The 144,179-nt window shown below is 46.4% G+C and overlaps 1 protein-coding gene across 1 annotated transcript; it reads left to right on the forward strand.

Moving 5' to 3' along the window:
• Nucleotides 1–19,830: 19,830 nt before the first annotated feature.
• LOC144602129 (E3 ubiquitin-protein ligase RNF144B-like) lies at nt 19,831–103,553 on the forward strand. Its single transcript, XM_078414860.1, has 8 exons — nt 19,831–19,890; nt 56,667–56,858; nt 66,251–66,355; nt 78,692–78,752; nt 82,369–82,579; nt 93,254–93,398; nt 97,807–97,896; nt 103,162–103,553. Exons 2-8 carry the CDS (start codon nt 56,709–56,711, stop codon nt 103,303–103,305), a joined length of 906 nt encoding a protein of 301 aa, XP_078270986.1. The 5' UTR covers nt 19,831–19,890; nt 56,667–56,708; the 3' UTR covers nt 103,306–103,553.
• The last annotated feature ends 40,626 nt before the right edge of the window (nt 103,554–144,179 follow it).

Genomic DNA, 144,179 nt, shown 5'->3' on the forward strand with positions numbered 1-144,179 from the left:
AGAGCTCTATCTAGCTCTCTCTTGAATGCATTCAGAGAATTGGCCTCCACTGCCTTCTGAGGCAGAGAATTCCACAGATTCACAACTCTCTGACTGAAAAAGTTTTTCCTCATTTCAGTTCTAAATGGCCTACCCCTTATTCTTAAACTGTGGCCCCTTGTTCTGGACTCCCCTAACATTGGGAACATGTTTCCTGCCTCTAACGTGTCCAACCCCTTAATAATCTTATACGTTTCGATAAGATCTCCTCTCATCCTTCTAAATTCCAGTGTATCCAAGCCTAGTCGCTCCAGTCTTTCAACATATGACAGTCTCACCATTCCGGGAATTAACCTAGTAAATCTACGCTGCACGCCCTCAATAGCAAGAATATCCTTCCTCAAATTTGGAGATCAAAACTGCACACAGTACTCCAGGTGCGGCCTCACTAGGGCCTTGTACAACTGCAGAAGGACCTCTTTTCTCCTATACTCAACTCCTCTTGTTACGAAGGCCAACATTCCATTGGCTTTCTTCACTGCCTGCTGTACCTGCATGCTTCCTTTCAGTGACTGATGCACTCGGACATATATCAAATTAAGTACCACAAGACATTTATGATATAAACTGAGCTCGAAATATTTATCGCGTCGCATACACTAAAACGATGGCACAGCTGGTAGAGCTGCTGCTTCACAGTGACAGAGACCTGGGTTCGAAACTGACCTCGGATGATGTCTGTGGAGTTTGCACGTTCTCCCTATGACTGCGTGAGTTTCTTCCAGGTGCTTCAATATCCTCCCACATCCCAAAGACGTGCGGGTTTATAAGTTAATTGGTTTTGGTACATTGCCCTAGTGTGCAGGGAGTGATGAGAAAGTGGAATAACGTAGAACTAGTGTAAGCAGGAGATAGATGGTTGGTGTGCATTCAAGAGCCAGGAGAGTCAAGTCAAGTCAAGTCAATTTTATTTATATAGCACATTTAAAAACAACCCACGTTGACCAAAGTGCTGTACATCTGATTAGGTACTAAGGAAAAAATGAAACATACAGTAGCACACAAACATAACAGCACATACAAAACAGTTCACAGCGCCTCTTCAATGAGCCTCAAACGCTAGGGAGTAGAAATAGGTTTTGAGCCTGGACTTAAAGGAGTCGATGGAGGGGGCATTTCTGATGGGGAGAGGGATGCTGTTCCACAGTCTAGGAGCTGCAACCGCAAAAGCGCAGTCACCCCTGAGCTTAAGCCTAGACCGCGGGATAGTGAGTAGCCCCAAGTCGGCCGACCTGAGGGACCTGGAGTTAGAGAGGTGGGTTAGAAGATTTTTGATGTAGGGGGGGGGAATGTCCATTTAGGGCTTTATATGTGAATAGGAGGAGCTATTTGATTCTGTACCGTACAGGGAGCCAGTGGAGAGAGGCCAGAATCGGCGTGATGTGGTCCCTTTTACGGGTACCCGTCAGGTGTCTCGCTGCGGCGTTTTGGACCAGTTGCAGGCGGGACAGGGAAGATTGGCTGATCCCAGTGTATAGGGAGTTGCAGTAGTCTAGGCGGGAGGAAATGAAAGCGTGAATGATTTTTTCAGTGTCGTCGAATTGGAGGAAAGGTTTGATTTTAGCTATGGTACGAAGTTGGAAGAAGCTGGCTTTTACCACAGCGTTGACTTGCTTGTCAAATTTTAATGCAGAGTCAAATATCACGTCGAGGTTTTTGACATGCGGTTTGACTAGGCAGGATAGGCTTCCAAGACTGCCTGTTATCGATTTGATGGAGTCGGGGGGGGGGGGGGGGGGGCAAATAGGATGACCTCAGACTTGCTCTCGTTTAATTGGAGGAAGTTCTGTGCCATCCAACATGTTATGTCCTCAAGGCAGTGTAAGAGGCTGTTTAAATTTGACTGGTTGTTGGGTTTCAGGGGGAGGTAAAGCTGAGTGTCATCGGCATAGCAGTGGAAAGAAATGCCGTGCCTTTGAATGATTTGGCCAAGGGGGAGCATGTATAGAGAGAAGAGAATGGGGCCTAGGATGGAGCCTTGTGGAACTCCGCAGGAGAGGCTAGCTGGAGCAGAGGTATAACTGCCTATGTTGATGGCGAAACTCCTATCTTTGAGGTAGGAAACGAACCAGCTCAGGGCAGTGCCATCAATGCCAACCGTGTACCGGAGACGGTCAATAAGGATGGTGTGGTCCACTGTATCGAACGCTGCGCTGAGGTCGAGAAGGAGCAGGATTGCACAGTCGCCGGTGTCGATGGCGAGAAGCAGGTCGTTGTGTACCTTCAACAAGGCAGACTCTGTGCTGTGGTGGGCTCTGAAACCTGACTGGAAACTTTCCAGGATGGTGTTTTGGTGTAGGTAGGGCACTAATTGGTTTAGAATTGCCTTTTCAAGGACTTTTGACAGGAATGGCAGTTTGGAAATGGGTTTGTAGTTGCTAGGCAAGGTGGGGTCTAGGTTAGGTTTTTTCAGTAGGGGCTGGACCACCGCGTGCTTGAAACAGGTTGGAACAGTGCCAGTGGCCAGAGAACTGTTGATAATAGATAGGATGCTGGGACCGGCTATTGCAATGACATCCTTCAGAAGGGCAGTGGGGGGAGGATCAAGGGGGCAGGTTGCAGGTTTCATAGCGGAGACAAGCTTTGCAAGAGAGGATAGAGTGACGGGTTGGAAACAGTCCAATTTAGATGAACAGATTAGTGAGACAGCTAGGTCACGGGTGGGAGGGGAAATGTTCATTCTAATGTTCTCAACTTTGCTGGTGAAAAATTGAGCGAATTCTTCGCACTTAGCAGGGGACCCAACTAAGCTGGTACTGGGGGCGGGACATATGACAGGTAATTGTGCTAAATAGGACCTTGGAGTTGTGAGAGTTTTTGGAGATAAGGTCGGAGAAGTATTGTGCTCTAGCGGACTTTACTGCTTCCTGGTATTTGAGAAGATTGTTTCTCAGAATTTCGAAGGAAATTTGAAGCTTGTCACATTTCCACCTCCGTTCTGATTTTCTGCACTCCCTTAGGGCTTTGGTGGTGTCATTGAGCCAAGGCCGACCTTTGGGCTTAGGCTTTTTCATTTTAAGGGGAGTGATAGAATCCAGGATGGAAGAGCAAGTGATATTAAATAAAGAGGTGAGATCCTCAGTGCTGAGATGGGGGGGAGAAGCCTCAATAGTGCAGATGTTGGGGACAGCTGTGAGAGCCTCGGAGAATTTACTGGCAGTCAATGAATTTATGTCGCTGGAGTAACGAACAGGGAGATGAGATTTTGCGGGAGATAAAGGCAGTGATGCGTCAAAAATGATAGCGCTGTGGTCCGATAGACAGGCTTCAGTAGTTTCAATGTTGTAGATTGGGAATCCGGACGATAACACTAGGTCGAGAGTATGGCCTAACTTGTGAGTGGGTCCCGTGGTGTGAAGAGTCAGATTGAAGGACTCAACCAGGTGCATAAATTCACTCACAAGAGGCTTAGTGGGACAGCAAACATGAATGTTAAAGTCACCAAGAATCATGACCCGGTCAAATTTGGGCAAAATGCTAGAAATCAGATCAGCAAATTGGGTGATGAAGTCCTTATGCATTTTTGGTGGGCGATACACAAGAACAATTAAGAGGGGATGGGCTAGGCCTACTTTAATTAGTTGCACCTCGAAACTGGAGAAATGATCAGCGTCAAGAGTGTTTTATTCACATATGTCCGGTAACTCGACAATGAAATTCTTATTTGTATATAAATCAACAACAAACAAACAATAAAACAAACAAGAGTAGTGCAAAGACAGAAATAGTGCCCTCAGGTCTATGTAGTTCAGACCTTATTTGGAGGTCGGAGTGTTTCATAGCCTGATGGCTGTTGGGAAGAAGCTGTTCCTGAACCTGGACGTTACAGTTTTCAGACTCCTATACCTTCTTCCTGATGGCAGGAATGAAATGAGAGTGTGGCCAGGGCTAGTGTGGGTCTCTGATTATGCTGGATTCCTTTTCGGTGGGCCAAAGGGCCTGTTTCCTTGCTATATCTGTAAACTATAGTAAATATTTTAGAAGGATGAGGAGATCTTATCGAAACGTATAAGATTATTAAGGGGTTGGACACGTTAGAGGCAGGAAACATGTTCCCAATGTTGGGGGAGTCCAGAACAAGGGGCCACAGTTTAAGAATAAGGAGTAGGCCATTTAGAACTGAGATGAGGAGAAACTTTTTCAGTCAGAGAGTTGTGAATCTGTGGAATTCTCTGTCTCAGAAGGCAGTGGAGGCCAATTCTCTGAATGCATTCAAGAGAGAGCTAGATAGAGCTTTTAAGGATAGCGGAGTCAGGGGGTATGGGGAGAAGGCAGGAACGGGGTACTGATTGAGAATGATCAGCCATGATCACATTGAATGGCGGTGCTGGCTCGAAGGGCCGAATGGCCTCCTCCTGCACCTATTGTCTATTGTCTAATAGATTAATTTACATGTGACAAAACATTGGAGATTGGGGACTGTTACAGGCAGAGGTTGAATAAGTTGTGAAATAGTGTAAATTGTGATAACACAAATCAACCAATTCCTTAGATGGACACAAAATGCTGGAGTAACTCAGCCGGACAGGCAGCATCTCTGGAGAGAAGAATTGGGTGTCCTTTCGGGTCGAGACCTTTCATCAGACTCCCTCTCTCATCCTTCCTACTCAACCAATTCCTTGCCTGTGGAGACACATGAGACCATAGATGATGCAAACTGGAGCAAAAGCTGCTGGAGGAACTCAGCCAGTTTGCAACCTTTTGCTATTTGTAATATACAGTATATATAAATGGCCTAGATGTGAATGTAGATGGGCTGGTCAATAAGGTTGCTGATGACACAAAATTGGAGGAGTTGCAGACAGCGTGGAATGCTGTCAGAAGTTACAGTGGGATAAAGACCAGCTGCAGAAATGGGCAGAGAAATGGCAGATGGAGTTTAACCCGAGCAAGTGAGAGGTAATGCATTTGGGAGTTCGAATGTAAGGAGAAAGTATATAGGAAAATAACTGCAGATGCTGGTACAAATCGAAGGTATCACAAAATGCTGGAGTAACTCAGCAGGTCAGGCAGCATCTTTGGAAAGAAGGAATGGGTGACGTTTCTGGTCGAGACCCTTGTTCAGACTGATGTCGGGGGGGGGGACGACAAAGAAAGGATATAGGTGGAGACAGGAAGACAGTGGGAGAACTGGGAAGGGGAGGGGAAGGGAGGAACAGAGGAACTATCTAAAGTTAGAGGTCAATGTTCATACTGCTGGGCTGTAAGCTGCCCAAGCTAAATATGAGGTGCTGTTCCTCCAATTTGCGGTGGGCCTCACTATGACACTGGAGGAGGCCCAGGACAGAAAGGTCAGACGGAGTGGGAGGGGGAGTTGAAGTGCTCAGCCACTGGGAGATCAGATTGGTTAAGGCGGACTGAGCGAAGGTGGGGGATGTTGCCGACTGGCCCACTGCAGATTGCAGGAGTACGTGCTGAGGGACAGCAACGCCAAGGGTCTGTGGGGGAGGACCACAGTCTAGGGTCCTCCCGTTGCTGGACATGGGGGGCAGGTGTGGTGGAGACGCCCCTCCAAATATGGGAAGGGATCCTGTATAAATTTGTATAAATTTGGCAATGAATATCTGTTTTGAATGTATAACCTCCGGGAATGGCGGATGGAGTTTCGAAAAGAAAATGTTTTGTAAATATTTATTTCTTGAATAAAGTATTTTTTGATTTAAAAAAAAAAGGACTGAGCGAAGGAGTTGAGCGAAACGATCGGCGAGCCTGAATTTGGTCTCGCCGATGTAGAGAAGTTGACATCTGGAATAGCGGATACAATAGATGAGGTTGGAGGAGGTGCAGGTGAACCTCTGTCTCACCTGGAAAGACTGTTTGGGTCCTTGGATGGAGTTGATGGGGGAGGTAAAGGGACAGGTGTTGCATCTCCTGCGGTTGCAGGAGAAAGTGCCTGGGGAGGGGGTGGTTTGGGTAGGAAGGGACGAGTGGAACAGGGAGTTACGGAGGGAACGGTCTCTGCGGAACGCAGAAAGGGGAGGAGATGGGAAGATGTGGCCAGTGGTGGTGTCCCGTTGGAGGTGACGGAAATGTTGGAGGATGATTTGTTGGATACGCTGGCTGGTGGGGTGGAAGGTGAGGACAAGGGGGATTCTATCCTTGTTACGAATGGGGGGAGGGGGAGCAAGAGTGGAGCTGTGGGATATAGAGGAGGCCCTAGTGAGAGCCTCATCTATAAAGGAAGAGGGGAAGCCCCATTTCCTAAAGAATGAGGACATCTCTGAAGCCCTAGTTTGAAACACCTCATCCTGGGCCTAAAGATTGAGGATCCCTTTGCCAGGGATCCGGAAGCAGGAAATGATCAATAGAAAGGGACAGCAACAGATGACCTCATGCTGGGTGGTTCCGCGATGGGTTAATTGTTGGCTAGGAATGATGTGATCCCAAGAGGGATACTTCATTGTGAATTGTGAAACTGCTTAACCGACTTCTAGTGGAGGAAGGAAGCAAGGCGTTGGGGTACAGATTGGTAGGTGCCTGGAACACACAGTCAGGGAGTATTTAGAAGCAGATGTGATTACATTGTTCACGAGGCATGAACACAGGAACAGGCAATGAATTAAGGGAAGAGTCTGAAGTCATCAGTCTGAAGAAGGGTCCTGACCCGAAATGTCACCCATCATTTGTCTCAGAGATGCTGCCTGACCCGCTGTGTTACTCCAGCACTTTGTGTCTATCTTCGGCATACACCAGCATCTGCAGTTCATTCCTACACGTTGAATAAAGGAATACTGATCACGTACTGGCAGATGAGATCAGTTAGATTGCCAACATGGTTGGTGTGGACATGTTGGGCTGAAGGGCTGTACTGTTTTATGTTCTACACTGGGTAATTTATAGTGGCCAATTAATCAAACTGCACGTTTTGGGGATGTGGGGGGAAACCAAAGAATCTGCAGAAAACTACTCGGTCACATGAAGAACGTGCAAACTCCACAAAACAAGACCCAAGGTCAAGATTGAACTTGCATCACTGAATCTCTAAGGCAACAGCAATATTTACTGGGCTACTGCATCACCCATGATGGTGAAGGGGGCAAAGGTATTGTGCGGTTACAAAGGGCAGGATTAGTCCATAATTATATCCCTTTAACTGGATCCTATTTAGTCTAATGGATTCTTCTGCTAATCATACCTCAGGAAGAAACTCGAGAAGAATTATTTAGTGATGGTGCAATAAATCCTCTTTGCACCCTCCCCACCTCAGTTTCTCTCCCCAAGTTAGAACACAGAACAGTACAGTACGAGACCAGGCCCTTCAGCCCACAATGTCCATGCTGAATGTGATGCCAGGTGATACAAATCTCCTCTACCTGCATGTGATCCATATCCCTTCATTCGTGAATGTCCACGTGCCTATCCAAAATTACCACTCTTGTATCTGCCACCACCACCACCACCCATGGCATCACGTTCCAGGAACCTATCACTCTGTGTGAAGAACTTGCCCCACATATCTCCTTTAAACGTTGATTCTCTCACTCTGATGGGAGTAGGAGGCATCCGTGGTTGACAAGGGAAGTTAGGGATGGAATAAAACTAAAAGAAAAGATGTATGACACAGCAAAGAGTAGCCGGAAGCCAGAGGATTGGGAAACTTTCATAGGACAACAGAAGGTAACAAAACGGGCAATACGGGCTGAAAGGATGAAGTACGAGGGGAAGCTGGCCAAGAATGTAAAGAATGACAGTAAAAGCTTCTTTAGATATGTTAAGAGAAAAAGAGTAGCAAAGTCAAATGTGGGTCCCTTGAAGGCAGACACGGGTGAAATTATTATGGGTAACAAGGAAATGGCAGAAGAGTTGAACAGGTACTTCGGATCTGTCTTCACTAAGGAAGACACAAACAATCTCCCAGATGTACTGGAGGACAGAGGATCTAGGGGGGTAGAGAAACTGAAAGTGCCTGCGTGGCTCGGCCGCGGCACTTTCCATCGCCCGGTGGGGGCTCAGGACCTTCATCGGCCTGCTCGGCTCGGCCCTGGGACCTTCCATCGCCCGGCGGGGCCTTCAAAAATCGGGAGCCTCGATCGCCTCGAGGCAGCAGTTTGACTGCCTGACCGCGGGAGAAGAATGAGGAGGAGATAAGACTTTTCTTTGCCTTGCATCACAGTGAGGGTGTGTCTGGAGCAATCACTGTGATGGTTGTCTGTGTTAAATTGTAATTGTGTGTCTTGTGTTCTTTATTGTTTACTGTCAACCATTTACTGTTTATTGTTTATTGTCAACTATTTATGCCGGACCCTGATGTGAGAGGACGCTGGCGCTGTTTGTTCGCCGCTTCTCCGTCTGGATAAATCTGGATAAATCTTTTGTTTGTTTGTTTGTTTTTATGTCTTGTTTGCTCTGTAAAGCGTCTTTGAGTTTCCTGAAAAGCGCTATATAAATTAAATATTATTATTATTATTATTATTAGGCGCGAAATAGTAGTGGGTAGACTAATGGGACTGAAGGACGATAAATCCCCTGGGCCTGATGGTCTGCATCCCAGGGTCTTCAGGGAGGTGGCTCTAGAAATAGTGGACGCATTGGTGATCATTTTCCAATGTTCTATAGATTCAGGATCAGTTCCTGTGGTTTGGAGGATAGCTAATGTTATCCCACTTTTCAAGAAAGAAGCGAGAGAGAAAACGGGGAATTACAGACCAGTTAGCCTGACTTCGGTGGTGGGAAAGATGCTGGAATCAATTATTAAAGAGGTAATAACGATGGATAGCAGTAAAAGGGTAAATTCAAGTCAGCATGGATTTATGAAAGGGAAATCATGCTTGACTAATCTTCTGGAATTTTTTGAGGACGTGACAAGTAAAATGGATGAAGGGGAGCTAGTGGATGTAGCATATCTAGACTTTCAGAAAACCTTTGATAAGGTCCCGCACGGGAGATTGGTGACTAAAATTAGTGCACATGGTATTGGGGGTAGGGTGTTTTCATGGATAGAAAATTGGTTGGCAGACAGGAAGCAAAGAGTAGAAGTAAACGGGTCCTTTTCAGAATGGCAGGCAGTGGCGAGTGGAGTGCCGCAAGGCTCGGTGTTGGGGCTGCAACTGTTTACCATATATATTAATGATTTGGAAGAGGGAATTAGAAGCAACACTAGCAAGTTTGCGGATGACACAAAGCTGGGTGGCAGTGTAATCTGTGAAGAGGATGTTAGGAGGTTGCAGGGTGACCTGGACAGGTTGAGTGAGTGGGCAGATGCGTGGCAGATGCAGTATAATATAGATAAATTTGAGGTTATCTACTTTGGCGGCAGAAACAAGGAGGCAGATTATTATCTCAATGGAGTTAGGATAGGTAAGGGGGAGGTGCAGCGAGACCTGGGTGTCCTTGTACACCAGTCACTGAAAGTTGGCGTGCAGGTACAGCAGGCAGTGAAGAAAGCTAATGGAATGTTGGCCTTCATAACAAGAGGAATTCAGTATAGGAGTAAAGAGATTCTTCTGCAGTTGTATAGGGCCCTGGTAAGACCACATCTGGAGTATTGTGTACAGTTTTGGTCTCCTAATTTGAGGAAGGACATCCTTGTAATTGAGGCAGTGCAGCGTAGGTGTTGTGTCTTCGGGTTTGATGTCCTGATAATAACGACACAATTCAGGTTGTTTCAGTTGCCTTAATTTACTCCTTTATTCAGCTCCTTGCCTGTGTGGCGTAGTGATACTGAAAAGTGCTTACATACCTAATCACAGTGTGTGTGTGTGTGTGGTGAGTGTGCCTGATACAAAGTAGTGCAGGAGGTTGGGACTGCTACAATGAATATGTAGCATATGTAACATCCCCCCTTCTCAAAAGAAAAGAATAAAAGTTAGTGACACTAGAGGATTTCCAGAGCGAGGGTGGCAATCCTGTAGCAGATACCGTGGGATTATTCTGCCCACATTCATGGCATTCTGCTTTCTACTATACTACACAACAAAATATATAATGGCAGCTTGTTTTCTTTCAGGTAGTGCGTAGCCAGTCAAGAGTCATGTCTTGGCGTGACTTGTGACTTGTCCCTTCCAGTGCTAGCGATAACGCGCTGGGGGTAAGATGTTGCTCCTGGATCTAGTAGATCTGGTTGTTGCCTGCAGTGTTGCACTCGATGTATTGGTGACTTGTTGAGTCGTTTCCTGGCCATTGGTTGGTGCTGGTTGACTATATAACTCACTGGTAGCAGTTTGTGAGAATGTGTTGTCATCAATGGCAGGTGTTGCTGCTGCTGTGGGTGGTGTCCTAGGAGTTGCTGGTGTTGTCTTTGAAGTTGCAGGTGTTGACATTTCAGGTGTCGGGCGGATGTGAATTCTGTTTCGTCTCAACTGCCTGCCCGGTTCTGTCTCTATGATATATGATTTTGGGGTTCCAGCCCTACTGGTGATTTGTGCTGGGGTCCATTTCTTTGTTATTGGATCCTGAGCATGTACGTTTTGGCCTTGAAATAGTTCAGGCAAGTACTGTGCATTTTTGTTGTATTGTTTCAGCCCCTCCTCCTGGGCAGCTGCCAATTTTGCCCTTGTTTCTTCTTGGTCGATAGGGGGTTGGATTTTGCTTGGCAGGGTGGTTTTGTATTTCCTGCCATTTAGCATTTCTGCAGGAGACTTCATGTCAGCCTTTAGTGGAGTTGCCCGTAAGGATAATAGTGCCAGGTTTGGATCCTCCTTTGCCTCTCGGCATTTTATTAGTATTTTCTTGGCTGTCTGTACTTGCCTTTCAATAAACCCATGGCCCTTTGGGTAATGTGGTGAAGATGTTGTGATTTTGAACCCGTATTCGGTGGCCAGCTCTCTGAATTCCCGAGATGTGAATTGGGTTCCATTGTCACATACGATCTGCTCAGGTATTCCTTGCTCTGCAAACAACCCTCTAACAATTGACACAATTGTTTTAGCTTTCAAGTCCTTTATGTTTCTCACAAATGGGAATTTGGAGTAGTAGCAGGCCATAATCAAATACCATTGCTGGTTCTCTGTGAACAGGTCTGCTCCGATGGTTTGCCATGGCCGGCTTGGGATATCACTGGGTGTCATTTCCTCCTTCTGTTGTGAATTCCTGTATTTTTGGCATATGTGGCATGTAGATACCAGCTTTTCTATGTCCTTGTACATGCCTATCCAGTACACAGCGGATTTAGCACGGAGTCTGCACTTTTCCATTCCTAAGTGTCCTTGGTGGATCTTTTCGAGGATTTCTTTTTTCATGGACTTGGGTATGATGATTCGTGATCCGGCCAGCAGGACTCCATTCTCTACCGAAATATCATCACGGATGGTCCAGTATTCGCGGAGGATAGGCTGAACTTGTTGTCTCTTTTCTGGCCACCCCTGTATTACCATTTGGGTGAGGAGCTGGAGTTCTTCATCTCTGGCTGTTTCCTCTTTAATCTGTTCCAGCTTCACGCTTGTCACACTCACAATGTGGTGGATCTTTATGCTCAGCCCTTCCATCTCTTGTTTGTCATGTGTTGATAGTCTGGATAGGGCGTCAGCTAGCAGCAGGTCTTTTCCTGGCTTGTATCTGATGTTGTAGTCGTAGCTCTGTAGCCTCAGTAATAGTCTCTGTAGTCTGGCTGGTGCTTTGGTGAGGTTTTTTTTTCCGATTTGTTCTAGAGGGCGGTGGTCTGTTTCGATGTCGAAATACCTTCCATATAGGTAAGTGTGAAATTTCTCGCAGCCATAGACTACTGCTAAGAGTTCTCTCTCTATGTTTGCGTACCTTGATTCTGTAGGAGTGAGTGCTTTGGATGCATACGCAATAGGTCGGCCATTTTGTATCAGTACTGCTCCAACTCCTCTCATGGAGGCATCAACTTGGAGTGTTACAGGTTTCTGTCTGTCATAGTACTGCAGGATCGTTTCTTTGCTGATGAGTTGTTTTAATTTCCCAAAATCTTGGCTATGTGAAGCACACCAATCAAATTCAGCGTCGTCTTTCATCAATTCACGGAGATTTGCTGTATGATTAGCAAGCTTAGGTATGAAGACTCCCATGTATTGTATGAGCCCTAGGAAACTTCTTAACTGTTTCTTGTCTTTGGGTTCCTCCATGTGGTTGATAGCATCCACTTTTGTAGGGTCCGGTTTCACTCCTTCTGCAGAGTAAATCAGTCCAAAGAATTTGCACTCCCTTTCTTTGATTATGCATTTGTCTGCATTGAGCTTTATGCCGGCTCTTCGAGTTTTTTCCATAGCCTCATGGAGGTTGTAATCATGCGTGTTTTCATCTCTGCCGTATACTTGGATATCATCTGCTATCCCGATTGCCCCTTTACAGCCTTTGTATGTTTCATCTATTTTCCGCTGGAAGACATCTTGACTCACCTTCAGCCCGAATGGGAGCCTGTTGAATCTGAATCTGCCAAATGGCGTGTTGAAAGTGGTGAGCATTGATGACTTCCGGTCTATTTTGACGTTCCAATATCCATTGCTAGCATCCAGCTTGCTGAACACCTTGGAACCGGCTAGTGCGGGTGTGATCTCTTCAAGGGTTGGAGTTGGATAATGGTCGCGCTTCAATGCATTGTTCAGATCCCTGGGATCAAGGCATATCCTTAGTTTTCCGTTTGGCTTTTCTTTGATAACAATTGAATTTACCCAATCAGTTGGTTTAGTTATTGCTGTGATGATGCCCTTTTCTTCCATTTCGTTTAGTTGTTCCCTTAGCCTCTCTTTCAGTTCAAGGGGAACACGGCGGGGTGGGTGGATCACTGGCTTCACACTGGGGTCTACTGTGATATGGTATTCGTATTCCTCAAAACAACCAACGGTATCGTCAAAACACTCTGGGTACATGTCCATCAATTCTTCTTTGTTCCTGATGGGCGGCCGGTTTTTGATGGGTATGTTTCTGTCAATTCTGCAGGAGTTTGTCTTGATTTCATAGTTGATTGACACAATCTTCAGTCTTTGGCACGTGTTCAGGCCGAGAATAGCAGGTCCTTTCGATTTAGTGATGAAGAAGGGGCATTTCACTTCTTTCCCTTTGTATGTTCCTGCTATGATTATTTTGCCTAGCTGTGGGATTATGGAACCTCCGTATGCAGCTAGGACTACATCGCTACTTCCAAGGATTCCTTTCCTGACGCTGCCATCTTTTGTCATGTGTTCAGGGAATATCTTTCCGTAAAGATTGACTGGTAAGATATTGCTCTGGGCTCCAGTATCAATTTTGAGCCTTAGATTAATCGTTGTTCTTTTCTTTCCCACTTTTTTCTGTAGTTGTATTATAGTATATGCTTCCTCTCTGTTGCTATGTGTTTTGCTGTTTCCCATTTCGTGGACGTCAATGGTCCCAACGGAAAGGAATTCTTCCTCAGAGGTATCTGAGGTTATCTCCTCTTCCTGTTGGACGTGTGCGTGTATTTGTTTCCTTCTCGTATTTCTATCGTTCTTTGACCATTGCTGCTTTGGCTTGGTGCTGTATGATTTTGTTGACCTACACATTTTCTTCCAGTGGTTAGGCCTCCCACATGAGTTGCAGGTAGTCCCGTATGCTGGGCACGCCCTGCGATCATCAAATGCATGCTCTGTACCGCAGTTCCAGCAGCTTCTTTGGCTTGCTTGTTTGTTTGCATGCCTAGAAAATGTCTGCTTTGGAGCCTTTAAGGTGGAGCCAGGGTCACGTTTTGAGAGAGCGTCTATATTCACTCTGGTGCTGCTCTGAGATGAGCCAACTTGAAGGCAGAGGGAGGACATTTGTTTCCTTGTGGCTTCGAAAGCTCTGGCAGCATCTACGGCGTCTTTTAGGTTGAGGGTGTCTTTCCCTATTAGGGACTTTTGGACCTCTTGGTGGGCGCACCCCCATATTAGCTGGTCGACAATTCTGTCATCTTCATCACCAAATCTGCATTTCTTGGCCACGTTCCTTAGTCTCGAAAGGAAAGTGTCGGTTGTTTCTTGTGGGTCTTGTCTTAGCCCTTGGAACTCATACCGATGGATTCTGTGGTTTGATTTGGGCTCCATATGGTTCGCAAACCTTTCAAGGACTATTCCCGGATTATTGCAGTCAGGCTCTGTTAAGCTCCAACTGTTAAAAATGTCTAGACCCTTCTCCCCGAGCCATAGTAAAATATAACTGACCTTCTCTTCATCTGCAGTTCCTTTCAGGAAGCTTTTAAATGCCAGCTGGCTCTTTTGTTTGAATTTCTTGAACGCCTCCACCACATCATCGGCGTCCCAGTTCATCGTAGGGTGGAGGCTCATTGCTGCTGTGGAGGCCGCCATCTTGTGTTGTTAGGCGGGTGCACAAAAAAAATCAATTTCTCTGCAGCCGCTGTTCCTAATTCACAATAGCGATTCACAATAGCGCGGGTTTTTACTCGAAAGTCACCGCTGCCACCATGTTGTGTCTTCGGGTTTGATGTCCTGATAATAACGACACAATTCAGGTTGTTTCAGTTGCCTTAATTTACTCCTTTATTCAGCTCCTTGCCTGTGTGGCGTAGTGATACTGAAAAGTGCTTACATACCTAATCACAGTGTGTGTGTGTGTGTGGTGAGTGTGCCTGATACAAAGTAGTGCAGGAGGTTGGGACTGCTACAATGAATATGTAGCATATGTAACAGTAGGTTCACGAGATTGATCCCTGGGATGGCGTGACTGACATATGAGGAAAGGTTGAAAAGACTAGGCTTGTATTCACTGGAGTTTAGAAGGATGAGAGGGAATCTTTTAGAAACATATAACATTATAAAAGGACTGGACAAGCTAGATGCAGGAAAAATGTTCCCAATGTTGGATGAGTCCAGAACCAGGGGCCACAGTCTTAGAATAAAGGTGAGGCCATTTAAAACTGAGGTGAGAAAAAAACTTTTTCACCCAGAGAGTTGTGAATTTGTGGAATTCTCTGCCACAGAGGGCAGTGGAAGCCAAATCACTAGATGGATTTAAGAGAGAGTTTTTATAGAGCTCATGGGGCCAGTGGTATCAAGGGATATGGGGAGAAGGCAGGCACAGGGTATTGATTGGGGACGATCAGCCATGATCACAATGAATGGCGGTGCTGGCTCGAAGGGCCGAATCGCCTCCTCCTGCACCTCCTGCACCTATTTTTTATGTTTCTATGTTTAAAGCTCTGCCTTCTGGGCTTTGACATTTCCATTGGTGGATTTTTTTTGACTGACTACCCTTTCTAAACCTCTCATAATTTACTGAACTTCGACCACATCTTCCCCCAGCCATCAACGCTCTGGAGAAAACAATCCAAGTTGTCCAACTTGATAGCTAATAGCCTTTCATCCATACGACATTCTTATAAAATTAAGCTATATTCAGCACGCTGTATCTTCCCCTTTGCTCTATGTATTGTACTTGAGTTTGACTTTCAATCAATGGGGCGGCATGGTGTCGAAGTGGTAGAGTCACTGGCTTACAGCACTAGAGACCCGGGTTTGATCCTGACTACGGGTGCTGTCTTAGCTTAGAGATAAGAGACTTAGTCTGTACGGAGTTTCTGCGTTCTCCCCATTACCTGCATGGGTTATCTCCGCTTTCCTCTCACACTCCAAAGACGTCCAGGCTTGTAGGTTAATTGGCTTGGTATAATTGTAAATTGTCCCTGGTGTGTGTAGGGTAGTGTTAGTGTGCGGGGATCGCTGGTCGGCGCAGACTCGTGCGCCAAAGGGCCTGTTTCCGCGCTGTGTTTCTAAATTAAATTAAACGAAACTATTTATGGATGGCATATCTGATCTGTTTGGATAGCATGGAAAACAAGTCTTTCACTGTACGCATGATAATAATAACCTAAACCTAAATTTACACCTAGAAACACAATAAAATCAGACCATGATTGCACCTGAGAATTTCACAACAAGGAAAGGTGTTCAGCCTGCAACCAAATGGCTAAATTATGCTAGAGATAGGCAGATGATTGGGCGGCAGTATGCCACTGCCGGGACCCTGGATTGATCCTGACTACAGTTTAGGTATCACAAAATGCCGGAGTAACTCAGCGGGTCAGGCAGCATCTCTGGAGAGAAGGAATGGGTGACGTTTCGGGTCGAGATCCTTCTTCAAACTGATGTCGGGGGGGTGGGACAAAGAATGGATGGTGTTGGTGACAGGAAGACAGTGGGAGAACTGGGAAGGGGGAGGGGAAGAGAGGGACAGAGGAACTATCTAAAGTTAGGGCAGGAGGAATCACAGAGGGGGAGTAGCAAGAGAGCATGTTGCTAAACTCTCGTCGAAGAGAGGAGGAGAACTTCTTCAAAGTAGACATACCTTGAGGAGAAATCGCCGTGGAGTGGCAAGTTGTGTTAGGAAAATAAGTGCAGATGCTGACTACAGTTTGCATATTTTCCCAGTGACCATGTGAACTTTCTCTGAGTGCTCCGGTTTCCTCCCAAATTTCAAAGACATGCAGGTTTGTGGGATAATTTGGTTCCGTAAAAACGTGTTGTAGGATAGAATAAGTGTACAAGTGATTGCTGGTCAGCGTGGACTCAATGGGTCGAAGTGTCTATTTTCACACTGTATTTCTCAACTAAACTGAGATGACCTACAAAAACTGTGCACAATTAGCTCGAATACAATAGACAATAGGTGCAGGAGTAGGCCATTCGGCCCTTTGAGCCAGCACCACCATCCAATGTGATCATGGCTGATCATTCTCAATCAGTACCCCGTTCCTGCCTTCTCCCCATACCCCCTGACTCCGCTATCCTTAAGAGCTCTATCCAGCTCTCTCTTGAATGCATTCAGAGAATTGGCCTCCACTGCCTTCTGAGGCAGTGAATTCCACAGATTTACAACTCTCTGACTGAAAATGTTTTTCCTCATCTCCGTTCTAAATGGCCTACCCCTTATTCTTAAACTGTGGCCCCTGGTTCTGGACTCTCCCAACATTGGGAACATGTTTCCTGCCTCTAACGTGTCCAACCCCTTAACAATCTTATATGTTTCGATAAGATCTCCTCTCATCCTTCTAAATTCAAGTGTATACAAGCCTAGCCGCTCCAGTCTTTCAACATATGACAGTCCCGCCATTCCGGGAATTAACTTAGTATACCTACGCTGCACGCCCACGAATACCCACTGTTCCAGAACGGAGAGTAATTTATTTTATGAAAACAGAAAATGCTTCAAATGCTAAGCGTCTGTGGAAAGAGAAACTAATGTGGTTTAATTCAGGTTATTCTTGTCACATGCACCAAGGTACGGTGAAATGCTTTTCTATTTTAGGCCAAAGAACCTTCATCAGAACTGGGAAAAAGAGAAAACAAGTTAGTTTTAGTTGTAACCGTAGATACAAAACGTTGAGAGTATTATTGTCACGTGTGCCGACGCACAGTGAAAAGCTTTTGTTTTTAAAAGTTTGTTTTAAATTGAAGAGAGGCTGGGAAGTGATGGATAGGAGAAAGACAATATAGAAACATAGATAACATAGAAAATAGGTACAGGAGGAGGCCATTTCGTCCTTCGAGCCAGCACTGCCATTCATTGTGATCATGGCTGATCATCCACAATCAGTAACCCGTGCCCGCCTTCTCCCCATATCCCTTGATTACGCTAGTCCCTAGAGCTCTATTTAACTCTCGTTTAAATTCATCTACTGATTTGGCCTCCGCTGCCTTCTGTGGCAGAGAATTCCACAAATTCACAACTCTCTGGGTGAAAAGTTTTTTCTTATCGCAGTTTTAAATGGCCTCCCCTTTATTCTTAGACTGTGGCCCCTGGTTCTGGACTCGCCCAACATAGGGAACATTTTTCCTGCATCTAGGTTATCCAGTCCTTTTATAATTTTATACGTTTCTATAAGATCCCCTCTCATCCATCTAAATTCCAGTGAATACAAGCCTAGTCTTTCCAATCATTCCTCATATGACAGTCCCGCCACCCCGAGGATTAACCTTGTGAACCTACGCTGCACTGCCTCAATAGCAAAGATGTCCTTCCTCAAATTAGGAGACCAAAACTGCACACAATACTCCAGATGTGGTCTCACCAGGACCCTGTACAACTGCAGAAGGCCCTCTTTACTCCTGTACTCAAATCCTCTCATTATGATGGCTAACATGCCATTGCTTTCTTCACTGCCTACTTTCAGTGACCGGTGTACAAGGACACCCAGGTCTCGTTGCACTTTGCTTTTTCCTAATCTGACACCATTGAGATAATAATCTGCCTCCTTGTTCTTGCTGCCTAAGTGGATAACCTCACATTTATCTACATTATACTGCATCTGCCATACATTATACTAAGCATGAGAGGGGATCTTATCGAAACGTATAGGATTATTAAGAGGTTGGACACGTTAGAGGCAGGAAACATGTTCCCAATGTTGGGGGGGGTCCAGAACAAGGGGGCACAGTTTAAGAATAAGGGGTAGGCCATTTAGAACTGAGATGAGGAAAAACTTTTTCAGTCAGAGAGCTGTGAATCTGGGGAATTCTCTGCCTCAGAAGGCAGTGGAGGCCAATTCTCTGAATGCATTCAAGAGAGAGCTAGATCGAGCTCTTAAGGATAGCGGAGTCAAGGGATATGGGGAGAAGGCAGGAACGGGGTACTGATTGAGAATGATCAGCCGTGATCACATTGAATGGCGGTGCTGGCTCGAAGGGCCGAATGGCCTCCTCCTGCACCTATTGTCTATTGCATCTGCCACGCATCTGCCTACTCACTCAACCTGTCCAAGTCACCCTGTAACCTTCTGGCATCCTCTTTGCAGTTCACACTGCCACCCAGCTTTGTATCATCTGCATAAGGTAGTATCCACATCCATGGGTCTGAAGAAGGATCTCGACCCAAAATGTCACCCATTCCCTCTCTCCTAGATGCTGCCTGACCTACTGAGTTACTCCAGCATTTTGTGATACCTTCGATCCATATCCATATCTCTGATAATGGATACAATGGATAGGGGCTACAGATAACCAGATGATTGAGACTCGATTTACAAAGACTGTTTTAGTTTCTGTTCGTGTTTCTTCCTTGTTTTAAACGGTCTATTGGTCAGAATTCTTTTGCGGACAGCATGCCTACACATTTTAACACTTTTCCTTTCAGGAGGACCCTCTACCCATTCCTTCTCTCCCGAGATGCTGCCTGACCTGCTGAGTTACTCCAGCATTTTGTGAAATAAATACCTTCGATTTGTACCAGCATCTGCAGTTATCTTCTTATAGTCCTTTCAGGAGTAGTTTTTTTACAATGCATTACAATACAATACAATACCTGTGATCAGTCTGAAGAAGGGTCTCGACCCGAAACGTCACCCATTCCTTCTCTCCTGAGATGCTGCCTGACCTGCTGAGTTACTCCAGCACTTTGTGAAATAAATACCTTCGATTTGTACCAGCATCTGCAGTTATTTTCTTACACTACCTGGGGGAGATAACCAATTATGAGATGTTTGCGCAGTAATCAACCAGAACCAGAACTTTTCTATAAACTTTAATCGAGGAGGGGTTCCTCCTCGTCTTAGGGGCAGGAGCTCGGCCACTCAGGCGCAGATGAACCCTCTTCAACATCCATGAAAGAGAGGAAGTCTTGTAGCAGTTTCCTGCAGAATCGCCGCCCCCGTGGGTGGAGGCAGGCTTGACGTTTTCAAAAAAGGGAGCTGCCTCCTCTCCTCGCCTCCTCCCCTCCAAAATAGTCTTTCAGGAAGTTGCAATATATATATATATATATATATTCGCAGTTCGCACTGTAGGGCTTTAAACCTTCCAGGGTCGACAGCGCTGGTCTCTCCTTGCTTGTGGAGCTGCAGTGTGCAGTCAGTCGTAAGCTTAGCTGCAACTGCTGAGAAGCAGCATTGTGTGTGTGTGTGTGAGAGAGAGTGTATTTGTTTCACCGGGACACTGGCTCCACACACCAAAGTGACAAGCAAGCAGACTTCCCCTGACAGTTCCTTGGGCTTGGACTTCTCCTTCTCCAGAGGTAATGTGTGCAAAATGAAACTTGATTTTTCAACTTGATCACTCGTTTTTCTTTTAAGGTGAGGGGAGGGGAGTTTTAATAGGAATCTGAGGGGTAACCTTTTCACACAAAGGGGTGGTGGGCGTATGGAACAAGCTGCCAGAGGAGGTGGTTAAGGCAGCTACCGTTTAAGAAACATTCAGACGGGTACCAGGATCGGTACGTTTAGAGGGATATGGACCAAACGTAAGTATTTATTTCACAAAATGCTGGAGTAACTCAGCAGGTCTGGCAGCATCTCAGGAGAGAAGGTATGGACTGAAGAAGGGTCTCGACCCGAAACGTCACCCATTCCTTCTCTCCTGAGATGCTGCCTGACCTGCTGAGTTACTCCAGCATTTTGTGAATAAATACCTTCGATTTGTACCAGCATCTGCAGTTATTTTCTTACACCAACTGGACCAAACGTAGGCAGATAGGACTAGTAGATGGGACATGTTGGCCGGTGTGGGCAAGTTGGGCCGAAGGGCCTGTTTCCACACTGTATGGCACTACTCTATTTATTGTGCCATGTTTAAAATATAAATATTGAGCATACAGGCCAGCGTAAACCTCCCCATTACAGTTATACTGTAAGGGAGTTTATAATCTTTCTGAGACATCTCGGACATAGAATTTGTAGATGGGAGCGAGATATGTTGAATGCTTTCATATTAATATCATGCAAAGCTGTCACGGTTGTAACAAGAATCCTTCTGATGGCGTTCAAATCTTTTGTTGACACGTAATCGTAGTTGGGACTAAAACAGTGTTGGCAGCACTGAACGATTTCGCCCACGTCAAGATTATTTGGTTGATCTGGCAACTGTTTTAAAAGAAAAGTTTAAAAAAAAAATGATTATGTCAATGTCTAACCAAACTTGTTTCAAAGCCAAAAGTATTTTGCAGGCAGGTTAACCCGTAGTAGACAGTGTTTGGTCTTTCTGAATAAAGTAAAAAAGATCAGAAATTAACCTGCCTGTTATTTTTCATCCCTGTGCTGCGGACTTTAAGAGCGAAATAATGCGTCGGGGTATTTCCAGTTCATTGTAACTATTTTTGAATGCACTGAGCTCGGATTTAAGATCATAATAATATTGCAATTTCCCTTGTTGCTGCTGCTAATGTTTTTATTGGTTACGGGTGTTACTCCTAGTACATGTAATGTGCAAGATTAGTCTACATCATAAGCCTCTAATTGGGCTTTTTAAACTAAGTGGTGAAATGATGCATATTAGTTTGTAATGGCTATAATGCAGTTAGTTAAAAAAAAACGTTCAAAGTCAAGTCAAGTCTAGTCAAGTTTATTTGTCACATACACATACACCATGTGCAGTGAAATGAAAGTGGCAATGCCTGCGGATTGTGCAAAAATAAATTTAAAATTACAATTACAATTACAGCATATGTATGGGTCTTTATTCTTTGGAGCGTAGAAGGTTGAGGGGGGACTTGATAGAGGTTTTTTAAATGTTGAGAGGGACGGACAGAGTTGACGTGGGTAGGCTTTTCCCTTTGAGAGTGGGGAAGATTCCAACAAGGGGACATAGCTTCAGAATTGAGGGACAAAGGTTTAGGGGTAACATGAGGGGGAATTTCTTTACTCAGAGGGTGGTGGCTGTATGGAATGGGCTTCCGGTGGAAGTGGTGGAGGCTGGCTCGATTTTATTATTTAAGAGTAAATTGGATAGGTATATGGATAGGAGGGGATTAGAGGGTTATGGTCTGAGTGGAGGTAGATGAGACTAGGTCAGGGAGAATGGTCGGCGTGGACTGGTAGGGCCGGACAGGCCTGTTTCCATGCTGTAGTTGTTATATTGTTATATTGTTATATTGTTATATAAATTAAAATTATCACAGAAAATAAAATTTAGTCCCTGGAGTTATAATAGTTAACCGTCCTGATGGTCTGTGGGAAGAAACTCCGTCTCATCCTCCATAAAAATTGTCCCTAGTGTGTGTAGGATAGTGTTAATGTGCGGGGATCGTTGGGCGGCGCGGACTCGGTGGGCCGAAGGGCCTGTTTCCGCGCTGTATCTCTAAATCTAAAAAAATCTCCGTTTTCACAGCGTGACAGCCTGACCGTAGCATCTGGAACAGTCCGTTACTGGGGTGGCAGGGGTCCCTCATAATCTTACTTGCTCTCGATCTGCACCTCCTGATGTATAGGTCCTGCAGGGGGGCGAGTGTAGTTCCCATGGTGCGTTCTGCCGAACGCACTACTCTCTGCAGGGCCATCCTGTCCTGGGCAGAGCTGTTCCCAAACCAGACTGTGATGTTGCCGGACAGGATGCTCTCTACAGCCCCAGAGTAGAAGCATTGAAGGATCCTCAGAGACACTCTGAATTTCCTCAGCTGTCTAAGGTGGTAAAGGCGCTGCTTTGCCTTACCCACCAGTGCGGCAATGTGCGTTGTCCATGTCAGATCCTCTTTGATTTGGACTCCCAGGCTTGCTCTCAACTGCCTGATTTTGTGAAATTAAAACAGAAAATGCACTGATTAGCATGCAACAAAAGCTTCGTACCTTGGCACAAGTGACAATAAACTGAACTGAAATGCGGGACCGGTTATAATTTTTTGCATTTGGTTTTTAAAGTTGGTGCTGCACAGGTATTGGCTGTTAGGCCAACCGAAGTCAACACCAAAGTATCAGGCATCCACGTGCCTTTATATTATGTAAGAAGGGTCTGTCTGTAGAAGGGTCTCGACCCGAAACGTCGCCCATTCCTTCGCTCCTGAGATGCTGCCTGACCCGCTGAGTTACTCCAGCATTTTGTGAATAAATGCCTTTATATTACAGTCAGTTAATGGATCCGTTTCCATTGCTGTTAATTTGCTGTGTTGTTGGCGTGTGAGGTTATTACAAAACCTGTAAAGGATAAACGCATGTGATTTTTTTCCACGGCGTAAATGCCACACCCCAAATACCAAGACCGCAAGAAATTGTGGGGAATGGTGGACGCAGCCCAGACCATCACGCAAACCAACCTCCCTTCCATTGACTCCATTTGCACCTCACGCTGCCTCGGCAAGGACAAGTCGCACCCTGGCCACTCCCTCTTCTCCCCTCTCCCATCAAGCGAAAAGTGTAGAAGTGTGAAAACGCACACCTCCAGATTCAGGGACAGTTTCTTCCCAGCTGTTGTCAGGCAACTGAACCATCCTATCAACAATGAGAGAGTAGTCCTGAACTACTATCTAGCTCATCGGAGACCCTCGGACAATCTTTAATCGGACTTTACTGGACTTTATCTCGCACTAAATGTTATCCACGTTATTTCCCTTTATCGCGTATTGGTACACCATGGATGGCTCAACTGTAATCGTGTGTTGTCTTTCTGCGAACAGGATAGCACGCAACAAAATCTTTCCACTGTATCTCGATACACGCGACAATAATCTCAACTCGACTCACACTTCAGCTGCACCAACAAAAAGCTAACACGGTTTGCAAGTAGTGAGATAACATTCCAAACTTGTACTCGGTGGGAGCAATTCTTGGTGACAAGCCTTTACTGGCTCTTTGGGAGTTGCAGTGATATGTGAAACGGAGGAATGTGTTGGAGATGGTGAAACTCAGAGAGACAAAACAACCCGTCACAATAGGCAGCCTTGCATCCCTTTTTTAAAATAAGCCGTAGCATGTGGACCGACTGCGCGAAAGATCTATTTATTATCTTCATCAGCTGTAGGTAAGGGTTTCTGTCTCTGGTGAGCGAGTTTGGGGAAGTCCAGAACAAGGGGTCACAGTTTAAGGATAAGGGGGAAGTCTTTTAGGACTGAGATGAGAAAGTTTTTTTTCACACAGAGTGGTGAATCTGTGGAATATTCTGCCACAGAGGGTAGTTGAGGCCAGTTCATTGGCTATATTTAAGAGGGAGTTAGATGTGGCCCTTGTGGCTAAAGAGGTCAGGGGGTATGGAGAGAAGGCAGGTACAGGATACTGAGTTGGATGATCAGCCATGATCATATTGAATGGCGGTGCAGGCTCGAAGGGCCGAATGGCCTACTCCTGCACCTATTTTCTATGTTTCTATGTTTCTAGTTGTATCAATCGAGACTATTAACCAGTAGAAACAAGGAACTGCAGATGCTGGTTTACAAAAAAGGACACAAAGTGCTGGAGTAACTCGGCGGGTCGGGACCGTTCAGACTAATGACCTCTAGAGGTTTTGTTCGGAAACATGGCGAGGCTCTGTATCCATATTGATCATCAAGTGCACGTGTACTAATCCTATTTGGTCTGTAACCTTCTCTGCCTTAGCAATGCAAGTGCTCGATGTGGTGCATCTTAAATTCCATTAGTACCTACATTCCAGTACCACTTAAGATAGTGTTCCAGATTCCGATGCCCCAATGGGTGGAAAAAAAATCATCCTTCTTGGCTGCCCTCTAAACACCTTGCACCAAGCTTAAAACCGTGCCCTCTGGTTATGTATATGTGTGCCTGGGGGAAACCTCTCCATCTACCCTATCTATGAGCTTCATAATTTTGTGTACCTGATACAGAACCCCTCTAATATTTACTCAAAGAAAAATGAACCCCGAATTTCCAATTTGACAAAAACCGGAACGTCAGAAGGCAGTGGAGGCCAATTCTCTGAATGCATTCAAGAGAGAACTAGATAGAGCTCTTAAGGGTAGCGGAGTCAGGGGGTATGGGGAGAAGGCAGGAACGGGGTACTGATTGAGAATGATCAGCCATGATCACATTGAATGGCGGTGCGTACAGGCTCGAAGGGCCGAATGGCCTCCTCTTGCACCTATTGTCTACTGTCACCTATCCATTTCCGCTACAGGTGCTGCCTGACATGCCGACTTCCTCCAGCACTTTGTGTTGTTTTTTGCTCAAGACTCGAGCATCTGCATTTTCTTGTCTCCAGCCTCTGCAGTCTTTCCTTTCAATTGAATGCTCAATGCTCCTAGCCAGTGCTATTTTGTCCTTTCTGAGTGCTGGTTTTGGAGGAAAACGGATGCAGCGAGCACGATTAATAAACGCATGTGGCTGGAGAACAAACTAATGACGTTTAACTGTTTGGAGTTGCCAGTATGCTGTACGAAGCAGCACTGGAACTTCCTGCAGTGCAATAGCTTGGGTAGCTTTCAACCCAACGGTATGAACATTATAACATTGAATTCTCCAATTTTAGGTGTACCCCCCTCCCCACCCCCAGCCCACCCATTTCTCTCACTACCCTGCACTCTTTCCCCACCCATCGCCTCTACATTTCACTCCTCCTCTCTCCTATTTGGCACCTTTTTGTCCCCTTTCCATCTCTGTCCTTTGTCCACCCATCTGCCAATAGACCCACCTCTCACCTGTATCCATGTCACAGAGTCTGAAGAAGGGCCTCGACCCAAAACGTCACCCATTCCTTATATCCTGCTAAGTTACTCCAGCATTTTGTGTTTATCTTCCGTTTCAACCAGCATCCGCAGTTCCTTCCTACAACTCCACGCCACTTGCCAAGCTTAGTCCTCCCCCCATTTTTTTCCAGCTTTCTCCCCCATTACAATCAGCCTGAAAGGTTGCCTGCCCATCACGTCTCTATGTATCCATGGGCTACACAAGCAAATGGCACAGTGGCGCTGTGGTAGAGTTGCTGCTGCCTACAGCGCCAGAGACCCGGGTTCGATCCTGACTACGGGTGCTGCCTGTACGGAGTTTGTACATTCCCCCTGTGACCGTGTGGGTTTCCTCAAGGTGCTCCGGTTTCCACCCACATTCCAAACACATACAGGTTTGTAGGTTAATTGGCTTTGGTAAAAAATTGTACATTGTCTCTCGTGTGTAGGATAGTGCGAGTGTACGTGGTGGTCGCCGGTCAGTGTGGACTCGGTGGGCCGAAGAGCCTGTTTCCGCGCTGTATCTCCAAAGTCTAAAATAAAGTAAAGGAAGAAGGGCACAGAGGGTGTTATTGATAGATATAGATTGGGAATGAAGGAAGAGATGAGTGGAGCAGCATGTGCCAACGGCATTGGAGGTAGTGGTGTGTTCCCACTGTAGGTGAGTGATACGAAACCAATGTATCTGGTGTATTTTCCTTCCTTCTGATGCTAGTGCAATTTAGAGTTTCAAATTCTTCCCTGTATCTCTATCTCTTTGACCTTTTAGGTTGTGAAAAACAAGTCGGATTCTTAGTGGGATTTTTATTATGTTTGCCCGGAATGAATCCGAGGGTGTTATGGTGGATGGTATGTGAGCTAATATTGCCGTAAAACCGGTTGAGAAAGCTCAGCGACCTATTTGCAACACGAACGCTTTTATAACTGCTGGTATAATATCAGGAAGCAATTTGAGGAACTGCTCACTTAAATGAGGGCATGTCGAAGGTTTGAATTCCTTTGTGTGCCCTGCACAAAAATCTAAAATAAAATTAGATGTTTGAACTCTGAAGCCAAAGAGAACAAACTGGTTCTGTTTATTATTACTACCTGGGAGCAGCTGTTTCCTTCTTCTTACTCAAGAAGAGGTGTGTCAGGTGTTGCAAATCAACAACTGAGTTGCGATGTTGAATAATTGTTATTGACACTGTCCACATCCACAGAGTAAATGCAAGACTGTACTTGTTAAGTAGAAATGACTACGATGGTAAGGCTGTTTGGATAATGGAAATTCGCCACAGAATCATGCCGCCAAATTTGAGAGACAATAGACAATAGACAATAAGTGCAGGAGAAGGCCATTCGGCCCTTCGAGCCAGCACCGCCATGCAATGTGATCATGGCTGATCATTCTCAATCAGTACCCCGTTCCTGCCTTCTCCCCATACCCCCCGACTCCGCTATCCTTAAGAGCTCTATCTAGCTCTCTCTTGAAAGCATCCAGAGAATTGGCCTCTACTGCCTTCTGAGGCAGAGAATTCCACAGATTCACAACTCTCTGACTGAAAAAGTTTTTCCTCATCTCCGTTCTAAATGGCCTACCCCTTATTCTTAAACTGTGGCCCCTGGTTCTGGACTCCCCCAACATTGGGAACATGTTTCCTGCCTCTAACGTGTCCGACCCCTTAATAATCTTATATGTTTCGATAAGATCCCTTCTCATCCTTCTAAATTCCAGTGTATACAAGCCTAGTCGCTCCAGTCTTTCAACATATGACAGTCAGAGAGTTGTGAATCTGTGGAATTCTCTGCCTCAGATGACAGTGGAGGCCAATTCTCTGAATACATTCAAGAGAGAGCTAGATAGAGCTCTTAAGGATAGCGGAGTCAGGGGGTATGGGGAGAAGGCAGGAACGGGGTACTGATTGAGAATGATCAGCCATGATCACATTGAATGGCGGTGCTGGCTCGAAGGGCCGAATGGCCTACTCCTGCACCTATTGTCTATTGTCTATTGTTTATAGTCCCGCCATTCCAGGAATTAACCTAGTAAACCTACACTGCACGCCCTCAATAGCAAGAATATAAATTACTCTCATGAGATTTACAAGGAAAGAAAAGTTATTAAACACAATTTACTTTTATTTTTGCCACTCGCATTTCAATGATTCAATTCAATGATACTTTCTTCTTTCTTTTCAAATCTTTTTATTAAATTTCAAAAAAAAGAAACATAACTGATATTGATACATAGGGACATAACAATTAACAATGATACTTTATTGTCACATGTACCTAGCTAGGTCTCTTGGTACCCCCGGCCACTCCCTCTTCTCTCCTCTCCCATCAGGCAAAAGGTGCAAAAGTGTGAAAACCCACACTTCCAGATTCAGGGACAGTTTCTTCCCAGCTGTTATCAGGCAACTGAATCATCCTACCACAACCAGAGAGCAGTGCTGAACTACTATCTACCTTTTTGGTGACCCTTGGACTATCCTTAATCAGACTTTGCTGGCTTTGTCTTGCACTAAACGTTATTCCCTTATCATGTATCTATACACTGTGTAATGACAGTTTCTATACCATCTCAAAGTCCTACTTCGATAGCCATTACTGCTCGGGGATGAAATGTTGTTTATAGCTTACGCACACGTCGCACCCTGAAATGACAAAACAAATCTTCAAAAGTCCTTTCTTAATTAATTGGTTTTATTAAAGTAGCACAAATCAAATAGTAATTCGTCACTTTCCGTACTTTATCAACTGTTTCTTCTTCAAACAATATCTTAGAAATCTTGCAGTTATTACCGTGTGGCTCTTACAAATATAGCTGATACAAGCGTATGGTACGAGCGCGTGGTAAAGAACTGTATGCTCACCATCCTCCGAGCCTAAACTGACCCACAACCTCTGTCGACACGCTAGTCTCCTCCCATCTAGACACTCCCCATTACGTATTAAGTCACAGCCATAAGCAGGCAAAAAAGACATAAACTAGAAATATTAAAACATAGCCATAACACAATGACAACAACTGAATTAAGCATAAATGGCTCCTACACACTGTAAATGGCTTGATTGTAATCATGTACTGAATTTTCTGCTGACTGTACCTCGGTACACGATCCAATTTTGTCAGTCTTTAAAGATATTCTCTGGAATTTAGAAGGATGAGAGGAGATCTTATCGAAACGTATAAGATTATTAAGGGGTTGGACACGTTAGAGGCAGGAAACATGTTCCCAATGTTGGGGGAGTCCAGAACCAGGGGCCACAGTTTAAGAATAAGGGGTAGGCCATTTAGAACTGAGATGAGGAAAAACCTTTTCAGTCAGAGAGTTGTGAATCTGTGGAATTCTCTGCCTCAGAAGGCAGTGGAGGCCAATTCTCTGAATGCATTCAAGAGAGAGCTAGATAGAGCTCTTAAGGATAGCGGAGTCAGTGGGTATGGGGAGAAGGCAGGAACGGGGTACTGATTGAGAATGATCAGCCATGATCACATTGAATGGCGGTGCTGGCTCGAAGGGCCGAATGGCCTCCTCCTGCACCTATTGTCTATTGTCTATAATCTTTTGCCAAACATAGTCAATTACAAATACAAATTAAACAAGACTACTTAAACAATTTCCATTACTTATGGGAGGCAATTTATGCTCAGTGACTTTGTGAGCAATTTTGGACACCATATCTGAGGAAGGATGTGCTGGCTCTGGAGAGGGTCCAGAGGAGGTTTACACGAATGATCCCAGGAATGAATCAGTTAACATATGATGAGCATTTGACAGCACTGAGCCTGTACTCACTGGAGTTTAGAAGGATGAGGGGGGATCTCATTGAAACTTACCGAATAATGAAAGGCTTGTATAGAGTGGATGTGGAGAGGATGTTTCCACTAGGAGGAGAGTCTAGGACTGGAGGTCATAGCCTTAGAATTATAGGTTGTTCCTTTAGGAAGAAGTTGAGGAGGAATTTCTTTAGTCAGAGGGTGGTGAATCTGTGGAATTCTTTGCCACAGAAGGCTGTGGAGGCCAAGTCAGTGGATATTTTTAAGGCAGAGATAGATAGATTCTTGATTAGAACAGTGTCTGGGTTATGGAGAGAAGGCAAGAGAATGGGGTTAAGAGGGAGAGATATATCAGTAATGATTGAATGGCGGAGTAGACTTGATGGGCCGAACGGCCTAATTCTGCTCCTATCACCTATGATCTTATGTCAATAAATGAAGGGGTGGGGACTGTGCTAACAGTGCAAGTTCTATGTTAGAAACTAAACGGTTTGGTGTTTTAAGCCTTTTTTAATAAAGGCACATTCATAAAGGTTGCGCGTATTTTTATTGGCTCACACCGGCATATATTTGTTTTCCTGGATGATCCTTCATCTCTTTGTGTTGTCAATGCGAATGGTCAAAACCATCATGCTTAAACTTGAAGTATTAACAGAGAAGTTGGACTATGCTGTTAATGGCGTCAAATGCCTTAAAATGTAGAACTGCAGATGCTAGTTTACACAAAGGGACTGGAGTCCTTCAGTGGGTCAGGCAGCATCTCGGGGGAACATGGATAGGTGATGTTTTGAATTTTAGATTTAGATTTAGAGATACAGCGCAGAAACAGGCCCTTCGGCCCACCGGGTCCGCGCCGCCCAGCGATCCCCGCACACTAACACTATCCTACACCCACTAGGGACAATTTCTTTACATTTGCCCAGCCAATTAACCTACAAACCTGTACGCCTTTGGAGTGTGGGAGGAAACCGAAGATCTCGGAGAAAACCCACGCAGGTCACGGGGAGAACGTACAAACTCCGTACAGTACAGCACCCGTAGTCAGGATCGAACCTGAGTCTCCGGCGCTGCATTCGCTGTAAGGCAGCAACTCTACCGCTGCGCCACCGTGCCGTTTGGGTTGGGACCCTTCTTCAGACTATCTTAAAATCACCAGTTGGGCTCCTGACTGGAATATTGTTTCTAATTCTGGATAATCCATTTAAGGAGAATGCAGAAGGTGGAGAGACTTGCCAGACGTTGCCGTGTGCCGGCTTTACGGACGTCTGCGAACTTGCTCTTTCTTGGTTTGACACAGGAATTTGTACGCTTCGTTCTTCTCGCACTCCCCCCCCCCCCTCCCCCTAATTCTGCATCCGCTAACTTCACTTGTATCGTCTGGCCTGCTCCACATCTCTCAGTAAGCCGAACGATACGATGTCACCCAGACACAATCAATCACACATCAATCACACATTCTCTTTGGAACGGACCTCTTTATAACTGACTTTGGTTATAGTGGATGGTGTGTCCCTGCAGTAATCAGACACCACTGCCTCTTTAAGAACACAGGCTGCTGGTTACACTGCGCGAGGCATTGACATTGACATTGACAAGCGATTGCTTCGATCCACACTTGTCCAATGACACGCTATTAAGCAATGTTTCAAACAGCCTTTAGTATATTTGGCTTGCAGTAACAAAAATACATTTTTAGCTGTTAAAAAAGAACTTTGTATTTGAAAACTACTTCTTGTTTCATGGAGTGACAATACATTCTTCCACATTTCCTATGAAGGGTCTTCGACCTGCGACATTACAACTGGTTTCTCTTCCCACAGATGCTGACGTATGTAGGAGAAATGTCAACTTTAGGGAGAAATTGCTGGTGGATCTCACAGTCCGAGTTCTTTCAGTGTTTTGTATTTTTTTGTTTGGATTCCAGCAGGTTTATTCGTTTTCCATTGCAGGTTCGGGGCACTGGGCACTGAACGGCTGGAAATTATGTTAAAACCTCCTCATCCTGCAACTCGTGAAATGAATTTGAACAGAAAATGAGTGTGTAAAGTCATGAGGGGGAATAGATAACGTGAATGCACAGAGTCTTTTACTTAGAGTAAGGAAGTCAAGAACCAGATGACTTGGGTTCAAGGTGACAATAGACAATAGACAATAGGTGCAGGAGTAGGCCTTTGAGCCAGCACCACCATTCAATGTGTAAGAAAATAACTGCAGATGCTGGTACAAATCGAAGGTATTTATTCACAAAAAGCTGGAGTAACTCAGCAGGTCAGGCAGCATCTCAGGAGAGAAGGAATGGGCGACGTTTCAGCAGGCAGCATCTCAGGAGAGAAGGTATGGGCGACGTTTCGGTAGGCAGGCACCATTCAATGTGATCATGGTTGATCATTCCCAATCAGTACCCCGTTCCTGCCTTCTCCCCACACCCCCTGACTCTGCTATCCTTAAGAACTCTATCTAGCTCTCTCTTGGAAGCATTCAGAGAACTGGTCTCCACTGCCTTCTGAGGCAGAGAATTCCAGGTGGAAAGAGAAAGATTTAATACGGACTCGAGGAGCAACTGTTTCCACACAAAAAGTAATGGGTGTAGGGAACAAGCTGCCATTAGTCAAGGTAGGTACTCTAACAGCATTTAAAAGACGCTTGGACAGGTATATGGATAGGAAAGGTTTAGAGGAATATGTTTAGTTTATTTATTGTCATGTGTGCAGAGGTACAGTATGGGCCAAATGCAGGCAGGTGGGACTGGCGTGGGAGGAGGAGTCTTGGTCAGCATGTGCAAGTTGAGCCGAAGGGCTTATTTCTGTGGTGTGTGATTATTTGATTCCATGGTGCCGTGCTGAACTATGGTCATCTTGTAAGCAAAAAAAACCAGACTGCTGTAGGAACTTGGCAGGTACTGTTGATTTCCACCAGCAGTTTGTTTTTTTTGCTCCAGATCCCAGCATCTGTGAAGTCCTGCGTGTGTCCAAATCTCGCAAGCGAATGGAATGATTAGCGCCACAGTAAATACGCATGTCCAACATAACATGGCAGATTTGGTACCTGCTTTTTTGAAGGGAGGGAGAGACAGCCTTGTATCTTGTTCCTCCCTCTGATCCACCAGGTTTGGACAATAGACAATAGACAATAGGTGCAGGAGGAGGCAATTAGTCCCTTCGAGCCAGCACCGCCATTCAATGTGATCATGGCTGATCATTCTCAATCAGTACCCCGTTCCTGCCTTCTCCCCATACCCCCTGACTCCGCTATCCTTAAGAGCTCTCTCTAGCGCTCTCTTGAATGCATTCAGAGAATTGGCCTCCACTGCCTTCTGAGGCAGTTTCTCATTAACTCTTGGAGGTCTTTTGTTGTCCCTCAATTACTTCTGCAACTGGGGACATCCCACAATAAACATGGAATGATCTTTTAACATAGAACATAGAACAGTATCCACAGGAACAGGGCCCTTCAGCCTATGATGTTTGCTCCGAACATGATGCCTATTTAAACTGATCTCATTTGCCCATACATGATCTTCCATGTGCCTCCCATAAAGCCTCTTAAACGCTGCTATCGTATCTGCCTCCACCACCACCCCTGGCCCCTACCACACTCTGTCTGGTAAAAAAACCCCACAACAACAGCAAGACAAACTTGCCCCGCACATCTATATAATAAAACTCTTGTTTGTTTGTTTGTTTCTAAACTACAGCCAAAACGGTGCACGATAGCGCAACAATTTTAGGCCCACCTTACTCACCGTCGTCCCTTTGGTGCTAATGGAAGAAGTTTCATTGAAATCGGTGTTATATTTTTTAAGTTATTCACATTTTAAAGTTTAAATCTATCTCCTAGGGATGGAGGGAGGGGGGGATGGGGGGATGGGGGGAGGAGGGAGGGGTGATAAGGGGGGTTGAGGGGGATGGAGTGGGAGGGAGGGGGGGTGGAGGGGAAGGGGAGTGGAGGGAGGGGGAGTGGAGGGGGATAAGGGGAGTTAAGGGGGATGGAGTGGGGATGAGGGGAAGGGGAGTGGAGGGAGGGGAGGGGGAGTGGAGGGGGATAAGGGGAGTTAAGGGGGATGGAGTGGGGATGAGGGGAAGGGGAGTGGAGGGAGGGGGAGGGGTAGTGGAGGGAGGGGGGGGGGGGAGGAAGGGGGGGTAGTGGGAGGGGAGGGGGGGAAGTGGGGGAGGAGAGGGTGCTGCACCCATGCAGGAGAGGTTTGGGCCCAACGGGTCCACTTGGTCTAGTCTCAATAGACAATAGACAATAGACAATAGGTGCAGGAGTAGGCCATTCAGCCCTTCGAGCCAGCACCGCCATTCAATGCGATCATGGCTGATCACTATCACAATGAAACTTTCCTCACCTCACCGTACAGCCATGCCCTCTAATGTTGGCCATTTCCATCCTGGGGGAAAGATATTCAGACAGTCTTCCCTACCTCTGCCAGAAAAACGTATCCTGTTTATAGAGTACAGTGCCTGGGCTCTTGTTTGTACCATTAAAGTCCTACCTCAATAAGCTCGATGGCAAAGAACATGTGTCAACCCACAACATGCCGACTATTTAACGTGCTTTTCCAGATTCCTAACAATTTCTAGGCAGGAAGGTCTGGCAACAGTTCACCAGTGTACATGGAAGGAAAGTCGTCTTGAGGTCTTAACAGAGCTGCATTTCTTGCAAGGCCTTCTTTCCCCTTATCATGTCGATATACACTGTAAATGGCTCGATTGTAACCATGTATTGTCTTTCTGCTGACTGGTGAGCGCGCAACAAAAGCTTATCACTGTCCCTCGGTGCACGTGACAATAAACTAAACTGAACTGGACTGATAGATGAACTAAAAGCACAGATATTATATCCATTGCCGGAGTTCAAAAAGTGGTGGCTCCTGAAAATGGTTAAATTTTCTGGATGTGGGATTCGTCCCAGTGGATTGAAATGATGTTTGACATTAGTCATCTGGGAAATGCAGGAATGTTTTAGTAAGGAAGCAATAACCCAGAGCGTTCAGAAAATGTCGGTGTGATTAGGCAGAGTCAACATAGGTTTATGAAAGGGTAGCTGTTTATGCTTAGAGGACGTAATGAGCAAGGTGAGTTATGTGGAACCAGTGTAATTTCCAAAGGTGATTGATGATGTGCCACAGATTGCACAAATTGAGTGGCCCTTGTGGCTAAAGGGATCAGGGGGTATGGAGAGAAGGCAGGTACAGGTTACTGAGCTGGATGATCAGCCATGATCATATTGAATGGCGGTGCAGGCTCGAAGGGCCGAATGGCCTACTCCTGCACCTATTTTCTATGTTTCTATATTTCTGAAAGGTTCTCATCAAGTTTAGTTTAGTTTAGAGATACAGTGCGGAAACAGGCCCTTCGGCCCACCAAGTCTGCGCCGACCAGCAATCCCCATACACTATCCTCCACACTAGAGCCAATAGACAATAGACAATAGGTGCAGGAGAAGGCCATTCGGCCCTTTGAGCCAGCACCGCCATTCAATGTGATCATGGCTGATCATTCTCAATCAGTACCCCATTCCTGCCTTCTCCCAATACCCCCTGACTCCGCTATCCTTAAGAGCTCTATCTAACTCTCTCTTGAATGCATTCAGAGAATTGGCCTCCACTGCCTTCTGAGGCAGAGAATTCCACAGATTCACAACTCTCTGACTGAAAAAGTTTTTCCTCGTCTCCGTTCTAAATGGCCTACCCCTTATTCTTAAACTGTGGCCCCTTGTTCTGGACTCCCCCAAAGCCAACTTGCAATCTTTACTGAAGCCAATCAACCTACAAACCTGCACGTCTTTGGGGTGTGGGAGGAAACCGGAGCACCCGGGGTGAAGCCAAGCAGTCACGGGGAGAACGCACAAACTCCGTACAGACATCACCCGTAGTCAGGATTTAATCTGGGTCTCTGGCGCTGTAAGGCAGAAACTCGACCGCCGCAGTTAGCTAAGCAGCAGGTTGCGGGAATCAGCAACCAGCTGACCTGTAATGTTGGAATGAGGGCCGAAAGGGTATGAATGGAATGCTAAAGGAGTGTATAGGTGGGACAGACTTGTACACCCCTGAGCTCGAATGAGAGGAGATATCATTGAAACATAAAAGATTATGAGCAGGTTTCACACGATAGAGTGTCCTTTTTCTCCGCCAAGAGCCCTGGCCATGCACTAGGGAGTTGGCTATATGTGACGGGTGTTAGATAAGTTCATTAGTTCGAGGAGCAGAATTAGGCTATTCGGTCCATCGGGTCTACGCCGCCATTCAATCATGGCTGAACTATCTTTCCCTCTCGACCCCATTAGAAACATAGAAAATAGGTGCAGGAGTAGGCCATTCGGCCCTTCGAGCCTGCACCGCCATTCAATATGATCATGGCTGATCATGCAACTCAGTATCCCGTACCTGCCTTCTCTCCATACCCCCTGATCCCTTTAGCCATAAGGGCCACATCTAACTCCCTCTTAAATATAGCCAATGAACTGGCCTCAACTACCTTCTGTGGCAGAGAATTCCACAGATTCACCACTCTCTGTGTGAAAAAAAACTTTCTCATCTCGGTCCTAAAAGACTTCCCCCTTATCCTTAAACTGTGACCCCTTGATCTGGACTTCCCCAACATCGGGAACAATCTTCCTGCATCTAGCCTCTCCAACCCCTTAAGAATTTTGTAAGTTTCTATAAGATCCCCCCTCAATCTTCTAAATTCCAGCGAGTACAAGCCGAGTCTATCCAGTCTTTCTTCATATGAAAGTCCTGCCATCCCAGGAATCAATCTGGTGAACCTTCTCTGTACTCCCTCTATGGCAAGAATGTCTTTCCTGCATTCTCCTGCCTTCGCCCCACAACCCCTGACGCCCTTACTAATCAAGAATCTGACAATCTCCGACTTAAAAATACCCATTGACTTGGCCTCCACAGCCGTTTGTGGCAATGAATTCCACAGATTAACCACCCTCATCTCCTTTCTAAGGGTCCATCCTATTATTCTGAGGCTATGGCCTCTGGTCTTAGGCTCTCCCACTCCCAGGAGAGGCTCTGGCCCACTCGCTCCTCTCTCTCTCTCTCCCTTTCCCTCCATCTCTCTCCCTCCCTCCTTCCTCTCTCTCTTTCTCTTTCCATCTCTCTCCCTTTCCCTCCATCCCTCCCTCCCTCCTCTCTCTCTCCCTCCCTCCCTCCTCTCTCCCTCCTCTCTCTCTCCCTCCCTCCCTCCTCTCTCTCTCCTTCTCTCCTTCCTTCCAGGTGGAACCTTAATCTCCACACCCACAATATCAGATAAAATATCTCCTTTCCAGAGCACTATGGATCATTGAAACTTTAACTCTCAAATCCCCGGCTAGTGGATTCTCAGTCACTGAGTATATTGAAACCTGAATGATTATAGAGTCTTGGAAATCAAGCGTATCAGTGTATCAAGGCTATCGTTTACCAGAGTGGATTTGAGACGCTTCTCTGGAACTAATCTTTCTATTCATATGTTTAAAGACGCAGTGATTTTCTCATTTACTTTTCTTGTTTCCATTTCGGGTTGAATTGGCAAGGAACCAGAATATTGAATATCTCCAACTGGAAGGGCTTTGAGGTTTTCTGACAGGTGAAGTTGAAATTATCAAAGGTCAGGATAACGTTTATAGGGAGACTAGACCAAGTGGACCCGTTGGGCCCATACCTTTCCTCCCCCACTCCCCCCTCCCCCCTCCTCCTCCTCCCTCCCTCCCCTCCCCCTCCTACTCCATCTCCTTCAACCCACCTTATCCTCCCTCCACCCCCTCCCTCCCACCCTAGAAGATAGATTTAAACTTTAAAATGTGAATAATTAAAATATATATAACACCGATTTCAATGAAACTTCTTCCATTAGCACCAAAGGGACGACGGTGAATAAGATGGGCCTAAAATTGTCGGGCTGTCGTGTACCGTTTTGGCTGTAGTTCAGGAACAAACAAACAAACAAACAAACGAGAGGTTTAGTATATAGATGCCTGTTTCACTAAACTAAACTAAACTCAACTAAACTAAAGATACTGTTCTCATGGGGATATAAATATGGGTTCACAAGTTCTGGGGAATATTGAATGATGGAAGCTGGCAAAATAATCCAAAGTGTTAAGTGAAGCCATTTCTATGCCATGAACGATAAGCATTGACGCTGCCAGGGAGAATAGCAGAGGCAGAAATATTTTAAAGAGAACTGGATAATATTGGAAGGAAAACATTGTGGGGACTATTGCAAGTTAGTAGGGGAGTGAGGACTAGCTGGATACAGCATGGAAACATTGTTCAGTCCAGCTTGCCCACGCCGACCACCGTGCCCCATCTGCATGGGTCCCACCTGCCTGTGTTTGGCCCATATCCCTCTAGACAATAGACAATAGGTGCAGGAGGAGGCCATTCGGCCCTTTGAGCCAGCTCCGCCATTCAATGTGATCATGGCTGATCATCCACAATCAGTACCCCGTTCTTGTCCTCTCCCCATACCCCCTGACTCTGCTGTCATTAAGAGCTCTACCTAACTCTCTCTTGAAAACCATCCAGAGAATTGGCCTCCGCTGCCTTCTGAGGCATAGAATTCCACAGATTTACAACTCTCTGAGTTAAAAAGAATTTTTCCTCCTCACCGTTCTAAATGGCCTACCCCTTATTCTGAAACTGTGGCCCCTGGTTCTGGAACCTTTCCTGGTTGATTAGTCTGGGTGTTGGGGGTCATGGAGAGAAGGTAGGAGAATGGGGTTGAAAGGGAAAAATAAATTAGCCATGATTGAATGGTGGAGTAGACTTGATGGGCTGAATGGCCATCATAGCTTCTAACTGATGAACTATCCATGTACTTGTCCAAATGTTTACCGTTTTTGTGGTTTTGTAGTGACAGTGTGGACTTAATGGGCAGAAGTGTTTTAGTTTAGGTTTAGTTTAGGTTTATTATTGTCATATGTACTGAGGTACAGTGAAAAGGCTTGTTCCGTATGCTATCCTGATCAGATATGCCATATATAGATGAGGGGTCTTGACGCGAAACGCCAGCTATTCCTTCTCTCTAGAGACGCTGCCTGACCTGTTAAATTACTCCAGCTTTTTGTGTCTATCTTCCGTTTTAAACCAACATCTGCAGTTTCTTCCTGCACATATACAGATGCAATCAGTTCACACTCAAGTACAATAGATAGAGCAAAGGGGAAGATACAGGAAGCAGAATCTAGTTCTCAACATTGTAGTTTCTTAGACAAAGTCCTTTGGCCTCAATGGGGTAGAGGTAAATCGAACGGTACCCTAGCTTTTGAAAGAACTGTTCAGAAGCCTGATAACGGAGGGGGAAGAACTTGTTCCTGAGTCTAGTGGTGCATGCTTAATCCTTAATCCACAATGTTGCAGGTGGCACAGTGGAGCAACGGTAAAGTTGCTGCCTTACAGTGCCAGAGAACCAGGTACAATCCTGACAATGGGTGCTGCCTGTACGGAGCTTGTACGTTCTCCCTGTGACTGTGGGTATTCACCGGGTGCTCCGGTTTCCTCCCACACTCCAAAGACGTGCGGGGTTTGTAGGTTAATTGGCTTCCGTAGATTGTTCCTAGTGCGTGGGATAGAACTAGTGTATGAACGTTGGTCGGCGCGGACTCAGTGGGCCGAATGGCCTGTTTCCACTCTGCATCTCTAAACTAAACATCATTTGGTGAACTCATCTCTTACTCGTATTTACAGTTAGCTGTGGAAACTCGTCGAGATGCAAGCAAGCATTTTCAATATCAACAATTTCAGAAATCATTCTTGATTGAAAACAAAAACCCAAAAAAATGCTGGAAATACAGCAGATGGAGAGGGAGACAGTGAAGGTTTCAAGCTGGCTTTTCGGATTCCTGGCCTCTGCAGCTATTTTGCGCTCTAAATGTTCGTCTTGATGTTTGAACAGTGACACACTGCCCTCTGTCATGGAAGTATTAATCCAATGATCAACATTAATAGTCTTGAACAGATCTGTCGAATATTTATAAATGATTTCCCTGTGCTGAGTGCTGTGCTTTATTTATTCAATACCACTTGCTTTAGACCTGAACTGAAAAACTACAGAGGTCTCCAGTAAGTCGTACTGAAAGATTTCTTTTAGACTCCAGTAAACAATATTTTCAGTCTGAAGAAGGGACTCGACCCGAAACGTCACCCATTCCTTCTCTCCCGAGATGCTGCCTGACCTGCTGAGTTACTCCAGCATTTTGTGAATAAATATTTTCATTGTGATCACTCTGTAGGCAACAAGAGTTATGATTATTAAAAAGAAAAAATAGACTTATTTTATATGCAGTTTTTCCACACATTTTGGGATGCCCCAAATGGCCCTATAGCCACCAAGATGCTGTTTGAAGAGTCGGCACTTTTGGAGTGTAGGATCTACATCAAGTCGGCACTTTTGGAGTGTAGGATCTATCTTATTGAAACATATAAGATAATTAGGGGATTGGACACATTAGAGGCAGGAAACATGTTCCCAATGTTGGGGGAGTCCAGAACAAGGGGCCACAGTTTAAGAATAAGGGGTAGGCCATTTAGAACGGAGATGAGGAAGAACTTTTTCAGTCAGAGAGTGGTGAAGGTGTGGAATTCTCTGCCTCAGAAGGCAGTGGAGGCCAGTTCGTTGGATGCTTTCAAGAGAGAGCTGGATAGAGCTCTTAAGGATAGCGGAGTGAGGGGGTATGGGGAGAAGGCAGGAACGGGGTACTGATTGAGAGTGATCAGCCATGATCGCATTGAATGGCGGTGCTGGCTCGAAGGGCTGAATGGCCTCCTCCTGCACCTATTGTCTATTGTCTATTGTCTAAGAGTGAGATGTACAGACAGGTCAAGAGGTTGAGCTTATTCCTTGGAGCGCAGGAGGATGAGAGGTGATCTGTAATAGATGTGTACAAAATCATCGGGTAAACAAACGCATGGTCTCTTGCCCAGAGTAGGGGAATCAAGAACTAGAGGACAGAGGTTTATAGACAATAGGTGCAGGAGTAGGCCATTCGGCCCTTCGAGCCAGCACCACCATTCACTCTCACCATGTCTGATCATCCAAAATCAGTACCCCGTTCCTGCCCTCTCCCCATACCCCACTATCATTAGGAGCTCTATCTAACTCTCTCTCTATCGAACTCTCTCTTGAAAGTATCCAGAGAATCGGCCTCCACTGCCTTCTGAGGCAGAGAATTTAATGTGAGGGGGGGGGGAAAGATTTAATAGGAATATGGAAGAAGCTGCCGTAGGAGGTAGTTGAGGCAGGTACTTTCGCAACGTTCAAGAAACATTTGGGCAGGTACATGGACAGGACAGGTTTAGAGGGCTATGGGCCAAATGCAGATAGGTGGGACTAGTGAGCAGATGGGGCATGCTGGTCTGTGCGGGCAAGTTGGGCCAAAGGGCCTGTTTCTGTGCTGCATGACCATGACTCTAAGAAGTTTGTACCCAAAACCCTGCAAACAAAAATGCTGTGAGGATTATTTTGATTGAGGGATAATTATTGGCCAAGCATTGGTTTAACGGTTTGGCAGTATAACACTGTAAATAGTGTGTGGGCATTTCAGCCTGCATTTTGTCTTGTGAATGCACGACATTATGGCCATATAGTTGTGGAGACACAGTTAAAGTTTAAACTTAAGATGTTTTTAAAAGTTTAATACATCGTGTGGATGTTAAATTTCCTGCTGCTACTATGTTGATCCAACTTGTTAAATAGTAAACCATTTTTCTGACTTTCAGTGGAAATTCCTGCAGCACCTGAGCCAGCTTTTAAACCATTTGACGTTTCAGTATTTGGGTGAATGTTTACAGCAAGCGCCCTGTGAACGTTCAAAGACAGCGGAGTGCTGCGTCTGGTAGTGCAGCTGCCTCGCAGCACCAGAGATCCGGGTTCGATTCTGACCTCGAGTGCTGTCTGTGTGGAGTTTGCATGTTCTCCCTGTGATTGTGTGGGTTTCCTCTGGGTGCTCCACTTTCAATAGACAATAGACAATAGGTGCAGGAGGAGGCCATTCGGCCCTTCGAGCCAGCACCGCCATTCAATGTGATCATGGCTGATCATTCTCAATCAGTACCCCGTTCCTGCCTTCTCCCCATACCCCCCGATTCCGCTATCCTTAAGAGCTCTATCTAGCTCTCTCTTGAATGCATTCAGAGAATTGGCCTTCTGAGACAGAGAATTCCACAGATTCACAACTCTCTGACTGAACAAGTTTTTCCTCATCTCCGTTCTAAATGGCCTACCCCTTATTCTTAAACTGTGGGCCCTGGTTCTGGACTCCCCCAACATTGGGAACATGTTTCCTGCCTCTAACGTGTCCAACTCTTTAATAATCTTATACGTTTCGATAAGATCCCCTCTCATCCTTCTAAATTCCAGTGTATACAAACCTAGTCGCTCCAGTCTTTCAACAGCCTTCAATTATCCCCAATACATGCAGGTTTGTAGATGAATTGGTGTCTGTAAATTGCTCCTGATGTGTAGGGAGTGGATTGGAAAGTGAGATGACATGGAACCCACGTGAGCGGGTGACCGATGGTCGGTGTGGACCTTTTTCAGGTCAGCTGGTGCATCGAAGGGCCGGTTTCCATGCTGTGTCTTTAAACTAAAGTAAAATGCATGGATATGTTTTCTCATTAACATGCATATTTGCGTGGTGTGGAAACCTGTGCAATAACATGAACAGCTGAGCATCCCACGATGTCCCATCACACAAACCAACCTCCCCGACATGGACTTAATTGGCACCTCGCGTGGCAAGGCCAGCAGCATAATCAAGGACCGCACCTGGAGTACTGTGTGCAGTTTCGGTCTTCAAATTTGAAGAAGGATATTCTTGTTATTGAGGGCGTGCAGCGTAGGTTTACTAGGTTAATTCCCGGAATGGCGGGACTGTCATATGTGGAAAGACTGGAGCGACTAGGCTTGTATACACTGGAATTTAGAAGGATGAGAGGGGATCTTATCGAAACATATAAGATTATTAAGGGGTTGGACACCTTAGAGGCAGGAAACATGTTCCCGATGTTGGGGCAGTCCAGAACAAGGGGCCACAGTTTAAGAATAAGGGGTAGGCCATTTAGAACGGAGATGAGGAAAAATGTTTTCAGTCAGAGAGTTGTAAATCTGTGGAATTCTCTGCCTCAGAAGGCAGTGGAGGCCAGTTCTCTGAATGCATTCAAGAGAGAGCTAGATAGAGCTCTTAAGGATAGCTCTTAAGAGTCTAGGGGAGAAGGCAGGAACGGGGTACTGATTGAGAATGATCAGCCATGATCACATTGAATGGTGGTGCTGGCTCGAAGGGCCAAATGGCCTCCTCCTGCACCTATTGTCTATTGTCTATTGATTTGCACCCCGGCCACTCCCTCTTCTCCCCTTTCCCATCATGCAAAAGGTATAGAAGTGTGAAAACTCACACCAACAGATTCAGGGACTGTTTCTTCCCAGCTGTTATCAGGCCACTGAACCATCCTTCCTACAACTAGAGAGCAGTCCTCAGCTATTGTCTACCTGATTGGAGACCCTCGGACTATCTTTAATCGGACTTTACCGGACTGATCTTGCGCTAAACGTTATTCACACTATTCCCTTTGTCATGGATTTTTGTACACTGTGGATGACTCGATTATAATCGTCCATGTCTTTCCACTGACTGGTTAGCACGTAGAAACATAGAAAATAGGTGCAGGAGGAGGCCATGTGGCCCTTCGAGCCATTCATTGTGATCATGGCTGATCATCTACAATCAGTAACCCGTGCCTGCCTTCTCCCCATATCCCTTGATTCCACTGGCCACTAGAGCTCTATCTAACTCTCTTTTAAATTCATCCAGTGAATTGGCTTCCACTGCCTTCTGTGGCAGAGAATTCCACAAAGCACGCCACAAAGTTTTTCACTGTACCTCTCTGTACATGTGACAATAAACTAAGCTAAACGCTTGACCTCCGTCCGAGCTGAGCATGAATAGGATGGAGAACACGGAAACATGTTTTGAGCAATGTTTTTTTGGAAGGGGGAGTTTAGCTTAGAGATACAGCATGGAAACAGGCCCGTTGGCTCACCGAGTCCACCAACAATCATCCATAGTATTTATTCACAAAATGCTGGAGTAACTCAGCAAGACAGGCAGCATCTCAGGAGTTCACAAAATGCTGGAGTGAAGAAGGGTCTCGACCTGAAACGTCACCCATTCCTTCTTATTTTCTTAAACAATCATCCATATACTAGTTCTATGCTTTCCCCGTTTCGCGTCCTACACACTGGGGGCAATTTACTGAAGACAATTAACATACAAACCTGTACGTCTTTGGAATGTGGAAGAAAACCAGAGCACCCGGAAAAAACCCACGCAGTTACGGGGAGAGTATCCAAACTACTATGCAAACAGTACCCGTAGTCAGGATTGAACCCGGGTCTCTGGCGCTGTAAGGCAGCAACTCTACCGCTGCGCCACTCTGCTACCCCCACCAAAGACCTGGCAAAGTTTTGTTTTGTGCCTCTGGCAGCGGAGGGACTAAATGATCATGTTCGTGCTCTCCGCTGATGGAACAATCGGAGGAAGTAAAGATTGTGAAGCATACTGTGTTTGGGTAAGAGGAAGTGAGCAAGAGTTGTTGGGGGAAGATTGTCTTGCTTTGAAATCACGAGGTTGCTCGGCAAAAGGGAAGTCTAGCGGGTGCGAGTCCAGTTTGGTAACTTCCCATGTGGCATCATTTTAGTTACCGCCCCAGGAAACACAGCAGGGAAATTATCCTCTTCCTCTTGCCCTTCAAGATGACCAATAGACAATAGGTGCAGGAGGAGGCCATTCGGCCCTTCGAGCCAGCACCGCCATTCAATGTGATTATGGCTGATCATTCTCAATCAGTACCCCGTTCCTGCCTTCTCCCTAAACCCCCTGACTCCATTATCCTTAAGAGCTCTATCTAGCTCTCTCTTGAATGCATTCAGAGAATTGGCCTCCACTGCCTTCTGAGGCAGAGAATTCCACAGATTCACAACTCTCTGACTGAAAAAGTTTTTCCTCTTCTCCGTTCTAAATGGCCCACCCCTTATTCTTAAACTGTGGCCCCTTGCCCTGGACTCCCCCAACATTGGGAACATGTTTCCTGCCTCTAACGTGTCCAACCCCTTAATAATCTTATATGTTTCGATAAGATCCCCTCTCATCCTTCTAAATTCCAGTGTATACAAGCCCAGTCGCTCCAGTCTTTCAACATATGACAGTCCCGCCATTCCGGGAATTAACCTAGTAAACCTACGCTGCACGCCCTCAATAGCAAGCTCAATAAAATTATACTGGATCTGAACTTATGGGCAAAGATTTTAAAAAACTTAATGCACTGAAGGATTGGAGTCATTTGGGCAGCAAGGAGGAGCTTGGATTCACGCAGGAGAGTTGGTTCTTGTATAGGATTAGATTTGAGAGGCTGGTGAGAGAGGACTGGGTCTCAAAGTGGCAGAGTCACAGAGAGACACAGGAAAGACGTAACTCAGCAGGTTAGAGGGCATCCCTGGAGAACATGGATAGGTGATATTTCCGGTTGGCATGCAGCATCTGCAGCTCCTTGTTTGTATATAGAGACAAAGCAAGTCGAAGTTGCCCTTGTGCTCAGAGAAAACCGTGTCAAGGGCAATAAAAAGAAGAACAGGAGATAAATGCAATTAAAGCCTTGTGGCGCACTGGAGATAACTGGTGAAGATGATGAAGGGTGGCAGAGTGGTGTGGCGGTAGAGTTGCTGCCTTATAGCACCAGAGACCGAGGTTCGATCCTGACTAAGGGTGCTGCCTGTATGGAGCTTGTACCTTCTCCCCGTAACCCGCGTGGGTTTTCTCCGCGATCTCCGGTTTCCTCCCACACTCCAATGGAATGTTGGCCTTCGTAACAAGAGGAGTTGAGTATAGGAGCAGAGAGGTCCTTCTACAGTTGTACCGGGCCCTGGTGAGACCGCACCTGGAGTACTGTGTGCAGTTTTGGTCTCCAAATTTGAGGAAGGATATTCTTTCTATTGAGGGCGTGCAGCGTAGGTTCACTAGGTTGATTCCCGGAATGGCGGGACTGTCGTATGTTGAAAGGCTGGAGCAATTAGGCTTGTATAACACTGGAATTTAGAAGGATGAGGGGGGATCTTATTGAAACATATAAGATAATTAGGGGATTGGACACATTAGAGGCAGGAAACATGTTCCCAATGTTGGGGGAGTCCAGAACAAGGGGCCACAGTTTAAGAATAAGGGGTAGGCCATTTAGAACGGAGATGAGGAAGAACTTTTTCAGTCAGAGAGTGGTGAAGGTGTGGAATTCTCTGCCTCAGAAGGCAGTGGAGGCCAGTCGTTGGATGCTTTCAAGAGAGAGCTGGATAGAGCTCTTAAGGATAGCGGAGTGAGGGGGTATGGGGAGAAGGCAGGAACGGGGTACTGATTGAGAGTGATCAGCCATGATCACATTGAATGGCGGTGCTGGCTCGAAGGGCTGAATGGCCTACTCCTGCACCTATTGTCTATTGTCTATTGTCTATTGTCTATTGTCCAAAGACACGTACAGGTTTGTAAGCTATTTGACTTGGTATTAATGTCAATTGTCCCAAGTGTGTGTAGGGTAGTGTTAGTGTCACTGGTCGGTGCGGACTCGGTGGGTCGAAGGGCCCGTTTCTGCGTTAAACTAAACCAAGAATGGTTTGGGAACGATTAGAGTTGCAGCCACAGCAGGACAATCTCGCTGAGATCACAGTGGACATGGGCGGTGATGGATGATGCAAGGTTGATGGTCGGAGTTTGACGACAGTCATTGGTCACAGACTAAATTTATTACCTCAGTTGACATTTAGATTTAGAGATACAGCGCAGAAACAGGCCCTTCGGCCCACCGGGTCCGCGCCGCCCAGTGATCCCCGCACACTAACACTATCCTACACCCACTACGGACAATTTTTACATTTACCAAGCCAATTAACCCACGTACCTGTACGTCTTTGGAGTGTGGGAGGAAACCGAAGATCTCGGAGAAAACCCACGCAGGTCACGGGGAGGAGCGTACAAACTCCGTACAGACGGCGCCCGTAGTCGGGATCGAACCTGAGTCTCCGGCGCTGCATTCACTGTAAGGCAGCAACTCTACTGTGCGCCACCGTGCCGACATTTGATAGTCCAGGGTCAAGGAGGCTCACACCTCGTGTATTAAAAAAACAAACAAAGGCATTAAACACGACTTGAGTAAATTTCTCAACTGAGCATGGTTCGGCCATGATCATATTGAATGGCGGTGCTGGCTCGAAAGGCTGAATGGCCTATTTTCTATGTTTCAGTAACTGAATAAAGGCTTTAGTTTAGTTTGTGGACAGTTGGGGGTGGGTGCAGGTGGTGTTTGCTGTCCCTGGAGTCTGTTTAGTTTATTATACGACAGCACAGGGAAAAGCTCATATTTACATGCTATCTAGTCAAGGCATCCACAATGCACGAATAAAGGGTGCAGCATTTACTGCAAGATAAAGTCGAATTAAAGAGAGTTCAAAGGTCTCCAATGCTTTAGATGGGAAGTCAGGGCTGTAATGATGCTTGGTAACAGCCGAGTAGAAACTAATCCCTGAATCTGGGGCTGTGCGTTTTCACATTTCTGTATCTCCTGCCTGACTGGAGATTGGACAACAGGGAGTGGCCGGGTTGAGACAGGTCCTCGATTATGCTGGTGGCCTTGCTGAGGCAGCGTGAAATGCAGATGGAGTCAATGGGAGGGTGATTGGTTTTGTGTGATGGTCTGGGCTGCGTCCACAATTCCCTGTGATTTTTTTCGGACTTGGGTGAAGCTGTTCCCAAAAAACCTGGCTGAGATGCATTCTGATAATCTGCTTTCCACAGTACATCTGCAGAAGTTGGTGAGGGTTGTTGGGGACATGCAGAACTTTTTTAATCCTTCTAAGGAAGTAGAGGTGTGGGAATGGGTGGGCGCTGCTGTCTGGGAGAGAGAGAGACCATGGTCTCACTTGTGAGAGCATCTTGGGGGAAATCTGAGGGGACGTGCCAAGTTTGTTCAAGGTGGCCTGGTCCACATGCCAGATAAGCTACTGTATGGGCGGCACGGTGGCGCAGCGGTAGAGTTGCTGCCTTACAGCGAATGCAGCGCCGGAAACTCAGGTTCGATCCTGACAACGGGCGCCGTCCGTACGGAGTTTGTACGTTCTCCCCGTGACCTGCGTGGGTTTTCTCCGAGATCTTCGGTTTCCTCCCACACTCCAAAGACGTGCAGGTATGTAGATTAATTGACTGGGTAATATGTTTAAAAAAATTGTCCCTAGCGTGTGTAGGATAGTGTTAATGTGCGAGGATCGCTGGGCGGCCCGGACTCGGTGGGCCGAAGGGCCTGTTTCCACGCTGTATCTCTAAAAAATAAAAAAAATAATAATTCTTGATTGAAAGACACTGCATGGAAACAGATTCTCCAGCCCACCGAGTTCACACTGACCATTGACCACACGTTTGACTGTAATCATGCGTAGTCTTTCCACTCACAACAAAAGGCTTTGCACTGTACCTCCACTGTAAACTAAACTAAACGAGACGCACTAGTTCCATGTTATCCCACTTTCACATCCACTCCCTGCACACGAGGGGCAATTTACCGAGGTAAATTAAGCTTCAAAGCCGCACGTATTTGAGATTTTGCAGGAAACCGGAGCACCCAGGGGAAACCCACGCGGGCACAGCAAACACGTGCAAACTCCTCACAGACAGCACCCGAGGTCAGGATCAGACCTGGGTCTTTGGCGCTGTGAGGCAGCAGCACGACAGGTTGTGCCATTTGTGCCTTCCTTTCTACAGCTTCTTCTCTCTACTTCCAAAGTAAGGTTTTCTCCAAGCATGTCTTGGGTAACAGTTCTCCTTCAAGGAATGTTCGATAAAGCACAGATGAAATTCAGTTGTATTTTGTTGACGGTGTTGCTATGATGACCAAGGTTGTGCAGGGCTTAAGGGAAAATCCCAAGTGCTTTCTACAGACAATAGACAAAAGACAATAGGTACAGGAGGAGGCCATTCGGCCCTTCGAGCCAGCACCGCCATTCAATGTGATCATGGCTGATCATTCTCAAACAGTACCCCATTCCTGCCTTCTCCCCATACCCCCTGACTCCTCTGTCCTTAAGAGCTCTATCTAGCTCTTTCTCAGGGGCTTTAGTACAGTACACACCAGGGAGATTTGAGAACCAAATTTGGGCTGTTGGTTCGAGTTTAAACTAAAGTTCCAGAATCATAGAAAAATAGGTGCTGGAGAAGGCCATTCGGCCCTTCGAGCCGGCACTGCCATTCAATATGATCATGGCTGCTCATCTAAAATCAGTACCCCGTTCCTGCTTTTTCCCCATATCCCTTAATTCCTTTAGCCCTAAGAGCTAAAGCTAACTCTCCCTCTGCTGGGTGAACATTAGTATTGGCCATATTAATTACATGTAAATTATGTAAATTCCTGCAAATGTTGACGTGTCTTATTTCAGGAAACAGCATGTTTTATTGCGATTGCTGCAAGCCTTATTTTTAAGGACTTGATACAAAACCTCGGTAAGCTTGCAGTATGGTATTTAGTGGATAATGGCGTACCATGGTCTTTTGTTTTGCATTTATCCGTGGCATAAGTCAGTCGTTCATGTAGCAATCCCATGCCTTGTTCAACTTATTGCTTGTAGATTGATGCAAAGTGTTATAGTAACTCAGCTGGTGAGTTACTATAGAGTGGGTGGGTGACGTTTCAGGCTGGAACCTTCAGACTGTCTGAAGAAGGGTTCCAAACAGAAACGTCGCCCATCCTGTTTCCCCAGAGATGCTGCGTGACCAGCTGAGTTACTCCAGAACTTTCTGACTGTCTTAGGTACAAACCAGCATCTGCAATTCCTTCCTACGCACTTTGTTGCTCGAGGAGTTGGGTTTTGCGGGTAAAACAATTGCCTCTTCCCTTTTTCCAAATTTGGCTGCGAATATCCTTTGTAATCACATTGAAAGTTTGCTTTAGTGCAGCTGGGTTTCCCCTAACATCCCTTAAGAGAGATATTCAAGTACTTTAGTTCTTCGACAAAATGATGGGTGGTCTGTGGCAATAGGCCATTTGTTCCATCACTCTGCATTCTTGCTTCAGGAGGTAGCTGTTTACTGTGAAGACCTGTATTGCTTCACTTTTCTTTTTTTTTTCCAATAATTAGTGACTTTTGTATTGGTGGCTGTTAAGTTTTCTGCTTCTACCACCAAAAGATCTGTAAACCCCCCTGTGCGTGAGTGAAAAATAATTTCCCTAATTTCTTCTAAGTAGGCATGGTGGAATTTATTTGAGATGTTTCCACTAGTGGGAGAGGCTTGAACATGATGAATATAGTTACAAGATAAGGGGTAGTATAAGAAAATAACTGCAGATGCTGGTACAAATCGAAAGTATTTATTCACATAGTGCTGGAGTAACTCAGCAGGTCAGGCAGCATCTCAGGAGAGAAGGAATGGGCGACGTTTTGGGTCGAGACCCTTCTTCAGACTAATGTCGGGGGGGGGGGGTGGGGGGCAGGACAAAGGAAGGATATAGGTGGAGACAGGAAGATAGAGGGAGATCTGGGAAGGGGGAGGGGAAGAGGGGGACAGAGGAACTATCTAAAGTTGGAGAAGTCGATGTTCATACCACTGCAAGCTGCCCAGGCGAAATATGAGGTGCTGTTCCTCAAGATAAGGGGGGTTAAAACTAAATGTATAAAGGAATTTCTCCTAGGGAGATGGTGAATCTGTGGGATTCTTTACCCTTGAGGGTTGTTGAGGTTAGATCAGTTCAAGTACAAATCGGACTTTATCTCCAGTCCCCTTTTTTGCCCTCCTGATTTTCTCTTCGAGCATGCTCCTCCTCAGTTCCTCAGGGATACATTTGACCCCAGCTGCCTATACCTGACCCATGCCTCCTTTTGCATCCTTGACCAGAGAATCAATTTCTCTCGTCATCCAAGCTTCCTTACACCCACCTGCTTTGCTCTTCACTCTAACAGAAACATGCATGCCCTGGACTCCTGTCAGCACTAAAAACATCCCACTTTCTGGATGTTCCTTTTCCTTAAAACGACCTGTTTCAATAAACTTGAGCGAGTTCCTGTCCAATACCCAATCAACTGGTGGCACCTTTTACGCAGCAGTAGAGATGCTGCCTGACAGTAGAGTTGCTGCCTCACGGTAGAGTTGCTGCCTCACGGTAGAGTTGCTGCCTCACGGTAGAGTTGCTGCCTCACGGTAGAGTTGCTGCCTCACGGTAGAGTTGCTGCCTCACGGTAGAGTTGCTGCCCCACGGTAGAGTTGCTGCCTCACGGTAGAGTTGCTGCCTCACGGTAGAGTTGCTGCCTCACGGTAGAGTTGCGGCCTCACGGTAGAGTTGCTGCCTCACGGTAGAGTTGCTGCCTCACGGTAGAGTTGCTGCCTCACGGTAGAGTTGCTGCCTCACGGTAGAGTTGCTGCCTCACGGTAGAGTTGCTGCCTCACGGTAGAGTTGCTGCCTCACGGTAGAGTTGCTGCCTCACGGTAGAGTTGCTGCCTCACGGTAGAGTTGCGGCCTCATGGTAGAGTCGCTGCCTCACAGTAGAGTCTCGGCCTCAGTTCAATCCTGTCTACGGGTGCTGTCTGTATGGAGTCTGTACATTCTCCATGTGATCGCGTGGGTTTTTTCCGGGTGCTCTGGTTTTATCTCGCGCTCCAAAGACGTGCAGGGTTATAGGTTAATTGGCATCGGTAAGAAATGTAAATTGTCCCTAGTGTGTGTAGGATAGTGCTAGCGTACGGGGTGATCGCTGGTCGATGCGGACTCAGTGGGCCGAAGGGCCTGTTTCCACGCTGCATCTCTAAACTAAACTAAACTTGTGAGAGTTCCTGTCTAAAAGTATATTTTTAATGTTGTCATTGCTGGATGATATGGACTGTACTTGGGTGATGGATTGCCATGCAAAACCAAACAGGAGATGGACAATATCATGAAGCTTCTTGGTGAGATTCCACTGTTGGATTTCTGAACAGCAGCTCAGATTGAGTTGGATTTCTTTGGGGAAAAAAAAGTTACTTGAAGGAGGTATTCAGCATTCGGGTAAGTTCGAAGAGTTACTCAAGATCCACTTTTGAAGTACAAAGAAGATTTATGAGGATGTTGCCAGGACTCAAAAGTCTAAGCTATAGGAAGAGGTTGAGAAGGTTGGGACTCTATTCCTTGGAGCGCAGGAGGATGAGGGGTGATCTTATAGAGGTGTATAAAATCATGAGAGGAATAAACAAGGTAGATGCACACGGCCTTTTGTCCAGGGCAGGGGAATCTAGGACAGGAGGACATTGGTTCAAGGTGATGGGGAAAAGATTCACTAGGAATAGGAGGGGTATCTTTTTCACACAAAAGGTGGTGGGTGTATGGAATGGGCTGCCAGAGGAGGTAGTTGAGGCAGGGACTATCCCAATGTTTAAGAATCATAGACATGTAGATGGATAGGACAGGTTTGAAGGGATATGGGCCAAATGCAGGCAGGTGGAACTAATCTAGCTGGAACATGGAGGCCGGTGTGAGCAAATTGGGCTGTATCTGTGCTCTATGGCTCCATGAGATGTGCGTCTTTATACAGGAGGGTTGCAAAAAGCAGTTCGAGTTATGCTCGGGTCATTGTTGCATGATATGTACCTAAAGGACTATGCTGCAATTTCCAAAAGCGTGCCACATGTGTACACTTACAGATTGTATTGTGCAATGTAGAGAAATGTTGCTCTGCCTCTTAGAATATTTTTGCTTGCGATGAAGATTGTTGCAACTTTAAAGGAAATACAGCACAGATGACGAAAGTCAGCAGTAAGGATGGAGAATGCTGGGGGGCCTTGTGTCTGGTAGATTCCACAGAGGGAGAAGCAGTTAACCTTTCATATAGTATAAGAAAATAACTGCAGATGCTGGTACAAATTGATTTATTCACAAAATGCTGGAGTAACTCAGCAGGTCAGGCAGCATCTCGGGAGAGAAGGAATGGGTGACGTTTCGGGTCGAGACCCTTCTTCAGACTGATGTCGGGGGTGGGACAAAGGAAGGATATAGGTGGAGACAGGAAGATAGAGGGAGATCTGGGAAGGAGGAGGGGAAGGGAGGGACAGAGGAGCTATCTGAAGTTGGAGAAGTCGACGTTCATACCACCGGGCCGCAAACTGCCCAGGCGAAATATGAGGTGTGGCTCCCCCAATTTCCGGCGGGCCTCACTATGCCACTGGAGGAGGCCCATGACAGAGAGGTCAGACTGGGAATGGGAGGGGGAGTTAAAATGCTGGGCCACCGGGAGATCAGTTGCGTTAATGCGGACCGAGCGCAGGTGTTCAGCGAAGCGATCGCCGAGCCTGTGCTTGGTTTCGCCGATATAAATAAGTTGACATCTAGAGCAGCGGATGCAATAGATGAGGTTGGAGGAGGTGCAGGTGCACCTCTGTCTCACCTGGAAAGACTGTTTGGGTCCTTTGATGGAGTTGAGGGGGGAGGTGAAGGGACAGGTGTTGCATCTCGTGCGGTTGCAGGGGAAAGTGCCCGGGGATGGGGTGGTTTGGGTAGGAAGGGACAAGTGGACCAGGGAGTTGCGGAGGGAACGGTCTCTGCGGAACGCAGAGAGGGGAGGGGATGGGAAGATATGGCCAGTGGTGGGGTCCCGTTGTAGGTGACGGAAATGTTGGCGGATGATTTGTGATAACTTTTCATATAGATGGTCAGCTGTCACAATAAAACATGAGCTTTTATTTATTGCTGCTTCCTGGTCAAATGAATGTTTTATAACACTTCCTGTTTCTATTTATTGTTGGGTTATTTGCTATTATTTTTTTATTAGGTGACATATACAATATCTCATCTTCCTTCATACTTGGGAAGCTGGTTAAACACGCTCGGTTTAATATTGTTACGTGTACCGAGGTACAGTGAAAAGCTTTGCTTTGCATGCTATCCAATCGGGGGGAGACGCCCAACCAGGGTGGCCCCAAATGATAATAAAATGATAATATCAATAAACGGCACAGACTGGACACAGTCGAAACTCTTATCTGATCCTCTACCGATGATTACCTGCTCGCTACCTTATAATCGTAAAATACAAATGACAAACCCGGTGGTTAAAACCTTGCTTAAAATATGGCTACAGTCCAGGAAATATTTTGGATTAAAAGGTATCAGCAGGCTTTTCCAGGGGCAAATAATCCATTGTTTACACCCTCCATGCTAGACACTGCATTTCATATTGGCATAGCAATGGACTGGTATATTTTTGTGACTTGTTTACTGACGGAACGTTCACTTCCTTTGAAACGCTTGCTGAAAACCATAATATACCTCATTTCTTTAGGTATCTTCAAATACGTAGCTTTGCTAAAACAGTGTTTCCCTCATTTCCTCATCTGTCCACTAAGAGCCAATTAGACACTGTTCTGGAGCTGGACCCCTTTGACAGGAAACGAGCTTCAACAATTTACACATTAATAGACAATAGACAATAGGTGCAGGAGGAGGCCATTCGGCCCTTCGAGCCAGCACCGCCATTCAATGTGATCATGGCTGATCATTCTCAATCAGTACCCCGTTCCTGCCTTCTCCCCATACCCCCTGACTCCGCTATCCTTGAGAGCTCTATCTAGCTCTCTCTTGAATGCATTCAGAGAATTGGCCTTCACTGCCTTCTGAGGCAGAGAATTCCACAGATTCACAACTCTCTGACTGAAAAAGTTTTTCCTCATCTCAGTTCTAAATGGCCTACCCCTTATTCTTAATGGCCTACCCCTTATTCTTAATTAATACAGGAATTAAAACAGATAACCTGGGACAAAACAAAAACGGCATGGGAGAGGGACCTGGGTGTAGAGCTTTCTGATGAGGCGAGAGAGCTTAATTTGTATACACACCTCGTCGCTGTGTATACGCCATGGGTTGATCCAATTTAAAGTGCTTCACCGTCTTCATTATTCAAGAGACAAACTTGCCAGAATCTTTTCTATCACAGATCGTGGAGGGGTTGGACAGGCTAGATGCAGGAAGATTGTTCCTGATGTTGGGGAAGTCCAGAACAAGGGGTCACAGTTTAAGGATAAGGGGGAAGTGACTCGGCTTGTACTCGCTGGAATTTAGAAGATTGAGGGGGGATCTTATAGAAACTTACAAAATTCTTAAGGGGTTGGACAGGCTAGATGCGGGAAGATTGTTCCTGATGTTGGGGAAGTCCAGAACAAGGGGGTCACAATTTAAGGATAAGGGGGGAGTCTTTTAGGACCGAGATGAGAAAGTTTTTTTTCACACAGAGAGTGGTGAATCTGTGGAATTCTCTGCCACAGAAGGTAGTTGAGGCCAGTTCATTGGCTATATTTAAGAGGGAGTTAGATGTGGCCCTTGTGGCTAAAGGGATCAGGGGGTACGGAGAGAAGGCAGGTACAGGATACTGAGTTGGATGATCAGCTATGATCATATCGAATGGCGGTGCAGGCTCAAAGGGCCGAATGGCCTACTCCTGCACCTATTTTCTATGTTTCTATGTTTCTGGCTGCCCTAGATGTGGCCATAGCCCAGCCTCTGTAGGACACATGTTCTGGACATGTCCCTCTCTCAACAGCTACTGGGGAAATATATTTGAGGTATTCTCCCATATCTGCAGACAGACTATAAATCCTGATTTGCACACAGCTATCTTTGGAATACCACCCCCAAACTGTAAGCGTACAAATTTTCAAGCAAATGCTTTAGCGTTTGCATCATCGCTTGCTCGCGGGCTTATTCTTTTTAACTGGAAGTCAAAAAAAGCTCCATCCTTTTTGCAGTGGTTAAAGGAGGTGCTCTCCTTGTTCCCCTCGCTATGAATGCCTGCTGCACCTGCATGCCTACTTTCAATGACTGGTGTACCACGACACCCAGGTCTCGTTGCATCTCCCCTTCTCCTAATCGGCCACCATTCAGGTAATAAGTCTGCTTTCCTGTTCTTTCCACCTAAGTGGATAACAGAGTATGTAAATATAGTAGACTGTAAACAATATGATAAACGAGAGAGAAAAAAAATGTTCGGTGTGTAACACTAAATCTTAAATCTGCAACTGCATACATGAGGGACTGCACGTTTATAGCCCAACAGCGCGGTTGGTGCAGTAGTGCAATAATAATAATAATAGTCCATTGTAGTTCCGAGCTTATTTGAGTGTTTAACAGCCTGATGGCTTCCGTGGTGTGGGGAAGAAGCTGTTCCTGAACTTAGACATTAGAGTTTTCATGCTCCTGTACCTTCTTCCCGATGGCAGTGGTGAAATGAGTGTGTGGCCGGTTGCTGCCTGTAAGCAGGATGAAGCAACACCTCTGAATGGTCGTATTTACCGGTGAGGGCAAGGGATGGAGCGATAGGCATCCTTGATGGTTGTGTAGCAGTGGTGAAGGGTGTTTAATCCTCTGGTGCTGCAGGCAACATGTTGGTGGTGGTAGCTTGGGAGCGATTTTTTTGCAAGTTGGCTTTGTTGAAGTCCCCGGCTATGGTGGTAGAGGCTTCACGATACGCTGTCTGGTGCTTGTTGACCGCGGCGTGCAGCTCCTCCAGTGCTAGACGGACGTCTGCCTGGGGTGGGATGTGGACCGCGGTCAGGATGACGGAGGTGAATAGGTTCAAGGTGAGGGGGAAAAGATTGAATAGGAATCTGAGGGGTAACCTTTTCACAAAGAGTGGTGGGTGTATGGAACGAGCTGCCAGAGGAGGTGGTTGAGGCAGGGACTACCACAACGTTTAAGAAACAGTTAGGCAGGTATATGGATAGCGCAGGTTTGGAGGGATATGGGCCAAAGGTAGGTGTTGTGATATTGCAGGGACTACTTTGTTGTAGCACAAGGACTACCTTGTTTGCCTGTGTAGTAATGTGTATATAAGGTAATGATGTGATTAGGTGACCACTCTGGTTCCAGGTGGCCACGGAATAAACAGCCTGGAGTTAAGCTCCGGCATTGTGACCTTTTACACACGTGTACTTGTGGTCCGTCCAGAGTCTCAACAAAGGTACACCAGGTACCGGACCACGAAGTACAACATGGTGGCAGCGGTGGGATTCAAACCCACGCCCCCGAAGAGACCACGAAGTACAACAGTAGGCAGGTGGGACTGGTTCAGCTGGGACATGTTGGCCGGTGTGGGCAAGTTGGGTTGAAGGGCCTGTTTCCATGCTGTCGCACTCTACGACTCTATCTACAGGAAGAGTTACTTGTGCAAGATGGCCTCTGCCCATGACACCAACAACCAGTTTGACTTTTTCGAAAGACTTGCATTTGCAGACCATGTTTCACGGATGGATTTAAGAGAGAGTTAGATAGAGCTCTAGGGGCTAGTGGAATCAAGGGATATGGGGAGAAGGCAGGCACGGGTTACTGATTGGGGACGATCAGCCATGATCACAATGAATGGCGGTGCTGGGTCGAAGGGCCGAATGGCCTCCTCCTGCACCTATTTTCCATGTTTCTATGTTTCTATGACATTCTTCACAAAGGGTTTTGGTTTTGCAGCACTTTCCATGTCAGAAAGTAAGGGGCAGAGTTGTAGATGGGGCATGTTGGTCGGCATGGGCAGGTTAGGCCAAGGAGCCTGTTTCCACGCTGTATGACCAATAAATCCTGGCTGAAACATGAATGTGATGTTATAATAACATCTTTATTGTTTTACAGGTACCTGGGCTGGATCCAGAGGCCTAACTTGGGAGAGTGGAGATGGCTACGAAGGCCCTACCGGTGATGGCGAAAGGCCCATCGGTGGAGCTGACCCTTGAGCCACTGATGAAGTGCAAGCTCTGCCTTTGTGAACACACTCCCGACAAAATGACCACTCTGGAGCAGTGCAGCTGTTGCTTCTGCACCACGGTGAGTGATCTCAGCAACCTGTAACAGAGAGGAACTTGCTGCAATTGGACCCAGTACAAAGCTCGAAATGAGATCGCTGCCATTTTTAATAGCTGGAGAAAAATGCGGGGTTGCTTTAAACCTTGTCGTTTATTTTAGTTTCGGAGATACAGCGAGGAAACAGGCCCTTTCGGCCCGCTGGGTCCGCGCCGACCAGCGATCCCCAGCACATTAAAACTATCCTACACCCACTAGGGACAATTTTTACATTTACCAAGCCAATTAACCTACAAACCTGTACGTCTTTGGAGTGGGGGAGGAAACCGAAGGTCTCGGGGGAAAAACCCACGCGGGTCACGGGGAGAACGTACAAACTCCGTACAGACGGTGCCAGGATCGAACCTGGGTCTCTGGCTCTGCATTCGCTGTAAGGCAGCAACTCTACCGCTGCGCCACCGTGCCGCTCTTAAATGACAAATCTCAAGAATAGGTACGGGGATAAAAGGTTCATTGGGATATGCACTCAACACGAACAGATGAAACTAGCGTAGATGGGGCATCTGGGCGGGCAATAGACAATTTGTGTGAAGGTTCTGATTGCGTGCTGTATGACTATGTCTCATATTTACTCGTCTTTTCTCAACCACTGTTTTTATTTCCTCTGAACTTTACTATTTCAACACTACCTTCATTGACTTCCATGAGTTAGAGCTCTTCTAATAGGGTTGCCTGCTCTTTTGTAGAAGCTAGGCACCTCCTGTGAGGGACAGAATATCAGTGCAAAGCCAAACGTAGGTAGAAATTGAAGGGTCTCGACCCGAGACGTCACCAATTCCTTTTCTCCCGAGATGCTGCCTGACCCACTGAGTTATTCCAGCTTTCTGTGTCTGTCTTCGTACCGAGAAACATATTGGACAAACGAATAAGTCACAAAATAGAAAGAAGCCTTTCAGTCCAACGATTTATCTTCCTTTTGCACTGGTGGTTTTTAAGCATAGCTTATCCCTATCCCTTCAATGTATTTCCTTCACCCCTGTCCAATTTAATCTGATGATCATATGTTGAAAGACTGGAGCGACTAGGCTTGTATACACTGGAATTTAGAAGGATGAGAGGAGATCTTATCGTATAAGATTATTAAGGGGTTGGACACGTTAGAGGCAGGAAACATGTTCCCAACGTTAGGGGAGTCCAGAACCATGGGCCACAGTTTAAGACTAAGGGGTAGGCAATTTAGAACGGCCTACTATTGACTATTGACTATTGAGAGGAGATCTTATCGAAACATATAAGATTATTAAAGGGTTGGACACGTTAGAGGCAGGAAACATGTTCCCAATGTTAGGGGAGTCCAGAACCAGGGGCCACAGTTTAAGACTAAGGGGTAGGCCATTTAGAACGGAGATGAGGAAAAACTTTTTCAGTCAGAGAGTTGTGAATCTGTGGAATTCTCTGCCTCAGAAGGCAGTGGAGGCCAATTCTCTGGATGCATTCAAGAGAGAGCTAGATAGAGCTCTTAAGGATAGCGGAGTCAGGGGGTATGGGGAGAAGGCAGGAACGGGGTACTGATTGAGAATGATCAGCCATTGAATGGCGGTGCTGGCTCGAAGGGCCGAATGGCCACCTCCTGCACCTATTGTCTATTGTCTATTGTCTATGATCAGCATTTGTTTCTGCCTCAATCACAAGCATTGGAAGTGAATTCTAAAGATTTATGCGTCTCTGTGCATAATTTTTTCCAAATCCCTCGTGTGTTCGTTTGGTTTTGGCTCCTTTACGCCTTCTGAAAGTGATCTGCTTCCTACTTTTCAACATGTATTACAAGTCAATCCAAGAAAAAAAGTAATTCTAAAGAACAAATGTCAAATATTTAAAGATTTTTGTATATAGTCATATTTTCTGGCTAAACCTCTGTAAATCTGCACCGATATTTTCCCTTTAATGCTGCAAAATGTTTCAAACAACATCTTAAAGTTTTAAATAAACCTATTATTATCTCATAACTTGTATCTCAGCTCGGGTTCAGTAACATCAACCCGATTACATACATTCCTCTAAATAGAATGGAAGTCATAGAGTTGTACAGCACAGAAACAGAGTCTTCACCCACCACGCCAGTTTGCCCTTTTTGCCCGTTCACTCTAATCACAATTGCCACATTGGTCCATAATCCAATGGTCTATGGCCCTGATTATTCAAGTGCCCATCTAAATGAGCCCTAAACACAGTGATTGCATCCAATTCCACCACTGCCGCTGGCAATGAGTACCAAATATTAACTACATTCTGTATATATAAAACTAACTTTCCTCTCAAATCCCTTGAAAAACTTCTTGTACATATGCCTCTTGTTTTCGATACTCCCATCAAGAGGAAAAGATTCTGACCATCTGTCCTAACTATCCTCTTAACATTCTAGAAACATCTATCAAGTCACTCTTTGGCCTCTTTTGTTCTGCATAAGTGCCTAATATTCATAGGAACATAGAAACATAGAAAAATAGGTGCAGCAGTATGCTATTCGGCCCTTCGAGCCATTCAATATGATCGTGGCTGATCATCTAAAATCAGTACCCCGTTCCTGCTTTTTCCCCATATCCCTTGATTCTTTTATCCCTAAGAGCTAAATCCAGCTCTCTCTTGAAAACAGTATACACTTTCTGTGGCAGAAATTCCACAGATTCACAACTCTCTGGGTGAAGAAGTTTTTCCTCATCTCAGTCCTAAATGGCCTACCCCTTATTCTTAAACTGTGGCCACTGGTTCTGGACTCTTCTAACATGAGGAACATTTTTCCTGCATCTAGCCTATCCAATTTTATATGTTTCTATAAGATCCCCTCTCATCCTTCTAAATTCCTGTGAATTCAAGCCCAGTCGACCCATTCTTTCATCACATGTCAGTCCCGCCATCCCGGGAATTAACCTGGTGAACCTACGCTGCACTCCCTCAATAGCAATAATGTCCTTCCTCAAATTAGGAGACCAAAATTGCACACAATATTCCAGATGCGGTCTCATCAGGGCCCTGTACAACTGCAGTAGGACCTCCTTGCTCCTAAACTCAAATCCTCTTACAATGAAGGCCAACATGCCATTAGCTTTCTTCACTGCCTGCTGTACCTGCATGCTTATTTTCAGTGACTGATGTACAAACACACAAAGGTCTCTTTGCACCTCCCCTTTTCCTAATCTGACAACATTCAGATAATTATCTGCCTTCCTGTTCTTGCCACCAAAGTGGATAACCTCACATTTATCCACGTTATACTGATTTGGCATGCATCTGCCCATTCGCCCAACCTATCCAAGTCACCCTGCAGCCTCATCGCATCCTTATCGCAGCTCACACTGCCACCCAGCTTTGTGTCATCCGCAAACTTGGAAATGTCACATTTAATTCCCTTGTCTAAATCGTTAATATATATTGTAAATAACTGGAGTCCCAGCACCGAGCCTTGTGGCACCCCACTAGTCACTGCCTGCCATTCTGAAAAGGACCTGTTAATTCCTACTCTTTGCTTCCTGTCTGCCAACCAGTTCTCTATCCATGTCAATAACGTACAACCTGTACCATGTGCTCTAATTTTGCACACTAATCTCTTGTGTGGGACCTTGTCAAAGGCATTTTTAAAAGTCCAGATACACCACATCCACTGGCTTTCCCTTACCCATTCTACTTGTTACATCCTCAAAACATTCCAGAAGATCAGTCAAGCATGATTTCCCCTTCATAAATCCATGCTGACTTTGACCGATCCTGTCACTGCTTTCCAAATGCGCTGCTATAACATCGTTAATAATCGACACCAGCATCTATGACCACTACCGATGTCAGGCTAACTGGTCTATAATTTCCTGTTTCTCTCTCCTTTCTTTCTTAAAAAGCGGAGTTACATTGGCTACCCTCCAGTCCACAGGAACTGATCCAGAGTCGAGAGATTGGAAAATGATCATCAATGCATCCACGATTTCTAGGGCCACCTCCTTGAGTTCCCTGGGATGCAGCCCATCAGGCCCTGGGGATTTATCTGCCGTCAGTCCCAACAGTTTACCTAACACCATTTCCTGACTAATGTGGATTCCCTTCAGTTCCTCCCCCCCCACTGGATCCTCGGTCCTCTAGTATTTCCGGGAGATTGTTTGTGTCTTCCTTGGTGAAGACAGAACCAAAGTACTTGTTTAACTTCTCGACATGACTGCGTTGGAAAGATTGCAGAGAAGATCATCTTTCTTACAATCGGAAGCGTTGTATCTCAAATTTCCTGACATTGATATCTGCCTTTTATTAAATCATAGCTATTTCAGCATATGGATATCACTTTTCTAAGATACCCCATATCTATGTTTAATGTTCCAATAAAATTATCTAATGACTCCAATTTTGTCAATCAGCTGTCCAGGCCCATAACCAGACCACTACATGTGGTCAATATTCACAAAATGCTGGAGTAACTCAGCAGGTCAGGCAGCATCTCAGGAGAGAACGAATGGGTGGCTGATCAGTCTGAAGAAGGGTCTCGACCCGAAACGTCACCCATTCCTTCTCTCCTGAGATGCTGCCTGACCCGCTGAGTTACTCCAGCATTTTGTGAATAAATACCTTCGATTTGTACCAGCATCTGCAGTTATTTTCCTACACTAGCTGTGGTCAATATTTGTTTTCCATAAAGCCAATTTGCCCTTTTTTTTCTTAATCTTCTCTAATTCACCTAATTTTTAAGGTGAAAGGTTTTTCCAAAGTCTGTGCACACTATATCTACTGAATTACCCTCATCTCTCTCTCTCAAACGTTTGTTTATCATTGATATTGAGTAATGTGCATGTTAATATAATCATAATCATAATCGTACTTTATTTGCCAAGTATGTTTTGCAATATACGAGGAATTTCATGCATATTTGTTTCCTTAGTTGGATAGGGCGTGCAGCGTATGTTTACTAGGTTAATTCCTGGAATGGCGGGACTGTCATGTGTTGAAAGACTGGAGCGACTAGGCTTGTATACACTGGAATTTAGAAGGATGAGAGGAGATCTTATCGAAACGTATAAGATTATTAAGGGGTTGGACACGTTAGAGGCAGGAAACATGTTCCCAATGTTGGGGGAGTCCAGAACAAGGGGCCACAGTTTAAGAATAAGGGGTAGGCCATTTAGAACTGAGATGAGGAAAAACTTTTTCAGTCAGAGAGTTGTGAATCTGTGGAATTCTCTGCCTCAGAAGGCAGTGGAGGCCAATTCTCTGAATGCATTCAAGAGAGAGCTGGATAGAGCTCTTAAGGATAGTGGAGTCAGGGGGTATGGGGAGAAGGCAGGAACGGGGTACTGATTGAGAATGATCAGCCATGATCACATTGAATGGCAGTGCTGGCTCGAAGGGCCGAATGGCCTCCTCCTGCACTTATTGTCTATTGTCTATTGTCTATAACCCTTGTATTATTTTGAGGACGTTGGATTCTTGTAGGACTGTACAGCAAGTGCTTTTAGCAACAAAAGGGTTATGGTACAATGATTTGCTTTTTAATAATCTACGTGTACAGATTCTTTCAAATAAAGGGAACAATAGGTTAAATCGTCTTCAACTTTGCTGGTAAACGGGTCCTTTAAGATTCTGAGAGTATTGATTTATAAACTGATACTTGAGTTCAGAGGGTTACTTTAATTTCGAGATATGGGGAAGCAGGCCCTTCAGCCCACCATGTCGGCGCCGACCGGCGATCCTCGCACACGAACACTATCCTGCACGCTAGGGATGATTTACAATCTTTACCGAAGCCAAGTAATCTACAAACCTGTATGTCTTTCGTGTGTGGGAGGAAACCGAAACACCCAGGGAAAACTCATGTGATGAAGGGGAGAATGTACAAACCCCGTCAACAGCTCCCTTAATCGGGTTCGAACCCTGGTCTCTGGCGCTGTGAGGCAGCAACTCTACTGCTGTGCACCTTGCCTTTTGACAATCCAGATGTACAGATTTCTTCAAATAAAGGCAACCATAGGCTAAATCTTCTTTACCTTCGTTCTTTAAGATTCTGCAAGTATAGATTTCTGGAATGACACTTGAGTTCATAAGGTCATAAGTGATAGGAGCAGAATTAGGCCATTCAGCCCATCAAGTCCACTGCACCATTTAATCATGGCTGATTATATCTCCCTCCTAACCCCAGTCTCCTGCCTTCTCCCCATAACCCCTGACACCCAAAGTGTGACTGGAGGAGACTCACTGTGATGGATGTTTCTTTTTTTTGTTTTGTGTTGGTTTGTGGTTGTGTGTGTGATTGCTTATTTTATTGCTCATTGTTGGACTGTGGGTGACTAGGTTAATTCCCGGAATGGCGGGACTGTCGTATGTTGAAAGGCTGGAGCGATTGGGCTTTTTTCATTGGAATTTAGAAGGATGAGGGGGGATCTTATTGAAACATATAAGATAATTAGGGGATTGGACACATTAGAGGCAGGAAACATGTTCCCAATGTTGGGGGAGTCCAGAACAAGGGGCCACAGTTTAAGAATAAGGGGTAGGCCATTTAGAACGGAGATGAGGAAGAACTTTTTCAGTCAGAGAGTGGTGAAGGTGTGGAATTCTCTGCCTCAGAAGGCAGTGGAGGCCAGTTCGTTGGATGCTTTCAAGAGAGAGCTGGATAGAGCTCTTAAGGATAGCGGAGTGAGGGGGTATGGGGAGAAGGCAGGAACGGGGTACTGATTGAGAGTGATCAGCCATGATCGCATTGAATGGCGGTGCTGGCTCGAAGGGCTGAATGGCCTACTCCTGCACCTATTGTCTATTGTCTATTGTCTATTGAAATCTCGTCCAAAAGACTTGTTTTTTTGGATGACAATAAAGGTAATTCTGATTCTGATTCTGATCAAGAACCTACCTCTGCTTTAAAAATATCCATTGACTTGGCCACCACAGCCTTCTGTGGCAAAGAATTCCACAGATTCACCACCCTTTGACTAAAGAAATACCTCCTCATCCCCTTTTTTAAGGAACGTCCTTTAATTCTGAGACTATGACCTCTAGTCCTGGACTCTCCCACCAGTAGAAACATCCTTTCCACAGCCACTCTGTATCTCCCCCTTTGCTCTCCCTATTGTTCATGAGTGTGAACTAATTGTATCTATTTACGGTACATCTGATCTGTTTGGATAGCATGCGCAATACTGCTTTTCACTGTACCCTGCTACATGTGACAATAATAAGCCCAAACCTAATCTCTACCTCTTCTGAACCTTCAGCAGTCCACCTACATCTCCGACATATTCATTCTTGCCAGGTAGAGTGTGTTTGAAAGTCCCCAGTGTCTGTCTGGAAAACAGCAGCAACCGGCCAAGAATCACAAATAACAATATCTCGCTTGACTCGGGCTATTAATATGAGACGTAATCTCTCTCTGGGCATCTTGAATGTGCACAGAAGGCAGTAGTTTTAGTTAACACTTGTGCAGAATACCGAATAAATCTGAGTTGCTACTCTGAATCCTTAATTAGTTTAGCGTTTAGCTTCGAGATACAGTGTGGAAACAGGCCCTTCGGCCCACCGAGTCAGCGCCGCCCGGCAATCACCCGTATACTAGTTCTATCCTACACACTAGGGACAATTTACAATGAACAGAAGCTGATTAACCTGCAATGTTTAGTATGTGGGAGGAAAGGGGAGCACCCAGAGAAAACACACGGGGAGAACACACAAACTCCGTACAGACAGCACCCATAGTCAGGATTGAACCCGGGTCTCTGGCGCTGTGAGGCAGCAACTATACTGCCGTGCCACTGTGACAAATTTAATTCTATCTCTTGGAAACATAACTTGCAATCTGTTCACGAGGCCTTATTTCAGAACTTCTAGCTATATCACAAGGTAACACTAATAACTAACAGTTCATGGCATTTTTAGCTTTTAATAAAATTATTGTATGGATGGAATAATGTGCTAATATTGCTTGCAGCAGCACAGAATGCATTCACTTGGAATTCGAGTGGCGCAGCAGAGATTTGCTGCCTCACGGCGCCAGAGATCCGGGGTGCGATCCTAATGCTATCTGTGTGGAGTTTGCGCGTTCCCCCTTGTGACCGTGTGGCGGTTACCCTCGGGTGCTTCAGTTTCCTCCCACATCCCAAAGACGTGCAGGGTTGTAGGTTTATTGGCCTCTGTAAATCGCCCCTGGTGTGCAGGGAGTGGACTCTGTGTCCATGCTGAAGGTATTTATTCACAAAATGCTGGAGTAACTCAGCAGGTCAGGCAGCATCGCGGGAGAGAAGGAATGGGTGACGTTCCGGGTCGAGACCCTTCTTCAGTCTGAGTCGCCCATTCCTTCTCTCCCGAGATGCTGCCTGACATGCTGAGTTGCTCCAGCATTTTGTGAATAAATACCTTCGATTTGTACCAGCATCTGCAGTTATTTTCTTATACTACCTGTGCCCATGCTCTATCTCTAAACTAAACTAAAGTAGAATCTCACGGCATGATGAGTGAAGCCCAAGGTTCATGTTCATAAGTGACAGGAGCAGAATTAGGCCATTTGGCCCATCAAGTCTCCTCTGTCATTCAACCATGGCTGATCTATCTCTCCCTCTTAACCCCATTCTCCTGCCTTCTCCACATAACCCATGACACCCGTACTAATCAAGAACCTATCCATCTACGCCTTAAAAATATCCCTTGATGGCCTCCACAGCCTTCTGCGGCACTGAATTCCACAGGTTCACCACCCTCTGACCAAAGAAATTCTTCCACATCTATATACTAATACTCTCATTTGTTTGTTTGTTTGTTTGTTCCTGAACTACAAGTGCGACAATTTTAGGCCCACCTTACCCACCGTCGTCCCTTTGGTGCTAATGAAAGAGGTTTCATTGAATTCGGAGTTATATTTTTTAAGTTATTCACATTTTAAAGTTTAAATCTATCTCTATGGGAGGGAGGGGGAGGGAGGGAGAGAGGTGGAGGGGGGATAAGGGGGGGTTGAGGGAGATGGAGTAGGAGGGGGAGGGGGGAGGGGTGAGGAGAGGGTGCTGCATCAATGCAGGAGAGGTTTGGGCCCAACGGGTCCCTTCCTAAAGGAATGTCTTTTAAATCTGCCACTAGTGGAAACATCCTTTCCACATCCACTCTATCGCGGCCTTTCACTATTTGGTGTTTTAATGAGGTCCCCCTCATCCTTCTAAACTCTAGTGAGTACAGGCCCTGTGCCATCAAACGCTCATTGTACGTTTTAACCCACTCATCCCTGGGATCATTCTCGTTAACCTCCTCTGGACCCTCTCCAGCACCAGCATCTCCTTCCTCAGATGTAGGGCCCACAATTGCTCACAAAACTCCAAAGGTTTACTGATTCCGTCAACATAGCAGACATGTTGATACCAAATAACTGATGTGCTTTTTTTCTCTCTCTCCCCTGTCTGACCCATCAGTGCTTGACACAATATGTAGAACTGATGATCAGGGAAGGCTGTGGATCTCCGGTCACTTGTCCAGAACTGGGATGCCCGAAGAATGGTGTCTTTCAGGATACGGAGGTAATATAATATTTTGTTATTAATAGGATTTGCTTTGTGCATACTGATTTTTGCTTTTGTTTAATGTTGCAATATTTCTTCCACACTCATGTCAATAGACAATAGACAATAGGTGCAGGAGTAGGCCATTCAGCCCCTTCGAGCCAGCACCGCCATTCAATGTGACCATGGCTAATCATTCACGATCAGTACCCCGTTCCTGCCTTCTCCCCATACCCCCTGACTCCACTATCTTTAACTCTATCTAGCTCATGTCCTTTGTTTTCAACCATTTGAGCCAGTTGTTGTTGTACACTAGACCAAGTGGACCTGTTGGGCCCAAACCTCTCCTGCATTGGTGCAGCACCCTGTCCTCCCCCACTCCCCTCTCTCCTCAACCTCCCCCTCCCCTCTCCCTTCTCCCCCACTCCCCCCTCCCTCCCTCCCTCCCTCCTCCCTCCTCCCTCCTCCCTCCTCCCCTCCCCCCCTCCCCCTCCCCTCCTTTTAAACTTTAAAATGTGAATAACTTTAAAAATATAAGACCGATTTCAATAAAACTACTTGCATTATCAGTAAAGTGACAATGTTGAGTAAGGTGGGCCTAAAATTGTTGCGCTATCGTGTTCTGTTTTGGCTGAAGTTCAGTCACAAACAAAATAACAAACGAGAGTTTTAGTATATAGATATAGCACATCAAATTATAATGATTTAGTCAACCAAATTTTGACATTGTTTCCCATTGATAGAACGGAGATGAGGAAAAACTTATTCAGTCAGAGAGTTGTGAATCTGTGGAATTCTTTGCCTCAGAAGGCAGTGGAGGCCAATTCTCTGAATGCATTCAAGAGAGAGCCAGATAGAGCTCTTAAGGATAGCGGAGTCAGGGGGTATGGGGAGAAGGCAGGAACGGGGTACTGATTGTCTATTGTCTATTGTCTAAGTATGTTTTGCAACATACGAGGAATTTGATTTGCCATACAGTCATACCAATAAAAAGCAACAAACACACACAATACATTTTAACAGGAACATCCACCACAGTGACTCCTCCACATTCCTCACTGTGATGGAAGGCGAAAAAAGAAGTTCAATCTCTTCCCTTCTTTGTCCTCCCGCAGTCGGGGGCCTCGAGCCTTCCGTTGTCGGGGCGATCTTGGCTCCCGTAACCGGCAGTCGAGCACTCCGCGTCGGGGCGATCAAGCTCCTGCATCGGGTGGGGGGGGGGGGATCTCAGCTCCCCCACGCCGGGCGATCGGACCCCGGGTCGGGGCTGGTCGAACCTCCTGCGGCTTTGGAGCTTCCCGACATCAGTCTCTGCCCGAGACTGCGAGCTCCTCGAAGTTGAAATCCGCAGGCCGCGCGGTTGGGGTGTCGATCCCAGGCAAGGGATCGCAGGCTCCGATGGTAAGTCCATGGCCCTGGGGTGGGGCTCAAAGTCAGTCTCGAGCAAGGCCGCCAGCTCCATGATGTTAGGCCGCAGAGCGACCGGAGATACGATCCGAAAACCATCACATCTCCAGCAAGGTAAGAGAGTGAAAAAAGGTTTCTCCCAACCCCCTCGCTCACATAAAACAAACCAGACAACATTAACACATACTTTTAAAACACACTAAAAATAACAAAAAAGATGAAAAGACAGACAGACCGTTGGCGATTAGAGAGGTTTGTTATTTCAGTAAGGATATGTCCATCCAAAATGGCTATTCAGGATGGGATGGCTCTAGAGTAGACAATAGACAATAGACAATAGGTGCAGGAGGAGGCCATTCGGCCCTTCGAGCCAGCACCGCCATTCAATGTGATCATGGCTGATCACTCTCAATCAGTACCCCGTTCCTGCCTTCTCCCCATACCCCCTGACTCCGCTATCCTTAAGAGCTCTATCCAGCTCTCTCTTGAAAACTAGTGATCCAGGGGGCAATTTGTACAATCGTCAGCAAATACTGCTGCTTTTTGTCTAACCAACTTAGACTAAACTATTCAAGAGTACATCCACACCTTCGGTTAAAAGATCTTGGAGGTTAGGCCTTGATCATATCAGCCATGATCATATTGAATGGCGGTGCAGGCTCGAAGGGCCGAATGGCCTACTCCTGCACCTATTTTCTATGTTTCTACGTTTCTATGTTGACTGATGGGGGTGGCTCCCTGAAGTCCAGAACTGGGCTGGAGGACTCTTTTAAAGACCATTTTGAAACATGCTAATCTTATTTTGGTCACTATTGTCACTATACATGCACTGGTCCAGCTATCACTGACTCATGTGAGCTCCCTTCTGCACAAAAGCAGCACTTCTGTCTCACTGCTGAACTCCAGGGTATCACGCTTTAATATAAAGCTAATCACGCCTTGATGCAACTCATAAACATCTCTCTGTGTGGCGACGCTGACTAATGCTTTTTATATTCTCCTGTTTGGACAAAAAGGGGTTATTGTGGGAACTGAGCTGGTCCTCCCCCACGCCTACATTGAAATCTGCCAGATGTTGCAGCTGCATCCGAAGCAGGAAAAGATAAGGATCGCAATTGCCTGCTGCATTAGAGGAATAGGTCGGGTAAATCTCACAGTCTCTTGCCCAGACGATTCTGAAGCCTTATTCAGACTCCACAAAATGCCGGTGTGACTCAGCGGGTCAGGCAGAACGCGTGAGGCGCGTCAAGAATACGTGACATATAAGATTATTAAAGGGTTGGACACGTTAGAGGCAGGAAACATGTTCCCGATGTTGGGGGAGTCCAGAACCAGGGGCCGCAGTTTAAGAATAAGGGGTAGGCCATTTAGAATGGAGATGAGGTAAAACATTTTCAGTCAAGAGAGTTGTAAATCTGTGGAATTCTCTGCCTCAGAAGGCAGTGGAGGCCAATTCTCTAAATGCATTCAAAAGAGAGCTAGATAGAGCTCTTCAGAATAGTGGAGTCAGGGGGTGTGGGGAGAAGGCAGGAACAGGGTACTGATTGAGAATGATCAGCCATGATCACATTGAATGGTGGTGCTGGCTCGAAGGGCCGAATGGCCTCCTCCTGCACCTATTGTCTGTTGCCTATTGTCTATTGTGACGTTTCGGGTTGGAAGTTCCGACCCGAATCGTCACCTGTTCATTTTCTCCAGGGGTGCTGCCTGACCCGCTGAGTTACTCCAGCACTTCGTGTCTATCTTTGGTGTAAACCAGCATCTGCAGTTCCTTCTATGTTTCCTGCCCAACCATTTTCCTTGCCTTTTTTATCTCGCATTTAAATCGTGGCTTTAAATCATGGCTTTCTGCAGTCCATCACTCCAATCCCGGCAAGTGATTGGTTCGGTTTGTGGGTAGACACAAAATGCTGGAGTAACTCAGCAGGTCAGGCAACGTCTCAGGAGAGAAGGAATGGGTGACATTTTTGGGTCGCGACCCTTCTTCTCGACCCGAAACGTCACCCATTCCTTCTGTCCCGAAATGCTGCCTGACCCACTGAGTTACTCCAGCATTTTGTGTCTATCTTCGATTTAAACCAGCATCTGCAGTTTTTTTTCCTTTCACTGTACCTCGGTACATGTGACAATAATAAATCTAACCTTGGAATCCAGTTAAGTATTTGGTAGGATGTGTTATTTGTGGAGTCTGACCAGTCCTGTGACGTTATTGGGGGGTCTAGTGGCACTGCATCTACGTCCTTGAGGCCAGACTGCTGTCACTGGCCTCTCATGCCATATCCCACTAGATCTCGTTTGCATGTGTGGCATGCTGCTCGTTTCAAGTAACTCCTGCATCCCCCCCACCCCCACCCCCTCTCTCTCTGCCCCCTACTAGTCCCACTGTTCACATCCTTGTATCCCTGTCGTTAGCATAGCTTCCCCAGCCAACAATGGGCCATTGTGGGCTCCATCCTTCCTGAGCTCATCTATTGCCGGCCCTGATTTCAAGATTCAAGATAGCTTTATTGTCATCCAAATTGGACGAAATTCAGTCACCCACAGTCCAACAACAAAAGCATCAAAATAGGCATTAAAATTACACAACCCCCAAAACACACAAAAGAAACATCCATCAAGAAAACATCCATCACAGTGAGTCTCCTCCTCCAGTCCTCTCCTCACTGTGATGGAAGGCCACAATGTCTTTTCCCTTCTCCCGCTGTCCTCTCCCGCGGTCAGGTTGTTGTGGTTGCAGGCCACGCCGGACGGTCCGCAGCGGGCCGGCCCAAGGCGAGTCGCAGCCGCTCCCGCAGCCTCCGAAGACGGCCGGCTCCGCCGATAAGTCCGATCCGGGGCGGGCGAACACGCTGTCGCTGCCGCTGTTGCTGCACGTCGGGGCGGTCGTGGCTCCCGACATTGAAGCCCCCGCCCAGCAGAGAAATATCCCGCGGCCTATCTTAGGCCGCGCCGGACGGTGAAATGTCCGTGACCCAAGCCCCGCGATCCGGGGCGGGCGAACACGCTGCCGCTGCCGGAGCTCCTGATGTCGGCATCCACGCGGCCCGAGCCTAAGGTGAGTCGCAGCTGCTCCCGCAGCCTCCGAAGACGGCCGGCTCCGGTGATGGTAAGTCCGGTCCGCGGGCTCTGCGAACCGGAGTCCTGGAGGCCGACAGCTCCAGGAGTTGGGCCGATGGTAGGCCGCAGCAGGAACGGAGACACGGCCCAGAAAACAAAGGTCGGGTCTCCATTCGGAAGGGACACCTATTTACAATTTTACAGTTCCCCCCCTCCCCCCCACATACACACATAGTACACAAACACAAAAACACCACATCACAACTACAATTAAGACAAAAAAACAACAAAAACACAAAGACAAATGGACCGCAGGTGAGCCGCAGCTGCTATGGCAGCGCCGCCATTTTGTTCTGGCCTTCCCTATGTTTCTGAAGTCTGAACCGAAACGTCACCTGTTCCTTTTCTCCGGAGATGCTGCCTATCCCGCTGAGTTACTCCCGCATCTTGTGCCTGTCCTGAGTTTGATTTATTGCCACGTGTATTGAAGTACAGTGAAAAGCTTTTTTTGTTTTGTGCAGAAAGACTACACATGATTGCAATCAAGCTATCCACAGCGTAGAAATACAGGATAAAGGGAATAACATATAGTGCAAGGCAAAGTCTGATGTCCGAGGGTCTCCAATGAGGTTGATAGTAACTCAGGAACTCTAGTTGTTGATCGGATGATAGGCTTGTATACACTGGAATTTAGAAGGATGAGAGGGGATCTTATTAAAACATAGAAGATTATTAAGGGGTTGGACACGTTAGAGGCAGGAAACATGTTCCCAATATTGGGGGAGTCCAGAACCAGGGGCCGCAGTTTAAGAATAAGGGGTAGGCCATTTAGAACGGAGATGAGGAAAAACGTTTTCAGTCAGAGAGTTGTAAATCTGTGGAATTCACTGCCTCAGAAGGCAGTGGAGGCCAAGTCTCTGAATGCATTCAAGAGAGAACTCGATAGATCTCTTAAGGATAGCCGATTCAGGGAGTATGTGGAGAAGGCAGGAACGGGGTACTGATTGAGAATGATCAGCCATGATCACATTGAATGGTGGTGCTGGCTCGAAGGGCCGAATGGCCTACTCCTGCACCTATTGTCTATTGTCTATTGTGATTCAGTTGCCTGATGACAGCTGGGAAGAAACTGTTCCTGAATCTGGAGGTATGTGTGTTCACACTTCTGTACCTCTGGCTGAAGGGAGAGGGGAGAAGAGGGAGTGACTGGGATGAGACTGGTCCTTGATTATGCTGTTGGTCTTGCCGAGGCAGCATGAAGTGTGGACGGAGTCAATGGAAGGGAGGTTGTTTTGTGTGATGGTCTGTGATGCTTGAGTTCTTAATGGTACATAGCATCTTTTTTCATCTTGGAGCCATGAATCTCCCTTAGAGTCATAGAGCGATACAACGTGGAAACAGGTCCTACGGCCCAACTTGCCCACACCGGCCAACAATGTCCCAGCTACACTTGTCCCACGTGCCTCCGTTTGGTCCATAACCTTCCAAACCTGTTCTGTCCATGTCCCTTGTTGTGCAGTTCTTCAAACTCTCAGCTCCGGTCCGATTATTATTATTATTTTATTTTGCTTTCTGTCTTCGGGGGACAGAGCTAGGGCCGGGCTCGGCGGCTTCCCCACGTCTTTCTGCATCCGGCCGCACGGCACGGCAACCGGGTCTTTTCAGATGGGTTCCCGGTTCCCCTACGGGCGAACCAGCCCCGCTGTCAGGCGTGGCCGCGGCTCGCCGGGATCCTGTCCTGTTTGCTGAAAGTCATCTCATTCCGGTCACAAAGCTCCCTCAAGGTTTCCCTCGTGTGTTATTTGTGGTCCGGTCTCGACTAGGAATGCATTCACAAGCAGCTGATTTGTGATGCCTTTGGAGTCGATAAAGCCATGGGGCAAGAAAGAGTTAGATTTCGCTCTTCGGGCCTAAGGGAATCAAGGGATCTGGGGAAAAAGCCGGAATGGGGTACTGATCTTGGATGATCTTCTTAGGCCCCCTCGGTCATGGGTGGAATTCTCTGCCTCAGAAGGCAGTGGAGGCCAATTCTCTGAATGCATTCAAGAGAGAGCTGGATAGAGCTCTTAAGGATAGCGGAGTCAGGGGGTATGGGGAGAAGGCAGGAACGGGGTACTGATTGAGAATGATCAGCCATGATCACATTGAATGGCGGTGCTGGCTCGAAGGGCCGAATGGCCTACTCCTGCACCTATTGTCTATTGTCTATTGTCTACTAAAGTCTAAGGTAAACAAACTGGCTATGTATTGGGAAGCTTCAGCAAGTTTAACCAAATTCCAGTAAATTCAGCTCTTGTATGAAACAAATAAACACATTCATTAAACTGAATAATATCTTGAAGGAGAAAGTAATATCATGAGAGCCATTGGATATGCATATGTTAAGAAATATAAACTGGGTCATGGGATTTTTACAAATTTTATTGCTTGTAGGCTTTGCCAACTGTCTCGTATTAGCCGGGACATCCTGTATTTTGGGCTAAATTGGTTTGTCCTGTACAAGACTGCCCTTGTCCCGTATTGGGCCCGGGGGATGTTGTAGGCCCGGGGGGGCGCTGTAGGTCCCGACAGTTTAGATCCTGACACTCTAGGTTTCGGACATTTTAGCTCCGGACAGTCTCGGGCACCGCCTAACGGAGGTTGCGTAGCTACCTGCCTCCCGGCCCGGGCGGCCGCAATTGGTGAAGCGGAAGCACGTGGCCGCTGGCTGGGTGAGGTCACCTGGGGCGCAGGGCAGTGACATCACCTTGCCCCGTATTTGGGAGTGAGATAGTTGGCACACCTAAGAGATATGAACCAAGCGCAGGCAAGGGGGATTAGTGTCGCTGGGGAACCGGCTGGTTTGGGTGAGTTCGGCAGAAGGGCCTGTTTCCACACTGTATCGCTCTATGACTTGGCCAGACATCGCTGGAGATGGTGACTCATTGCTGCTACAACTTATGCCAAGTTCTGCACTGCACCAGATCCACCCTAATGTTCTGTCCGAAACCCGAGAAGCATATTGGTTTCTCTTGAACGTCAGAGAGTCTTCAGGCTCAGCTTTGAGGCTTCTAAACTCCAGGTGTTATGCAAACAGCGCTGGCAAAACTTTCAACCAAAACTTATATATTTTTAAAAACCTGAACAAGGTAAATATTGATAGGTATTTCCACATAGGATATGTTGCTGTTAATATGCAGGAAGGAACTGCTGATGTTGGTTTTACACCGAAGATAGATACGGAAGATAAAATGCTGGAGTAACTCAGCAGGTCAGGCAGCATCTCTGGAATAGGTGATGTTTTAGATGTCTACCAGAGATTGGTTTGCATATCTGTTGTGCTGCCTCAAATAAGAATGTCATTGTTCTGCTTCGGCACCTATGTCGACAAAACGCTCGTGGCTCTTGTCACTGCAAGTTATCTGGATCGTGTAGGGAGAATTGAGTTGTTGCAAATCTGAGAACAATAGATCACAAAGAACATTAGTGGGCGAATGGACTTGCTCTGTGAGCAGGCGTAGACACGAGGGGCAGAAGTGACCTTCTTCCATATGGCAAGGAAATGTGTTTTTGTTAGCTCTATGGAAAGAAAAGCTGTGCAACAGATTTAGATGTTGCTGGAACCACGCATGCAGTCCAGTTGTGCTTTCCTGCCTTCTGTGTTTAACCAGCGGTTTGACTCTGTGAAGATTGAGTAGGTTACTAAATGGGGGGGGGGGGGGGGGGGGGGGAAACCAGTGTAGGAGTAACTCGGTGTGGTCAGGCAACCTCCGGTGGGCGTGAGCAGACGGCGTTTTGCGTAGGGTCCCGACCCAAAACATCTGCCAGACCCGCCAAGTTACTCCAGCACTTTGTATTTTTCTTTGTAAACCGTCACCTGAAGTTATAGACAATAGACAATAGACAATAGGTGCAGGAGGAGGCCATTCGGCCCTTCGAGCCAGCACCGCCATTCAATGTGATCATGGCTGATCATTCTCAATCAGTACCCCGTTCCTGCCTTCTCCCCATACCCCCTGACTCCGCTATCCTTAAGAGCTCTATCTAGCTCTCTCTTGAATGCATGCAGAGAATTGGCCTCCACTGCCTTCTGAGGCAGAGAATTCCACAGATTCACAACTCTCTGACTGAAAAAGTTTTTCCTCATCTCAGTTCTAAATGGCCTACCCCTTATTCTTGAACTGTGGCCCCTTGTTCTGGACTCCCCCAACATTGGGAACATGTTTCCTGCCTCTAACGTGTCCAACCCCTTAATAATCTTATACGTTTCGATAAGATCTCCTCTCATCCTTCTAAATTCCAGTGTATACAAGCCTAGTCTACAAGGGCGGCACGGTAGCGCAGCGGTAGAGTTGCTGCTTTACAGCGAATGCAGCGCCGGAGACTCAGGTTCGATCCTGACTACGGGTGCTGCACTGTAAGGAGTTTGTACGTTCTCCCCGTGACCTGCGTGGGTTTTCTCCGAGATCTTCGGTTTCCTCCCACACTCCAAAGACGTACAGGTATGTAGGTTAATTGGCTGGGTAAATGTAAAAATTGTCCCTAGTGGGTGTAGGATAGTGTTAATGTACGGGGATCGCTGGGCGGCACGGACTTGGTGGGCCGAAAAGGCCTGTTTCCGGCTGTATGTATATGATATGATATGATATGATAGTCGCTCCAGTCTTTCAACATATGACAGTCCCGCCATTCCGGGAATTAACCTAGTAAACCTACGCTGCACGCCCTCAATAGCAAGAATATCCTTCCTCAAATTAGTTCCTTGAGGTGTCTCTACATTTCTAAATGGGATGACGGGGGAGGAAATTGAGGAGCTTTCCGTGAAATCAGAGGATTATATCTGGCAGTATTTATTTAAATATGTGTGACTACAATGGATGGAGGTGTTTAAAAAAGAAAAATCTATTACTCACTCACTTCAACAGGACACAACTAGACTCTAGACTTTAGTGATACAGTCCCTTTGGTTCATTGACCAGCAATCCCCATACACTAGTACTATCCTAAACACTAGGTGCAATTTACATTTATTTTTAACCAAAGCCAATGAACCCCAAGTGTGTGAAGGAGAGATATCAGCCATGATCACATTGAATGGCGGTGCTGGCTCGAAGGGCCGAATGGCCTACTCCTGCACCTATTGTCTATTGTCTATTGTCCTTCCTTCCTGCTGCCGTCAGATGCTTTTGTTGTTGGACTGTGGGTGACTGAATTTCGTCCAATTTGGATGACAATAAAGCTATCTTGAATCTTGAATCTTGAATCTTGAGACTGCACAATCTGCACACAGCACCCAGCAGACTAGTAAATAAAGACAATTATCTTTATTTTATTTATAATGAATGCTTATCTATTTTTGCTATCCACTTTGCTGCTGTAACCCTGCAAATTTCCCCCGTTGTGGGATGAATAAAGGATTATTGTTATTATTATTATTATTATTATTATTATTAACCTACAAACCTGCACGTCTTTGAAGTGTGGGGGGGTGGGGGGGAAATCGGAGCACCTACCCAGAGAAAATCCGTGGGGTCACAGGGAGAGCTTGCAAACTCCGCACAGACGACACCCATGGTCACGATCGAACGTGGGTCTCTGGCCTCTGTCAGGCAAGCAACTCTACCATTGCCTCACTGTGCCGCCCCTGTTGTAGAACCATTATAATTATAACATGATTGATTTGGTAGTGAGGTAACTTTGCATATGTTGCGCAATTTTCAAATTGCGGGGTAAGAAGTGGAGTTACAGGTTCTGCTGGTGGGAATGATGCTCCTGCCAACATCCTCTTTTCCCATCAGAATGAGTGCGTACGTGCTCAAAAAGACGCCAAAATGGCTCTGTCCCAGCTGTATGTATATAAGAAAATAACTGCAGATGCTGGTACAAATCGAAGGTATTTATTCACAAAATGCTGGAGTAACTCAGCAGGTCAGGCAGCATCTCGGGAGAGAAGGAATGGGCGACGTTTCGGGTCGAGACCCTTCTTCAGACTGATGTCAGGGGGGCGGGACAAAGGAAGGATATAGTCGGAGACAGGAAGATAGAGGGAGATCTGGGAAGGAGGAGGGGAAGAGAGGGACAGAGGAACTATCTAAAGTTGGAGAAGTCGATGTTCATACCGCTGGGCTGCAAGCTGCCCAGGCGAAATATGAGGTGCTGTTCCTCCAATTTCCGATGGGCCTCACTATGGCACTGGAGGAGGCCCATGACAGAAAGGTCAGACTGGGAATGGGAGGGGGAGTTGAAGTGCTCAGCCACCGGGAGATCAGTTTGGCCAACGCGGACCGAGCGCAGGTTGGACTGCCCCTAGCTGTGGTGGTTCTACCCACCCGTGACAGGGGAGAGGATGAGACAGCAAAGTATGGGGATGAGTGGCCCACTTTCATTTAATAAGTGTCTATTTTCTCAGCACAGATATGCCCCTTTTTGTTGAATTCTCAATTACAAATTCTAATGTAAAATCAGTAAATCAGTTTAGTTTATTGTCACGTGTACCGAGCGAGGTACATTGAAAAGCTTTTGTTGTGTGCTAACCAGTCAGTGAAAAGACAATACATAATTGCAATCAAGACATTTGCAGTACATGATAAGGGAGTAACGTTTAGCGCAAGGTAAAGCCAGTACAATCTTTACTGGCTTTACCAGCCAGTAAACTAGACTTCTCTCTAGTTGTGGTAGGATGACTCAGTTGCCTGATAACAGCTGGGAAGAAACTGTCCCTGAATCTGGAGGTGTGCGTTTTTACATTTCTATACCTTTTGCCCGATGGGAGAGGGGAGAAGAGGGAGTGGCCAGGCTGCGACTCGTCCTTGATTGTGTTGCTGGCCTTGCCGAGGCGTCGTGAGGTGTAAATGGAGTCGATGGAAGGGAGGTTGGTTTGCGTGATGGTCTAGGCTGCGTCCACAATCCTCTGCATTTTCTTGCGTTCTTGGATGGTGCTGTTACCCAAACCAAGCTGTGATGCATCCTGATAAAATGCTTTCTATAGCGTATCTGTAGAAATTAGTGAGAGTTATTGGGCACATGCCGAGATTCCTAAGCCTTCTAAGAAAGTAGAGGCGTTGGTGTGCTTTCTCGGTCGCTGCTTCTACATGAGTGGTCCAGGAGAAGTTGTTGGTGATATTGACTCCTCGGAGATTGAAGTCTAGAGTTATTTACAGCGGTATTGCACGTTCTAATTGACCTTACCTTTTCCACCGATAGATACAGATATCAATAGAGCAAAACGATCATATTACCCTGGGTAATTTGGTAAACATACATTAGATAGAAATATAGAAACATAGAAAATAGGTGCAGGAGGAGGCTATTCGGCCCTTCGAGCCAGCACCGCCATTCATTGTAATCATGGCTGATCGTCCACAAGTCCAAGATGTCCAAGATGAGAAGAAAGGAACTGCAGATGCTGGTTTATACCGAATGAAAGGAACTACAGTATGAAGAAAGGTCCTGAAATGAAATGGGAGTCTAAAGAAGGGTCCCGTCCCGAAAAGTGAGCCATCCTTTTTCTCCAGAGATCTTGCCTGACCCGTAGTGTTACTCCAGCAGTGGAGGCCAATCCTCTGAATGCATTCAAGAGAGAGCTAGATAGAGCTCTTAAGGATAGCGGAGTCAGGGGGTATGGGGAGAAGGCAGGAACGGGGTACTGATTGAGAATGATCAGCCATGATCACATCGAATGGTGGTGCTGGCTCGAAGGGCCAAATGGCCTCCTCCTGCACCTATTGTCTATTCTCTATTGTCTATTGTCTAAAATTGAATTTCACTGCATCTAGGTACATGTGACAAAGTACCATTGGAATCAGCTGTTGTGTTTAAGGGCATTTGAGTTAAATGTATGTCTCATCTTTTTTAATTTAAAAGTAAATGCCTTTGGTTCTTGTTTAATTCGTTTTGTTTAATTTGTTTCAGATTGCTTGTTTGGTTCCAGCCGACCTGCTTCAGTTGTATCAGCAACTGAAATTTGATCGAGGTGTGCAATATTTTTTTAATATGTTAAAGAGCTCTCCTTGGCTGCTTGCTCACTGGGGAGTTGACTACTTTGGACTCTGTCCTCTTTCGCCTATTGATTGGGTCAACTAAGACTGGCATTGATCAAATTGTTTTGGTTTTTTTAAATTTTCCATTTTTAACATAGAAAATAGGTGCAGGAGGAGGCCATTTGGCCCTTCGAGCCAGCACCGCCATTCATTGTGATCATGGCTGATCATCCACAATCAGTAACCCGTTCAATAGACAATAGACAATAGGTGCAGGAGGAGGCCATTCGGCCCTTCGAGCCAGCACCGCCATTCAATGTGATCATAGCTGATCATTCACAATCAGTACCCCGTTCCTGCCTTCTCCCCATACCCCCTGACTCCGCTATCCTTAAGAGCTCTATCTAGCTCTCTCTTGAATGCATTCAGAGAATTGGCCTCCACTGCCCTCTGAGGCAGAGAATTCCACAGATTCACAACTCTCTGACTGAAAAAGTTTTTCCTCATCTCAGTTCTAAATGGCCTACCCCTTATTCTTAAACTGTGGCCCCTTGTTCTGGACTCCCCCCAACATTGGGAACATGTTTCCTGCCTCTAACGTGTCCAACCCCTTAATAATCTGGTGCCTGCAGTTTGGGCTACGACCTCGCTTTATGTGGCCACTAACCATGTATGACATCACCCTCACAAGAGTTGAGAAGATGGAAAGAACAATCAGCTCTTTTGTGAGAAAGTGGTTAGGTGTTCCTCGATGCCTGAGCAACGTAGGCCTGTACAGTCAGGGGTACTTCAGCTGCCTCTCTCTAGCCCCAACATTCCATTGGCTTTCTTCACTGCCTGCTGTACCTGCATGCTTCCTTTCAGTGACTCATCCACAATCAGTAACCCGTTCCTGCCTTCTCCCCATTTCCCTTGATTCCACTAGCCCCTAGAGCTCTATCTAACTCTCTTTTAAAATTCATCCAGTGAATTGGCCTCCACTGCCCTCTGTGGCAGGAAACATCTGCCGAGGCGGTTAATTGAATCTGGCTTGCTTGTGCTTTGCTTCCTTCCTTTAGTTTAGTTTCAGTTTAGAGATGCAGCACGAAAACAGGCCCTTCGACCCACCGAGTCCACGCCAACCAGCGATCCACACACACACTAACACTGTCCTACATCCTCGAGGGACATTTTACATTTCTACCAAGCCAATTAATCTACAAGCCTGCATGTCCTCTTTGCTCAAATTTTCCTTTTGGGAGATTTTTCTGCACACAATTTATTAACTTGTTTCTGTTGGAAACTGATAATGTGACGTGTGTCAGGAAAGGGGTCCCTTTTCAAACACTGCTATCTGCAAGGATTGGGCTGTGATTTTTGCGGGCAGTACAAAATTCAATCTTGTCTGATTTCTACTGCAGTCATGAGAGCGAATTGAATCGCCTTGCTTCTTTTGCATGCACTTGGTCCTATTGACTTGTTCTGCTCCCAACAGCAAAATATTTTACACCACGTGAATCCTGTCACAATAGACAATAGACAATAGGTGCAGGAGGAGGCCATTCGGCCCTTCGAGCCAGCACCGCCATTCAATGTGATCATGGCTGATCATTCTCAATCAGTACCCCGTTCCTGCCTTCTCCCCATACCCCCTGACTCCGCTATCCTTAAGAGCTCTATCTAGCTCTCTCTTGAATGCATTCAGAGAATTGGCCTCCACTGCCTTCTGAGGCAGAGAATTCCACAGATTCACAACTCTCTGACTGAAAAAGTTTTTCCTATCTCAGTTCTAAATGGCCTACCCCTTATTCTTAAACTGTGGCCCCTTGTTCTGGACTCCCCCAACATTGGGAACATGTTTCCTGCCTCTAACGTGTCCAACCCCTTAATAATCTTATACATTTCGATAAGATCTCCTCTCATCCTTCTAAATTCCAGTGAATACATGCCTAGTCGCTCCAGTCTTTCAACATATGATAGTCCCGCCATTCCGGGAATTAACCTAGTAAACCTTCGCTGCACGCCCTCAATAGCAAGAATATCCTTCCTCAAATTTGGAGACCAAAACTGCACACAGTCCTCCAGGTGTGGTCTCTCTAGGGCCCTGTACAACTGCAGAAGGACCTCTTTGCTCCTATACTCAACTCCTCTTGTTATGAAGGCCAACATTCCATTGGCTTTCTTCACATCGCAGTCTCTGTCCAAAATATTTAATCTGCTGAAGAAAAGCTCTGCCCTAGATCTGGTCCCTTAAAGGCAATGAGGTGAAGCTATGTCCTGTTTGTCCCATCTCTGCCTTTCAATCGTGGATGTAGACTTTTGATGTACAACCAGGGGCGGCACAGTGGCATAGCGGTGAGGTTGTTGCCTTGCAGAGCCTGGGGTCGATCCTGACTACGGGTGCTGTCAGTACGGAGCTTGTACGTTTTCCATGAGACCGGGCGGGTGCTCCGGTTTCCTCCCACACTCCAAAGACGTGCAGGTTTGTAGGTTAATTGGCTTTGGTAAAAATTGTAAATTGTTCCTCGTGTGTAGGGTAGTGTCAGTGTGTGGGGATCGCTGGTCAGTGATCGGACTCGGTGGGCCAAAGGGCCTGGTTCCATGCTGTATCTCTAAACTAAAACTAAACTAAACCTTTATTCTGCCATTGAGACTCTTTCTGGGTATATAATTTGCCTATCTCAGGAGATCACTGTGATAATGATTCCATTAAGGTTCGAGTCACAGAGGCATAGAGTGATACAGTGTGGAAACAGGTCCTTCAGCCCAACTCGCCCACACTGGCCAACAATGTCTCAGCTACCTTAGTCCCACTTGCCTGCGCTTGGTCCATAACCCTCCAAACCTGTCAATAGACAATAGGTGCAGGAGTAGGCCATTCGGCCCTTCGAGCCAGCACCACCATTCAATGTGATCATGGCTGATCATTCTCAATCAGTACCCCGTTGCTGCCTTCTCCCCATACCCCCCTGACTCAGCTATCCTTAAGAGCTCTCTCTTGAATGCATGTCCTATCCATGTACCTGTCCAAAACATGTTAATGGAAGGAAAAGCTTCTGCACCTTTGATTTTGTTGTTTTTCTACCTTCTCAAGAAGTTCTAGATCATAACTTCATAGAATATAAGGGAGATTTCTTTGTTAATAGATCTTTCCATCATCTTCATTCCCATTCCTCTCAAAATATATACCCCATTTGTTTTTGGAGGAAGGTTATAAGGAATAGGAGTAGAATTAGACAATCCGGCCCACGAAGTCTACTCTGCCATTCAATCATGGCTGATCCATAGCTCTCCCTCCTAACCCCATTCTCCTGCCTACTCCCCACAGCCCCTGACACCCGTACTAATCAAGAATCTATCAATCTCCGCTTTTACAATATCCTTTAACTTGGCCGTCTGTGACAATGAATTTGCCACCTTCTGACTAAAGAAAATCTTCCTCATCTCCTTCCTAAAGGTACGTCCTTTTATTCTGAGACTGTGGCCTCTGGTCCTAGACTCTCCCACTAGTGGAAACATAGTCTACACACCCACTCTATCCAGGTCCTATCACTATCCGGGAACTTAATTGTTGCACTCGATTACCAAAAGTAATAAGAATTTTATGACTTATTTCTCTTTTATTTACAGAGATCCATTTGGACCCCTCCAGGACAAGGTGCCCCAAGGTTCTGTGTCAGGCTGTGTGCCAGATTGAAGGGGGCGATTCTCACCAGGCTGTGCCAGTTCGATGCCCGTCTTGTCACCTACAGTTTTGTTCCACCTGCAAAGAGAGTTGGCATTCAGGCCAAGCTTGTCAGGACAGCCAGCCCTTCAAGCTCTCAAAAGGAACTGATGATGGGTAAGAATGACCAAACCTCAAAATAGTCACCTTGTTGACCTGAGCAGAAAAAAGATGTGCCTTTTAGAATGGAGATGAGGTAGAATTGAAGGGCGGGACCTGCACATTAAATGGTAGGCCTCTGGGGTAGTGTTGTGGAGCAGAGGGGTCTAGGAGAACAGGTGCATGGTTCCTTGAAGGGCGAGTCGCAGGTGGATAAGATGGTCAAAAAGGATTTTGGCACATTGGCCTTCATCAGTCAGAGTATTGAGTATAGAAGTTGGGAGGTCATGTTGCAGTTATATGAGACGTTGGTGAGACCACATTTAGAATATTGTGTTCAGTTCTGGGCACCGTGTTAAAGGCAAGATATTGTCAAGCTTGAAAGGGGTCAGAAAAGATTTACGAGGATGTTGCCAGGGCTGGAGGGTGTGAGCTATAGGGAGAGGTTGAGTGGGCTGGGTCTCTATTCCTTGGAGCGCAGGAGGATGAGGGGTGATCTTATAGAGGTGTATAAGATCATGAGAGGAATAGATCGGGTAGATGCACGGAGTCTCTTGCCCAGGGTAGGGGAATCGAGGAGCAGAGGACATAGGTTCAAGATGAAGGGGAAAAGATTTAACAGGAATCCGAGGGGTAACTTTTTCACACAAAGGGTGGTGGGTGTATGGAACAAGCTGCCAGAGGAGGTAGTTGAGGCTGGGACTATCCCATCATTTATCATATCATATCATATCATATCATATATATACAGCCGGAAACAGGCCTTTTCGGCCCACCAAGTCTGTGCCGCCCAGCGATCCCCGCACATTAACACTATCCTACACCCACTAGGGACAATTTTTACATTTACCCAGCCAATTAACCTACATACCTGTACGTCTTTGGAGTACAGTTTAAGAAACAGTTAGGCAGGTACACAGATACAGTATCCAAGTCCAAGGCGTAGCTATGGGCACCCGTGTGGACCTTAGCTATGCATGGCTCTTTGAAGTTTACATCGAACAATAACTGTTCCAGGCATACACTGACCCTAAACCCGAACTTTATCTCCGTTGCATTGATGACTGCATTGGTGCTACCTCTTGTACACGTGCAGAACTCATGGACTTCCATCAACTTCACCACCAATTTTCATCCTGCACTCAAATTTACTTGGACCATCTCCGTCACCTCCCTCCCCTTTCTTGATCTCACAGTTTCCATCGTGGGAAATAGACTATTGACTGACGTCTATTACAAACCCACTGACTCCCACAACTATCTCGTCTCCACTTCTTCCCACCCTGCTTTCTGCAAAGACTCTATCCCCTACTCCCAATTCCTCCGTCTACGCCGCATCTGCGTCCAAGATGAGATGTTCCATACTAGAACATCCGAGATGTCCTCATTCTTTAGGGATCAGGGGCTCCCCTCTCCCGTCATAGATGAGGCCCTCACTCGTGTCTCCTCGGTACCCAGCAGCTCCGCCCTTGCTCCCCCTCCCTCTAGATGCAACAGAGACAGAGTCCCCCTAGTCCTCACCTTCCACCCCATCAGCCGTCGCATCCAACACATAATCCTCCGAAATTTCCGCCGCCTCCAACGGGACCCCACCACCAGCCACATTTTCCCATCTCCATCCCTTCCCGCCTTCTGCAGAGACCGTTCCCTCCGCAACTCCCTGGTTAACTCATCCCTTCCCACCCAAACCACCCCCTCCCCAGGTACCTTCCCCTGCAACCGCAGAAGATACGACACCTGTCGCTATACGTCCTCCCTCGACTCCGTCCAGGGACCCCAACATTCCTTTCAGGTCAGGCAGAGTTTCATTTGCACCTCCTCCAACCTCATCTACTGTTTCCGTTGTTCAAGATGTGGACTCTTATACATCGAGACCAAACGCAGACTGGGCGATCGTTTCGCGGAACACCCTTGTCAGCCTGCCTGAACTTACCTGATGTGGTTGCTAAACACTTTAATTCTCTTTCCCATTCCTACACTGACCCTAAGTCTCCTCCATTGTCAGAGTGAGGCTAAACGCAAGTTGGAGGAACAGCATCTCATATTTTGCTTGGGCAGCTTACAGCCCAGTGGTATGAATATTGATTTCTCTTACTTACTTCAGGTAGCCCCGGCATTCCCTCTCTCTCTCTATCCCTCCCTCACACAAGTCGCACTAGCTTCTCATTTTCACTCTACAAACAACCTGTTTCCTTTAGCATTGTTACTTTTTTGCACATCTTTCGTTCATTGTTCTTTATCTCTCCACATCACCGTCTATATCTCTCGTTTCCCTAATCCCCGACCAGTCTGAAGAAGGGTCTCGGCCCAAAACGTCACCCATTCCTTCTCTCCAGAGATGCTGCCCGTCCCGCTGAGTAACTCCAGCTTTTTGTGTCTGTCTCAGGTACACAGATAGGACAGGTTTGGAGGAATATGGAGCGAGCGAGGGCAAGTGGGACTAGTGTAGCTGGGACATTGTTGGCCGGTATGGGCAAGTTGGGCCGAAGGGCCTGTTTCCACACTGTATCACTCTCTGCCTTCTTCCTCTTTCATGTCCATCATCTATGTTTCAAATGTTCCGCCGGGCTCTTGCACAGTGGGCAGCCTTCTCGTTTGCCACCGCTGAGTTAGATAGAGCTCTAGGTGCTAGTGGAATCAAGGGATATGGGGAGAAGGCAGGCACGGGGTATTGATTGTGGACGATCAGCCATGATCACAATGAATGGCGGTGCGGCTGGAAGGGCCGAATGGCCTCCTCCTGCACCTATTTTCTAACTTCCAGGCAGCATTGTTCACCAAGAAGTGGGCATCTTAGTAGGTGTGGCATGGATTGTACAGATGTTCCACATTCACGCTCTGTGTCTGCCGCATCTGCTCATATTGGTCTTGCATCGGCCTATCCCCTGTACGAAGCCTATTGAGGGGCTTCCAGGTCTTCCAGTCACACCTGTGACCAGGTGGCAGCTGTTCCTTGGTTGGGATTGGCATCTTTTCATGGTGGTGGTTTACACAGCGTTTCTTTTCCCACAAGGCTAGTCTGGTTGCTTGAGGAGACGGTGACAGTGGCTGGACTGTGTGAAGGAAGCTCTTCCTCGACCTCAGGCGGTTTGGGGCTGGGTGATGGGAGTGACAGGGATGGCGGGTCTATGACTAATTTATTTAGCCAGAAGATGGTGAATCTGTGGAATTCATTGCCACAGATGGCAATTGACAATAGACAATAGACAATAGGTGCAGGAGTAGGCCATTTGGCCCTTACTCTTAAACTGTGGCCCCTGGTTCTGGACTCCCCCAACATTGGGAACATGTTTCCTGCCTCTAACGTGTCCAACCCCTTAATCATCTTATATGTTTCGATAAGATCCCCTCTCATCCTTCTAAATTCCAGTGTATACAAGCCTAGCCACTCCAGTCTTTCAACATAGGACAGTCCCGCCATTCTGGGAATTAACCTAGTAAACCTAAGCTGCACGCCCTCAATAGCAAGAATATCCTTCCTCAAATTTGGAGACCAAAATTGCACATAGTACTCCAGGTGCAGTCTCACTAGGGCCCTGTACAACTGCAGAAGGACCTCTTTGCTCCTATACTCAACTCCTCTTGTTATGAAGGCCAACTTCCATTGGCTTTCTTCACTGCCTGCTGTACCTGCATGCTTCCTTTCAGTGACTGATGCACTAGGACACCCAGATCTCATTGTATGTCCCCTTTTTCTAACTTGACACCATTCAGATAATAATCTGCCTTTCTATTCTTGGCGGTGGAGCCCAAGTCATTGGGTTTTGTTAAAGTGGAGATTGATGAATTATTCTTGATTAGTTAGGGCGTCAAAGGTTACGGGGAGAAGTCTGGAGAATGGGGTTGAGAGGGAAAAATAGATCAACCATAATCGAGTGGCGGAGTAGACTTTGGGCCAAATGGCCTAATTCTGCTCTTGTTGCTCATGATCTTACAGTATTTCCATGTGAACTCATTACTAAAGCTGCCTTATGTGAGACCCACCCATAGATGTAACAACAAGAGCAGTATGATTTACAACAGAGGCACGCCCTATGACTTCATGTATCACACCTCAGGCTTCTCTGGGCACGTATATGTATCAGATGAGTATAAATAAACACTGGGAATTCATTCAACAGTTCTCAGTCATGTCGAGTTCTAATTTGTTCAGGAAAACAGTGTGTGTTTGTACATTTCAAAGGAGATCAATGTGCTTCGCATGCAAGGAATTCAATGGAAATTACAAAATAGATTTAACCCATCCAGGCCAATCAGTTCATGATCACTCAATTGGATGTGCTCTTGTCTCTTCCACACTGAAGTGCGGTAACTACCATAAAGGGAATATGATGTTTAGACTGGTTTAGCTTAGAGATACAGCGCGATAACAGGCGTTTGGCCCACCAACCAGCGATCCCTGCACATTAACATTGCCCTGCACACACTAGGGACAATTTTACATTTATACCAAGCCAATTAACCAACAAACCTGTATGTCTGACATGTGGGTGGAAACCGAAGATCTCGAAGAAAACCCACGCGGTCACGGGGAGAACGTACAAACTCCGTCCAGACAGTAACCATAGTCAGGGTCGAACCCGGGTCTTTGGCACTGTAGGGCGGGAACTCTACCGCTACGCCACCATGCCACCCTATTGTTTATTTTCCTCGGTGGTAAGAAGCCACGTACTGCAATGAGATAAATGGCCAGTCTATCTTATTACTCGGTGGGAACAAGGAACTACAAATGCCGTTTTACACAAAAGAACACAAAGTGCTGAAGTAACTCATCGGGTCAGCTACAAAATTGACCCAGGAATTAGATTGACTCCACCCCTGAGTCCTTTGACCATTTAGTTATGTCACAGCTTATTTCTACTATTAATGTGTAGGAAAGAAAACTGCAGGTGCTGGTTTAAATCGAAGGTAGACACAAAATGCTGGAGTAACTCAGCGGGTCAGGCAGCATCTCTGGAGAGAAGGAATGGGTGACGTTTCGGGTCAAAACCCTTCTTCAGACTGAAGAAGGGTCTCGACTTGAAACGTCACCCATTCCTTCTCAGACTGAAGAAGGGTCTCGACTTGAAACATCAACCATTCCTTCTCTCCAGAGATGCTGCCTGACCCGCTGAGTTACTCCAGCATTTTGTGTCTATACTATTAATGTTATTACTTAAAGAAGGAAACAAAACCCCCAGATGCTGACAATGTGAAAGAGAAAATGTTAGAAACATTAGCAAGCCAGGCAACATCCGTGGAAAGAGAAATTGGATTAGATTTCAGGCCTGGGACATGGTGAGAGGTTCCAGCATTTTCTGTTTTAATTTCAGTTTTCAGTTTAGTTTATTGTCACGTGTACTGTGGTACAGTGCAAAACTTTTGTTGCGTGCTAACCAGCCAGCGGGGAAATACATGATACAATCGAGCCATTCACAGTGTACAGAGAGATTCATGATAAAGAAATAGAGAGTTAAAAGAGTGAAGCGATTGTAATGCATGATTGCAGACCCACTTGTGCAGCGCAGCGTAGGTTCACGACGTTAATCCCCGGGATGGCGGGTCTGTCACATGAGGAAAGATTGGAAAGACTGGGCTTGTATTCACTGGAGTTTAGAAGGATGAGAGCAGATCTTCATTTTTTTTTTCTTCACATATTTCAGATACAGCGCGGAAACAGGCCTTTTCGGCCCACTGTCCGCGCCGCCCAGCGATCCCCGCACACTAACACTATCCTACACACACTAGGGACAATTTTTACATTTACCCAGTCAATTAACCTACATACCTGTACGTCTTTGGAGTGTGGGAGGAAACCGAAGTTCTCGGAGAAAACCCACGCAGGTCACGAGGAGAACGTACAAACTCCTTACAGTACAGCGCCCGTAGTCAGGATCGAACCTGAGTCTCTGGCGCTGCATTCGCTGTAAAGCAGCAACTCTACCGCTGCGCTACCGTGCCGCCCAGAGACATATAAAATTATAAAAGGACTGGACAAGCTAGATGGAGGAAAAATGTTCCCAATGTCGGGGGAGTTCAGAACCATGGGCCACAGTCTAAGAATAAAGGGGAGGCCATTTAAAATTGAGGTGAGAAGAAACTTTTTCACCCAGAGAGTTGTGAATTTGTGGTATTCTCTGCCGCAGAGGGCAGTGGAGGCCAATTCACTGGATGAATTTGAAAGAGAGTTAGATGGAGCTCTTGGGCCTAGTGGAATCAAGGGATATGGGGTGAAGGCAGGCACGGGTTACTGATTGTGGATGATCAGCCATGATCACAATGAATGGCGGTGCTGGCTCGAAGGGCCAAATGGCCTCCTCCTGCACCTATTTTCTATGTTTCTGTTTCTTTGACTAGCGCACAAAGAATCCGTTGGGTTGGTCCCGCAAATAGTAATACTTGCATCATCTTCTAAAGCATCCAGTTTGTATTGTGGGAAATGAGGGGATGCACCTTGTTGAGGTTAGACTGCTTTTTGAAGTTTGTTTCAACTTGCTTAAAGGTTACACCTTGCAGCAAACAAAATGTTAATATACATTCTGTTGAGGTGAAATCCCGTGTGCTTCAAGCCATTCATGAATTAATGAGGTGCGAATTGACAACTAAATGTCAATTTAGGCAAGAACAAGGAGGCAGATTATTATCTTATATTATAAGAAAATAACTGCAGATGCTGGTACAAATCGATTTAGTCACAAAATGCTGGAGAGAAGGAATGGGTGACGTTTCGGGTCGAGACCCTTCTTCAGAAAAAAGGGAAGTGCAAGGAGACCTGGGTGTCCTTGTACACCAGTCACTGAAAGTAAACATGCAGGCACAGCAGGCATTGAAGAAAGCTAATGGCATGTTGGCCTTCATAACGAGTGGATTTGAGTACAGTAGTAAAGAGGTCCTTCTGCAGTTGTACAGGGCCCTGGTGGACCACATCTGGAGTATTGTGTGCAGTTAGGTCTCCTAATTTGAGGAAGAACATTGAGGCAGTGCAGCGTAGGTTCACGAGGTTAATCCCTTGGATGGCGGGACTGTCATATGAGGAAAGATTGGAATGTTTGCGAGATGGTTTTCTAAACCAACATGTCGAGGAACCAACGAGAGAGCAGGCCATTCTAGACTGGGTATTGAGTAATGAGGAATGGTTAGTTAGCAGTCTTGTTGTGCGAGGCCCCTTGGGCAAGAGTGACCATAATATGGTGGAGTTCTTCATTAGGATGGAGAGTGACAAAGTCAATTCAGAAACAAGTGTTCTGAACTTAAAGAAAGGTAACTTTGAGGGTATGAGACGTGAATTGTCCAAGATAGACTGGCAATTTATACTTAAAGGGTTGATGGTGGACATGCAATGGAAGGCATTTAAAGATTGCATGAATGAACTACAACAATTGTTCATCCCAGTTTGGCAAAAGAACAAACCAGGAAAGGTAGTGCATCCGTGGCTAACAAGGGAAATCAAGGATAGTATTAAAACAAAAGATGAAGCATATAAATTAGCCAGAAAAAGTATCATACCAGACGACTGGGAGAAATCCAGAGTCCAGCAGAGGAGGACAAAGGGCTTAATTAGGAAAGGGAAAATAGATTATGAGAGAAAACTGGCAGGGAACATAAAAACTGACTGCAAAAGCTTTTATAGATATGTGAAGAGACGTACAGGTATGTAGGTTAATTGGCTGGGTAAATGTAAAAATTGTCCCTAGTGGGTGTAGGATAGTGTTAATGTACGGGGATCGTTGGGCGGCACGGACTTGGTGGGCCGAAAAGGCCTGTTTCCGGCTGTATATATATGATATGATATGATGATGATAAGACTAGTTAAGACAAATGTAGGTCCCTTGTAGTCGGAGCAGGTGAATTGATCATAGGGAACAAGGAGATGGCAGACCAATTGAACAACTACTTTGGTTCTGTCTTCACTAAGGAAGACATAAACAATCTGCCGGAAATAGCAGGGGACCGGGGGTCTAATGAGATGGAGGAACTGAGGGGAAATCCAGGTTAGTCGGGAAGTGGTGTTAGGTAAATTAAATGGATTAAAGGCTGATAAATCCCCAGGGCCAGATAGGCTGCATCCCAGAGTGCTTAAGGAAGTAGCCTCAGAAATAGTGGATGCATTAGTGATAATTTTTCAAAACTCTTTAGATTCTGGAGTAGTTCCTGAGGATTGGAGGGTAGCTAATGTAACCCCACTTTTTAAAAAGGGAGGGAGAGAGAAAAGGTGGAATTATAGACCAGTTAGCCTAACATCGGTAGTGGGGAAAATGTTAGAGTCAGTTATTAACGATGTGATAGCATCACATTTGGAAAGTGGTGAAATCATCGGACAAAGTCAGCATGGATTTATGAAAGGCAAATCATGCATGACAAATCTTATAGAATTTTTCGAGGATGTAACTAGTAGAGTGGATAAGGGAGAACCAGTCGATGTGTTATATCTGGACTTTCAGAAGGCCTTCGACAAGGTCCCACATAGGAGATTGGTGTACAAACTTAAAGCATACGGTATTGGGGGTTCAGTGTTGAGGTGGATAGAGAATTGGTTGGCGGACAGGAAGCAAAGAGTAGGAATAAACGGGTCCTTTTCGGAATGGCAGGCAGTGACTAGTGGGGTACCGCAAGGCTCAGTGCTGGGACCCCAGTTATTTACAGTGTATATTAATGATTTGGACGAGGGAATTGAATGCAATATCTCTAAGTTTGCGGATGACACGAAGCTGGGTGGCAGTGTTATCTGCGAGGAGGATGCTAGGAGGCTGCAGAGTGACTTGGATAGATTAGGAGAGTGGGCAAATGCATGGCAGATGCAATATAATGTGGATAAATGTGAGGTTATCCACTTTGGCGGCAAGAACAGGAAAGCAGAGTATTACCTGAATGGTGGCCGATTGGGAGAAGGGGAGATGCAACGTGACCTGGGTGTCATGGTGCACCAGTCATTGAAAGCAAGCATGCAGGTGCAGCAGGCGGTGAAGAAAGCGAATGGTATGTTAGCATTCATAGCAAGAGGATTTGAGTATAGGAGCAGGGAGGTTTTGCTGCAGTTGTACAGGGCCTTGGTGAAACCGCACCTGGAGTATTGTGTACAATTTTGATCTCCTAATCTGAGGAAAGACATTCTAGCCTTAGAGGGAGTACAGAGAAGGTTCACCAGATTGATCCCTGGGATGGCAGGACTTTCATATGAAGAAAGACTGGATAGACTAGACTTATACTCGCTGGAATTTAGAAGACTGAGGGGGGATCTTATTGAAACATATAAAATTCTTAAGGGGTTGGAGAGGCTGGATGCGGGAAGATTGTTCCCGATGTTGGGGAAGTCCAGAACCAGGGGTCACAGCTTAAGGATAAGGGGGAAGTCTTTTAGGACCGAGATGAGAAAATATTTCTTCACACAGAGAGTGGTGAGTCTGTGGAATTCTCTGCCACAGAAGGTAGTTGAGGCCAGTTCATTGGCTATATTTAAGAGGGAGTTAGATGTGGCCCTTGTGGCTAAAGGGATCAGGGGGTATGGAGAGAAGGCAGGTACGGGATACTGAGCTGGATGATCAGCCATGATGATATTGAATGGCGGTGCAGGCTCGAAGGGCTGAATAGCCTACTCCTGCACCTATTTTCTATGTTCTATGTTTCTATGGAACGACTGGGCTTGTATTCACTGAAATTTAGAAGGATGAGAGGGGATCTTTTAGAAATGTATAAAATTATAAAAGGACTGGACAAGCTAGATGCAGGAAAAATGTTCCCAATGTTGGGGGAGTCCAGGACCAGGGGACACAGTCAAAGAATAAAGGGGAGACCATTCATAGGAACATAGAAAATAGGTGCGGGGGGAGGCCATTCGGCCCTTTGAGCCAGCACCGCCATTCATTGTGATCATGGCTGATCATCCACAATCAGTAACCCTTGCCTGCCTTCTCCCCATATCCCTTGATTACACCAGCCCCCAGAGCTCTATCTACCTCTCCCTTAAATTCATCCAGTGATTTGGCCTCCACTGCCCTCTGTGGCAGAGAATTCCACAAATTCACAACTCTCTGGGTGAAAACGTTCCTTCTCAACTCAGTTTTAAATGGCCTCCCTTTTTTTCTAAGACTGTGGCCCCTGGTTCTGGACTCCCCCAACATTGGGAACATTTTTCCTGCATCTAGCTTGTTCAAATTCAAAACTGAGATGAGAAAAAACCTTTTCACCCAGAGAGTTGTGAATTTGTGGAATTCTCTGCCACAGAAGGCAGTGGAGGCCAATACACTGGATGAATTTAAGGGAGAGTTAGATAGAGCTCTGGGGGCTAGTGTAATCAAGGCCAGCAGCAAAATCAAGGACGAGTCGCACCCCTGCCACTCCCTCTTCTCCCCTCTCCCATCGGGCAAAAGGTATTGAAGTGTGAAAACGCACATCTCCAGATTCAGGGACACTTTCTCACCAGCTGTTATCAGGCAACTGAATCATCCTAGCACAACCAGAGGGCAGTGCTGAACTACTATCTACCTCGCTGGTGACCCTCGGACTATCCTTGATCAGACTTTGCTGGCTTCACCTCGCACTAAAAGTTATTCCCTTATCATGTATCTATACACTGTGAACGGCTCGATTGTAATCATGTGTTGTCTTTCTGCTGACTGGATAACACGCAACAAAAGCTTATCACTGTACCTCGGTACACGCGACAATAGTCTAAAGTAAATTGCAAGGTTAATTCTACTTTGCTTCTCCCCACAGTGTTCTTAATAACCAAGACACGGACGCTCCCATCAAAAAGTGTCCTGTATGCCATATTCTCATCGAACGAAACCAAGGCTGTGCCCAAATGATGTGCAAAAACTGCAAGCACACTTTTTGCTGGTACTGCCTTCACAATTTGGACGTAAGTATCTCTCACAAACAACGGCATTTCGTTCAAAGATGTGCATGAATCCTGTGTTTTTTGTTTTAAGTTCTCTTCAAGGGCCATTCCCTTGACAAATATCCTATCATATCATATCATATCATATATATACAGCCGGAAACAGGCCTTTTCGGCCCACCAAGTCCGTGCCGCCCAGCGATCCCCACACACTAACACTATCCTACACCCACTAGGGACAATTTTTACATTTACCCAGCCAATTAACCTATATACCTGTACGTCTTTGGAGTGTGGGAGGAAACCGAAGATCTCGGCGAAAACCCACGCAGGTCACGGGGAGAACGTACAAACTCCTTACAGTGCAGCACCCGTAGTCAGGATCGAACCTGAGTCTCCGCGCTGCATTCGCTGTAAAGCAGCAACTCTACCGCTGCGCTACTGTCCTGACTGAAGACCAGTGATGGAAATGGGGGGGGGGGTACGCAGGGGGATGGCGTTCCCCTAGTTTTCAATGCCCAGCTCGGGTTTAATGAGTACTGTCTCTCTGCTCTTTGCAACATCTTGGAGAATTCCCTCAATTGGATAAACAATGTTGGCCTTCATAACAAGAGGAGTTGAGTATAGGAGCAAAGAGGTCATTCTGCAGTTGTACAGGGCCCTAGTGAGAATGCACCTGGAGTACTGTGTGCAGTTTTGGTCTCCAAATTTGAGGAAGGATATTCTTGCTATTGAGGGCGTGCAGCGTAGGTTTACTAGGTTAATTCCCGGAATGGCGGGACTGTCATATGTTGAAAGACTGGAGCGACTAGGCTTGTATACACTGGAATTTAGAAGGATGAGAGGAGATCTTATCGAAATGTATAAGATTATTAAGGGGTTGGACACATTAGAGGCAGGAAACATGTTCCCAATGTTGGGGGAGTCCAGATCAAGGGGCCACAGTTTAAGAATAAGGGGTAGGCCATTTAGAACTGAGATGAGGAAAAACTATTTTCAGTCAGAGTGTTGTGAATCTGTGGAATTCTCTGCCTCAGAAGGCAGTGGAGGCCAATTCTCTGGATGCATTCAAGAGAGAGCTAGATAGAGCTCTTAAAGATAGCAGAGTCAGGGGGTATGGGGAGAAGGCAGGAACGGGGTACTGATTGAGAATGATCAGCCATGATCACATTGAATGGCGGTGCTGGCTCGAAGGGCAGAATGGCCTCCTCCTAGACCTATTGTCTATTGTCTATTGTCACACCACCCAGGGCCGCCAGCCAATCAGACACCGCCGCCCCCACGTGGGGTTCCGAGGTCACCCACCCCCCTCGGCCAATCGGATGTCGGGCCGCCGCCGATTGGCCGGCCGGAGCCAGCGGCCGGCCAGGGCTGGGCACCCCGGTGGCCGGTGGGAGTTGTAGTCCCACTGTGGGGCGGACTACATCATCCGGCATGCACCGGGGTGCGGCCGTCCCTGGGAGGAGAAGTGTCGATCAAAGTAACGTGGGGCATCTTTGCTGGGGCCCGGCCCACTGGCAGGTAGTTAGTTCTGCATTCTTGTACTCTTACATGGGTATGACCGCACATAAAAAAATCTCCCCCCCTCCCCCCTCTTCCTTCCCAACCTTGAGTACCCCTAGTTCCTAAAACACATTTCCATCACTGATGAAGACTCACTTGTGCAGCAACTGATCGTGTGGAGTAAGGAGGGTTCGGGCAAATTCCCGCCATTGATGGTTGCCTATTCAGATAGCCAGATCGCAGGTGGAGGCATTATGAACAGTAATGAGAGAGAATTAACCAAAGGATGTGGAGAGGATGTTTCCACTAGTGGGAGAGCCTAGGACCAGAGACCACAGCCTCAGAGAATAAAAGGCCGTACCTTAAGAAAGGAGGTGTGGAGTAATTTCTTTAGTCAGAGGGTGGTGAATCAGTGAAATTCATTGCCACAGACGGCTGTGAGGGCCAAATTAATGGATGTTTTTTATAAGGCAGAGATTGATAGATTCTTGATTAGTATGTGTGATGGCTCTTATGGGGAGAAAGGCAGGAGAACGGGGTTGAGAGGGAAAGATAGATCAGCCATGATTGAATGGCAGAGTAGACTGGATGGGCCGATGGTCTAATTCTGCTCTTCTAACTTATGAACCAAGTGGACTTGCTTTTTTTTTTTTTCATCCATAACCTGACATTTTTTTGTTGTAGGGTCTACTTAGTGTCCTTTGCAAAAGGTTCTGCTTCTATTTGCAAGACTGAGCTGATTGATATTTTGGGTCCATAAACCTGTCTGGATTGTCAGGACAGTGGTCAAGGTAGTCTTTAGACTTTAGAGATACATCGTGGAAACAAGCCCTTTGGCCCACCTACTCCATGCTGACTCGCGATCACCTCATACAATAGACAATAGACAATAGGTGCAGGAGGAGGCCATTCGGCCCTTCGAGCCAGCACCGCCATTCAATGTGATCATGGCTGATCATTCTCAATCAGTACCCCGTTCCTGCCTTCTCCCTATACCCCCTGACTCCGCTATCCTTAAGAGCTCTATCCAGCTCTCTCTTGAATGCATTCAGAGAATTGGCCTCCACTGCCTTCTGAGGCAGAGAATTCCACAGATTCACAACTCTCTGACTGAAAAAGTTTTTCCTCATCTCAGTTCTAAATGGCCTACCCCTTATTCTTAAACTGTGGCCCCTTGTTCTGGACTCCCCCAACATTGGGAACATGTTTCCTGCCTCTAACGTGTCCAACCCCTTAATAATCTTATACGTTTCGATAAGATCTTAATAATCTTATACGTTTCGATAAGATCGTAATAATCTTATACGTTTCGATAAGATCTTAATAATCTTATACGTTTCGATAAGATCTTAATAATCTTATACGTTTCGATAAGATCTTAATAATCTTATATGTTTCGATAAGATCTTAATAATCTTATACGTTTCGATAAGATCTTAATAATCTTATATGTTTCGATAAGATCTTAATAATCTTATACGTTTCGATGTGTTAAGCTAACATGATCCGACACACTGGGGGCAATTTTCAATTTTTACCGACGCCAATTAACCTACAAACCTGTACGTCTTTGGAGTGTGGTAGGAAACCGTAGCACCTGCAGAAAACCCACGCAGTCACGGGGAGAACGTACAAACTCTATACAGACGGCACCGGTAGTCAGGATCAAACCCGGGTCTCTGGCCCTGAGAGGCAGCCCCCCAACGATTTCAAGTTCAGTCAACAAGTTCAAGTTTCTGGATGTGAACATTTCCGAAGATCTGTCCTGGGCCCAATACTTTGATGCAATCACAAAGAAAGCCCATCAATGGCTCTACTTAGAAGATTGAGAGTTTAGGTCATGTCACCTCTATTGACCTTTTATTGAACTTCTACAGGTGTACTTTAGAGAACATACTGCTGCATCACATCAGTTCGCTGTGTGATCCGGTTTCATTTTACCTTTCAAACATGTGTAGGTTTGTAGTTTAATTGACTTCTGTAAATTGCCCTTGGTGTGCGGGATAGCATATGGGGGAACACTGGAAGGCCTGTTTCCATGCTGTATCTCTGAACTAAATTAAACTAAACAAACTATGGAAATGATTTAGTTCCATTTTAGAAGCAATAACATGATGCTTCAAGCTGAGTTGGATAGAGCTCTTGGGGTTAGTGGAATCAAGGGATATGGCGAGAAGGCAGGCACGGGGTACTGATTGGGGACGATCAGCCATGATCACAATGAATGGCGGTGCTGGCTCGAAGGGCCGAGTGGCCTCCTCCTGCACCTATTTTCTATGTTTCTATGTTTCTATGTTTCGTTCGGGTTAAGGACACAAAGTGCTGGAGTAACTCAGCGGGTCAGGCAGCATCATGGATAGGAGACGTTTCGGGATGAGCCCATTCTTCAGACTGGACACTGAATCCCAGAGTGGAACATCCTCCCCGACACCACCAGATGTGCACCAACCTTGTCACTCTTCAAGTCGCAGCTCGACAATTTGGACATGGATCTTCTCACCAAACTTGCCCACATAAAAATCTAAATAACCCTTTTGCAACCAGTACCCACGCGGGCGAAACCTGCATGGGATAGCCCAGCTGTTGGCGGTTGTGCAGTAGAGAGCAGAAAAGAATTGTGTACTCACCAGCATCTGCAGTTATTTGCTTCCTCATTTCAGGTTAAAAGAAGGGTCTCGACCCGAAACGTCATCCATTCCTTCTGTCCAGAGATGCTGCCTGTCCCGCTGAGCGACTTCAGCTTTTTGTGTCTAACCTTGATAAACAGCAGACTGCTGCAAATGAAGGCGTGAAGCATGTAACGGACTAATTACACAGGCTCTGCTGATTTATTACAAACTAAACCGGCAAATTATTGACACTCAGTAGAACGTGAAGGCTCAAGATGATGTATTTATTTATGGACAATGTGTGTGTACTTTTTCAGAATGATATTTTCCTGAGACATTATGACAAAGGGCCGTGCCGCAATAAACTTGGCCACTCCAGGGCTTCAGTCATCTGGAACAGAACTCAGGTGAGTCCATTAAAAGGAAAGTTAGATAGAGAGTTAGATAGAGCTCTTAATGATAGCAGAGTCGAGGGATACGGGGAGAGGGCAGGAACGGGGTACTGATAGTGGATGATCAGCCATGATCACGGTGAATGGCGGTGCTGGCTCGAAGGGCTGAATGGCCTCCTCCTGCACCTATTGTCTGTTGAAAGTTGGAACTAAGGATGACATGATGTGATATGTAGGCATAAAACAACAACGAGCTGGCAGAACACAACAAGTCAGGCAACATCTATGGAGGGGATGGACAGAAGATGTATTGTGGCTGAAAGATTCTTCAGATTGATTAGATTGGGGGGGGGAGAGAAAAAGCTGGAAAAGGGAGTTAGGGTTGGACCAAACTTGGCAACTGATAGGTGAATACAGACGATGTGGAGGGTGATTGGGATATGGGTGAAGTTGGTGACAAAGACTGGAGGTGAAAATAGGACAAAAGGATTTGGATCGGGAAAGAAGAGCAGGGGTGAAATGCAAAGGAGGGATATGGATGGATGGATGGATGGGGATCGGGGAGGGGAAATAGAGGGTGATCAAAAGGAAATGTGGCACTAGGGGATGGGAGATGTACAGGAGGGGAAAGGAGTAGCATGATTGAGGTGGAGAAGTTATAGACAATAGACAATAGACATAATTTCCGCTGCCTCAAACGCAAGAAGAATAAGAAAAGGTGCTGGTCAGGCCACATTTGGAAGATTGTGCGCCTTTAGGGGCCCACACCTGAGGAAGGACGAGCTGAAGGCGTTGGAGGGGGTCCAGAGGAGGTTTACGAGAATTTTCTTGGGGATGATTGGGTTAATGTACGAGGAGCTTTTAAAGGTTCTGGGCCAGTACTCGCTGGAGTTTGCAAGGATGAGTGGGGATCTAATTGAAACTTACCGAATTATGAAAGGCCTGGATAGATAGGACGTGGACAATAGACAATAGACAATAGGTGCAGGAGGAGGCCATTCGGCCCTTCGAGCCAGCTCCGCCATTCAATGTGATCATGGCTGATCATTCTCAATCAGTACCCCGTTCCTGCCTTCTCCCCATACCCCCTGACGCCACTATCCTTAAGAGCTCTATCTACCTCTCTCTTGAATGCATTCAGAGAATTGGCCTCCACTGCCTTCTGAGGCAGAGAATTCCACAGATTCACAACTCTCTGACTGAAAAAGTTTTTCCTCAACTCAGTTCTAAATGGCCTACCCCTGATTATTAAACTGTGGCCCCTTGTTCTGGACTCCCCCAACATTGGGAACATGTTTCCTGCCTCTAACGTGTCCAACTCCTTAATAATCTTATACGTTTCGATAAGATCTCCTCTCATCCTTCTAAATTCCAGTGTTGATGGGGAAATGTGTGCTTCAGGGTAAGGTGGGGTCGGGAGAAAGAGGTGATGGGGGTGAGAGGGTATTACTTGACTTTGGACAATTCACCGTTCATAGCGAAGATAGAAACAAAATGCTGGAGTAACTCAGCGGGGCAGGCAGCATCTCTGGAGAGAAGGAATGGGTGATATTTTGTGTCACGACCCTTCAGACTGAGAGTCGGGGGAGAGGGAAACTAGAGATGTGGAAAGGTACACAGAGCAGGTAAAGGTGCAAAAAGGATAGATCAATGCAGACGATGACCAAGGAAATGTACAATGGTTCATTGTTGGCTGAGGGGAAGGTGACAATGAGGCATACAAACAGTGAACGAGGGAGAGAGAGGGAAAGCAAGGGTTTCTTGAAGTTAGAGAAATCAATATTCAAAATGGTGGCCCAGTGGAATGAGGTGCAGTTCCTCCAGTTTGTGAGTGGTCTCACTCTGGTAGTGAAGGAGGCCCAGGACAGAGTGGCTGATATGGTAATGTGAGCTTAAGTGGTTAGCAACAAGAATTCCAATAGACCTTGGCGGATTGATCGTAAGTATTCAGCAAAATGGTTTGTCTGCTTGACCTCGCCGATGTAAAGGAGGCCACACTGGGAGCATCATACGCATATAGGCATGTTGGCTTAGAATTGGATACAGTCATTTGGATACAGTTCGTTCATACAGAGTTCTGTGCCAGGTTAGACTTTTAGTTTCGTTTTAGTTTAGTTTATTGTCAGGTGTACCAAAGTACAGTGAAAAGCTTTTGTTGTGTGCTAACCAGTCAGTGGAAAGACAATTCATGTTTACAATCGAGCCATCCACAGATGTACAGATACATGATAAAGGGAATAACGTTTAGTGCAAGATAACGTCCAGTAAAGTCTGATTAAAGTTAGTCCTAGGGTCTCCAATAAGGTAGATAGTAGCTCAGGACCGTTAGTTGTTGATAGAATGGCTCAGTTGCCTGAATGTACCTGAGAAGAAACTGTCCCTGAATCTGGAGGTGTGCATTTTCACACTTCCATACCTCTTGCCCGATGGGAGAGGGGAGAAGAGGTTGATACTCGTCCTTGATTATGCTGGTGGCCTTGCCGAGGCAGCGTGAGGTGTAAATGCAGTCAATGGAAGGGTGGTTGGTTTGTGTAGGTAGGAACCGCAGGTGCTGGTTTACACCAAAGATAGACACAAAATGCTGGAGTAACAGGCAGCATTTCTGGAGAGAAGGAATGGGTGACGTTTAGAGTTGAGACCCTTCTTCAAACTGAAATTATCTCTATAAATTGTTGCCCCATTGCTGAATGCGACCTATTCTGGAGAGCCCGCTTGCTTTTGACTAGCTGTGCGATTGAGTGAGCGTGAGAGGGTGGGTTAATGTTTGTTTGCAAAATGATTGCAACGATTATAAGTAACATAATGCGTGACCATACTGAAAATAAGTTAAATGTTTGGCGTGTATCAAAGTGTTTGTGTTGGAGAACCAAACAATGTGTTTATAGATGCATGTTGCTGGATATTTAATCCCTCAAAAAAAAAGGTAATTGGAAATATATCAAAGTAACTCATACGTCAGCTGCCATGGGGAAGGCTTGGAGAGGCTTTGTATAATGAATTTTCCAATTCTTTGGAGTTTTCTAGTGAGAGGTTGGTGATTGTACAGAAAAAAGCACTTGGGATTCTGAATAGACAATAGACAATAGACAATAGGTGCATGGCTGATCATTCTCAATCAGTACCCCGTTCCTGCTTTCTCCCCATACCCCCTGACTCCGCTATCCTTAAGAGCTCTATCTAGCTCTCTCTTGAATGTATTCAGAGAATTGGCCTCCACTGCCCTCTGAGGCAGAGAATTCCACAGATTCACAACTCTCTGACTGAAAAAGTTTTTCCTCATCTCTGTTCTAAATGGCCTACCCCTTATTCTTAAACTGTGGCCCCTGGTTCTGGACTCCCCCAACATTGGGAACATGTTTCCTGCCTCTAACGTGTCCAACCCCTTAATAATCTTATACGTTTCGATAAGATCCCCTCTCATCCTTCTAAATTTCAGTGTATACAAGCCTAGTCGCTCCAGTCTTTCAACATACGACAGTCCCGCCATTCCAGGAATTAACCTAGTAAACCTACGCTGCACGCCCTAATAGCAAGAATATCCTTCCTCAAATTTGGAGACCAAAACTGCACACAGTACTCCAGGTGCGGTCTCACTAGGGCCCTGTACAACTGCAGAAGGACCTCTTTGCTCCTATACTCAACTCCTCTTGTTATGAAGGCCAACATTCCATTGGCTTTCTTCACTGCCTGCTGTACCTGCATGCTTCCTTTCAGTGACTGATGCACTAGGACACCCAGATCACGTTGTACGTCCCCTTTTCCTAACTTGACACCATTCAGATAATAATCTGCCTTCCTATTCTTACCACCAAAGTGGATAACCTCACACTTATCCACATTAAACTGCATCTGCCAAGCATCCGCCCACTCACACAACCTGTCCAAGTCACCCTGCAACCTCATAGCATCTTCCTCACAGTTCACACTGCCACCCAGCTTTGGAGGGGCTTTGTATAATGAATTTTCAAATTCTTTGGAGTTTCCTAGTGAGAGGTTGGTAATTGTACAGAAAAAAAGCACTTGGGATTCTGAACGTTGATACAGCCCAACTACTTTGGGGCTACTTTACGGTGGCGCAGCGGTAGAGTTGCTGCCTAACAGCGGCAGAGACCTGGGTTCGATCCTGACCACGGGTGCTGTCTGTACGGAATTTGTGCGTTCTCCCCGTGACCAGCGTGGATTTTCTCCGGGTGCTCCTGTTTCTTTCCGCACTCCAAAGATGTGCAGGTTTGTGGGTTAATTGGCTTCATTTAAATTGTAAATTGTCCCTGGTGTGTAGGATAGTGCTGGTGTGTGGGGTGGTCGCTGGTCGGTGCGGGTTCGGTGGGGCAAAGGGCCTGTTTCTGCACTGCATCTCTAAATTAAATTAAACTATTGATGTGTAAGAAGGAACTGCAGATGCTGGTTTACACCGAAGATAGACATAAAATTCTGGAGTAACTCAGCGGGTCAATAGACAATAGGTGCAGGAGGAGGCCATTCAGCCCTTCGAGCCAGCACCGCCATTCAATGTGATCATGGCTGATCATTCTCAATCAGTACCCCGTTCCTGCCTTCTCCCCATACCCCCTGACTCCACTATCCTTAAGTCAAGTCAAGTTTATTTGTCACATACACATACACGATGTGCAGTGAAATGAAAGTGGCAATGCCTGTCTAGCTCTCTCTTGAATGCTCTATCTAGCTCTCTCTTGAATGCATTCAGAGAATTGGCCTCCACTGCCTTCTGAGGCAGAGAATTCCACAGATTTACAACTCTCTAAGTGAAAAATGTTTTCCTCATCTCCGTTCTAAACGGCCTACCCCTTATTCTTAAACTGTGGCCCCTGGTTCTGGACTCCCCCAACATTGGGAACATGGTTCCTGCCTCTAACGTGTCCAACCACTTAATAATCTTATATGTTTCCCCTCTCATCCTTCTAAATTCCAGTGTATACAAGCCTAGTCGCTCCATTCTTTCAACATACGACAGTCCCGCCATTTCGGGAGTTGACCTAGTAAACCTACGCTGCACGCCCTTTTTTGCATTAACTGGAATTAACCGGGTCAGGCAACATCTCAGGAGAAAAGGAATAGGTGAGGTTTCGGGTCGAGACCCGTCATCAGACTGAGAGTCAGAGAGGGGCCATTGGACCGATGCATCGATGACTCAGGAAAGGTGGAGCCCACAAGGGTCCATTGTTGGCTGGGGGGACGAGGTGATAACGAAGAAATCGTAAACTGCCGATGCTGTGCGTCACTGAAGCATTAATGGCTGTTCCTTTTTGCCTCCATCTGCAGGTTGTAGGAATCCTCTTTGGAATAGGTCTGATTGTACTGGTGACATCTCCCCTGCTGATCCTGGCCTCGCCCTGCATCCTATGCTGCATCTGCAAGTCGTGCAGGAGCAAGAGGAAACGCAACCGCCCGCCAGCGGCGGCCTAAGCCGGGAGGCCTGCCTGATCCCGCCATAGCTGGTCACCATCTTGCAGACTGCTGGATAAGTGCAATGGAAGAACGTGCCGTGGGAGGGATTAGTGGGGACAGAGGTTGCCAAGTGTACCGTGGCCGATCCACTCGAGCATGACCAAAAATGGAACCGTGTGGCAGGGAACTGCAGATGCTGGTTTACACCGAAGGTAGACACTAAATGCTGGAGTAACCCAGCGGGACAGGCAGCATCTCTGGGTAGAAGGAATGGGTGACGTTAATAGGGTCGAGGCCCATCTTTAGTCTGAAGAGGGTGTGAAGAAGGGTCTCGACCCGAAACGTCACCCACTCCTTCTATCCAGAGATGCTGCCTGTCCCGCTGAGTTACTCCAGAGTTTTGTGTGTTTATCTTCCAAAAATGGAATTAGCGGCTTTGTTTTGGCAACAACGACCAAGCAGTCTTTAAAATCCCAGCTGTTACGGGCCCTGTTGCTTCGTCATAATCTGAAGATATTTGTATATTTTCAGCTGGTTTTTAAAGGGGTTTTTTTGTGAGCTTTTCACCGTCAGGCCTATTGTCTGTTATGATTCGGGGTTGCACATTTAGGGATGGGGTAAGGTTTAGAATTTTAATTTTCCTCATTCCCCCGAATGCTGCCATGTTTTTCTGGACTCCCCCAATGTTGGGGGAGTCCAGAACCAGGGGCCACAGTTTAAGAATAAGGGGTAGGCCATTTAGAACAGAGATGAGGAAAAACTTTTTCAGTCAGAGAGTTGTGAATCTGTGGAATTCTCTGCCTCAGAGGGCAGTGGAGGCCAATTCTCTGAATACATTCAAGAGAGAGCTAGATAGAGCTCTTAAGGATAGCGGAGTCAGGAGGGTATGGGGAGAAGGCAGGAACGGGGTACTGATTGAGAATGATCAGACATGATCACATTGAATGGCGGTGCTGGCTCGAAGGGCTGAATGGCCTACTCCTGCACCTATTGTCTATTGTCTATTGGGAGTGTCTTGTTATTTTTCTTCGAAAATAAAGCCTAGGGTTCTACCTAGTAATTGGCAGTAATTTGATCTGACTTAAGAATGACCTCTTTACCCTGCCCGGGTGCAAGAGGAGCATGATCTAAAGTCACCTTTGGATGCAGAATGCTCGTTGGATGAAATGCCAGTGAAACCCACCGTGTGGTAGGTGCTACGTAAGCGCAGGTTGTTGTGAATTGAGAATCCCTGTCCCTTCACGCAGTCCACTCTTCTCCCCTCGCGACTAAAGCATCGCCTCCCACTCATCGTCCAATTATTCTCATCTCTTTTCTTCTTAAACCTCGACATCCAGTTTGAAATCTGACCCACTTTTAACCGCGCCCTTCCCCATCAGTCACCCAGAGACGGAAACTCCCTGACAAACACCCGTACTTATGTTAAGAAAGAAAGATACTTTTTTTTCTCTTCAAAAGGAAACGTGTCCAATAACAGGTAGGAACATGATCTCTTTGTGCCCTTTCAACCGTTGTGAGGGAATCCACTGTTTGGGGAATCAGTGTGACCTAGTTACTGACTTGTTTGCAACCGCAGGCTTGTCAGGGTGAGCCTGAGTGAAGGTGAGAATTTGAAGAGGGGTAAGCCCAAGATGTGAAGCGAAAACAAACTCTATTGGAACTTTACATGGCATGGAAGCAAAGGAAGCATTGGAGGTTGTTCGCTCTCACTGTGACAGCGCGGGTTTCCTCCGTGTGCTCCGGCTTCCTCCCACATACAGCAGGCAGTGAAGAAAGCCAATGGAATGTTGGCCTTCATAACAAGAGGAGTTGAGTATAGGAGCAAAGAGGTCCTCCTGCACTTGTACAGGCCCCTAGTGAGACCGCACCTGGAGTACTGTGTGCAGCTTTGGTCTCCAAATTTGAGGAAGGACATTCTTGCTATTGAGGGAGTGCAGCGTAGGTCACGAGGTTAATTCCCGGAATGGCGGGACTGTCGTATGTTGAAAGACTGGAGCGACTGGGCTTGTATACACTGGAATTTAGAAGGATGAGAGGGGATCTTATTGAAACATATAAGATTATTAAGGGATTGGACACGCTAGAGGTGGGAAACATGTTTCCAATGTTGGGGGAGTCCAGAACCAGGGGCCACAATTTAAGAATAAGGGGTAGGCCATTTAGAACGGAGATGAGGAAAAACTTTTTCACTCAGAGAGTTGTGAATCTGTGGAATTCTCTGCCTCAGAAGGCAGTGGAGGCCAATTCTCTGGATACTTTCAAGAGGGAATTAGATAGAGCTCTTAAGGATAGCGGAGTCAGGGGGTATGGGGAGAAGGCAGGAACGGGGTACTGATTGAGAATGATCAGCCATGATCACATTGAATGGCGGTGCTGGCTCGAAGGGCCGAATGGCCTCCTCCTGCACCTATTGTCTATTGACTGTGCGAAAGAACTTTACCACCATTTGTGCAGTTCTGAAGTGTAGTTACTGTTGCAGGAAATATAGTAGCCAATTTCTGCCCTGGAAGATGCCGTAAACAGCATTGTAAGAAGGACTAGATAATCTAAATCTTTTATTTGTTAAAGGATGAACGTTGGGCAAAATCACAGACCTTCTATTAGAGCTACAAGATAATTTATATTCATTGAAGGGCCAGTGTGGAAACAACTTGCCCAACTTGCCCACGCTGATCTCCAATAATCCCACCTGCCTGCGTTTGGCCCAAATCCCTCTAAAACTTTCCTTTCCGCCACCTGTCCAAATGACTTTTAAATGTTACGATAGCACCTCAACTACCTCCTCTGGCATCACGTTCCATACACCCACCACCCTCTGTGCAGAAAAAGTAGAAGAAAATGGCCTAAGTTGTGGCTATACGTCCTTAGCACTATCACTAACTGTAAAGTCTGTTGAAACAAAGAAATGAAATGCCGGTTTACCAAAAAAAAGACAAAATGCTGGAGCAACTGATGACTGAGTCAGGCAGCATCCCTGGAGAACGTGGACACGTCATGACGTTTCGGGTTGGGACCTTTCTCAAGAATTACAGAGGAGGAGGGTCTCAAACTATTTCAGGAAGAGTCCTGACCCAAAATGTCGTCTGTCCACGTTCTCCAGGGATGCTGCCCGACCTGTTGACTTACTCCAGCCCTTTGGCAATCCGATCTCTATAATGAGTGACACAAAGTGCTGGAGTAACTCAGCTGGTCAGACAGCATCCCTGGAGAACATCGGCGTCTGACATTTTGGGTTGTGAACCCTTCTCAAAAATCATAGAGAGAGAGAGAGCAGTGAGAGAGGACCTCTCCGATCTATTTCAGGAACGATCCTGACCCTAACCCATGCTCTCCAGGGATGCAGCTTGACCCGCTGAGTTACTCCAGCCCTGTGTAGAGATTTGATTGCCAATGTAGTCAAACAGAGGTTTAGAACAGTGTATAGGCTTGTATACACTGGAATTTAGAAGGATGAGAGGGGATCTTATCGAAACATATAAGATTATTAAGGGGCTGGACACGTTAGAGGCAGGAAACATGTTCCCAATGTTGGGGGAGTCCAGAACAAGGGGCCACAGTTTAAGAATAAGGGGTAGGCCATTTAGAACGGAGATGAGGAAAAACATTTTCAGTCAGAGAGCTGTAAATCTGTGGAATTCACTGCCTCAGAAGGCAGTGGAGGCCAATTCTCTGAATGCATTCAAGAGAGAGCTGGATAGAGCTCTTAAGGATAGCGGAGTCAGGGGGTATGGGGAGAAGGCAAGAACGGGTTACGATTGAGAATGATCAGCCATGATCACATTGAATGGCGGTGCTGGCTCGAAGGGCCGAATGGCCTCCTCCTGCACCTATTGTCTATTGTCTATTGTCTAGAACGTTAAAATGACACAACCTGAAGAGTGAATGTCATAATGTTACACAAGATATGGGTGTTCCGCATCGGGTGTCAGACAACTTAATTGCCTTTCTAAAACACAGAGCCTGTTGGTGTGAATCTGGATGGATCTTATTTGGTTCATGTGGCAGTGATCATTAAGGTCACAGACTAAGAGTCCATGTCAGAAAACGTAGCTTTTCGCAGGGGGCCATTGGTGTCCACAGGACAGCAGGACAAACAAAGATCACTGCATTCATTTAGGAGATGTCCATACCCTGTAGACCGCAAGGGTTTGTGTTCTGGAGGAGTGAGGCCAATCAAATCTAAAATATCTACCATCAGTGGCACAAAGTGCTGGAGTAACTCAGTGGGTCAAACAGCATTTCTGGAGAACATGGATAAATGACGTTTCGGGCAGCGCTAAAACCCGGGTGCTGTCTGTACGGAGCTTATGCATTCTCCCTCTGACCGCGTGGGTTTTCTCCTGGTGCTTCGGGTTTCTTCCCACACTCCAAAGACATGCAGGTTTGTAGGTTAATTGGCTTCTGTAAAATTGTAGGAGAATCTTAATGTACGGGGTAATCGTTGCTCAGCACGGACATGGTGGCCTGAAGGGCCTGTTTTCCCTGCTGTATTTTTAAAATGTAAAGTCTAAAGAGTCGGGCCCCTTCCTGAGTGGAATGCTGCAATGTGAGCTGATGCAAACTGCAGGTTACGACTGAGATATAGGTGGGACTTAAGGACATACATGGAAAGCAGTACAGTCCAGCACAGAAACTACTCCTGCTGCTCACAATGTCCGTGCTGAACATGATGCCAAGTTAACCCAATCTTACCCGCATGTGATCCAAATCCTTCCATTCCTGAGGACGCCAGACTGCAACAATATCGTGTGTGTATTTTATTAATATGGTTCAAATCTCAGGAATGCTATGCCCTTGAAACACTACAGCTCTCTGACAAGACTTCCACATAACCCTCTCTTGCTGTACCCCCTCTGTGACTCCTCCTGCTCTACGACCACGTTTTGTGCCTTTGTTTTGTTCTTTTCACACCTTTCATTCACTTGTAGGTTTACTAGGTTAATTCCCGGAATGGCGGGACTGTCATATGTTGAAAGACTGGAGCGACTAGGCCTGTATACACTGGAATTTAGAAGGATGAGAGGGGATCTTATCGAAACGTATAAGGTTATTAAGGGGCAGGAAACATGTTCCCAACGTTGGGGGAGTCCAGAACAAGGGGCCATAGTTTAAGAATAAGGGGTAGGCCATTTAGAACGGAGATGAGGAAAAACGTTTTCTGTCAGAGAGTTGTGAATCTGTGGAATTCTCTGCCTCAGAAGGCAGTGGAGGCCAATTCTCTGAATGCATTCAACAGAGAGCTAGATAGAGCTCTTAAGGATAGCGGAGTCAGAGGGTATGGGGAGAAGGCAGGAACAGGATACTGATTGAGAATGATCAGCCATGATCACATTTAATGGCGGTGCTGGCTCAAAGGGCTGAATGGCCTACTCCTGCACCTATTGTCTTTTGTCTATTGTTCTTAGTATCTCTTCATACCTCTAATTCCCCCCTCTCCTGACTCTCAGTCTGAAGTAGTGTCTCGACCCAAAACATCACCCGTTCCTTTTCTCCAGAGATGCTGCCTGACCCGCTGAATTGCTCCAGCATTTTGTGTCGGTCTCCAGTGTAAGCCAGCGTCTGCAGCTCCTTTCTATGCATTCCTCTGTGCCAGGTGTGTAGTTGAAGGGGTTTTCTAACTTGTGTTCCATGTGTTATTGAACCTCATTGTGGCAGGTAATCATCTGTAGGGACTGACCTCACCCGATGGAGTTTAGTTTATTGTTCCATGAAGTCAATGTAATGGGGAACTTCAATGTACAAACTGGTTTGGGTTTGGGTTTGGCTTGAGGGAAATCTATATAACCAGCTCAATCTCAACTAGGATGTGTGCCAATCTGCTTCTGGAATGTGGGCTGGTTCTTTGGAAAGGAGATTAAAATATTTCAAATTTATTCTGGTGAGACAGGATTTCCTGGTTTTGGGGGAGCCAGTTGCAAATGGGGTGAGCATTGCAGCATTCGGTAGGCAAAAAACCCAGAAAATAGGTGCAGGAGGAGGCCATTCGGCCCTTCGAGCCACCACCGCCTTTCATTGTGATCATGGTTGATCATCCACAACCAGTAACCCGTGCCTGCCTTCTCCCCATATCCCTTGATCCCGCTAAGCCCCTGGAGGTCTTCCTTGGAGCGCAGGAGCGCAGGAAGATGAGGGATGATCTTATAGAGGTGTACTAAATCATGAATAGATCCGGTAGACGCACAGAGTCTCTTGCCCAGAGTAGGGGAATCAAGAACCAGAGAACATAGGTTTAATGTAAAGTGGGAAAAATTTAATAGAAAACTGAGAGGTAACTTTTTCATACAAATGATGGTGGGTGTATGGAACGAGCTGCCAGAGGAGGTAGTTGAGGCAGGGACTATCGCAATGCTTAAGACAGTAAAACAGATACATGGATAGACAAGTAAAATGGATAAAGGTGAGCCAGTGGATATAGTGTATCTAGACTTTCAGAAAGCCTTTGATAAGGTCCCACACGGGAGATTGGTGAGCAAAATTAGAGCACATGGTATTGCGGGTAGGATTGACATGGATAGAGAATTAGTTGGCAGGCAGGAAGCAAAGAGTAGGAATAAACGGGTCCTTTTCGGAATGGCAGGCAGTGGCGAGTGGAGTGCCGCAAGGCTCGGTGTTGGGGCCGCAACTATTTACAATATATATTAATGATTTGGATGATGGAACTAGAAGTAACACTAGCAAGATTGCAGATGACACAAAGCTGGGTGGCAGTGTGAACTGCGAAGAGGATGTTAGGAGGTTGCAGGGTGACTTGGACAGGTTGAGTGAGTGGGCAGATGCGTGGCAGATGCAGTATAATATAGATAAATGTAAGGTTATCCACTTTGGTGGCAAAAGCAAGGAGGCAGATTATTATCTCAATGGTGTCAGATTAGGTAAAAGGGAGTATAAGAGTAAAAAGGTCCTTCTGCAGTTGTATAGGGCCCTGGCGAGACCACATCTGGAATATTGTGTGCAGTTTTGGTCTCCTAATTTAAGGAAGGACATCCTTGCTATTGAGGCAGTGCAGCGTAGGTTCACGAGGTTAATCCCCGGGATGGCGGGACTGTCGTATGAGGAAAGATTGGAAAGACTGGGCTTGTATTCACTGGAGTTTAGATGAGAGGGGATCTTATAGAGACGTATAAAATTATAAAAGGACTGGACAAGCTAGATGTAGGAAAAATGTTCCCAATATTTGGGGGAGTCCAGAACCAGGGGCCACAGTCTAAGAATAAAGGGGAGGCCATTTAAAACTGGGGTGAGAAGAAACATTTTCATTCAGAGTTGTGAATTTTTGGAATTCTTTGCCACAGAGGGCAGTGGAGGCCAATTCACTGGATTAATTTAAAAGAGAGTTAGATAGAGCTCTAGGGGCTAGTGGAATCAAGGGTTATGGGGAGAAGGCAGGCGTAGGTTACTTATTGCGGATGATCAGCCATGATCACAACGAATGGCGGTGCTGGCTCGAAGGGCCAAATGGCCTCCTCCTGCACCTATTTTCTATATTTCTATGTTTCTAACAGGTTTAGAAGGATGTGGGGCAAACTCAGGCAGGTGGGACTATTGTGGATGGGGCACTAAGGAACACTAGTGTAGATGTCAACGGAGGAACTGCAGATGCTGGCTAAAACTGAAGATAGACACAAAATGCTGGAGTAACTCAGCGGGTCAGGAAGCACCTCTGGAGAGAAGGAATGGGTGACATTTCGGGACGAGACCCTTCTTCAGGACCTTCTTTGTGTAGATGTTAGTCAGTATGGGCAAGTTGGGCGGAAAGGCCTGTTTCCATACTGTATGACTCTAACTCCAGAGGTCTGGCAAGACTCAGTTGCAGTCAGCTCCGAGAATAATAAATGTCTCTTACAATTGCCTTAAACTTCTCTTGGTATTCTCATTTCATACCATGCCTGCATATCTCTATCTAATAAAATCTAGAGAACAATATTGCAAGTCTATGCACTTTATCACTGTATATTAATATATAGCTCTCTATGTAACTGTGCCATATTGCTGACTAATATTAAAAGTTTGTAAGAAAAATCTAGTTTGGAAGCTTATGTATATTTTTGTTTGATATATAAAAAAATAAATCTTATTACTTTACTGACTTGGCTGTTTTTAATTGATATATTTATATCACACTCCATCTGTTTTAAGTTCTGTTATCATCATGGTGGCGTGGCAGTAGTGTTTTTGCCTAAGACCCGGGTTCCATCCTGACTACGGGTGCTGTTTGTACAGGGTTTGTACGTTCTCCCCTTAATCACGTGGGTTTTCACTGGAAGCTCCGGTTTCCTCCCACACTCTAAAGACGTACAGGTTTGTAGAATAATTAGCTTTGGTTAAAAAAAATTGTAAATTGTCCCTGGTGTGTTAGTGTATGGGATCGATGGTGGGCACGGACTCAATGGGCCGAAGGGCCTCTTTCCTTGCTACATCTCTAAACTAAATTAAAATCAAGAGATCAATATTGCAAGTCTATGCACTTTATAACTGTATATACAAATATATAGCTCTCTATGTAACTGTGCCATATTGTTGATTAATATTAAAAGTTTGTAAGAAAACTCTAGTTTGGAAGCTTATGTATATTTTTGTTTGATACATAAAAGAATAAATCTTATTACTTTATTGACTTGGCTGCTTTTTGTTGACATTTGGGTGTTACCCTACATCTGTTGTAAGATCTATTATCATCACTGACTAGACAATATGAGTCAGGGTTAATACTGTTGCCATGTATTGTGATCCCACCTTCTGTGGAAAGCAAACATATCTCCTGCACGACAACTGCAATAATGAGGGATGTGATTGATGGATAATGGATCACGACATTCCACACAGCAGAGCTCCAAGCTGAGTTAAGTTCAGTTCAGTTTAGTTTCCAGGTATGGTGCAGAAACAGGCCCTTCGGCCCACTGGGTCCATGCCGACCAGCGAACCCCATATACTAGCACTATCCTACACACCAGGAATAGTTTACAATTTTAACTGAAGCCAATTAACCCAAAAAACCTATATGTCAATAGAAAATAGGTGCAGGAGTAGGCCATTCGGCCCTTCGAGCCAGCACCGCCATTCAATGTGATCATGGCTGATCATTCTCAATCAGCACCCCGTTCCTGCCTTCTCCCCATACCCCCTGACTCCGCTATCCTTAAGAGCTCTATCTAGCTCTCTCTTGAATGCATTCAGAGAATTGGCCTCCACTGCCTTCTGAGGCAGAGAATTCCACAGATTCACAACTCTCTGACTGAAAAAGGTTTTCCTCTTCTCCGTTCTAAATGGCCTACCCCTTATTCTTAAACTGTGGCCCCTTGTTCTGGACACCCCCAACATTGGGAACATGTTTCCTGCCTCTAACGTGTCCAACCCCTTAATAATCTTATACGTTTCGATAAGATCCCCTCTCATCCTTCTAAATTCAAGTGTATACAAGCCTAGCCGCTCCGGTCTTTCAACATATGACAGACCTGCCATTCCGGGACTTTGGAGTGTGGGAGGAAACCGGAGCTCCCGGAGAACGTCCTCCCACACGGAGGACGTACAAACTCTGTACAGACAGCACCCATAGTCCGGATCGAACTCTGGTCTCTGACATTGTTATGCAGCAATTCTACCACTGCGCCACACTGCCCTCCTTAAATTAGTCTGTGAATTACGGGCCGACAGAAAGGAATGAATAATTTAGCACTGAGAGCAGATACGTGGAAAGCAGAGGGCACGCCTGCATTGTTGGGGAGGGTTCCAAGATAAGCAGATTTAAGATCAACACATAATGGGAATAATAATGATAATAATACATTTTATTTGTCATGTGCAGGTTGGCACAGGGTCAACGGTACAATGAAATGTATTTGACAAGACAACGGGTCACCTCAGCAGTAATATTCCAAGGATAAATAAGATTTTTAAAATGACATTAGTAAGGTAAAAAGACAATATTAAAAATAGGTAAAAAGACAATATTAAAAATAATCAACATTTATGATGTGAAATGTGTTTATGAGTTCAGAAGCCTGATGGCCTGATGGTGGAAACTGTTCTTAAGTCTGGTGGTACGTGCAGCCATACTCCTGTATCGTCTGCCTGACGGTAACAAGGAGAACAGCCTGCGTGCTGGGTGGCTGTGGTCCTTGATGATGCTGCGTGCCTTCCGCAGGCACCGCCGGTAGGAAATGTCCTGAGTGGCCGGGAGACAGTTGCCAGTGATGTGCTGTGCCGTCTTCACCACTCTCTGTAGTGATTTGTGGCCGTGGGCAGAACAGTCCCCGTACCAGACTGTAATGCAGCCCGTCAGCAGGCTCTCGATGGTGCATCTGGAGAAGTTTGTGAGGATGCTGGCGTTCATGCCAAACTTCCTCAGTCTTCTCAGGAAAAAGAGCCGCTGGCGGGCCTTCTTTGTTATTGTGTCCGTGTGCAGTGTCCAGGAAAGGTCCTCAGTGATGTGCACACCGAGGAACTTAAAGCTGCTGACCCTTTCAATATATAGGGATATAATAGATACAGACGTGGCTTAAAAATGCTGGACGTGCTGGAAATATTCAATAAGTCAGGAAGCACCTGCAGAGGGTGAAACACCATTAAAGTTTCAGTCTGAAGAGGGGTCTCGACCCGAAACGCCACCCATTCCCTCTCTCCTAGATGCTGCCTGACCTGCTGAGTTACTCCAGCATTTTGTGATACCATTAAAGTTTCATCTTAATTAGCTCACGGCAGAACTGGGGCGGTGCAGCGGTAGAATTGCTGCCCTACACAGGTTCGATCCTGACTCTGGGTGCAGTGTTTGTACCTACCCCAGATGCTACGGTTTCCTCTCACGTTCCAAAGACAAACAGGGTTGTAGGTTACTCAGCTTCTGTATATTGTCCTTAGTGTTTAGTTTAGTTTAGTTTAATTTGGAGATACAGCTTGGAAACGGGCCCTTCAGCCCACCGAGTCCACGCCGACCAGCGTTCCCCGCACACTAACACTATCCTACACGCACTAGGGACAATTTTACACGTACACCAAGGCAATTAATCCACAAACCTGCACGTCTTTGGAGTGCGGGAGGAAACCGAAGATCTCGGAGAAAACCCACGCAGGTCACAGGGAGAACAGAACGTACAGACGGCACCCGTGGTCGGGATCGAACCCGGGCCTATGGTGCTGCAAGTGCTGTAAGGCAGCAACACTACTGCTGCGCCACCGTGCCGCACGAAGTGTGCAGGATGGTGCTAGTGTAAGGATGTTTGCTGCTCAGCATGCACTTGTTTCCGCTCTGTATCACTAAACTAAACTAATCTAAACTAAACTAAACTAAACTAAACTGGCAGAAGTTAGATAGAACCAAATTCTATGAAGAGGGGGGAAGGAGCAGGAAAGGTTGAGACCAAAAGCAACCCAATGACACATTTGGTGAATCAAGATGGTGAAGGTTGATGGATTAACAAGAGGCGTGTCTGCATAAACTGGAAATAGGAGGAGACAAACTAAATCAGAAGTTACCAGAAGTGGAGGCAGAAAAAAGACGGATGCCTGAAATGAGTAATGCAAAGCTGGATTACACAAAATCAATTAGAAATATGGAATAGTTGTTGAAAATCTAAAATAAATTTGAGTTTGAGTTTAGTTTATTGTCACGTGTACCGAGGTACAGTGAAAAGCTTTCGTTGCGTGCTAACCAGTCAGCGGAAAGACAATACGTGATTACAATCGAGCCGTCCACGGTGTACAGATACCTGATAAAGGGGAATAGAAACATAGAAACATAGAAAATAGGTGCAGGAGGCCATTTGGCCCTTCGAGCCAGCACTGCCATTCATTGTGATCATGGCTGATCATCCACAATCAGTAACCCTTGTCTGCCTTCTCCCCATATCCCTTGACTCCACTAGCTCTATCTAACTCTTTTAAATTCATCCAGTGAATTGTCCTCCACTGCCCTCTGTGGCAGAGAATTCCACAAATTCACAACTCTCTGGATGAAAAAGTTTTTTCTCACTCAGTTCTAAATGGCCTCCCCTTTATTCTTAGACTGTGTGGCCCCTGGTTCTGGACTCCCCCAACATTGGGAACATTTTTCCTGCCTCTAGTTTGTCCAGTCCTTTTATAATTTTGTACGTCTCTATAAGATCCCCTCTCATCCTTTTAAACTCCAGTGAATACAAGCCCAGTCTTTCCAATCTTTCCTCATATGACAGTCCTGCCATCCCAGGGATTAACCTACGCTGCAATGCCTCAATAGCGAGGACTTGATACATAAAAGAATAAATCTTATTACTTTATGGACTTGGCTGCTTTTTGTTTGCATTTGGGTGTTACCCCACATCTGTTGTAAGATCTATTATCATCAGTGACTGGACAATATGAGTCAGGGTTAATACTGTTGCCATGTATTGTGATTCCTTCCTCAAATTAGGACTAAAATTACTTTAAAATAGCAACATTTAAAGTAAGAAATGCTGTTGTCGGAGTAGAGGTTTGAAAGAGTGGTGCGATTGTAACGTGTGATTGCAGATCCACTTCTGGGACCAGTACACCTGGGGGTCGCCTGGGTTTGGGTGCCATCTTGGATCAGTGGCAAGTCACATCAAGTTGAAAGATATAATAGGGCTTGTGTACAAAAACAAGGATGGAATCTTGAGGCTCTATCAGGCGCTGGTCAGGCCGCATTTGGAATATTGTGAGCAATTTTGGGTACCATATCTGAGGAAGGATGTGCTGGCTCTGGAGAGGGTCCAGGGGAGGTTTACAACAATGATCCCAGGAATGAGTATGTTAACCTATGATGAGCGTTTGTCAGCACTGGGCCTGTACTCGCGGGAGTTTAGAAGAATGAGGGGGGACCTCACTGAAACATACAGAATAGTGAAAGGCTTGGATAGAGTGGATGTGGAGAGGATGTTTCCAAATCTAGACCTAATTCTACTCCTATTCGTTATGACCTTATATTATTATTGACAAAATGCTGGAGTAACTCAGCAGTTCAGGCAGCATCTCAGGAGAGGAGGGGAATGGGCAACGTTTCGGGTCGAGATCCTTCTTCAGACTGATGTCAGGGGGGCGGGACAAAGGAAGGAAATAGGTGGAGACAGGAAGATAGAGGGAGAACTGGGAAGGGGGAGGGGAAGAGAGCGACAGAGGAGCTATCTAAAGTTGGAGAAGTCGATGTTCATACCACTGGGCTGCAAGCTGCCCAGGCGAAATATGAGGTGCTGTTCCTCCAATTTCCGGTGGGCCTCACTATGGCACTGGAGGAGGCCCATGACAGAAAGGTCAGACTGGGAATGGGAGGGGGAGTTAAAGTGCTCAGCCACCGGGAGATCAGTTTGGTCAACGCGGACCGAGCGCAGGTGTTGAGCGAAGCGATCGCCGAGCCTACGTTTGGTTTCGCCGATGTAAATAAGTTGACATGTGGAGCAGCGGATGCAATAGATGAGGTTGGGGGAGGTGAACCTCTGGATGGAAGACTGTTTGGGTCCTTGGATGGAGTTGAGGGGGGAACTTGCAGCCCAGTGGTATGAACATCGACTTCTCCAACTTTAGATAGTTCCTCTGTCTTTCAAAATACGACAATCCCGTCATTCCGGGAATTAACCTAGTGAAGCTATGCTGCACGCCCTCAATAGCAAGAATGTCCTTCCTCAAATTTGGAGACCAAAACTGCACACAGTACTCCAGGTGCAGTCTCACTAGGGGCCCCGCACAACTTCCTACTGGCAATGAAAAAGGCAAGAGTTATAAATGGAATGCTGATGCTGGAATCTGGCCATTCGGCCCATCGGGTTTATGCAATTCCACGCCCCCATTTCTTATCCTGTAAGCTAGTCTGTCACCTCTGTCTATTAACTTCCCTCTGATGTCACCTCAATCACTTACACTTGGGACAATATTATAATGAATTTTATTTACAAATGTTATAGTAGTAAATAACGATCACTGAGTGACCAAAGGAGGAACATAGCAATTGCAGGTACATAGTTTGTTGAAAGTGGTACCACAGGTAGATTGGGTGGTCAAAAAGACTTTTGCCACATTGGCCTTCATCAGTCAGAGTGTTGAGTATAGAAGTTGGGTGGTCATGTTGCAGTTGTATAAGACGTTGGTGAGACCGCATTTAGAGTGTTCAGTTCTGGGCACACAGGTTATAGGAAAGATTTTGTCAAGCTGGAAAGGGTGCAGAGAAGATTTATGAAGATGTCGCCAGGACTAGAGGGCCTGAGCTATCAGGAGAGGTTGATCAGGCCAGGACTCGATTCCTTGGAGCACAGGAGAATGAGGGGTGATCTTATAGAGGTGTACAAAATCATGAGAGGAATAGAGCAAGGGAATCGAGATCCAGAGGACCCAGGTTTAATGTGTGAGAGCAAAGATTTAACAGGAACCTGAAGGTAATCTTTTTACATAAAGGGTGGTGGATTAATGGAACGAGCTGCCGGAGGGAGTAGTTGAGGCAGGGACTATCGCAACATTTAAGAAACATTTAGACACGTACATGGATAGGACAGGTTCAGAGGGACATGGGCCAAACGCAGGCAGATGGGACTAGTTTAGATGGGATATGTTGGTCGGTGTGGGCAAGTTGGGCTGAAGGGCCTGTTTACATGGTGTATCATCCTGCAGGAAGTTTATTAAAGGTGATTATGGCAAGGAAGGTCAAGAAAAGTATTTGGGCAATGCACAGCCTGATTTGACACCTGTCTTTGTTGAGATTCTTGCTATTGAGGGCGTGCAGCGTAGGTTTACTAGGTTAATTCCCGGAATGGCGGGATTGTCATATGTTGAAAGACTGGAGTGACTAGGCTTGTATACACTGGAATTTAGAACAATGAGAGGGGATCTGGCGTAGCAGTGAAGAAAGCGAATGGTATGTTGGCATTCATAGCAAGAGGATTTGAGTTTAGGAGCAGGGAGTTTCTGCTGCAGTTGTACAGGGCCTTGATGAGACCGCACCTGGAGTATTGTGTGCAGTTTTGGTCTCCTAACCTGAGGAAAGACGTTCTTGCCTTAGAGGGAGTACAGAGAAGGTTCACCAGATTGATCCCTGGGATGGCGGGACTTTCATATGAGGAAAGACTGGATAGACTGGGCTTGTACTCGCTGGAATTTAGAAGACTGAGGGGGGATCTTATAGAAACATATAAAATTCTTAAGGGGTTGGAGAGGCTAGATGCGGGAAGATTGTTCCCGATGTTGGGGGAGTCCAGAACCAGGGGTCACAGCTTAAGGATAAGGGGGAAGTCTTGTAGGACCGAGATGAGAAAACATTTCTTCACACAGAGAGTGGTGAGTCTGTGGAATTCTCTGCCACAGAAGGTTGTTGAGGCCAGTTCATTGGCTGTATTTAAGAGGGAGTTAGATGTGGCCCTTTTTGCTAAAGGGATCAGGGGGTATGGAGAGAAGGCAGGTACAGGCTACTGAGCTGGATGATCAGCCATGATCATATTGAATGGCGGTGCAGGCTCGAAGGGTCGAATGGTCTACTCCTGCACCTATTTTCTATGTTTCTATGTTTCTATCTTATTGAAACATATAAGATTATTAAGGGGTTGGACACGTTAGAGGCAGGAAACATGTTCCCAATGTTGGGGGAGTCCAGGACAAGGGGCCACAGTTTAAGAATAAGGGGTAGGCCATTTAGAACGGAGATGAGGAAAAGCCTTTTCAGTCAGAGAGTTGTAAATCTGTGGAATTCTCTGCCTCAGAAGGCAGTGGAGGCCAATTCTCTGAATGCATTTAAGAGAGAGCTAGATAGAGCTCTTAAGGATAGCGGAGTCAGGGGGTATGGGGAGAAGGCAGGAACGGGGTACTGATTGAGAATGATCAGCCATGATCACATTGAATGGCGGTGCTGGCTCGAAGGGCCGAATGACCTACTCCTGCACCTATTGTCTATTGTCTATTGTCTGTTGTCTATTATGGACAAGCAGCTTAGAAAGCCCTGGTAATCCTTAAATGGATACTGAGCACCCTCTAGTGACCAGTTAATGAACTCCAGCTAAACCTAAATGTTGCACATGTGCTGCTTTATACCAAGAGAGACAGACACAAAATGCTGGAGTAACTCAGCGGGTCAGGCAGCATCTCTGGAGAGAAGGAATGGGTGACGTTTCAGGTCGGGACTGAGAGTCAGGGGAGAGGTAGACTAGCAATATGGAAGGGTAAGGTGTAAACACCAACAGATCAAAGCAGTAAATGATCAAGGAAATGTAGAACGTTGGCTGAGGGGAAGGTGACAATGAGGCAGATAGGCAATAAAATTAATCAGGAGGGCAGTGAAACTAGTCAGAGATGAGTGTGGGGAGGGACGGAGAGAGAGGGGAAGCAAGGGTTACTTGAAGTTAGACTCATACAGTCATAGAGATAAGATAAGAGGAGATAAGACTTTGCCTTCCATCACAGTGAGGGTATGCCTAGAGCAATCACTGTGATGGCTGTTTGTGTAAAAATTGTATCTGTGTGTCCTGTGCTTTTTGTTGTCTACTGCCAGACCCTGACGTGAGAGGACGCTGGCGTTGTTTATTCGCCGCTTTTCCGTTAGGATAGTTTGTCTGTTTGTTTTTATGTTGATTGTTTTTGTAAAGCGCTTTGAGCACCCGATAAGGCGCTATATAAAATAAATGCTTATTATTATTATTATTATTATTATTATTATTATTATTATTACAGAGTGATACAGTGTGGAAACGGGCCCCTCGGCCCAACTTGCCCACCTTGGCCAACATGTCCCACCTACACTGGTCCCACCTCCCTACATTTGTTCCATATCCATTCAAACCTGTCATATCCCTTTATAGAGTTAGATAAATCAAAGGCATTTATTCACAAAATGCTGGAGTAACTCAGCAGGTCAGGCAGCATCTCAGGAGAGAAGGAATGGGTGACGTTTCGGGTCGAGACCCTTCTTCAGAGGGGCGTGACAAAGGAAGGATATAGGTGGAGACAGGAAGATAGAGGGAGAACTGGGAGTTAGAGGGAGAATTGGGAAGGGGAGGGGGGGGGTGGGGAAGAGAGGGACAGAGGAACTATCTAAAGTTGGAGAAGTCAATGTTCAGACCGCTGGGCTGCAAGCTGCCCAGGCAAAATATGAGGAGCTGTTCCTTCAATTTGATATTGGGCCTCACTATGGCACTGGGGGAGGCCCAGGACAGTAAGGTCAGTGTGGGAATGGGAGGGGGAGCTAAAGTGTTTAGCAACTGGGAGATCGTGTAAGCCTAGGCGGACTGAGCAATGCGGTTCAGTGAAACGATCGCCGAGTCTCGCTTGGCTTGGTGTATAAAAGATGCCTAAGAACGATCCCACGATTGAAAAGACTTCTGCTGTTTTATGCGCATTCATTCTGCTTTACAATGCTGAGTTGTGATAGAAACATAGAAACATAGAAAGTGGTTGTGGGAGTAGGCCATTCGGCCATTCGAGCCAGCACCGCCATTCAATGTGATCGTGGCTGATCCTGCTTTCTCCCCATACCTCTTGATTCCGTTAGCCCTAAAAGCTATATCTAAGTCTCTCTTGAAAACATCCAGTGAATTGGCCTCCACTGCCTTCTGTGGCAGAGAATTCCACAGATTCACAACTCTCTGGGTGAATAAGTGTCTCCTCATCTAGTGATCCAGTCCTTGAAAAGACACAAGGTTCAGTGGTCCCAGATGAGTGATTACATAAACGACCATAATCTTAGAGTTAGAGGTCATAGCGGACGGCACGGTGGCGCAGTGGTGGAGTTGTTGCCTTACAGCGCCAGAGACCCGAGCTCGATCCCGACCACGGGTGCTGTCTGTACGTTCTCCCTGTGACCCATGTGGGTTTTCTCTGGGATCTCGGGTTTCCTCCCACACTCCACAGACATACAGGTTTGTAGGTTAATTTGGCTTCGGTAAAATTGTAAATTGTCCCCAGTGTGTAGGATAGTGTTAGAGTGCGGGGTGATCATTGATCGGCGCCCACTTGGTGGGCCGAAGGGCCTGTTTGCGCACTGTGTCTCTAGTCTAAAGTCTAAAGCTCAGTCATGCAGCAGTGAAATCCGGCAACAATACTTCATATCTGGGCGGCACGGTGGCGCAGCGGTAGAGTTGCTGACTTACAATGCTTACAGCGCCAGAAGCCCGGGTTTGATCCTGACTACGGGTGCTGCCTGTACGGAGTTTGTACGTTCTCCCCGTGACCGCGTGAATCTTCTCCGAGATCTTCAGTTTCCTCCCACACTCCAAAGACGTAAAAGTTTGTAGGATAATTGGCTTGGCATAAATGTAAAAATTGCCCCTAGTGTGCAGGATAGTGTTAATGTGCGGGGATCGCTGGTCGGTACGGACTCAGTGGGCCAAAGGGCCTGTTTCTATGCTGTACCTCTAAACTAAACTAAAGGGCCTGTCCCACTTAGGCGATTTTAAGACGACTGCCGGTGATTAGGCTGCCGCTGACAGCTCGCTGGGGTGTCACGGGCATGATCGTGAGGAGTCTTCCAAGAATCGTAGTGGATCTCAGCGCATCGCTGAGAAATCAACCAGGGTGAAATTTTTCGGCGACAGCTGGCTTGTGGCCAGGTATCGTAACTTATTGCGGGCGCTGTCGCATGCTGTCCCCAGGTTTGATAGGTTCTCTTAGATGCATTTAGAAGCACATAATATTAAAATAAGTAAAGTCATTTCAAGATACCACAAAATACTTGTGTTTAACCAATTTATTTACCGTCAGGACATTTGACAGGTTTTCGCGATGTTTATGGCCATCAGCCATTACATTTAAAGTGGGCTCCCAACCCAGATATGCAACCCAGAAACCAGATATGCATCTCCCTTACATTTTCAAAGAATGCCCCACACACTTTTCACAAAAATCCAATGAACCACTTTTTAAATTATTTTTTTAAACACAGCTATTAGTAAACTGGAAGTAAATCCAGTTTATGCCTTGTTACAGTGATGCTTGGTTTTTCAGTAACCCATACAAGATGTTATAGTTCAAAACTCTCAAGGACTTACAGACTTGTCAGTGATTTCAGCGAAAATGAGGACGCCGGAGAAGCATTGACAGCGTGGGAATTTCGCGATGTTTCCGAAGACGGTGTAATCTCGACCTGACTCGGCATTGTCGTGATCATTGTCGTCGGGTTAAAAAAAAATTTCGCCGATCTGCTACGACTTTGACAGTCACCGGCAGTCGCCGAAAAAATCGCGTAACTGGGGCAGGCCCTTTAAACTAAAGCTAAACGCGACTCAGGAAGAAAAGAATAAACACCATGAGTCCGTATCTCCCGTCAGTCAATCACCTCACTCGAGAAAATATATTAATGGAACCAGAAGCCAGCGATTGATACAGAAATAAGCTCCAGCTTTACTTCCCTTTAATGTGAAGTATTGTTGCCTGATTTCACTGGTGCGTGACTGACTTTTGGTCTTTAGAATCTCCGGCTTCTGAATCCATTCATCTATTTACATGAGTGAGGTAAGTCCTTGAACTCATGAACTTATGAAGAAGTTTCGTATGTTTCCAACTTGGACTGGAGTACTGTGTGCAGTTTTGGTCTCCAAATTTGTGGAAGGATATTCTTGCTATTGAGGGCGTGCAGCGTAGGTTTACTAGGTTAATTCCCGGAATGGCGGGACTGTCATATGTTCATATCATATCATATCATATATATACAGCGCGGAAACAGGCCTTTTCGGCCCACCAAATTCGCGCCGCCCAGCGATCCCCGCACATTAACACTATCCTACACACACTAGGGACAATTTTTTGCATTTACCCAGTCTAGGTTTGTATACACTGGAATTTAGAAGGATGAGAGGGGATCTTATCGAAACGTATAAGATTATTAAGGGGTTGGACATGTTAGAGGCAGGAAACATGTTCCCAATGTTGGGGGAGTCCAGAACCAGGGACCACAGTTTAAGAATAAGGGGTAGGCCATTTAGAACAGAGATGAGGAAAAACTTTTTTAGTCGGAGAGTTGTGAATTTGTGGAATTCTCTGCCTCAGAGGGCAGTGGAGGCCAATTCTCTGAATACATTCAAGAGAGAGCTAGATAGAGCTCTTAAGGATAGCGGAGTCAGGGGGTATGGGGAGAAGGCAGGAACGGGGTACTGATTGAGAATGATCAGCCATGATCACATTGAATGGCGGTGCTGGCTCGAAGGGCCGAATGGCCTCCTCCTGCACCTGGTGTCTATTGTCTATTAATGCTTCAAGTAATACATTTTCATCTCTTGATGTAGAAATGGAGTATTTAAAAGCTCACTGTTATTCAGTGTGTAATTGAAGGCTTCAATCCTGCATCATAACAGATCACAGTGGCGCAGCGGTAGAGTTGCTGCCTCACAGCGCCAGAGACCCGGGTTCGATCCCGACTACGGGTGCTGTCTGCACGGAGTTTGCACGTTCACCCCCGTGACTGGCGCGAGTTTTCTTCGAGATCTTCGGGTTTCCTCCCACACTCCAAAGACATACATGTTTGTGGGTTAATCGGCTTGGTATAAATGTAAAAATTGTCTCCAGTGTGTGCAGGGATAGTGTTAATGTGCGGGGATCGCTGGTCGGTCCAGACGCGGTGGGCCCAAGGGTCTGTTTCCGCGCTGTATCTCCAAAACTAAAAAATAAACTAAAAACATGGAAAAGTATCAGCCACTACACGCTTATTCCACTAGGTGGAGTGTTGGTAATGTTGTGACATTCAACCAGGTTTTGCGCTCAGCGTGAGCTGTGCCAAATGGACTTTGAAGTCAACCAATATGAATGCAGCAACTTTAACTCAGGGATAATTTAGAGCACGAATCCTGAGTCATTTCGGTTGTTTGCATACAATAGACAATAGACAATAGACAATAGGTGCAGGTGGAGGCCATTCAGCCCTTCGAGCCAGCACCACCATTCAATGTAATCATGGCTGATCATTCTCAATCAGTACCCCGTTCCTGCCCCCTCCCCATACCCCCTGACTCCTCTATCCTTAAGAGTTCTATCTAGCTCTCTCTTGAATGCATTCAGAGAATTGACCTCCACTGCCTTCTGAGGCAGAGAATTCCACAGATTTACAACTCTCTGACTGAAAAGGTTTTTCCTCATCTCCGTTCTGAATGGCCTACCCCTTATTCTTAAACTGTGGCCCCTGGTTCTGGACTCCCCCAACATTGGGAACATGTTTCCTGCCTCTAACGTGTCCAACCCTTTAATAATCTTATATGTTTTGATAAGATCCCCTCTCATCCTTCTAAATTCCACTGTATACAAGCCCAGTCGCTCCAGTCTTTCAACATATGACAGTCCCGCCATTCCGGGAATTAACCTCGTGAACCTACGCTGCACACCCTCAATAGCTATAATGTCCTTCATCAAGTTTGGAGACCAAAACTGCACACAGTACTCCAGGTGCGGTCTCACCAGGTTTGCTTCATCGAGGATGAAGAAAGTCCCAATTTGCAGGACCCTGTTTTCCTGACCTGCCAAATCTCCATTCGTAGGAACTGCAGATGCTGGTTTAAACTGAAAACGGACACAAAATGCTGGCGCAACTCAGCGGGACAGGCAGCATCTCTGGAGAGATGTTCTCCCCGTGACCACGTGGGTTTTCTCCTGGTCACATACTCCATTGCTTATCTCGTTGTACATAACAAGGTGTCCCAGGCTTTCCGCAGGGGTCACAACCGAAGGTGCATCGCCTACCGGGGGATGAACAATCTCCTCCGCGTAGACGAATTGCTGCGCTCGCTCGTAAGCCTCATCTCCCGCGAGATTGAGGAGCATGTAGGCCCGAGCCGTGGCAGGTTTGTCGTGATGGACGGCACGAATAAACACATTATACTGCCTCTCGAAGAGGCGCCAACGCTCACCGATCTGGTGTTCCAGTTTCCTCCCACACTCCAAAGACATACATGTTTGTCGGTTAATTGGCTTCGGTAAATACTGTAAATTGTCCCTGGTGTGTGTCGGGCAGTGTTAGTGTGCGGGGAAGATGTAGATCAATCCGTTTATTCGGATTGATCCATGTCTGGTTTTCAGATTGCCAACCAGATCCATGATCCATGACTGGTATTTGTTTTGAAACCGATGTTTAGTTTTGCTTGGTAGATTAGGACAGGATGGTTTTGGTACTGTGCGGACGTTTACTGATTTGCTCCCTGCTTGTGTTCTTAATAAATACTTTAGAAGTTAGCGATTCTGTGGAAGTCTACACTTCTTACAGTCGGCGCGGACCCGGTGGGCCGAAGGGCATGTTTCCGCGCTGTATCTCTAAATTACACAAAACTAGGAATTAAAGCCACAGTTTAAGAATAAGGGGTAGGCCATTTAGAACGGAGATGAGGAAAAACTTTTTCAGTCAGAGAGTTGTGGATCTGTGGAATTCTCTGCCTCAGAAGGCAGTGGAGGCCAATTCTCTGAATGCATTCAAGAGAGAGCTAGATAGAGCTCTTAAGGATAGCGGAGTCAGGGGGTATGGGGAGAAGGCAGGAACGGGGTACTGATTGTGAATGATCAGCCATGATCACGGTGAATGGCGGTGCTGGCTCGAAGGGCCGAATGGCCTACTCCTGCATCTATTGTCTATTGTCTAAAGTCCAAGCATAAATGAATAACATCTTGAAAATAAAGATGTAACTTGCTAAAGCTAAAGCTATCAAGATGCATCACAAATTGGTTTGGGAACAGCTCCATCCAAGACCGCAAGAAGTTGAGTCCATTTTACTTGATCTGGTTCAAGCCGAAAGTTGGCAAGTAATCCTTTCTGCTGTTAGTTATTTCTCACGGTCAACAGCTCGGAATGATATCATTTGCCTGGGGCTGTCGACATGTTAGTTGGAGGGTGAGTTGAGTGACTCCGGGGCGGGCATGTACTCATTAACGAGCACCCTTCACCCCACACTTCACCTCCCTGAAAGAGGAGGCGATTTCAGCCAGAGAATGGACGCAGAGGGAAAGTGACATCGCGAGGAGAGGAGAGGAGAATTAAAGGGATTGAAACGGACCCCTTGGGCAGCACAGTGCATGTTGCAATGAAAGGACTTTTAGCGGGGCACAAAGGGCTCTGAGAAGCTTGTGAACTGCAGTCCACAACTCCCTTCTTGCCTGTTTGAATGGAAGTGAAAAGAAGCTTAACAAGGGCACTTCTGTGGCACATGAACAGACGTGCTCGTTCTCAGTCATAGAGCCGCAGTCATAGAGTGATACAGAGTGGAAACAGGCCCTTCGGCCCAACTTGCCCATGCCGGCCAACTACATGTCCGTCGCCAGGATCGAACCCAGGTCCCCGGCGCTGTGAGGCAGCAACAGTTTAAGAATAAGGGGTCGGCCATTTAGAATAGAGATGAGGAAAAACTTTTTTAGTCAGAGAGTTGTAAATCTGTGGAATTCTCTGCCTCAGAGGGCAGTGGAGGCCAATTCTCTTAATACATTCAAGAGAGAGCTAGATAGAGCTCTTAAGGATAGCGGAGTCAGGGGGTATGGGGAGAAGGCAGGAACGGGGTACTGATTGAGAATGATCAGCCATGATCACATTGAATGGCGGTGCTGGCTCGAAGGGCCGAATGGCCTCCTCCTGCACCTATTGTCTATTGTAACTCTACCGCTGTGTCACCGTGCTGCCCCATTCTCCACTTGTAATGGATGGCATAGCCCCTAGAGACTGGCACAGCTGACTGGCACAGAGACTGTTCAGTTTTGGTCTCCAAATTTGAGGAAGGATATTCTTGCTATTGAGGGCGTGCAGCGTAGGTTTACAAGGTTAATTCCCAGAATGGCGGGACTATCATATGTTGAAAGACTGGAGCGACTAGGCTTGTATACATTGGAATGTAGAAGGATGAGAGGAGATCTTATCGAAACGTATAAGATTATTAAGGGGTTGGATACGTTAGAGGCAGGAAACATGTTCCCAATGTTGGGGGAGTCCAGAACAAGGGGCCACAGTTTAAGAATAAGGGGTAGGCCATTTAGAACTGAGATGAGGAAAAACTTTTTCAGTCAGAGAGTTGTGAATCTGTGGAATTCTCTGCCTCAGAAGGCAGTGGAGGCCAGTTCTCTGAATGCATTCAAGAGAGAGCTAGATAGAGCTCTTAAGGATAGTGGAGTCAGGGGGTATGGGGAGAGGGCAGGAACGGGGTACTGATTGAGAATGATCTGCCATGATCACATTGAATGGCGGTGCTGGCTCGAAGGGCCGAATGGCCTCCTCCTGCACCTATTGTCTATTGTCTATAAGTCATTAGCAGTATCCGTGGGAGAGCCTGGCACGGTGCCAACTGCAGGGAGGGTGAAGAGTGGAGGAGGGTGTCACATGGTCCCACCGGTGAACGGCAGCCCATTACTCTGCCAACACCTCCCTCCCAGTCCCCACAACGTGCAGGACACTAGCACGGGTTTAGCTCAGTTTAGTTTAGAGAAACAGCGCGGGAACCAGGCCCTTCGGCCCACCGAGTCCTGGCCGACCAGCGATCCCCCCGCACTATCCTACACACACTGGGATTGTTTCAGTTTCAGTTTCAGTTTAGTTTATTGTCACGTGTACAGTGAAAAGCTTTTGCAGTCAGCAGAAAGACAATACATGATTGCAATCGATATGGGAAAAACATTCAGTGCAAGGTAAAGCCAGCAAAGTCCGATCAAGGATAGTCTGAGTAGAAAAATAACTGCAGATGCTGGTACAAATCGAAGGTATCACAAAATGTTGGAGTAACAAAGCGGGTCAGGCAGCATCTCAGGAGAGAAGGAATGGGTGACATTTCGGGTCAAGACCCTTCTTCAGAAGGATACTCTGAGGTTCACCAATGAGGTAGATTGTAGTTCAGCACAGCTCCCAGTCTCAGTGCAGGATACCATTTTAGGTTAGTTGAGTTTAGAGATACAGTGCGGAAACAGGCCCTTCGGCCCACCAAGATCCCGCACATTAACACTGTCCTACACACACGTGGGACAATTTACATTTATACCAAGCCAATTATCCTACAAACCTGTACGTCTTTGGAGTGTGGGAAGAAACTGAAGATCTCGGAGAAAACCCACACGGTCACCGGGCGAACGTACAAACTCCGTACAGTCAGCACCCATGGTCGGGATTGAACCCAGGTCTCCAGCGTTGCAAGCGCTGTAAGGCAGCAACTCTACCGCTGCGCCATCTAGATGATTGGTACCTCCGGTTGCCAACTGTCCCGTATTAGCCGGGACATCCCATATTTTGGGCTAAGTTGGTTTGTCCCGTAAGGGACCGCCCTTGTCCCGTATTAGGCCTGGGGGCCACTTTAGGCCCGGACACTGTAGGCCCGGTCACTGTAGGCCCGGACACTGTAGACCTGGACACTGTAGGCCCGGACACTGTAGGCCTGGACACTGTAGGCCCGGACACTGTAGGCCCGGACACTGTAGGCCCGGACACTGTAGGCCTGGACACTGTAGGCCCGGACACTGTAGGCCTGGTCACTGTAGGCCCGGTCACTGTAGGCCCGGTCACTGTAGGCCCGGACAATGTAGATCCGGACAGTGTAGGCCATGAGGCCCGGGTGCCGCCTAACGGAGGTTGCGTAGCAACCCGCCTCCCGGCCCCGGCGGCCACCATTGGTGAAGCGGGAGCACGTGGCCGCTGGCTGGGTGAGGTCACGTGGGGCGCGGGGCGGTGACGTCACCTCATCCCTTATTTGGGAGTGAGATCGTTGGCAACCCAATTGGTTACCGCCATGATAACGGGCCTTTAAGGCCAAAATAAGACTATATTCTTAAGAACATTGAGACTTTGTTGGCTTCAGAAATGTGGTAACTCTTTGTGTACTGTCTCGGTGAAGTCCACTATTGTGCTACAATCATTGCACTTTTGTGCCTATCTAAGACGGTTCTTATTGATAGCAGCGGGCTGGGATACTCCTGCAAGTAGGCCCGACTCGCCCACTGTAGACCCACCTCAGAGGAGGACCCGCCCGGTTGTCACGGTAATCAGGTATTGTTGAAGATGGACATGGAGAGGATGTGGAGAGGATGTTTCCACCAGTGGGAGAGTCTAGGACTAGAGGACATAGCCTCATGAATTGAAGGACTTTCTTTTAGGAAGGATATGAGGAGAATTTCTTTAGTCAGAGGGTGGTGAATCTGTGGAATTCTTTGCCACAGAAGGCTGCGGAGGCCAAGTCAGTGGATAATTTTAAGGCAGGGATAGATAGATTCTTGATTAGTGCGGGTGTCAGAGGTTATGGGGAGAAGGCAGGAGAATGGGGTTAGGAGGGAGAGATAGATTAGCCATGATTGAATGGCGGAGTAGACTTGATGGGCCAAATGGCCTAATTCTGCTCCTATCAAGTACAATGTTATGATAGACACAAAATGCTGGAGTAACAGGCAGCATCTCTGGAGAGAAGGAATGGGTGACGTTTCCGGTCAATAGACAATAGACAATAGACAATAGACAATAGGTGCAGGAGTAGGCCATTTGGCCCTCCGAGCCAGCACCGCCATTCAATGTGATCATGGCTGATCAGGGTCGGGACCCTTCTTCAGACTGCGAAATCCAATCATGTATAGCCTTTCAGCTGACTGGTTGGCACGCAACGAAAGGTTTCCACTGTAATCGTGACAATAAACTAAAAACTAAAAACCGAACTCAGCCACACCATGAAATCCTGTCTACTTTCCGTCTGATTCCATGCAGGGTTCAACAATGACCCGAGCCTCATATCTGGGACACTAAGGGCATTGGGCTGTCGACACTCTAGTTGGATATGGGGCCATTTCCTCCATTGTACTTGCCTGTGGGCGTTTACTTACAGAGAACAGTGCAGGCAATAGAGCAGTGCAGCGGGTAGAGCTGCTGCCTCATAAAGTCATAAGGTCAAAGGTGATAGGAGTAGAATGAGGCCATTCGGCCCATCGAGTCTACTCTGCCATTCATGTCAATCATGGATGATCAATCACTCCCTCCTAACCCCATCCTCTCCCCATAACCTCCAACACCAGACACCTGAGTTCGATCCTGACCTCGGGTGCTGTCCGTGTGGAGTTTGCACGTTCTCCCTGTGACTCGGGTGGGTTTCCTCCGGGTGCTCCGGTTTCTTCCCACGCCCCAAAGACGTGTTGGTTTGCAGGTCGATTGGCCCTCTGTAGAATTGCCCCTAGCGCGTAGGGCGCGAGACTGGGATATCAATCGAACTTGTGTTCGGGTGGTCGCTGGTTGGTGCGGAGTCTGCGGGCCGAAGGGCGTGATTCCACTCTTATCTTTAAAACTAAACTAAAACTACAAACTAAAACAATTGAGACCTTGTTTGGTCCCAGTATTTGTTATCAATACCATGTGTGCTGGCTACGTTCACAGATCAATAACAGGATAGAAACCCCACTGATTGGGAAACAGTAACGAGCAGAAGAAATGGTGGCACGGTGGCGCAGCGGTAGAGTTGCTGCTTTACAGCGCCAGTGTCCCGGGTTCGATCCTGGCTACGGGTGCTGTCTGTACGGAGTTTGTACGTTCTCCCCGTGACCTGCGTGGGTTTTCTCCGAGAACTTCCGTTGCCTCCCACACTCCAAAGACGTACGGGGTTGTAGGTTTGGAACTGCAGATGACGGTTTAAACCGAAGATGGACAAAAAAATGCTGGATTAAGTTAGTGGGACAGGCAGCATCTCTGGAGAGAAGGAATGGGTGACGTTTCAGGTTGAGACCCGTCTTCAGATCCTTCTGAAACGTCACCCATTCCTTCTCTCCAGAGATGCTGCCTGTCCCGCTGAGTTACTCCAGCTTTGTGCATCTATCTCAGGTTTGTAGGTTAATTGGCTTGGTATAAATGTTAAAAATTGTCCCTAGTGTGTGCAGGATAGTGTTAATGTGCGGGGATCGCTGGTCGGTGCGGACTCGGTGGGCCGAAGGGCCTGTTTCCGCGCAGTATCTCCAAACTAAACTAAAGTTTTGGGTACTGCGATTTCTTTTGTTTAAAACTTCCAATGTCATCATAAAAGCACAGCTGCTTAAAGAACAAGCTGAGATTTCTTTCTTTTGGATTCTGTGTGAAAGATTCAAGATCTTTGCCAAAGCCTGGGCCATGGAAACATATCGACTAGCAACACAATTAACAAGAGGAGTTACACGAGAGGAATCCTTGGGCAGCCTTAATGACACAGAACTAAATCACTCTCTCTTTGTTGCTGGTGAGACAGGGAGGAACTTAAGCTGATGGATCCCTGTTCTTGCCCACGAGGGTGAGCACAGGCATTTATCAGACAAGATTCAGACTTGCTGACGCCATCACTTTTCCCAGCATCAGCAGAATCTCTACCCACCAGGTCCTTGTGCGACCCACGAGCTATCAGAGAAGGACCAGCAGAATCCATGCACTGGGCTTAAACACCAATAACAGCTTCAGGTTCTTGCTGCTCCATAGAACAATAGACAATAGACAATAGGTGCAGGAGGAGGCCATTCGGCCCTTCGAGCCAGCACCACCATTCAATGTGATCATGGCTGATCATTCTCAATCAGTACCCCGTTCCTGCCTTCTCCCCATACCCCCTGACTCCGTTATCCTTAAGAGCTCGATCTAGCTCTCTCTTGAATGCATTCAGAGAATTGGCCTCCACTGCCTTCTGAGGCAGAGAATTCCACAGATTCACAACTCTCTGACTGAAAACGTTTTTCCTCATCTCTGTTCTAAATGGCCTACCCCTTATTCTTAAACTGTGGCCCCTTGTTCTGGACTCCCCCAACATTGGGAACATGCTTCCTGCCTCTAACGTGTCCAACCCCTTAATAATCTTATACGTTTCGATGAGATCTCTTCTCATCCTTCTAAGTTCCAGTGTATACAAGCCTAGTCGCTCCAGTCTTTCAACATATGACAGTCCTCCCCGTGACCTGCGTGGGTTTTCTCCGAGATCTTCGGTTTCCTCCCACACTCCAAAGACGTACAGGTTTGTAGGTTAATTGGCTTGGTAAATGTAAAAATTGTGCCTTGCGGGTGTAGGATAGTGTTAATGTGCGGGGATCGCTGGTCGGCGCGGACACGGTGGGCCGAAGGGGCCTGTTTCCGCGCTGTATCTCTAAACTAAATCTCTCTGCACATCAATGCTGTTAAGGGTCAGGATAACATCTTATCACCCAACTAAAAGCAGATACAATCCTGATTTTTAAAAGACATTTGGTGAACTATATAGATAGGAAGTGTTTAGAAGGCTATAGGTTAAGGCTATATTTAGATCTTGCTATTGAGGGCGTGCAGCGTAGGTTTACTAGGTTAATTTCCGGAATGGCGGGACTATCATATGTTGAAAGACTGGAGCGACAAGGCTTATAGACTGGAATTTAGAAGGATGAGAGGAGATCTTATCGAAACGTATAAGATTATTAAGGGGTTGGACACGTTAGAGGCAGGAAACATGTTCCCAATGTTGTTCCCAAGGGCCAAATGGCCTCCTCCTGCACCTATTGTCTATTGTCTATTGTCATATGCCAACTTGTTTGGCGTGGTCAAGGTGGGATGAAGGTTTGTTTTTTGTTCTGTACAGCTCGATGACTCTATAACTAGACATGTAAAGCATTCTGGACCAAATTGGAATTGATCATTTTTAGATCATTAGTTTTTTCAGCATTCACATCCCCCATTTACACCACCTCTAGACAGGCCATTTATTGTTTTACAGCCCATTTATTTTCACCAAGTACTATACCCTCTTCTTAACATAATCTATCCTCTCCTAATTTGAGGAAGGACATTCTTGCTATTGAGGGCGTGCAGCGTAGGTTCGCTAGGTTAATTCCTGGAATGGCGGGACTGTCGTATGTTGAAAGACTGGAGCGATTGGGCTTGTATACACTGGAATTTAGAAGGATGAGAGGGGATCTTATTGAAACATAGAAGATTATTAAGGAATTGGACACACTAGAGGCAGGAAATATGTTCCCAATGTTGGGGGGTCCAGAACCAGGGGCCACAGTTTAAAAATAAGGGGTAGGCCATTTAGAATGGAGATGAGGAAAAACCTTTTCACTCAGAGAGTTGTAAATCTGTGGAATTGTCTGCCTCAGAAGGCAGTGGAGGCCAATTCTCTGGATGCTTTCAAGAGAGAGTTAGAAAGAGCTCTTAATGATAGCAGTCAGGGGGTATGGGGAGAAGGCAGGAACGGGGTACTGATTGTGGATGATCAGCCATGATCAGATTGAATGGCGGTGCTGGCTCGAAGGGCCAAATGGCCTACTCCTGCACCTATTGTCTATTGTCTATTGTCTAGGAAAATAACTGCAGATGCTGGTACAAATCGAAGGTATTTATTCACAAAATGCTGGAGTAACTCAGCAGGTCAGGCAGCATCTCGGGAGAGAAGAATTGTCTATTGTCTAATCCATAGCTTCCTGAAATTGGCAAGTGGACCGAGTGGTAATGAAGGTGTATGGTATACTTGCCTTCATTGGTTGGGACATTGAATACAAGAGCCAGGAAGTCTTGATGCAGCTCTATAAAACTCAAGAAGGGTCTCGACCCAAAACGTCACCCATTCCTTCTCTCCAGAGATGCTGCCTTTCCCACTGAGTTACTCCGGCTTTTTGTGTCCATCTTCTAAAAAACCTTGGTTCGGCTACGTATGGAGTATTATGTGCAATACTCCATATGTAATGCTGAGGCTTTATAAGGCGGTGGTCAGACTGCATTTGGAGTACTGTGAGCAGTTTTGGGCCCCATGTCTGAGGAAGGATGTGCTGGCATTGGAAAAGAGTCCAGAGGAGGTTTACAAGAATGATCCCGGGGATGATTGAGTTAACGTGTGATGAGCGTTTGCCGTCACTGGGCCTGTACTCGTTGGAGTTCAGAAGGATGATGGGGGACCTCATTGAAAAGTACCGAATAGTGAAAGGCCTGGATAGAGTGGATGTGGAGAGGATGCTTCCACAAGTGGGAAAGTCTAGAACCTGAGACCACAGCCTCAGAATAAAAGGACGTACCGTTATAAAGGAGATGAGGGTGGATTTCTTTCATCAGAAGGTGGCGAACCTGTGGAATTCATTGCCACAGATAGCTGTGGAGGCCAAGTCATTGGGTATTTTTAGAGCGTAAATTGACAGACTCTTGATGAGTCCTCAAGGACCTTGAGGAGATCAATGTCTCCTCAAGACCCTTGAAGAGGGACTTGAGGAGAACCCCTTCTCCTCAGGGGTTCTGGAGAGAAGGCAGGAGAATGGGTTGAGTGGGAAAGATAGATCAGCCACGATTGAATGGCAGAGTGATTACAACTATAATTCTCTTGATTCATAGACTCAGACAGCATGGAAGCAAGCCCTCTGGCACAACTCATCCAAGATGGCCCATCTAAGCACCATTTAGAGTCACAGAATCATACAGCGTGGAAACAGGCCCTTCAGCCCAATTAGCCCACAGCGACCGACATTCCCATCTACACTAGTCCCGTGTTTGGCCCATATCCCTGTAAACCTGTCCTATCCATGTACTTGTCCAAGTGTCTTTTCAATGCTGTTATAGTATCTGCCTCAACTACCTCCTCTGGCAGCTCGTTCCATACACCCACCACCCTCTGAGTGAAAAGCTTGCCTCTCAGGTTCATATCAAATGATTGCGGGCAGGTGGGACCAGTGTTGGGCAAGTTGGGCCAAAGGGCCTGTTTCAAGGCTGTATGACTTTTTGACATGGATAGGGTAGGTTAAGAGGGATTTGGGCCAAGTGTGGGCAGGTAGGACAAGCGTAGGTGGGACATGTTGCACGGCGTGGGCACGTTGGGCTGAAAGGGGCTGTCTCCACCGTGCACGACTCGAAATGGCGCTTAGATGGGGCACCTTATCCAGCATGGATGAGTTGTGCCAAAGGGCCCATTTTCACGCTGTAAGACTCTATGACTCCAGAGCACAATAGTTGTAACCATGCAGCAATTATTGGCTTGTGCATGAGAAGGGAAGGACAGAGAGAGAGAGAGGTGGACAATAGACAATAGACAATAGACAATAGGTGCAGGAGGAGGCCATTCGGCCCTTCGAGCCAGCACCACCATTCAATGTGATCATGGCTGATCATTCTCAATCTGTACCCCGTTCCTGCCTTCTCCCCATACCCCCTGACTCCGCTATCCTTAAGAGCTCTATCTAGCTCTCTCTTGAATGCATTCAGAGAACTGGCCTCCACTGCCTTCTGAGGAATAGAATTCCACAGATTTACAACTCTCTGAGTGAAAAAGTTTTTCCTCATCTCCGTTCTAAATGGCCTACCCCTTATTCTTAAACTGTGGCCCCTGGTTCTGGACTCCCCCAACATTGGGAACATGTTTCCTGCCTCTAACGTGTCCAACCCCTTAATAATCTTATATGTTTCGCTAAGATCCCCTCTCATCCTTCTAAATTCCAGTGTATACAAGCCTAGTCGCTCCAGTCTTTCAACATATGACAGTCCCGCCATTCCGGGAATTAATGGGGGGGGGGGAGAAAGCGTTAAAGAAAGAGGACGGCCATGGTGCCTTACAGCGCTTGCAGCACCAGAGACCCGGGTTCCATCCCGACTACAGGTGCTGTCTGTACGGAGTTTGTACGTTCTCCCCGTGACCTGCGTGGGTTTTCTCCGAGATCCTCCCATGCTCCAAAGACGTACAGGTTTGTAGGTTAATTTGCTTGGCGTATGTGTAAATGGTCCCTAGTGTGTGTAGGACAGTGTTGATGTGTGGGGATCGCTGGTCGGCGTGGACTCGGTGGGCCGAAGGGGCCTGTTTCCGTGCTGTATCTCTAAACTAAAGAAGACTTGGTGGCGACTGCACTACAAAATTGTGCCACCAGGAGCCGCTGTTTGCATTCCTGTGCCAGGTGTCCCGCGGAATGGAGTCATCACGGGCAACGTTAATGTTCCAGGGACGATGAGTCAGACCCGCCGTGAAGAGCCAAGATTTGTTGAAGCCTCCCCTTCCCAGGAACAAAGAGGAACGGTCCCACGTACTCTTACGTCGCGGGACAAAGCTTGCGCTTGTAGTGGAATGTGCTTCATTCGGGACAGAGCGGTTATTGTTGAAGCAAGGGTCCTGAAGGAGAAGACGAGAAAATTACCCCACCCCCGCAGTAGCAGATCCACTGCTTATACTGTTGCCCTTGACCGAGGGCTGTGTGCTGTATAATGATGATAAATATTCATCCTGTCATTTTCTAAGGTCACGTTCCCCGCGCACACTTTAATCTGCTTCGAATCGCTGTGACTTATTGATGGCTGTTTTTGAACTTATGCAAATGTTATTAAGTGCCAGGGCAGTGTTATAAGATCATCAGGCCATAAGTGATAGGAGCAGAAAGCGAGCCATTTCCAATCCCGATAAAATGCTTTCTACGGCGTGTCTGTAGAAGTCAGTGTGGGTTGTTTCAATGTTCAGATTTCCCAGCAACTGGAAGGGGAGGGAATGTCAACTGACGATTGAAATGGAAACAAGGAAGTCATCAGGTCATAAGTGATAAGAGCAGAATTAGGCCATTCAGCCCATCTAGTCTGTTCCCAATGTTGGGGGAGTCCAGAACAAGGGGCCACAGTTTAAGAATAAGGGGTAGGCCATTTAGAACTGAGATGAGGAAAAACTTTTTCAGTCAGAGAGTTGTAAATCTGTGGAATTCTCTGCCTCAGAAGGCAGTGGAGGCCAATTCTCTGAATGCATTCAAGAGAGAGCTAGATAGAGCTCTTAAGGATAGCGGAGTCAGGGGGTATGGGGAGAAGGCAGGAACGGGGTACTGATTGAGAATGATCAGCCATGATCACATTGAATGGCGGTGCTGGCTCAAAGGGCCGAATGGCCTCCTCCGGCACCTATTGTCTATTGTCTATTGTCTATAGTCTATAGTCTACTCTGCCATTCAACCATGGCTGATCTATCTCTCCCTCCCAACCGCATGCTCCTGCTTTCTCCCCATAACCTCTGTATCTCTGCCTTAAATGTATCCATTGACTTTGCTCCTCTTCTCCTTCCCAAAAGGAACGTCCTTTAATTCTGAGGCCGTGACCTCTAGTCCTAGACTCTCCCACCAGTGGAAACATCCTCTCCACATTCACTCCTATCCAGTCCTTTCACTATTTGGTAAGTTTCAATGAGGTCCCCCCTCATCCTTCTAAACTCCAGCGAGTACAGGCCCAATGTTGCCAAACGCTGATTATACGTTAACCCAACTAATTCCTGGGATCATTCTTGTAAACCATCTCAGGACCCTCTCCAGAGCCAGCACATCCTTTGTGTTGACGTTTGGTTGATGAGCGTCACGGTGGCGCAGCGGTAGAGTTGCTGTCTTACAGCGCTTGCAGCGCCGGAGGCCCCGGTTCGATCCCGACTACGGCTGCCGTCTGTACGGAGTTTGTACGTTCTCCCCGTGACCTGCGTGGGTTTTCTCCGAGATCTTCGGTTCCCTCCCACACTCTAAAGTAGTACAGGTTTGTAGGTTAACTGGCTTGGTATAAAAGTAAAAATTGTCCCTAGTCTGTGTGGGATTTTGTTGATATGCGGGGCTTGCTGTTCGGCGCGGACTCAGTGGGCAAAAGGGCCTGTTTCCGTGCTGTATTTCTAAACTAAACTAAACTAAACTAAAAAGATGATCATGATAAAGAGGAGGAGGAGAAGACAATGGTGAGGACGATGATTAAATGGCAACAGAGGGTGGTGAATCTGTGGAATTCATCGCCACAGACGGCTGTGAAGGCCAAGTCATTGGATATTTTTAAGGCGGAGATTGACAAATTCTTGATTAGTACGGCTGTCAGGGGTTATGGGGAGAAGGCAGGAGAATGGGGTTGAGAGGGAAAAGTAGATCAGCCATGATTAAATGGCGGGGTGGGCTTGATGGGCTGAATGGCCTCATTCTGCTCCTGGAACTTATAACCTTATGAGACTTCAGCTTGCAAAAGGTTCTCAACCTGAAACGTCACCTATCCATGTTCTCCAGGGATGCCGCCTGACCCGCTGAGTTAATCCACCACTTTGTGTGTCTATAGCTCAGGCCCTCAAAACCTTTCAACATCCTGGTAAACCTTCTCAGAACTCTCTTTCCTGCAACATGGTGACCAGAACTGAACACATTACTCTGAATGTATCATATACAACTGTAACATGGCCTCCCAAGTTCTATACTCAACTTATATACCTTCTTTATCAGGACTCTTTAGTTCCGCGGTTAGCACAGTGGTGCAGCGGTAGAGTTGCTGCCTTACAGCGCCAGAGATCCGGGTTCGATCCTGACTATGGGTGCTGTCTGTATGGAGTTTGTACGTTCTCCCCGTGACCTGCGTGGGTTTTCTCCGGGTGCTCCGGTTTCCTCCCACTCTCCAAAAAAAACCCATCCAGTTTTGTAGGCTAATTGGCTTGGCTAATTTACAAATGTAAATTGTCCCTTGTGAGTGTAGGACTAGTGTGGGGATAACGGTGCAGACTCTCGGTGGTCCAAAGGGCCTGTTTCCGCGCTGTATCTCCAAACTGAACCAAACTTTAACAGTGCAGTATGTGAAGGTAAATGAGGTCAGTCAACAACATACAGTAGCACCTGGCATTCTGAGAATGTCAAATGGCCAAGCATTTACAGAAACATTCAAATCCTCTCTAACGTGGCAAATACGAACACCCCAGCTTTATATCAGTTGCAGACGGTAACACAATGAACTCGTTTCCATACATGTATACAAGTTCAGTTATGTAAACTAGTTTCTTTGAACCTTGTCCATGGTTTTCATATTGTTCCACTATGCTTTGCATCTGAGAGCTTCATTAGTTTCAGGCAGATACATGCGTAGCCAAGTTCAATAGACAATAGACAATAGACAATAGGTGCAGGAGGAGGCCATTCAGCCCTTCGAGCCAGCACCGCCATTCAATGTGATTATGGCTGATCGTTCTCAATCAAGCGGGAGAACAAGTCGGTCGCACACAGAATGTAGAACGTAGAATGGGCGGCAGGGTGGCGCAGGGATGGAGCTGCTGCCTCACAGCGCCAGAGGCCCAGGTTCGATCCTGACCTCGGGTGCTGCCTGTGTGGAGTTTGCACGTTCTCCCTACGACGGCGTGGGTTTCCTCCAGGGCGCTCCGGTTTCCTCCCACATCCCAAACGCGTGCGGGTTTTGTAGGCTCATTGGCTTCTGTAAATTGACCCGGATGTGTAGAAACATAGAAACATAGAAACATAGAAACATAGAAACATAGAAAATAGGTGCAGGAGTAGGCCATTCGGCCCTTCAAGCCTGCACCGCCATTCAATATGATCATGGCTGATCATCCAACTCAGTATCCTGTACCTGCCTTCTCTCCATACCCCCTGATCCCTTTAGCCACAAGGGCCACATCTAATTCCCTCTTAAATATAGCCAATGAACTGGCCTCAACTACCTTCTGTGGCAGAGAATTCCACAGATTCACCACTCTGTGTGGAAAAATACGTTCTCATCTCGGTCCTAAAGGACTTCCCCCTTATCCTTAAACTGTGGACTTCACCAACATCGGGAATAATCTTCCTGCATCTAGCCTGTCCAACCCCTTAAGAATTTTGTAAGTTTCTATAAGATCCCCCCTCAATCTTCTAAATTCCAGCGAGTACAAGCCGAGTCTATCCAGTCTTTCTTCATATGAAAGTCCTGCCATCCCAGGAATCAATCTGGTGAACCTTCTCTGTACTCCCTCTATGGCAAGAATGTCTTTCCTCAGATTAGGAGACCAAAGCTGTACGCAATACTCCAGGTGTAGGACACAACTAGTGTGAATGGGTGGTCGCTGGTCGGCGCGGACTCAGCGGGCCGAAGGGCCTGTTTACACGCTGTATCTCTAAAGTAAAATGAAAGTAAACTAAACAAAAAATAGTGCAGCACAAGAACAGGCTCTTCAGCCCATGATGCTAGTGCCGATCATGATGCTAAGTTAAACTGCGCCTCTGCCTAAACACTAACACTATCCCACACGCACTAGGGACAGTTTACCATTTTACCGAGGCCGATTAACCTATAAACCTTTTTACGTCTTTGGAGTGCGGGAGGAAACTGGAGCACCCGGAGAAAATCCACACAGGTTAAGGGGAGAACGTACAAACTCCGTACAGACAGCGCCCGTAGTCAGGATTGAACCGGGGTCTCTGGCGCTGTAAGGCAGCAACTCTACCGCTGCGCCACCGTGTCGCTCTGTAGTATGGAGGAGAAGGCAGGAGAATGGGGATAGGAGGGAGAGATAGATCAGCCATGATTGAATGGCGGAGTAGAATCGATGGGCCGAACAGCCTAATTCTGCTCCTATCCCTTATGACCTTATGACCTCGTGACCATCCTCCTGCCTTCTCCCCATAACCCCTGACACACGTCCTAATCGTGTTGATGGGCCGAATGCCTTAAGTCTGCTCCTAATCTTATCGAAACGTATAAGATTATTAAGGGGTTGGACACGTTAGAGGCAGGAAACATGTTCCCAATGTTGGGGGAGTCTAGAACCAGGGGGCCACAGTTTAAGAATAAGGGGTAGGTCATTTAGAACTGAGATGAGGAAAAACATTTTCAGTCAGAGAGTTGTGAATCTGTGGAATTCTCTGCCTCAGAAGGCAGTGGAGGCCAATTCTCTGAATGCTTTCAAGAGAGAGCTAGATAGAGCTCTTAAGGATAGCGGAGTCAGGGGGTATGGGGAGAAGGCAGGAACGGGGTACTGATTGAGAATGATCAGCCATGATCACATTGAATGGCGGTGCTGGCTCGAAGGGCCGAATGGCCTACTCCTGCACCTATTGTCTATTGTCTATTGTCTAAACTTATGAACTTACTTTAAGGGGCTTTTGAATAGTTATCCTGGCAGCGTCTGTATGAATACTCCACCAGATGGCGCTAACAACTGCTGGTTTCAGGATTGCTCTGTTTAGCATCACATGCTGTGGACCAGTGTGGCAGAATGATGGAGTGTCCCGACTCGAAACGTTGCCTGTCCATTGCCCTTCCACCGACGCTGCCTGAGCCGCTGAGTGGCCCGGCACTTTGTGTTCTGGTAGGTGAACGCTGTTTTCTCGTCCTGTCCAATTTCCGTTGCGTTTCGCTGTCAGTGAGATAGAAAATGGTGTGACCTCTGTCAGGGAGGGCATCATTTCCAAGGTAGGATTGGCATCTAGAGAAAGGCCTGGATAGAGTGGATGCGGAGAGGATGTTTCCGCGAGCAGGGGAGTCAAGGACTAGAGGCCATAGAGGCCGGGTTAATTCCCGGAATGGCGGGACTGTCATATGTTGAAAGACTGGAGCGGCTAGGCTTGTATACACTGGAATTTAGAAGGATGAGAGGGGATCTTATCGAAACGTATAAGATTATTAAGGGGTTGGACACGTTAGAGGCAGGAAACATGTTCCCAATGTTGGGGGAGTCCAGAACAAGAGGCCACAGTTTAAGAATAAGGGGTAGGCCATTTAGAACTGAAATGAGGAAAAACTTTTTCAGTCAGAGAGTTGTGAATCTGTGGAATTCTCTGCCTCAGAAGGCAGTGGAGGCCAATTCTCTGAATGCATTCAAGAGAGAGCTAGATAGAGCTCTTAAAGGTAGCGGAGTCAGGGGGTATGGGGAGAAGGCAGGAACGGGGTACTGATTGAGAATGATCAGCCATGATCACATTGAATGGCGGCGCTGGCTCGAAGGTCCGAATGGCCTCCTCCTGCACCTATTGTCTATTGTCTATAGCCTCAGAATTAAAGGACGTACCATTACAAAGGACATGAGGAAGAATTTATTTAGTCAGAGGGCGGTGAATCTGTGGAATTCTTTGCCATGGAAGGCTGTGGAGGCTAAGACAGTGGATATTTTTAAGGCAGAGTTAGATAGATTCTTGTTTAGTACGGGTGTCAGAGGTTATGGGGGGGATGGCAGGAGAATTAGGTTAGGAGGGAGAGATAGATCAGCCACGATTGAATGGCGGTGTAGACTCGATGGGCCGAATGGCCAAATTCTGCTCCTATCACTTATGGCCTAATGACATTAAGAAACGTTTCTCTGCTGTACCCTAAAATCTAAAGTCTAAAAAAATGTATGCATTAGACACTAGTGAATCCTACACACATTTGAGGAACCTCAAGCACAATTTCCAACAAATAAATGAATTTTAATAGCAATAAGGTCATAAGGTCGTGTAATAGTGGTAGAATTAGGCCATTCGGCCCATCAAGTCTACTCCACCATTCAATCATGGCTGATCTATCTCTCCTTCCTAACCCCATTCTCCTGCCTTCTCCCCATAACCCCTGACACCCGTACTAATCAATCAGTGGTTGGTGTTAGAAAATAACTGCAGATGCTGGTACAAATCGAAGGTATTTATTCACAAAATGCCGGAGTAACTCAGCAGGTCAGGCAGCATCTCAGGAGAGAAGGAATGGGCGACGTTTCAGGTCGAGACCCTTCTTCAGACTTAGTTGTGATATGTTGTTGGGTCGGTCGATCAGAGTGGGGTTTATTTAACGTTGCACAAGTGAGATGGAATTGCGACAATAATTGTAAGCTTGACAAATCTCTCAGTGGCCTAATGTTTTATGTTTAAAGAGATGCACAGGGCAGGTTTTCCACACAGAGGGCGGTGAGTGCCTAGAACAAAATGCCAGGGGCGCTGATGGAGGCAGATCGGATAGTGGCATTTAAGTGGCTTTTAGATGGGGACATGGATATATAGGGAATGCAGATACAAGATTCAAGATTCAAGATTCAATTTATTGTCACATGTACAGTGAAATTTGAGTTGCCAGAGATATGGGTCATTGCAGGCAGATGAGATTATTTATTCACATAGAAACATAGAAACATAGAAAATAGGTGCAGGAGTAGGCCGTTCGGCCCTTCGAGCCTGCACCGCCATTCAATGCGATCATGGCTGATCATGCAACTCAGTATCCTGTACCTGCCTTCTCTCCATACCCCCTGATCCCTTTAGCCACAAGGGCCACATCTAACTCCCTCTTAAATATAGCCAATGAACTGGCCTCAACTACCTTCTGCGGCAGAGAATTCCACAGATTCACCACTCTCCGTGTGAAAAAAAACGTTCTCATCTCGGTCCTAAAAGACTTCCCCCTTATCCGTAAACTGTGACCCCTTGTTCTGGACTTCACACAGGGTGTATATGGAACGAGCTGTCAGAGGAGGTAGTTAATGCAGGTGTTATAACAGCATTTAAAAGACATTTGGACAGGTACATGTATAAGAAAGGTTTAGAGAGATATGGGCCAAACACAGGCAGGTGGGACTAGCGTAAAGACAGCTTCTTGGTCGGCACGGACAAATTGGGCCAAATGGCCTGTTTTCGTCCTGTATGAATCTATCATTTTCATTTAGCTTGTCATCATGTTCAGCACAGACATTGTGGACTGAATGGCTGTACTTTACTATGTTCGAGAACTAGAAGACATAGATTTAAGGTAAAGGGGGAAAGATTTAATAGGAACCTGAGGGGTAACATTTCACACAAAGGGTGATGGGTGTATCTTATAGAGACGTATAAAATTATCAAAAGGACTGGACAAGCTAGATGCAGGAAAAATGTTCCCAATGTTGGGGGAGTCCAGAACCAGGGGCCACAGTCTTAAAATAAAGGGGAGGCCATTTAAAACTGAGGGGAGAAGGAACTTTTTCACCCAGAGAGTTGTGAATTTGTGGAATTCTCTGCCACAGAGGGCAGTGGAGGCCAAATCACTGGATGAATTTAAGAGAGAGTTAGATAGAGCTCTGGGGGCTAGTGCAATCATGGGATATGGGGAGAAGTTGGCCACAGGTTGTGGATGATCAGCCATGATCACAATGAATGGCGGTGCTGACTCGAAGGGCCGAATGGCCTCCTCCTGCACCTATTTTATATGTTTCTATGTTTTTATGTTTAAGGTGAAGGGGTAAAGATTTAATAGGAACCTGAGGGGTGACGTTTCACACAAAGGGTGGTGGGTGTTTGGAACAAGCTGCCAGAGGAGGTAGTTGAGGCAGTGACTATGGCCACACCAGGTCCATGGATAGAAGAGGTTTAGAGGGATATGTGTCAAA

This window comes from Rhinoraja longicauda, chromosome 2 (genome assembly GCF_053455715.1).
Source record: "Rhinoraja longicauda isolate Sanriku21f chromosome 2, sRhiLon1.1, whole genome shotgun sequence".
Taxonomy (NCBI): domain Eukaryota; kingdom Metazoa; phylum Chordata; class Chondrichthyes; order Rajiformes; family Arhynchobatidae; genus Rhinoraja; species Rhinoraja longicauda.

Excerpts from the sequence above, each read along its gene's own strand:
- LOC144602129 (XM_078414860.1), top strand. The coding sequence starts at position 56,709 with ATGGCTACGAAGGCCCTACCGGTGATGGCGAAAGGCCCATCGGTGGAG. Across the intron at positions 78,753-82,368 it reads GCAACTGAAATTTGATCGAG|AGATCCATTTGGACCCCTCC; the intron begins GTGTGCAATATT and ends TTTTATTTACAG. Across the intron at positions 93,399-97,806 it reads ACTGCCTTCACAATTTGGAC|AATGATATTTTCCTGAGACA; the intron begins GTAAGTATCTCT and ends GTACTTTTTCAG.